At 38.4% G+C, this 144,179-nt stretch overlaps 1 protein-coding gene and 1 pseudogene across 1 annotated transcript; one reads left to right on the top strand and one right to left on the bottom strand.

The window, feature by feature from the left end:
- The first annotated feature begins 19,926 nt into the window (after positions 1–19,926).
- LOC132233444 (large ribosomal subunit protein P1-like) lies at positions 19,927–20,267 on the top strand. The gene is made up of 2 exons (XM_059694188.1): positions 19,927–20,059; positions 20,113–20,267. The coding sequence occupies exons 1-2, from the start codon at positions 19,927–19,929 to the stop codon at positions 20,265–20,267; spliced, it is 288 nt and encodes a 95-aa protein (XP_059550171.1).
- Positions 20,268–76,447: 56,180 nt separating this feature from the next.
- On the bottom strand, positions 76,448–124,514 carry LOC132233393 (neurofilament light polypeptide-like; annotated as a pseudogene).
- Between the last annotated feature and the right edge of the window lie 19,665 nt (positions 124,515–144,179).

The raw sequence follows: 144,179 nt of genomic DNA, 5'->3' as shown, positions 1-144,179 counted from the left end.
CACCACATATAAAATAGATAATTATTTATCCATATAAAATGAGGAAATTTTACCATTTGTGACAACATGGAGGGAGCTTGGAGCTTGAGGGTATTATGCTAAGTGAAATAAGTCAGACATAGAATGACAAATGCTATGTTATCTTAACTATATGTGAAATATAGAAAACAAAACAAAGATCACAGAAAAAGATCAAACGTGTGGTTAACAGAGGTAGAGGGTAAGATTGCTGGAAAATGGTCAAAAGGTACAAACTTCCAGTTATAAGAAAAATAAGTATCAGGGATATAATGTACATTATGACTATAGCTAACACTGCTGTCTGATATATAGGAAAGTTGTTAAAAGAGTCAATCTTATAAGTTCTCATATCAAAGAAAAAATATTTTATTTTTCCTTTCCTTCCTTTTTATTATATACTAGAGGCCCGGTGCACAATAATTTGTGCACTCGGCGGGGAAGGGGGTTCCCTCAGCCCGGCCTGTGCCCTCTCGCAGTCTGGGACCCCTCGGGAAATAATGACCTGCTGGCTTAGGCCTGCTCCCAGGTGGCAGAGGGCAGGCCCAATCCCTAGGTGCAGCCCCTGGTGGGGCTCAGAGCAGGGCTGATTGGGGAGTTGGGTCGCTGCCCCTTGTCATGCACAGAGAAGGGCAGATTGGGAGATTGCGATGCCACCCTCAGTCACGCTCAGGGTAGGGCCAATTGGGGGGTTGGGGCACCGCCCCCTGTCACACTCAAGGCAGGGTTGATGGGGAGGTTGCGGAGCCACCCCCTGTCACTCACAGAGTAGGGCCAATAGGGGAGTTGGGGCACCACCCCCTGTCACACACAGAGCAGGGTGGATCAGGGGGTTGGGGCGCCACACCCTGTCACACACAGAGCAGGGCCCATGGGGGGAGGGGGTTGGGGCGCTGCCACTGTCACACACAGAGCCGCAGGATGATCAGGGGGTTGGGGAGCTCCCCCCTATCAGGCACAGAGCAGGGCTGATCAGGGGGTTGGGGTGCCTTCCCCTGTCACGAACAGAGCAGGGCAGATAGGGAGGTTGTGGCCCCGCCCCCTGTCACACACAGAGCCTCAGGGTGTTCAGGGGGTTTGGGCGCTGCCCCGTGTCACGCTGATCCCAGTACCAGGGGGCCTCGCGGCTCTGCTGATCCCATTGCTGGGAGGCATATTACCCTTTTACTATATAGAATAGAGGCCTGGTGCATGGGTGGGGGCCAGCTGGTTTGCCCTGAGGGTGTACTGGATCAGGGTGGGGGTCCCCACTGGGGTGCCTGGCCAGTCTGGGTGAGGGGCTGAGGGCCGTTTTCAGGCTGGCGGGTGACTGAAGCTCCCAACCGCTCCTTTTTTTCTTTCTTTTTTTTATTCTGGGCCAGCTTTAGCTCTGAGGCTTGGCTCCAGCTCTGAGGCCTCTGCTGCTGAAAGCAGGTATCTGGTTTGTTTGGGTTCTATAATCGAAACACTGTTTCAACTCCAGCTCTGAGATCCCGGCGGGCTGAATGCACATTTCTGGGGTTTTGTTTAGCTTCTATATGTTTAACAATGTTTTAAACTGCAAGCTCAGAGGCCGGCAGCAGCAGGCGGGGAACGTTGGAATCCTCCATCACTGAAGCAAGCAAGCCTCATGTTTGCTTCAAGCTGCCTGGCTTCCGGCCGCCATCTTGGCTGGCAGTTAATTTGCATATTGCCCTGATTAGCCCATGGAAAGGGTAGCGGAGGTACAACTAATTACCATGTTTCTCTTTTATTAGATAGGATGTATGAGGAGATGAATGTTAGCTGAACACATTGAGATAATTATTTCACAATTTGTGTATTTCGAGCCATCATGTCCTGTGCCTTAAACTTATAAAGTGATGTATGTCAATTATATGAGTAAAACTGAAAAAAGTAAAGGAAATTATGACAATGCTGTGTCAAATAGAGTGTATCAAGAAACAGATAGAAATTATAAAAAATAACTAAGTGGGAGAAATAGAGCTGAAAAGTACAACTGAATTTTAAAAAATTCCATAGAAGGGTTCAACATTAGATATGAATTCACAGAAGAAAGAAAAATTGAATTTGAGATAGACAGAGATCAAAGAGCAAAGAAAAAAAAAGTATGAAGACTAAGATCCTCACAGAAACACAGACATCATTAGGCACATGAAGATATGAATAACGGAGTTCCAGAAGGACTTGAAAGAGAAAGGAGGAGAAATAATGTTTGAAGATATAATGGCTGAAAACTTTTCAAAATTATTGTTAAATATTAACCTACACATCCATGGAGTTTAACTGATTCCAAGTAGGATAAATGCAAAAATATTCAGAAAAAGACATATCATAGCCAAAATGTTGAAAGTCAAAGGCAAGAAAAAAATTTTGAACGTAGTAAGCAAAAAAAAAAAAAAAAAAAAAAAAAAAAAAATCAAATGCCACTAATATGAAAATTCCAATCAGATTAATAGCTGATTTTTGAGCAGAAGAGAATAGAGGCCAGAAGACTATGGTATAATATATTCAAAGTGACAAAGAAAAAGAAAATTAAAGAAGACTTCTATACACAGCACAACCATATTTTAAAAATAAAAGCATATTAATGACTTTTCAAGCTAAAGAAATAAAACAGAGAATTTGTAACTAGAAGACCTTTCTTTTTTTACAACGTATTTTTATTTATTTTATAGAGAGGATGGAAGAGAGAGAGAGAGAGAGAGAGAGAGAGAGAGAGAGAGAGAGAGAGAGAAAGAGAGACCCACAGACCAGAGATCAAGAGATCAAATCCGCAACTTGGGCATGTACCCTGACCAGGAATCACACCTGCCTTCTGGTGCATAGGATGATGCTCCAACCAACTGAGCCACACTGACCAGGGTTAGAAGACTCATTTTATAAGAAATACTAAAGGAAAAATTTTTCAGGATAAAGGAAAGTGGTTACAGGTGGATATTCATCTCCACAATAGTAATGATTATTATGTAATTATATAAATGAGTAAGAATATATATGTTTGGCCCAGCCGTAGTGGCACAATGGCTGAGCATGGACCCATGAACCAGGAAGTCATGATTCAATTCCCAGTCAGGGCACACGCCTGGGTTGCAGGCTCAATCCCCAGTAGGGGGCATGCAGGAAGCAGCCAATTAATGATTCTCTCTCATCATTAGTGTTTCTGTCTCTCCCTCTTCCTTACTCTCTCTGAAATCAATAAAAACATATATATGTGTATATATATATATATATATATATATATATATATATATATATATATTAGGGGCCCGGTGCACGAAATTCGTGCACTGGGTGTGTGTGTGTGGGGGGAGTGTCCCTCAGCCCAGCCTGCCCCCTCTCACATACTGGGAGCCCTCAGGCGTTGACCCCCATCACCCTCCAATCGCAGGATCGGCCCCTTGCCCAGGCCTGACGCCTCTGGCCTAGGCGTCCGGCCCCGGGCAGTGGGGACCCGCAGCTGCAGTGGCCCCATGATCGTGGGCTTCGCTTTAAGCCCAGGCAAGGGACCCCTAGCTCCTGGGACTGCCAGCTTCGACCATGCCCAGCTCCCATCGCTGGCTCCACCCCTACTTCCTGCTATCACTGGCCAGGGCGGAAGAGGCACCTGATTCCCCGATCATGGCTGGGGGGCAGGGCAAAGGCTGCCCCAGGGCCGCCTTTGCCCTGCCCCCCAGCTCTTAGCTCCCCCCTGGGTTTCCGATCACTGTCAGTGGCAGGGGGCTTCTTCCTGCTTCCCCTTTCGCCTCCCTGCATTGTGCCTGCATATGCAAATTAACCGCCATCTTGTTGGCAGTTAACTGCCAATCTTAGTTGGCAGTTAATTTGCATATAGCCCTGATTAGCCAATGAAAAAGGTAGCTCGTACGCCAATTACCATTTTTCTCTTTTATTAGTGTTGATATATATATATATATATATATACATATATATATATATATATATCACGAATTCATGCACCAGTGGGGTTCCTTGGCCTGGCTTGCGGGATTGGGCTGAAACCAGCTCTCCAAAATCCCCCGAGGGGTCCTGGATTGCAAGAGGGTGCAGGCCAGGCTGAGGGACACCACTGGTACACTATCAGGGCCCAGGAGGGATAAGGGAGATTGGCCAGCTGGGAAGGGACCATGGGAGGGTTCCAGGGTATGTCCAGCCCATCTCACTCAGTCCTGATCTGCTGAATCCCAGCAGCAAGCTAACCTACCCGTCAGAGTGTCTGCCCCCTGGTGGTCACTGCACATCATAGCGAGCAGTTGCGTGGCCTTAGCATATCATTAGAATATTACACTTTGATTGGTTGAATGGCTGACCAGTCGACCAGACACTTAGCATATTAGGCTTTTATTATATAGGATTTCGTATTTTCTTCACTTCACTTATTTAAAAACCTATTGTATAAAGTTTTAACATATATAATTATGTATTGCTATTTATATAATAATACTATTTATGTATAACTTATTGTTGAGCATGTAACATATAGAAATGACATATGTTATGTATATGCATTTTATAATAACAACACAAAAGAGGCACATGAGAACAAAACTGTACTGGGCTAAGGAAATGACTATGGTAAAAAATTAATGATTATAACAATGTATTATTGAGCTACACATTAATGTAATATGCATAAACATAATGCCACAATGATGGGGAAAAGGGAATAGAGATGTAGTATATTTTGGTATATAACACTGGAATTAAGTGTGTATAAGTGGAAGCTGATTCAAATAAGTTGAGATGCTAGAGAAGCTAGTAAAAAAAAATTCTCAAAAATTGTTAAAATAAGTAAAGACATTAAAAAGTTGCATTAGAAAAATAGGGTGCCCTCCAAAAATCTATCCACTTTAACGGCTGATAATTCAATTAACGTTCACTCCTTTTCAGATTTAACTGATTTGAAATAATGACTGAAGTCAGTCTAAGCTTTAACCAAAGAAAATTTATCCTAAAGTGTCACTAAACTTTTTTTCCATGGGCATACATAAAAGATAAAGTTTACAGTATAAAACCAGCAAAGATTGACAAATTGAGGGCATACAAATACCCAACGAAATGATCCTTGATGTTTGCGATTCCATTCCTTCACATTATCAGCAGTGCCTGGACCAGAACAGTCATCAGTTTTAAAACAAGTATTGACACAAAAAGTATTCATTTCTGTAGATTTTTTTTAAAATTTGAAATTGTTTATGGCCTAAATCAGCATTTAGACATCCCCCGAGGGCACAGGCTGGGCTGAGGGACACCCCCCCCACACACACACACACACATGAATTTCATGCACTGGACCTCTAGTAGGTACATAAAACCACATTGCTCATAAATAACCAATGAATCAAAGAACTCAAAAGATAAATCAGAAACTCATTTAAGAAGAATAACAATTAAGACACAAAAGTTATGGGATATAGCTGAGGCAGTGTTTAGAAGAAAATTTATAGTTTAAGTGTCAATATTAAGAAATTAGAAAGATCTCAACTCAACCCACTTAAAAATGGGTAAAGAATCTGACAGATATTTTTCAAAATAAAATAAACAAATGTCCATCCAATAAGCACATAAAAAGATGCTCAACTTCATTAATCATCAAGAAAATGGAAATGAAAAACCACAATAAAATATCACATCACACACACACACACTAAGATATATAGTAACAATAAAAAGCAGATATTAACAATGTTGCAAGTAATGTGGAAAAATCAGAGCCCTAATAACTTTGCTGGTGGAAATCTAAAGTGTTACAGCTGCTTTGGAAACCAGTTAGCCATATGAAACAAAACCTTGCACAGGAGCGTTAGTGGTAGCACTATATTCCTAGTAGCAAAAGGTAGAAATAGCCTAAATGCCTATAAATTGATGAATGTCAAAACAAAACATTCTCTACAAAGTAATAGTATGTATCCATAAAAACGAACGAAATACTGATACATATTACAACACTGTTGAACATTGAAAAATAATGTGCAAAGTAAAAGAAGCCCATCACAAAAGACCACTTATTTATATGATTTCATTCATATCAAATATCCAGAGCAGGAAGACGTGTGTGTGTGTGTGTGTGTGTGTGTTTATGAAAATTTTTAAAATCAATTTGTCAACGTTGCATCAATTAGTAAATGTACTAGAAACCATTGCATTTTACACTTGAAATGGATGAATTTTTGTTATGTGAATTATATCTTAATATAGCTGCTCAAAGTAAATAAATAATGTGTCACACTAGTTTTAGATAAAGTTTTTTGTCCAGTTCTAAAAAAATACAAGGTTATATGTCTGTAAATAATTGACTGACTTATATTCCTTACCTCAGTTTCTTGCTACTAACAAGTATACAGAACTCACAACTATTCCTGGAAGTTGGCAGACTTCCAGTTTTGAGCCCTGGCTTAAGACATTTGATCTTGTGACCAATTTCTAATTGATACCAAAATGTGCTTACTTGATTCACTGTGTTTATCAAATAGATCCGAGAATATAAACAGACCAAGCTTGGTAAAAGAGGGATTGTATCTCGCTCAACTTATTCTAATTTGCTTCCCTTCTTAAATCGATTCATGTGTTCTTTTTTTATGATTTAGGGTGATACAGATAGCCATAGTTCAATAACTTTACCCAAAATTATAAAGATTCAGAAGAAAACAAAACCATGAATACAAGTTAATACTATTGTAATATTTAACACTAGTATTTTGAATGCTAGTTATAGTACTTATTATTAAAACAACTGTAAAGGAAATAATTACTATTATACAAAAGAGTTATTCATGATCATGACTCTATTTACATTTCTAAAGGCACATTGATCAAGTTTCTTTACTTAGGTAACTGTATTTCCTGGATGGACTGGTATACCTCAGGCATGTACCTGGTAGGGCACCTCACTGTAAGTTGTATGATATATGGCCTACTTGGGGCCAAGGGTATGTGAGAAATTGATGTGGAGTAATGCAATGAGAAATGAATGTAATCAGATTTTCTCATTTAAATAAAAAAAAAACAAGACACTGAGGTTGTTAGTGGTAGAGCTAATGTATGAAGAAAGTTGAGATATCTGTACACATATTACATGTATGAAGGAGAACAAGTAAGTAGAGGCAGTCAAATAGCACAGAGAGCAGAGAACAAAACAAAGAGATAAGGAGAAGGAAAAGGAACATTTATAAAAGAGAAACATTACATGTAGACAGGCACCTCTTGTGCTGTAAAGATTATCAATTTAATCTTGACATTATTTGCACTTCAGAAATACCAATAGACTTCTTTATATAGAAATTTGACATTTGCTTAAAAAAAAAATCTTTGATAATCCTATTAAGTGAATTTCTCAGTAAAGTCATTAAAATTCTCTTTTAAGTGTCCTTCTTGAGATAAATGGTACAGAGGTGTTTATTTCTTTAGTAGTCTTTCTTTCAGAAGTTTCTAAACATTGCCATGTCATTTCACTTATTCTTGACATCTTGACATTTTCCCCTTGAACAACTGTCTGTTACTAGCAGCAGTTTCACATCATGCTTTCCTTGCCAAAATGCCAGAAAAGATTTAATCCAAAGTTTGATTGTCTTGAGAGTAATGGTTACAATTCTCTAAGTGATATGGATCTTGAGCTTTCATTCATAAAAAAATGTTCTCTGAGATAATATTTCCAGCTAAGTATATTCAGCAATGAAAGTCTGTTAAGGAATGTTATAGTGCTCTCCATACACTTTGCTTTGCTAATTATCTTTGCTTTTTTCTCATTGATCAAAATAGTGCTTTTGAAACTAATAACCACTGTATAAAATAAAATTTTAAAAATGTAAAGTCAATAATGCTTAGTAAAAAGTTATCAATGTATGTGTTAATAACTTGGCAAGGTTTGAATGTCTAATATGGCAATTCCCCCCCACTCTTATTAAAAATCTGCTAATATATACATGTTAAAAATAATGAATGCAAAAACATTGGATAATATGGGGGAAATATGGAAATGTGGGCTTTAAAATTTACATTACCTCAATATTTAGGCATTTTCATATTATTTTAACTCACCATTATTTGTGAAATATGCCTATCGCCCACCTGCACCAGCAGAGCTGTGTGGCAACTGAGAAAGGGAATGAGCAACAAGAATAGACTAGAGACTTATCTACTCTTCCTTTCACCAGTTCAGGGACATAATGCCTACCTATTTTAGAACTTGTAAAGCAACTAACCAGCCACAGTTACACTATTTGCCCAGTTCCTTAATGCATAAAGGACCATAAAATATCACGCTACTAGAGTAGCATATAATTGAGAGATGACAAAAAATATTTTTTCAGTTCCATTTCTACATTTTATGTGGATCTCCAGAAAGTAGAAAAAAAAAAAGAAGACAGAAAAAGAAGTAATAAAAAAAGCTGTGACATCATTTTCTAAAACAGAACATAAAGCACATTTATTTCAAATAGAATTGCCTGCCATATATTGAATTAATAAGAAGGTGCAGATCATTTAGAAATTGAGGGTGCTAGCTCATGGTTTTAACTTACACTTCTGTGATGTTGAGCATCTTTTCATATGTCTACTGGCCAACTGTATGTCCCATTTAGAGAAGTGTCTTTCCAGTCTTCTCTCCGTTGTTTACCCATTCATAAGTTTTAAAATGCATGCCTTTCTGAGTAGCATGATGTAACCTGCTGACCTGCTCTGCATGCCTTTGTGCAGTTGCTCCGCTCTGCATGTGTCACCCACCCGTCGCTTAGTGGCGCCCTGGGCTACCAGGTGGACTGTCATGGTGTCACAGTCCTTGTGTTCAGGTAACACTTATTTAACTTAAGGGCCCCAAAGCATAAGAGTAGAGGGAAATTTTTGATATAGAAAGAGAAGTCCTACAGTGCTTCCTTTAAATAAAAAGGTATGTATGTGTAGAAATATATATATATATATCTTGGTATTATCCATAGTTTCAGGTATCCACTGGGATTCTTGGAACATATGTCCTGCAGATAAAAATGGACTACTGTAAATAGTAGTCATAAACTTAGCAGAAAAATGTCCAAAGCATATAAGCAATGGTAGTAATAGTAAATTTTGATGAACAAAAACAGATCCAGAGATACAGAATCATCAAACAGGCCATCAAACCTCAGAGGGAAGACGGGGGAGGGTGGGCGGGAGATAAGAGATCAACCAAAGAACTTGTGTGCATATAACCATAACCAATGGACATATAGACAACGGGGGGCATGGAAGTCAGGGCTGGGGGCTAGAAAACTAATGAGTAAACTGACAACCAAATATGCGGATCATTGCCATTCAATTAGAGAATATAAAGACTTATTCAGTGAATTATTCACATTCATGTTCTGGTATTGATGGTGGTAGTAGTAAAACTGTGGTTTGTTTTGATGTGTTTTGTGTGTAGGTGTGTTTTTTTGCCAATATTTCTTTCTATTTTTCTCTAGGTACAAATATTTGTTGTGTTGAAAGCAATTTCTTCACTCACCATTTTAAAAAAGAGGCTATCTTTCTATTTAATAGATTTCTTCTTTTAGGTCATTACCTTGTTTCTCCATTACTCAGTGGTAAACCTCATATATAACTCTAAGCTATGGTTAAGGCTTGACTTGAATATGGTGTACTTGTGAACAACTTACTAATGTGACGTTTATTGTGTTATATGATGTTCTACTTATCTTTAAAACGGTTGAATTATTCCTGTGAAATCTCAATCTTATTTTCAAAAACAGCAGCTCATGCATGTTAGTCCATCTAATCAAATTTTAGGCTGTGGAACAGATGAAAGGTATTTAATATATAACTCTCTTGGTGAAAGCAAATTTTTTCCTCAAAGCTACAGAAAAGACAGTAGAGGATTCCATTTTAAGTAAATAAGAGGGTGCCATACCTCTGGCCTGAGACAATTGTGCTTGATTTTTTGATTGGTCAAATTACAGTGGAGTTCAAGTGCTTGTTTCTTGTCTGTAATTATAATTAAGTTAGCATTAACTCAGAATATACACACATAATATTCATATTTATGTTATTGAAACTAGCCACACCTAATAAAATACTGATCAAATAAAGCCTTTTGCCTGAGAAACTTCAAAATCTAACAGGATGAACTTTAAGAATGTTGCTAGGGGCTACAGCAAGAATTACCCGCAGGCTAACTACACTAAAGATTTCATTAACAAAGATCAGGCATCCATGTACAAGTTGATTTAAAGAAGCAAAAATACTTGGGAAAATTTTTAAGTTCTTAATGCCATTTTTTTTACCCTAGATTTCTATTTTATTTTGTTAGACATTTTATACCTGTATTAAAAAGTACCATTTTGTTATCATTGTTGCTGCAGTTCCTCTATCATCACTGGCTAAACAGAACATGAGGACATTTTAATTAATAAAATGGCCAATTTCACATTTTATTTTTCCATCCCTGGAAACATTTGCCTATCACTTTCAACAGACTCACAATTCTTCATCATATTTATGAAACTGCCACTTACACCTCCTTTTAAAATTACATTTTCTTTATATTTTTATTAGCACATTTATCCATCCACAATTTTGGCAGATTGGCAGTTCACCCTTTTCTATGCCTAATACATTGAATGGGTCTATTTCCTCTATGCCATTCATATTTCTCCCATTCATTTCCACTCCCATTACCATATTTTCCATACTAAATTGTCTTTGAGTTTTGGTCTAGTGCTCTAGGAAAAAAGAATAGGTGCTAAGGCAAAGACGCTTATTTAGGAGGTTAAACCCAGGACAGTGAAAACGAAGGAGAGAATAAATGAGGTGTTGAGAAGTGAGACAGGAAACCAGGTGAAGGGAAGTGATCCAGTATGGTGATTGCTTATGTTTCATAATGAGCTGAAAAGAGACAAAACGTTCTTGGCATATGCGTATATATGGCACTTCTTTAAATGGAAAGCATGGGAAAACTTTCAGATTTGTCTCTTGAAGAGGAAGACATCCATTTGTCAGGCTCACTTCTATGTTCTGTTCTGCAGTGGTCCAAGTTCATCCCACAGGGAGTTAATTTTTCTCTCACTTTTGTATTACATGATGTAGCCACTTGGCTGCCACACCAAATTTCCACATCTCTTACTTTCCAATGCGGTGATTCATCTTGGCCTAGTCATCAGGAACTGGAAATTCTGGGTGTGGTGCTGGGTGGTTGGCTGTGGAGGAGTCATACATGGGGAGGCCCAGCTCGCCCACTTATCTAGGAGTCACTGGAGTCATTGTGGTCCCAGAGGTGGGCAGAACTGTTGGAAGGAAAGAAGTTGTCAGAACAGTCAGGGGTAAGTCAGGGAATCTGAACCATAAAGAATTTGTTGGAAGTTTTTGGAAAAGGTATAAAACAGACTTTTCATCAACCTGAAGCACTAGTGAGGGCAGACAATTTTGTGGCTCAGTTGGATGGTTCTTTTGTCCCATGTCATTGTTATCTGATGTCACAGGAATCTGGAGTCTCTGCTGGGCTGAGATGTTCAAGAAATTTAACTCCTATGATTCTAATTAATGCTGCCTCTTGAATGGGAGTTCCTTCATGGATGCTTTTGAGAACAACAGTTTTTTTCTCAGTGAGACTCCTCCATGTGGCTGATTTTTAAGAGGACGTGTTTTGAAAGGTGAAAGAAGACACTTTAGATCTTCTAAGGACTATCTTTGGAAGTTATGTAGAGTCACTTCAGCTGCACTTTATTGATCAAAGAGAGCAAACTGGGAGAACCTAGAGTCAACGAGGAGGAATAAACTATGTGTAAACACTAGAAAGCCTCACGCACTGGGAGTCAATTTCGCGGATCAGCTACAGCAGAAAAGCTTCGCAATGTTTACAGTATGTATTCAGTATTGATACCTCAAGTCCCCTCATCTCAAGAATGACATGTTCTGCTTTTCCAGTATTCTTTAGTTTTCTACTCTCAGTCCTTATTACCTACTGCCCGGAGTGTTCTGCCTAAACACAGATTATACATATCTTTCCACTGTTCAATGCCATTTAATAACTCCCTCAGATTTTAGAGTAAAGTTTATGCTCCATATAGTATTATAGAGTTTTAGCTTTCAGCACAGGTATGAGAAAGCATGTAGTCAGTGAAAACGCAATTTTATGAATGGATAAATGGATGATGAAGCACCATTTAGTGAAAGCTTTTCTAAATGGAAATTCCAATTCTCCAAACCAAAACATGTTCATTCCTCTACTCTACTTAGAATAAGATATAATCAGCATTCTCAGGAAATTCAGAATCCAGTAAGAAAGATAAAGATAGAAAATTGATAAGGAAAGTATATATGATAAATGACATAAAATACATTTAAAATGTAAACACAAGGTAAACACATAAGGCAATATACATACTATGTATTACAGTATTGTACACTTGAAACTTATATAATTTTATTAACCAATGTTACCCCAATAAATTTAATAAAAATGTTAAGTACTTTAAGAGAGAAAAAGGAAAGTAGATAAAAGGAATATGTAAAAAAGATATGTACACAGGCAAAATTAATTTATTCTCAAAAATATGACTATTCCTTTTATTACACATTTCTTCTTTTTTACATTATAAGATCCCAAATTATATAAAACAATGTGTGTATAAAGACATGCATTAGAAAATGCATGAGTTGCCTCCACTGGTGTGGCTCAGCAGCTGAGCATTGATCCAGGAACCAAGAGGTCTCTGGTTCGATTCCCAGTCAGGGCACATGCCTGGGTTGCAGGCTCAATCCCCAGTAGGGGGTGTACAGGAGCAGCCAATCCATGATGGTCTTCTCTCATAGGTGTTACTTTCTCTCTCTCTCTCCTTCTCTCTCTCTCTAAAAATTAACAAAAACATATTTGAAAAAAAATGCATGAGTGGATAAAGTAAATGTGACATACACATTTCTTCTTTAAAAGGTGGATAGATGCGTAGGCAGGAGGGATTTATTTTATATTATGCACACAAATAAGCACTCATATATAAAGTAGAAGTCAATTAGATTAATTTTCATCTTGTTTTGTGACAAGTAAATAATAGAATGAGCCATGTGTGTCTTAGCTTCTGGTAATACATAATAAAATAATACATTTACTTGGCATTCTAATGTACACATTTTGTTCTATTAATTATGTCTACACTAATTTATAAAAGTAAGATGTTGATTTAATCTGTTTTAAGGTATTTATGAGTATATAAAAGGAAACAGATTCCAAAAATTCCTCATTGATTTTAACAAAATTATTCCTTAGTTAAGTGGTTGTCCCTATGAAATATGTTTATAAATATATCTTCTTACTGTCCTCATGCACATTTTTAAATTTCTATTACTCTTTTACTTATCACTTGAAACTGATATGGCTTCTTGGCTTAGGTGTACCCATATAGGTATGAGTTTGGAGAGTCAAAAAAGTTAATCTGGTCTGCATCTATTTTCTGGATTGGTTATAAAAAAGCTTCTCTCTAAGACAAAGTGACATATTTTATATATATTAAATGCTGGTGTTAGAAAGTTAAAACAACACTTTCCATCTAGATTCCACATGTTGTAATAAGGTGTGTGTGTGTGTGTATACATTCATACAAATATAAAATTACATTATTAAATTTGTGTGTAACCAGAGGAAATGGGCTTAATGCAATAACCAGACTGTACTATGTATCAACTTTATCTTTAAGTGATAGTTTACTTAATTTCTTCACATAGATTTAATGTTAGCATGTGCATGCTTAATTCTGGTATTTTTTCTTAATATTTTACCTAGAAACACTTTCTTATATAGTCCCCCAAACCTACATAAACTTCCTTCTCCATCAAGCAATCCATATTAGCAATTAACTATGTATTCTTTCATATTTTGCCTTCATGATCACAGGACCACTAAAGGGAAGGCAATAATATGGACATGTTATATGCAAATTAACATTGTCAGCCACTGGAGTGTAATGTCCATTGTGAAACTTGAGTGATCAGTATAGCACATGCACCTCAAATTATCCCCGCAAAAAGGAGAAGGAAAATGAAGCACTATCTACCATCTCTCATTAGTCATTAGTTGGGGTCTTTTACTGAGGAAATGCATTTCTGGACAACAGGGCCCACCTGCAGTGTCTGCAGGCAAAGTGGGTTTACAGTGTCAAAGAAAGGCCTGAGATAAGTGCAGATGCTGTTGGTTAGAGGGCAGACTGAACTGTACTGCACTGGCAAGCTCCGTGAGGCTGTGGACAAGGTATTGCCAACAGTTTCTGACAGAGAAAACTTGGAAATCACCTGTGGAAGATGGCAGAGCCTTCATCAGCCTGAATTCCTGAATGACTATGTGGAACCCCCACTTCAACACTGCAAGTTGGATTTTATAGAGCGAGAAACAAAATTGTATGTGTTGAAGAATGGAGACTAGCTAGGGGGTTATGTGTTACAGCAGCAAATATTAATGCATATTGGATACTTTTCTGACTCTGTAAGTCTCGAAGAATCAAAGAAAAATATTTTATTTAATTCTCACTGAGGATATGTATTTGTGTTTATTTTTTCCATTGATTCAGGAGAGGGAGGAAGGGAGAAGGAAAAATAGGGGGAGAGGGAGAAAGAGAGAGAAACATCTATGTGAGAGAGATACATAGATTGGTTGCCTCCAGTAGGGCCCCAAACTGGTGATCAAACCCACAACCTAGGTATGTGTCCTGACTGGGAATCAAACGAAATCCACAACATATTGGTTTATGTTCGACCAACTGAGCCACCCAGCCAGAGCAAAAATCAAAATTGTAAATGAAAATCAGGATTCCATCACCTCCATTTCCAATACTTTAATTAAAATTCTTCAAAAGAGATATTGAATACTCTCATTCTGTATTGTCACGGAGCGATGCATACGATATTGGCACATTATTTGCTTTCAACATGGCAATAACTTGCCCGCTAATGTGTTAACAGAAATATCAGAACATTTGAACCTACTATATTCATAAATGACAAGACATCTGTAGACTTCACCATCAATCAATTAAACAGAAACTTTTTATTCTCTAATGTCTCACCATCTTTTTTTAAATTACTTTAGCAAGAAACTGTTAACACCTTCTGGACATTATGGTAAGAACAAATAGTAAAATAGGGATTTTTAAATATTAAGATCCTTAGTAGTTTGTTCTCACTTGAATTTATCGCTGTAGTACTTCCATTGCTTTGTTGCTTTCTCTTTAAGCTTGTCTTAGGTTTACCATAGCTAGGTCATTTTCAAAGTTACTTTTCCTTTTTGATTCTCTAAGTTCCTATAAATGAATTAAAATTCAATGTGGTTCTGAGGAGATAGAAGAGGGTAAACCTAAGGATGTTGCTAAGGCGGAATTCTGTGAGGAGCTAGCAAAGCATACCAGTATATCTACCCTTAGACAGAGGATCACACTCTCTTCTTTCTCTGGTGCACTGGGTTCCTGGCTCTCCAATGGCAGGGAATATGCCCCCCTGTGCCCACATGGCTTATGGCCGTATGGAACGCCGCACGTGGACTAATGGACTTGGATGCTTGGATGTGATCTACACCCAGCTGCGAGGTGGAATGGGAGCTCTGAACACTGGCCTGCTTTTGGCTCTCCTGGATCCCCAGCTGCACCTTTCCCAGGACTGGCTTAAGGAGCCTGGGACTTTGGAACCTGAAACAAAGAAGCTTCACACTGAAAACCCACTTTGGGCCCCCTGCCTGCCTGCTGCAGGGGGTCTGTCTGTCTCTCAGCAAATTTTACTTATGCTTACTGTCTTTGTCTGTGAACTCATTCTTCAATTTTGCAAGACAAGGAACCCGGATCCGATCACAGCACTTCGGTTTCATCCTTATTATTTTATTATTAACTATATTCATCATACTGATCAAATTTAATTGGTTGCTTAGTAAACATATAACACTCAGACCAATGGTTTATTTATAATTACATTTTAATCATGATAAACACACTGTAAAATGGCATTATTTTGATTAACAGGTGAAAATACCAAAGTTTGCTGTTGAAGATTTTACAGCTATGAAGTGGCAACTCAAATCTGGCTAAGCCAATGTACTCATGTTTCTGTATCACCAATCTCACTGGATTTATTGTACGATGTATCAGATGCCCAATATTCAGAACAGAAACAAAACATGTTAAGAACCCATAATATAAAGTATTTATTTTTTGAGATATTTATCTTTAATTTCAAGGATCAAGAGCATTTCCCAATTTTGAAAATATTTATAGAAATTCCTGTTTACTTGTAACACCTAATTTAGGTTACTTTACAACAATAACAACAACAACAACAACAAAACTCAACCCCAAATATTACCATGTTCATTGTTTCCAGATTTTTTAAAAAAAATCAATTGGCATCAGTAATTTATTCTAGGTATATGTATCTGGCTCAGAAAAAAACACATACATGTATTTAGCAAAGTTCTCTGTTCTTATCTGGAGAAATTTATTAATTTCAAGTCTGTGCATAATTGAGTCAGGTAAAAGAAAATAATTAATGCGTTACAATAACAGTGTGTGGGTTTCACTCATGTTACTGCCAACATTTGAGCAGGATGTAATAAATTGGCATTCATCATCAGTATTTCAAAATTTCTTTTATCAGGCTAAATCAAAATCACATCTGGAGTCTTTAATTGTGCCTTCCAATAAGTTTAGTGCATTGTAAGTGCAATTCAAAGAGCTGACAAAGGCAACATGAGAGTAAGCAATTTTATGAAATCATGTATTTCTCTTAAGCTACCGCTAGTACATACAATCAGTTATAGAATTACCCTTTCATTTCCATTGTCTTGTACTTAGAAACTTGAAATAATGAAGTACTCTAGTAAATAGACATGTTCTTACTCTTTCTATAGCTTCTTTGTTGTTTCCTTTCAACTTTAAACTTATCATTTCTATTCACATTGAATTATTTTACGTTTAAATTTTTTTATTCTCATTCAGAGTGTCAATTTGTTAATATATATATATATATATATATATATATATATATATATATATATATATATATGGTTTTAGAAAAAGGATTTAACTTTTAGGAATTACCATAAATTCCCAAGGCAAGAATCCCCTTGTGGCCTGTAGAGCATATATACTGCAGTGGTTTCAAAATTTTAGCATCTATATGTCACCTGGGGTATGTTGAAAAACTTCAGTTTGTGGAACCCCACCTTAAGATGTATTCCATAGATGGGAAAGGAGAGCAGGAGAATGAATTTTAATAAATAAATTGGTGAATCTGATTCAGGTAGTATGATATTGGAGAATCATTTTTGCAGATTCTATTAATAAAAGATCTGAAATAAACATTTTGAGCAAGTGTTTGGTTGTCAGTTTACATTGTTTCCTGTGGGGGAGATATCTGATGCCTAATCCCCATTCCCTTGAGTTCAGTGGATCTGATACTAATGTGAAATCCCAGCTAGATAATCGTTCCTATGGTTAGACTTTAGAATAGACAATACAGCTTGGGACTAAAGTATTTTTATGGTTGTTTGTATAGAAAATAATACAATAATTAATTAAAAATATAAGAATAAACTGTGTTTTTCATACTTAGAATTGTAGACTTACTTCTGCCCCACCCTGTATTTAGATCCAATTATCATATGCCAGTAATTCCAGCAGGCTTTGCGCTGGTTTCCCAGCCTGTCTTGTCTCCTATCAAATCTAGTGCTGAAAGGCAGTGGTGCTGTCTAATTTGCTAAAAACATCACGGCAGACTACTCAACTGTCCAGCATCCTCCTCAGAGAGGGTGCAGAACATTCATGAGAAAGGTTCAAGTGTGCTGAAAGCAGAATGCGAAAATTAGTTTTTCTTGCTCATAATCTAATAGCCTTTCCTATATATGGCACTATCTTGGTAGTGTATTTCAACAGTAATGCTAGTATTGAATTTACTTATGTTCCAAATTTCTTACTTTATACCTAAAATAATTTTATGTTTTTGAAATGGAATTTTGTCTTTAAAATAAAGAAATAGTTTTCCTTAAGCAGTAACCATCAGTATTTAATACCTTATATTCCAGCTTTGCACGCAAAGAGAGAGCTTTACATCCTCATTTGATTGTCCACATTTATGCTTTATTTACTTAGCTAAAACTCATTGATCAGAAGAACCATCTAGTGACCACACTATGTACTTGGCTTAGGCTTACTGCTAAATAATGTAGACAAAAATTGCTTTAAAATGTCTTTTGTGTATTATTAATATAAAAATATGTTTTTCAAATATAAAAAAAAACTTTGTTAATATTGACTTTGATTTTAGAAGTTATTATGATTTGGACAGTATTTAATATAAAATACTAGGGGCCCAGTGCATGAATTCATGCACCTTGAAAGGAACTGTGAGCTGCAAGGCTGTGAGGGGCACGGGGGCAGGGGGGCATCTCGGCCCATCCTCCATGGCTCCGCCTGGGCCTCCCACCACCACTGACCCCACATGTTGATGGAGCCAGCCCCGCTCACACCTGCTGATGGCACTGAGTAATTGGGGCCAGCACCAGCAGCAGGTGCAAGCATGTCTGGTGCTGTCAGTGGATGAGAGTGGTGGCTGCTGCCCTAGTTGTCCCTCAGGAACAGGGAAAAGTGGAGAAGTCCTCAGGGGATATTGGGGCTGGCAGCTGCCTCTCACATCTGCTGACAGTGCCAAGCGATCGGCACCAGTGCCAGGCACCAGTAGCTGGTGCGAGCACTGGGCAGGACCGTGGCACATGAGAGCAAAGAATTGTTAGTAACCACCAGAGGCTTGCCCAATGACAGCGACTGTTGCCCTGCCTTGGTCTGGCACCCCCACTCACCTGGTCCGCCATCCCGCCATGGCAGATGCCCACCATGTTCCATGCTCTGCCGCTTGCTGCCCATGCCCACGCCCACCATGTTCCGTGCATACCTTCTAGTAGTCAGCTTGCATCATAACAACTGGTTGTTCAGTTGTTTGGTTGTTCTGCCATTCAGTCTATTTGCATATTAGTCTTTTATTATATAGGATAGAATTAAAAATGAAATTAATTACATATAGTTTAATATTTTTAAAGCCAAAAGCTCTTGAGGCAAACAACTGAAAATTGTGGAAACTAGTTTTCTCCAGCTACTGGTAAGGTGCTCATTTCTTCCAAGGATGCTAAGGCTGCAGTGGGTGAGGCCCTCCCTTCATCAGGTGACTAACACTGCTCCTGGCAGCGCTCTTCCAGAGCTCGCCCTCACCATGGCCTGCCGGGAGCCGGTCCATGCTTGCTGTTTCAAGGGACCTGGCATATATGGCATACGGTTCTTAATATGTTTGCTCACCTTCTTGGCGCTGTGTTTTAACCAAGGTCACCTCTCCGAGAAAGGTTGAATCCCCAGGTAGGGATTTTCCCCTGAAGTTAGGGAGGGAATAAAACCCCTCAACTAAGTGCCAGGCGGGTAATTAATCACTTTAACTACGAACAATTATGCTTAAACTACATAATCTTTACTCCCTGGAATGGAGATAAGAAACACCCTAACCTTTGGAATAGAGATTGATGGGATTGAATCAACTGGTATAAATACAGATGTAACAAGACAGAAAGAGACAGAGCTTAGAAGAGAATTCAGAAGACAGAACCTACATGGAGCCTGGAGACAGAAGAACTTTGCTGGAGAGAACATGGCAAAAGATCCTGGACTGAACCTGACTACAGAAATTGGCAAGAGAACCTGACTAGAACCTGGTGACTGAACCTGGCTGGAGATCTCAGACAGAACCTGGCTGGAGAACCTAGCAAGGGAACATGGCTACAGAACCTGGCTGGATATCCTAAGCAGAACCTCTCTGGAGATCGAGACCAGAACTTGGCTGGAGATCCTGGCTAGGCTGCTGATCAACTGAACGCTGTCTCCGTGTCCTTCCTTCTTCGCCGACTCCGTCTACGCCTTTGGGAACCCCTGGACCTGCTGGGGTTGGACCCCGGCAATGGCCTCCGTCTTGGAGCTCACCTGCATCTACTCGGCCCTTATTCTGAACGATGATGAAGTGATGGTGATGGAGCATAAGATCAATGCCCTCACTAAAGCAGTTGGTGTAAAGGTTGAACCTCTCTGGCCAGGTTTGTTTGCAAAGGCTCTCGCCAATGTCAACATTGTCTCAACTGCAATGTAGGGGCTGGTGGGCCTGCCCCTGCAACTTGTGCTGCACCAGCAAGAGATCCTTCCCCCTCCACTACTGCTGCCCCAGCTGAGGAGAAGAAAGTGGAAGCAAAAAAAGAAGAATCTGAGGAGTCTGATGATGACATAGATATTGGTCTTTTTGACTAAACTGCTTTTGTAACACGTTCAATATAAAGCTGAACTCTGAAAGAAAAAAAAAGTATAAATTAAAACAGATGTGTCAGTCTATATTTAATTAATCTGACTATGATTAACATTCTTTTTTCTATTATTTATAGTATATACTAGGCAATATGTGGGAGGAAAAACTACTTTTAAGAACTGTTTGCTGTTCTAAAGAAATGAAAAATATTCTATTTAAGAGATTCCTGAAGTGAGGGTATTTCTGTCTTCTCAGCACTGATAGTGGGCAAAAAATCCCACTCTGCTTTTCTGAATTTTCCAGCTACATCTGTTTCAAGTCTTATTTTTTTATAGTTTCAAATTCACAGGACAGTTACAAGAAAAGCACAAATAGCATTTATATACCCTGTCATTAGTTTCTTGTTTGCCCTTCTTGTGTTTCCATTTGGAAAAATAAATAAATGCTGTATATTTTCTCATTTTTCTTCATTTTAACAAAACCTCATCATTTTATATAAAAATATAAACTTATATTCAGTTGTATTTTTCTTGTTAATAAATCCTAGAAATCCCTCCATTTCACTTCATGAAGATGTCCCTCTCTTTTTACTCATACATAGTGATCAATTTCATAGCCAAACCAAGTATTTTCAAATAATTTTTCATGTGTGAGAACTTACGTTATTTTCAGTATTTCTCCATTATAAATATCATTGTAATGGAATACTTTGTGCATATGTATTTTTGTATAATTGAAATATCTTTGGGGTAAATACTTTGAAAGGATATCTCTCATTTAAAGAGTAAAAGCATAAGCTCAATTCACCATAGCTAAGATTTGGAAACAGCCTAAGTGCCCATCAACAGATGAGTGGATTAAAAATCTGTGGTACACCTACACAATGGAATACTACACTTCGGTAAAAAAGAAGGAACTCTTGCCATTTGCAACTGGAGAGCATTATGCTAAGTGAAATAAGCCAGTCAGAGAAAGATAAATACCACATGATCTCACTCATTTGTGGAATATAGAGAACAACATAGCCTGATCAACAGGGACAGACTCAAAGACAGAGAAACAGCGATCAGACTATCAGTCCTCAGAGGGAAGGCAGAGGAGGGTGGGAGTAAGGGGAAGAGATCAACTAAAGGACTTGTATTCATGCATGTAACCAAAACCAATGTACACGGACAACAGGGAGATGAGAGCATGAGTGGTGGCGGGGGCGGGGGGGGGGGCAGGGGGGCGGAGAAGCTGGGGGTTAATGGGGGGATAAGGAAATTAAAGATAAAAAAAAGAGTACAAGCATATGTGATTTAATATTTTGTTAGATAATTTCAAATTCTCTTGCTTAAAGATTGAATTTGTGAATCTCCAATTATGAATGAAGTTGAATAGTATTTATGTGGAATTTTTTTACAGTTTCTTTTTAAAAAATATATTTTTATTGATTCTAAAGAGAGAGGAATGGAGAGGGAGAGAAAGAGCTAGAAACATTACTAATGAGAGAGAATCAATGATTGGCTGCCTCCTTCAGGCCTCCCACTGGGAATTGAACTTACAACCCAGGCATGTGCTGTGGCCTGGAATCAAACTGCTGACCTCTTGTTTCATGAGTCAACACTCAACCACTGAGCCACACTAGATGGACTACAGTTTCTTTTTTAATGAGTTGATTGCTCATGTCTTTTGCCTAAGTCCATTGTCCTTAAGATTTTTACTTTATGCTGTTCCACCATTTTTAAAATTATTTTTATATTAAGACTAGAGGCCTGGTGCACAAAAATTTGTGCACTCGGGGGGAGGGGGTGTGTCCCTCAGCCCGGCCTGTGCCCTCTCGCAGTCTGGGACCCCTCGGGGGATGACCACCTGCTGGCTTGGGCCTGCTCTCCTAGGGATTGGGCCTAAGATGACAATCAGACATCTCTCTGGCAGCCTGGCAACCATCAGGGGATGTCCACTTGCCAGCGGGGAGCAGACCTAAGCTGCAGTCAGACATCCTTAGCGCTGCTGAGGAGGCAGGAGAGGCTCCCACCACCACCGCTTTCCTGGCAGCAATCAGTCTGGCTTGTGGCTGAGCAGAGCTCCTCCCATGTGAGAGCGCCCTGACCACCAAAGGGCAGCTTCTGCATTGAGCGTCTGGCCCCTGGTGGTCAGTGTGTGTCATAGTGACCAGTCATTCCCAGTCTTTCTGCTGTTAGGGTCAGTTTGCATATTACCCTTTTACTATATAGGATAAAGGCCTGGTGCACGGGTGGGGGCCAGCTGGTTTGCCCTGAAGGTTGTCCTGGATCAGGCTGGGGGTCCCTGTGGGTGTCCGGCCGGCCTGAGTGAGGGGCTGATGGTTGTTTTTAGCTGGTCACACCCCCTTCAGTGTGGGGCTCCCCACTGGGGTGCCTGGCAAGCCTGGATGAGGGGCTGATGGCTGTTTTCAGACTGGCCACACCCCCTTTAGGGTGGAGGTCCCCACTGGGGTGCCTGGCCAGCCTGGATGAGGGGCTGAGGGCCGTGTTCAGGCTGGCGGACGACTGAAGCTCCCAGACTCTCCTTTTTTTTTATTCTGGGATTTATTTACCTTCTATAATTGAAACATTGTTGCCATCACTTGTGCTCCCAGTTCTGAGGCCGTGGCCAGCTGAAAGCAGGTATCTGCGGTTTCTTTAGCTTCTATAATTGAAACATTGTTGCTTCCGGAGCTCAGAGCCGGGCTGCGGCAGGCAGGGAACCTTGGCTTCCTCCATCACTGGAGCAAGCAAGGCTCATATTCGCTTTAGCTGAATGGCCGCCGGCCGCCATCTTTGTTGACAGTTAATTTGCATATTGTCCTGATTAGCCAATGGGAAGCGTAGCAGAGGTATGGTTAATTACCCTTTTTGTCTTTTATTAGATAGGATATTGTTGTGTGTGTGTGTGTGTGTGTGTGTGTGTGTGTTGTGTCTGTTACAAATATTTTTTTTTCTGAAACATATATAAATATATATATTTTTACCATGCAGGTATTTTAGTTATTTATATTTCTTTGAATCAAGCTAATTAAGCCTATCTCAATACTCAGGTTACAGAGTAATCCTAGTTCCTTTTAGTATTTGTATGGCCTTGTGATTAACATTTAAATTTCTGATCCATATTGAAATTTTCATGTGAGTAATTTAAATTTATCTATTTGTTTCATATAGCTTTCCATTTCCTAAGCCTATTTTTTAAAAAGTCAATTTTTGCCACTAATATGTGCTGCCACTTTTATCAGATGAAAACCTTCCTTATGTACCCGAATTATTTTTGAATTTTCAATGTTATTCTATGGACATTTCTTTGTACCCATGTGCTTATCACCACACTTTTAACTTGAAGAGTTCTTCAGTATGATTTAATACTAATACATAGTATTTCACTTTTGAATATTCCATAGTTTATTTTCATTTTCCATTTTACCACTAGATGTACATTTGGATTATTTTCATATTCTGGCCATTGCTATTGATATATCAATGGATATTCTCATGTGTAATAGTGGGTACATGAACATGAATTTATATTTGGTATATACATACAACTTCTTTAATTAATAAGAACTTACTTCTGTGGTTAGTCTGTCAAATAAATTTAATAATTATTGTATGTTTTTCTTACATGATGTAATCTACATTGGTGAAAAAATATGCTGTGGACCTAAAAATGACCTTTTTGGAATTATGTATATAGTATTTCAATCCATTTGTTTCATTCAGGTTATAATATTTTCCCTTTGATAAAACCATTGATTTTATGTGTCCGATAATATTTACATGGCTAGATTTTCTGATACAGATAGTATGTTTCTTTCTTTAATAACCACACACAAATATGGTTCTTGACATTGATTTATAAAAGTGAAAGGAATCTGCTTAAAACAGAAAATTTAGCAAAACATGAATGAGCTTGTTTTCTTTTCTTAATGCTTCTGGGATTTTTGAGTAGCAAAGTGGAGAAAACTCTGATCAAAATATAATTCCAATATATAAGTTGGAAGATATGCCCAAATCAATGCATTTTATTAACTTGCTTGACACCTCCAGGAGTACCCAAATGTATTGCTAGTCCACTATGTTCCATGTATCCAACATATGGTCTGAGAGTAATAAACAGCCTATCTGAAAATCCTAGTTACAACACTTCTGAAACTATAGGCAAATACCAAAATTATCCAATTAGTTAGCATACGTGCAATGTAAACCAGAAAGGCCCCCAAAGCTATTAGCTGCTATCAATTGCTCCTAGCTTTTGGGCAAATTTTACAGGGATTAGATTGACTTAATTAAATTTGAAACTGCAGGTAACTCATTATATAATGAAGAAGCTCACACAATTTCTTCAACTAATATACTAGCAGAATATATCCTTTAAAGTTTACTGAAAATAATCTGAATAGATTAATTATACATTCTCACAATGTATTATCTAGTACTCACAAAAGATCAAACTCAATTGTCTCACCACTATTACCAATTTAAAATTTCATGAAAATCATAAATTTTGATTACTAATCATTTCAGAAAAGAAAAACTAAACTAAAAATTATAAAAAGTTATCAACATACAATACAGTATTTGCTCAAAGATGGTAAAATATCTACTGTCTTCAGCTTCCCATATTCAATTAAAGATTATTTGTGCTACAGATACTATGTAAGGTACTATGCCAGTACTATGTAAGGACATAGTACCAGGTGAATATGCAATTAGAATAAAAATCCTACTAACGTAGCTATCTTCATTTGTAAAGAGAAAATATGAAGAAATCTTGTCATTGTCTATATTAAACTGCAGCAAATATAATTTTATCTATATATTGATGCCCTGTGTTTTATTTTTAAAGTTTTTCATATACAGTTGCCCTTTGAACAACATGGAGACTAGGGTGCTGAATCCCAGGACAGTTGAAAATTTTGATATAATATTTGTCTCCCAAAAAGCTTAACTACTAATAGCCGACCGTTGATCAGAAACCTTACCAATAGCAAACATAGTTGATTAACATGTTTTTGTATGTTATATGTATTATATATTGTATTGTTAAAATAAAGTAAGCTAGAGAAAAGTTATTAAGAAAACAATAAGGAAGAGAAAAAAACATTTACATTACTTATTGAAAAAAATCTACATGTAAGTGGACCCATGTATTTCAAACCCATGTTTTTTAAGGGACAACTGTATTTTTTTTTATTGAGACGCAATTACATAAAACATTGTATAAGTTTAAAGTGTACAACATAGTCATTTGATATATGTGTGTATTGTGGAATTATTACCAAAAGTTTAGTTTACCATCACCTCATAGTTACGTTTTTTTTTCTTGTGATGAAAACTTTTAAGATCTACTTTTTTAGCAAATTTTAAATATACAATAGAGTATTGTTAACCATAGTATCATGTTGTAAATTACATATTCAGTACTTATTTCTCTTATAACTGGAAGTTTGTATCTTTAGATCACCTTAACTAATTCTCCCACATTTCACTCTCCACTCATGGCAACCACAAATATTATCTCTGTTTCTGTGAATAATTTATTTTTAGATTTCATATACAAGTGAGATCATACAGTATTTGTATATCTCTGACTGACTTATTTCACTTAGCATAATACACTCAAGATAGATTTATATTGTTGCATATGGCAAATTTTTCTTTTTTTATGACTGAATAGTATTACATGGTGTGTGTACCACTTTTTAAAATCTATTCATTCATTGAAGGACATTTAGGTTTTTTCCCATGTCTTAGTTATTATAAACAATGCTGCAGTGAACATGTGGGTGCAGATATCTCTTCAAGCTGGTGATTTTGTTTTCTTTAGATTTATGCCAGAAGTGGAACTGCAGTATTACACGGTAGTTCTATTTTTAATTTTTTGAGGAACTTCCATACTCTTATTCATAGTGGTTATACCAAGTTACATTCTCTCCAAGAGTACACAGGGTTCCCTTTTTCCCATAGCCTTGACAGCATTTGTTACCACTTGTCTTTTTGATGGTAGTCATTCTAATAGGTATGAGGATCTTTTTTATGGTTTTTATTTTTGTTGTTATTGAACTTCTTGTCTTGCTCATGCATTGTTTTCCTAATTATTTTCAGTGTCTCTCTGTGTGTTCTTAAAGTTCACTAAGCTTATTTAAGCATAGTATCCTAAATTTGTTGGCAGATAGTTCATAGATCTACATTTCTTTTTTTTAAACTTTTTAAAAAATATATATTTTATTGATTTTTTTACAGAGAGGAAGGGAAAGGGATAGAGAGCCAGAAACATTAATGAGAGAGAAACATCGATCAGCTGCCTCCTGCACACCCCGTACTGGGGATGTGCCCGCAACCAAGGTACATGCCCTTGACCGGAATCAAACCTGGAACCCTTCAGTCTGCAGGCCAGTGCTCTATCCACTGAGCCAAACCGGTTAGGGCAGATCTACATTTATTTAGGGTTAGTTATTGGAGCTTTATTAGTTTTCTTTGGTGGTATCATGTTTACCTAATTTTTCGTGATCCTTGATTCTGTATGTTGGTATCTAAACATTAGAATATGTGTTCTCCTCTTTCAGATTCACAGGCTCACTTTGGCAAACAGTCCTCCACCAGTCAGCTCGGCTTGGGGTTATGGATGGGTCAGCTGCTAGCATCTTTGGGCAAGTGGAGCTTGCTCTTGGGGGTTATTTTTATACACGACAACTGCCAGAGCTTTGAGGTTGGAGGGCTGCTGCTGGCTGAGAACAGTCGGATAGGATTGCTGGGTTGGTTCACTGCCCAAATGTGATTGCAGGATGGGCTACTCAGTTTCCTGGATGCTCTGTCAGGCTTCCTGCATGGATGGGACTGGGTATACACTCAGCAGTAGGTGGGCCTATGTATTAGCTTCACTCCTGGGTATGGCAGAACAGGACCCAACCTAGTACGGCTTGTTTTCGGGGACTCAAATCAGGCAGAACTGCATACCAAGTCCTCTGGCCAGACAGGGACAACAGTCATCTCAAAAGAAAGGTAGAACTGCTGGTCAGGCTCTCTGCTCAAGTACTGCTGGGATAAATAGCTTCCCAGGTGCTTCAACCAGGCTCCCTTTTTGGGAGCAACCCTGAGAATACACTCAGCAGTAGTCAGGCTATGACTTAGTTTCCCTGCCCTGGGGGTGGTAGGCAGAACATTCTGCAAGGCTGACAAGGCTTGCTGTTTGGGGTCCAAAATCAGGCAGAATTGAAATCTGAATTTCTTGGTCAAATGGGTCTACCATCTTGGCTCTACAGATGAATAGAGTGAATAGAGCCACTGGTTGAGATTTCTATTTGCTCACTGCTAGGGTGAGAATTCAGTCAGCCAAGATTCAAGTGTTAGTTTCTGTACATCCCTGAGGGCTTCTCCACCACAATCTGATCACCAGAAGTCAAGCCCCACAGGTTCTCTGTGGTCCCCATGAGATGAGACCCCAGTTTACTTCCCGGGAAGTGACCCATAATACTGAGGGAGCCACATGTCCACTTGGGCCTCTCTTTTTCTTCCTGGATAAATCATAAGCCACGGACTGCTTCGTGCAGCACCATGTGAGGCCATGGAATGGGGCCATGCAGTCAAAGAGTAGCTCTCCCTCAGCCCTTCTAATGTGATTCTTCTTGACCTCTGTGTCTAGATGTCAGAGCCAGCAGGAGCACTGCTCAGCACTTCTGAGCTGAGTTGTTCTGAGTCCACATATTCTTCTACATTCTTCCCGACTATGCCAGGGCAGGTTCCTTCCCAAACCCTGCCCACTGTACTAACTGTTGGGAACTTAGCCTCTGATCACTAGTTACAGGTATAGGGTCCGAGCATCCCTGCCCAGGGCTGGAATTCCTTGGATGTGAGGTCTTAGAAAGAGAAACCATGAGAAGTTGTAGATTCTTATAAAATGAGTCTTTATGGCAGAAGCCAGAGGCCACATAGTGATCAGACAAGACAGTTCTTCATAGCAATCTTATATAGGCAGCCGTACACTGGCTGGTAATTACATATATTTCCTACACAGTAATAGCATAGTCTCTGTACCCATAGTTATTATCTGAGCAGCTTCACACTGCCCCCTAGACTCACTGTCTCACATCATAGCGGTACCTAAGCTCTCTGTCTCAGCAGCTTCTCTTGTCTCCCTTGCCTGGCACACTCTCTGGTCTCTGTAGCCTCACATAGTAACTACTTCCAAGCTTCTTTCTCAGCTGACTGACTAGTTAACATGATTGATATATCTGAACTCTCTATGAGTTCTTAGCCTTACATTGTAGCAGTACCAGCTCTCAGCTCTGTCTGAGCTCTCTAGCCTCTCCTGCACACATAAGAGCTACATTCTCTGTGCCTACTGCCTCTGCTTCTTACACTAGCTGGTCAATAACTTATATATTACTCCAGAGACAAAGAAAGCTAGTTTCCAACAGTGACATTAATCATTTGGGTTATAGAACGGCACAGTATACTATGAGATCACTGTGGTCTTGAAGCTGTGTATGGTATCTTAGCCTAGGCACAGAGTGGCCTTGGGCAGTCCAGTGTATGGGCAACAAGGCCTCTGTGCTTTAATTGGCCTTGACTATCAGGAGCCTCTGGCCTGGTTCCCACATTAGGGGAGTGGCTTTAACTTGACTTCCCTGTCCTTGAATCCTCATAATAGTGTCTTATTTTTGGACACTTGCTAGTTGGTCTTCTTTTGAGAAACATCAAAGTCAGAAATGACCTATGTCACAATCTTGATCCATGTGTTTTAAATACCTACTGATGGAAGTCAAACAACTCAGCATGCCTGTAAGCTCACAATTTCAATGTTAGATGTAGTAGTTTGATAGACAATTCACAAGTCATTCAAATCATAATAATCACAAAATATCTGTTAGAACAGAAACCATGCAATCTTGAAGAAGAGAGCTGCAGTGACTAGGAGCCCAGACTCACCACCACCCAGAGTGGCTTCAGACACCACCACGGACCATATAGACACTTCAGCCAAAGACCTGCTAGCTTATCTGCAGACCCACAGACACCAGGACTCCAACCTCCTTAGCCCCAGGCTTCTGTGAGTACCAGAGTATGCTTCCCTCCCACCAACCCACTGCTAATCCATGGACCCCACACATCTAGGTGCCTGGGCCCTCCAGTGACTTGGGTTGCACGACCCTCCCACCAGCCAGCAGATGGGGCCAGAGACTCTGCATGTCCTGATGCCTGGTTCAGCCAGTGACTCTCAGGGTGCATGACCTTTCCACATACCCACTGCTTTGGTCAGGGGCCCTGTGTATCCCAGCACCTGAGCCCTCTGGTGACTCTCAGGGTGTGCAACCCTCCTGCCAACCTGTGGCTGTGGCCACGGGCCCCACACATTACAGTACCTTGGCCCTCTGGTGACCCAGGGTGCATGACACTCCCATTTACCTGCCATTTCAGTGATACTCTGGGTGTGTGACCCTCTCGCCAACCTGCCACTAAAGGCCAAGAGTCCTGGACACCCTAGTGCCTGGACCCTCCAGTGATGGTTGCAGTGTGGGACCCTCCTGCCAAGCCCTACGCTTCAGCTACACACCCCATGTGACTCGGGACCTGGACCATTTGGTGAGAACAAAAATGGGGAGACAAAGAGCCCCCAAAGGAAAGAAAAGAAGGAATTACCAGAAAAGGAACTAAGTGATACAGAGGCAAGCAATATTTCGGAAAAATAATTCAAAGTAAAGGTCATACAGTTCCTAAACCAGCTGAATAAGAAAATCAACAACTTATGTAAGAATCAAGAGGAAATCAAGAATGATGTAGCTACAATAAAAACCACAATGGAAGCTTTAAACAGTAGACTAGAAGAAGCAGAACTGAATTAGTGAGTTAAAAGACAGGGCAGAACAATATACCTACTGGAACAGCAATTGAAGAAAAAATTCAGAAACCAGGAGGAGAGCTTAAGGGAGATATGGGAAAACATGAAACGAAGTAACATATGGATAATAAGGGTTGAAGAATTACAAGAGGAGCAAGGATTAGAAAAATTATTTGAAGAAATAATGACAGAAAACTTCCCTGAGAGTCTCAAAAAGATGAACCCAAAAAGACTCACGTCAATACACATCATAATTACAATGGAAAATATTGACATGCAGGGGAGAATCTAAAAGGCTGCAAGAGAGAGAGAGACAGAAAGTTACCTACAAGGGATCTTTCATTAGATCAGTGGTTCTCAACCTTCCTAATGCCGCGACCCTTTAATACAGTTCTTCATGTTGTTGTGACCCCCAACCATAAAATTATTTTCGTTGATACTTCAGAACTGTAATTTTGCTACTGTTATCAATTGTAATGTAAATATCTGATATGCAGGATGTATTTTCATTGTTACAAATTGAACATAATTAACGCATAGTGATTAATCACAAAAACAATATGTAATTATATATGTGTTTTCCGAGCCACTGCATTAGATTATCCAATGATTTCTCAACAGGAAAATATCAGGCCAGAATGGAATGGAATTAAGTATATAAAGTGATGAAAAGCAAGGAAATGAAACCAAGAATACTCTATCCAGCAAGGCTATCAAACAAAATTGAAGGGGAAATCAGGTGCTTCACAGACAAAAAAAAAGGTGGTGGTGGGGGGGGAGCTAAGGGAGTTTATCACTACTAAGTCAGCAATGCAAGATATGCTAAAGAGACTGATGTAAAAAGAAGAAATAGAAAGGGAGGAAGAAACACATGAATAAAGAATAAAAATGATTACAAACAAGTACCTATCAATAGTTATCTTAAACATAAATGAACTAAATGCTCCAATCAAAAGACCTAGAGTGGCTGAATAGATAAGAAAACATGACCTATATATATGATCTCTACAAGAGACCCACCTCAGAACAAGGGATTCTCACAGACTGAAAGTGAAGGGATGGAAAAATGTTTTTCAGGCAAATGGAAATTAAAAAAAGGTGAGGTAGCAATACTTACATCTGACAAAATAGACCTCAAAGTGAAGACCATAACAAGAGATAAGGAAGGCCACTTCATACTACTAAAGGGATTGACACAACAAGGGATATAACTCTGGTAAACATATATCCACTCAATGCAGGAGCACCCACATATATTAAAAAAAAACCTCTGGAAGATATCAAGGGAGAGATCAACAGCAATATAATCATAGTAGGGGATTTTAATACCCCATTGATATCACTGGATAAATCCTCTAGACAAAAAAATCAGCAAAGAAATAGCAATCCAAAATGACTTACTAGATCAGATGGAATTAATTGATATCTTCAGAACATTTCACTCCAAAGCTATGGACTATACATTCTTCTCAAGTGCACGTGGGACATTTCAAAGATAGACCACATATTGGGACACAGGCAGTCTCTTCAAATTCAAGAAGATTGAAATAATATTAAGCATATTCTCAGATCACAATGACATAATATTAGAAATCAACTGTAATAAAAACAATCCAAAAAAATCAAACACTAGGAGGCTAAATAGCATGTTATTAAACAATGATTGGGTTACCAAAGAAATAAAAAAATATATATTAAAAAAAAATCCTGGAAACAAATGACAATGAAAACACAATAATCCAAATTCTATGGGACCCAGTGAAAGCAGTCTGGAGAGTGAAGTTCATAGCATTACAGGCCTACCTCAAAAAACAAGACAATCTGGCAATAAATTAACTAATTTTACAACTTAAAGAATTAGAACAAGTGAAAACAAAGCTCAGAGTGAGCAGAAGGAGGGAAATAATAAAGAGCAGAGTGGAAATAAATGGCATAGAGATAAAAATAATACAAAAGATCAATAAAACCAAGAGTGGGTTCATTGAAAGGATAAACAAGATTGATAAACCTCTAGCCAGGCTCACCAAGAAGCAAAGAGAAAGGACCCAAATAAACACAATCAGAAATGAAAGAGGTAAAATAACAACAGATCCCACAGAAATACAAAGGATTGTAAAAAAAAAAAATTATATATATATATATATATATATATATATATATATATATATATATATGAATAGGCCAATAACTATTGATGAAATTAAAGCAGCAATAAAAATACTTCCAGCAAACAAAAGGCCTGGGACAGATGGCTTCACAAGAGAGTGTTAACAAACATTCAAAGAGGAACTAAAACCTATCCTCCTCAGACTATTCCAAAAAAATTCAAGAGGAAGGAACACTTTCAAGCACTTTCCATGGAGCCAGAATTATTCTAATCTCAAAACCAGACAGAGACACTACAAAGAAAGAGAATTACAGGCCAATATCTGAGATAAACATAGATCCTAAAATCCTCAACAAAATTCTAGCGAGTCAGATCTAGCATTTCATTAGAAAGGTTATACACCATAACTAAGTGGGATTTATTCCAGGGATGCAATGATGGTACAATATCCACTAGTCAATAAATATGATACATCACATAAACAAGTTGAGAGATACAGATCAAATAATCAAATCAATTGATGCAGAAAAAGCATTTGACAAAATGTAACACTCTTTTTTTGGTAAAAACTCTCAACAAAGTGGAAATAGGGAGACCATACCTCCACATAATAAAAGCCTTTTATGACAAACCTACAGCCAACACCAAACTCAATGGGCAAAACCTAAAACCATTTCCTCTAAGAATAAGAATAAGACAGGGATGCTCACTCTCACCACTCCTGTTCAACATAGTACTGGAAGTGCTAGCTATAGGGATCAGATAAGAAGAAGAAATAAAAGGCATCCAAATTGGAAAAGAAGAAGTAAAACTGTCATTATTCGCAGATGACATGATACTGTACATAGAAAACACTAAAGACTCCATCAAAAAAGCTACTAGAATTAATAAATGAATTTGGCAATGTAGCAGGATACAAAATTAACACCCAGAAATCTATGGCTTTTTTATACACCAATAATGAACTCACAGAAAGAGAAACTAAAAAAAAAAAAAATCCCATTTACCATTGCACCCAAAAAATTAAGATACCTAGGAATAAAACTTAACTAAGGACATAAAAGAACTGTACTCGGAAAACTACAGGACATTGAAAAAAACAATAGAGGAAGACATAAACACATGGATGAATATACTGTGTTCATGGATTGGTAGAATCAACATTATGAAAATGTCTATACTACCCAAAGCAATCGACTGATAATGCAATCCCCATTAAAATATCAATGGCATACTTTACATACATAGAACAAACTCTCCAAAAAGTGATATAGGAAAAAAAAAAGACCCTGAATAGCCTCAGCAATCTTGAGAAAGTAGAACAAAGTTGAAGGGATCACAATACCAGATATCAAGCTATATTACAAAGCCACTGTTCTAAAAAATGCCTGATACTTGCACAAGAACAGAAATATAGACCAACTGAACAAAACAGAGAACCCAGAGTTCAACCCAAGACATTATGCTCAATTAATATTTGACAAAGGTGGCAATGGGGTCAAGCCAGTCTCTTCAATAAATGGTGTTGGGAACATTAGACAGATACATGCAAAAAATGTAACTAGACCCCCATACGCAAAAATAAACTCAAAATGGATAAATGACTTAAACATAGATGGGAGACTATAAAAATCTTAGAAGAATCCATAAGCAGCAAAATATGAGACATATGTCATAGAAATATCTTTACCGATACCACTCCTAGGGCAATGGAAACTAAGGAGAAAATAAACAAATGGAACTACATAAAAATAAAATGCTTCTTCACAGCAGAAAAAAAAATCAACAAAACAATAAGAAAGCCCAATGCATGGAAGAACATATTTGCCAATGTTATATCTAATAAGAGCCTAATCTACAAAATTTATAGGGCACTCATGTATCTTAACAAAAGGAAGATAAAAAATCCAATAAAAAAATGGGCAAAGGAACTGAATAGACACTTTTAAAAAGTGGACATACAGAAAAATAAAAGACATATGAAAACATGCTCAAAGTCACTAATCATCTGAGAGATGCAAATTCAAACAACAATGAGATACCATCTCACACCTGTTAGAATGGCTATCATCAGCAAATGAACAAATGACTAGTGCTGGGGAGGACGCGGAGAAAATGGAACCCTCATGCACTGCTGGTAGGAATGCAGGCTGGTACAGGCACTGTGGAGAACAGTATGGAGATTCCTCAAAAAATTAAAAATGGAACTTCCATTTGACCTAGTAATCTCACATCTAGGAATATATCCCAAGAAATCAGAAACACCAATCAGAAAGGATATATGCACCCCTATGTTCATAGCCTCACAATTTACCATAGCTAAGATTTGAAAACAGCCCAAGTGCCCATCAGCAGATGAGTGGATTAAAAAACTGTTGTACATCTACATAATTTAATACTATGCTGCTGTAAAAAAGAGGGAATTCTTACCATTCACAACAGCATAGATGGACCTGGAGAACATTAAGCTAAGCAAAATAAGCCAGTCAGAGAAAGATAAATATCACATGATCTCACTCATTTGTAGAATATAATGAACAACACAAACTGATGAACAAAAATAGATGCATATACAGAGAAGCATCGAACAGACTGTCAAACATCAGAGGGAACACAGCGGAGGGTGGGGTGGTGGTGGTAAGAGATCAACCAAAGGACTTGTATGCATGCGTATAGGTATAGGCATAACCAATGTATACAAACACTTAGAATTTGAGGGCATGTGCTGGGGGGTGGGGGTGGCCAGAGAAAGTTCAATGGCAGAAACATATGTAATTCTATATGTAATACTTTAAACAGTAAAGAATCTAAAAAAAAAAAATCTGCTAGAGATTTATGGCTTAGAAAAGTAAATACAGAAGTCTACCACTGGTAATTAATAAATAATCCAAATATCCTCTCTTGCAAAATTTCTAAAAATGCAGAATAAATCTGATGTTTCTTTTAATTACACACCTGAATTCTCAAGAAAATGAAATCTCAGAAGGCATTGAACCTGATAATTTTGAGGTATTGTTGTCTCTTATAATATCCAAGGGGCAGCGATTTTCTCTGGTCTCATAATTATAGGAGAGGAAACCTTGAGCACAAACTAGTCGGAGAATAGAAAATGAGACTTATGAATTAATTCATTACCCTAGTAGGGCTGCATGTTCATTCTAAGGGTCTACAAGAGACAAGCATATTTCTTTGTATCAAAGAATGAGAATGAATGAGACTCTGTCCTGATCTGGTTTTGATTAAGAAAAATAAAGTTTCCTTTGACAATTTGTAACTACAGATTTTCCCTAAGGTGTGTTGGGGTTTGAATAGAAATTCCAAGATAATGAATTAACATGAATGATTACCCTGAGCAATAATATCCTGGAGGTGATAGGAAGAAAGAAACAAAAAGTTATTGGTGAGAGCCAAACTCTTAAATCTCAAGGAAACAGTTGATTTCCATATTAGAGTGAATGACAAATCTAAAATCATGTTTAACAATTAAAATTACTAACCATGAGTTAGAATTAGCAGAAACAAAACATCAGAATTAAGCTTCTATATATTATTTATATCTAATAGAGTTATTGTATAGAAAACAAAGGAAATAATTGATAAAGATTCTTTACAATTATAAAATGTTCAATTCTGCAAACATAGTGTGAGATTATAACAAATACTACTCTAAAAAGTAAGACAAAAAAAGAGTAAAAGAACAATACAACACTACAGCAATAAAATGGCATATCGCAAAACCTACAGTCACCAAAAAGTTAAAGAGGGTATTATTAAAAACTTTATTCTAGTATGTTTGAAACTTTAGATAAATTTTACTAACTCTTAAAAAAATGAGACATCAAAAACTGATTTGAAGAAATGTAGGAAACCAAATTATTCCTGTAGCCATTGAAGGTATGACGTAAGTAGCTCGTAACATTTTCTCACAAAGAAAACTCTAGGACTTCAGACAGGCCTTTGCTCATAATTATTTCATAACCATGAAGGAAAACATGTCTCTACTCATATTCAAACTATTTCAGAAAATTGAAATGTGAAGTTTTTCCTATCTCATGAAACAAGAATATCCTTGAAATAAAAATTCAAAATGAGAGTTTATGATAATAAAATTATAGATGTAATATTCATAAACAACCAAAAATTTTGCAACCTAAATTAATAAGAAAGGAAAAACAACAGAGCAGAGATTTAATGAGTGAAATAATAATGAAAATAAAACCTTATAATGGGGCAATATATCCTATATAATAAAGAGGTGATATGTAAATTGACCATCATACCAGATGGCTGCCCCATGTGGTCACAAGATAGCCTCCCTCATGTGGTCACAAGAAGGCCACGCCCATGTCATCACAAGATGGCCACCACAAGTTGGCTGTCAGGGGAGGGCAGTCAGACATCCCCCAAGGGGGTCCCAGATTGGAGAGGGTGCAGGCTGGGCTGAGGGACACCCGCCCCCCAGTGCACGAAATTGTTTAATAATGAGCAATTTGTAAACTACAGAAAAACAATGACAGAAAGATCATTTTGAACTAAATTCAGTTTGAAAGACAGTTTAAAAGATAATTGTAAAGTATGAAGAAATGCTTAGCAAAGTTTTTTGTAATTAAACTTGTAACTATAAAAAGAAAGTTTGATATTGGTTCTAGGTGTGACTATAGCACCTTGTTTCTTTAAAGAAATATTGGAAGTATGTAACATTAATTTTTAATATTTCCATTTCAGAGAGTTTAAAATATGTGCATGTGAAGGTTTAAATTCTGTGCTTTTTAGATTTTCCACTTGCTGCAAATAAATGTGTTTATTTACTTTAGTTAAATGTACTTTATAAAAAACTAGAGGCCCAGTGCACAAAAATCCATGCACTCAGGGGGTCCCTCAGCCCGGCCTGCACCCTGTTGCAGGCAGACATCTCTCTCGCAGTTCAGGAGCCTTTGCTCCTTACCGCCCTCCTTCTAGCTGCTCCTTAACACTCGGCTCACTGCTCCTTAGCACTGCCTCAGAGGTGGGCGAGGCTCCCGCCGCCACCACCACTGTGCTCACCAGCCGTGAGCTCAGCTTCTGGCTGAGCAGCGCTCCCCCTGTGGGAGCACACTGATCACCAGGGAGCATCTCCTGGGTTGAGCGACTGCCCCCTGGTGGTCAGTGCACATCACAGCGATCAGTCTTTCCACTGTTTGGTTGATTTGCATATTAGGCTTTTATTATATAGGACTAGAGGCCCGGTGCACAAAAATTTGTGCACTCGTGGGGGAGGGGGGCCCCTCAGCCCGGCCTGTGCCCTCTCGCAGTCTGGGACCCTTCGGGAGATAACGACCTGCTGGCTTAGGCCTGCTCCCGGGTGGCAGAGGGCAGGCCCAATCCCTAGGTGCAGCCCCTGGTCGGGCTCAGAGCAGGGCTGATTGGAGAGCTGGGGCACCACCCCCTGTCATGCACAGAGCAGGGCGGATCGGGAGGTTGCGATGCCACCCTCAGTCACGCTCAGGTTAGGGCCGATTGGGGGGTTGGGGCACCGCCCCCTGTCACACTAAAGGCACGTTGGAAGGGGAGGTTGCGGCGCCACCCCCTGTCAAGCACAGAGCAGGGCCAATGAGGGGGTTGGGGTGCTGCCCCCTGTCAGGCACAGAGCAGGGCCCATCAGGAGGTTGGGGAGCTCCTCTCTGTCACTCACAGGGCTAATAGGGGAGTTGGGGCACTGCCCACTGTCACACACAGAGCAGGGCAGATCAGGGGGTTGGGGAGCCGCCACTGTCACACTCAGGGCAGGGCCGATGGGGAGGTTATGGCTCTACCCCGTCACACACAGGGCAGGGCCCATGGCAGGGATTGGGGCAGCGCACCCTTTCACACACAGAGCCGCAGGACGATCAGGGGGTTGGGGAGCTCCCCCTTATCAGGCACAGAGCAGGGCTGATCAGGGGGTTGGGGTGCCTTCCCCTGTCACGAACAGAGCAGGGCGGATAGGGAGGTTGTGGCCCCGCCCCCTGTCACACACAGAGCCTCAAGGTGATCAGGGAGTTTGGCACTGCCCCCTGTCTCGCTGATCCCCGTTCTGGGAGGCATATTACCCTTTTACTATATAGGATAGAGGCCTGGTGCACGGGTGGGGGCTGGCTGGTTTGCCCTGAAGGGTGTCCTGGATCAGGGTGAGGGTCTCCACTGGAGTGCCTGGCCAGCCTGGATGAGGGGATGATGACTGTTTGCAGCTGGTCACACAGCCTTCAGGGTGGGGTTCCCCACTGGGGTGCCTGGCCAGTCTGGGTGAGGGGCTGAGGGCTGTTTTCAGGCTGGTGGTGACTGAAGCTCCCAACCACTCCTTTTGTTCTTTTTCTTTTTTTATTCTGGGCCAGCTTTAGCTCTTAGGCTTTGCTCCAGCTCTTAGGCCTCGGCTGCTGAAAGCAGGTATCTGGTTTGTTTGGGTTCTATAATCGAAACACTGTTTCAGCTCCAGCTCTGAGGAACCGGCTGGCTGAAAGCAGGTTTCTGGGGTTTTGTTTAGCCTCTATATTTGTAACAATGTTTCAAACTGCAAGCTCCGAGGCCAGCAGTGGCCGGCGGGGAACATTGGAGTCCTCTGTCACTGAAGCAAGCAAGCCTCAGGTTAGTTTCAAGCTGCCTGGCTGCCGGCCACCATCTTGGCTGGCAGTTAAGTTGCATAACGCCCTGAGTAGCCAATGGGAAGGGTAGCGGAGGTACGGCTAATTACCATGTTTCTCTTTTATTAGATAGGATATATCATATCCCTGGCCAGATGGCTGTGGTTGGAGCATTGTCCCATAGTACACCAAAAAGGTTGTGAGTTTGATACCTGATCAGGGTATATACCAGATTGAGTGTTTGATCCCTTGTTGGGACACATACAAGAGGCAACCAAATAATGTTTCTCTCTCACATGGATATTTCTCTCCCTCTTTCTCACTCTCAAATCAATTTTAAAAAGAGAGTGTCATATAGTTAAAGGGTTTGAGTAAAAGTTGCCACTGTGTTAGAGTTATTAGGGGAAGGATAATGTTTTGACATATAATTGACATACAACACTATGTAAGTTTAAAGTATACAGAATGAGATAATGTTGTTTAAAGAATTTTTTCATAGGGTAACCTACTTGATTCTTAATTAATGACATCTGATGGGATGAATAATTTCCTCCAGTGTAATCTCCCTTTGCTGAGTTTGGATGCCTCTCTGTACTGAAACTATGAAAAAAACAAAACAAAAATCAAACCCACCATTGACTGAAACAGGATATGTCTTCCATTTACTGTAAAATTTTCTTAAAGCAATAAGAACCTCATTTAAAGTTATTTATTTGTAATACTAGCTTGTGAGGGTCTTTTAAGAGAGATAGAGGCATATATTATTTTGGATGTGTAATTATACTCAGTTTTGCATACATGGCCCTACTGAGTTTGACCATTATGTCGAAGTACTTTATGTTTCCTTTCTCTTTTCTTTCTTTCTCTCATTACCTTAGTTTATATATATAGTGAAATAGTAATAAATCTTGATTATTATTAGCTATATTATGTATGTCTATAACATTAATTTTTTAATATTTCAATTTCAGAGAGTGTAAACTGTGTTTTGTGAATATATGTGTATATGAATATATGTGTATGTGAATTACAAAAATGGGGTACTTTGCAAAATTTGTAGTTATTCATTTTGTTTTTCTATCTCTGCTTATTTTAGCTGGAATTTTGAAATGTCAAATTTTAAAACTGCCCAGGAAATTAGAATTTTATTATTCTACACTTAATTTGTAATTTCTTTATTTTTCTCTAAATTATAAATTCTTGACATTAATAAACCTGTGTCTTTTTACCAATATCCATATTTCTTTATATTTATGTCATGTTTACTTATGACAACCAATATTTTCAATTGAAATGATAAAATATTTTCATAAAATTTTATACAGTATATGAAACTGTTATTAGTGAACAATGTTACTTGGCAATTATTATATGAATTTTTGTGCCTTATAATTGCCTCACCTAATTTGTCAAAAAATTATAATATATATTACTACGTACAATTTTTTATGTTTACCTGAATATTAGAAAAAAATAAGAATACTTGGCAAAAATTAACTTTATTTTTATTCTCCTTTTATAATAAGCATGATGTTGAATCAAAACTTTTTACCTTTAGAAATTTGTGAATACATGGTTTCATACTCATTATAAATATGCCGTTCTGAAAGTTTCAACACCTGGGGTGAATTATGATAATTTAGTACTATATCTTCATTTTCTTACTTTTCCTTTCTAGCCCCTACTGTGAAAATTCAATTTCCAGATGCTTTTGATGTTTCCAGTTTAAAGGTGTAAAAGAGATGTGCCTTTTTATTCTCTGAGGTTCTTTATATCGGAGATTCATTTTATAGCAGCCTTCTAGTAGTTTCTTATTTCTCTAAACAAATTAGAACATCCATTTTTGAGAGGAAAAATGGATTCTGTATTTGTAGGTTGGGTTACATTGAGTGGATTTTAATATTTCAAATTATCACAATAGTATTTTTTAAAAAACAAAAGGAAAGTGAGGTATAGTTAAAATAACATTGAATTTGTTTTCTGAAGAGATATAATCAAATCCCAGATCAGCTGTGTAATCTTGATTGAGTCCGTTAGTAACCTGGTCAAGTTTTCCTTATTTGATCAAATAATATAATCTTTTCTTTATGAAAATGAGTACAAATTAGATGAGATAATGTGTATAATATAATACATAACATATAATTATATAATCTATACTAATAAAAGGGTAATATGGTAATTAGACCAGGTTGACCAGACATCTTTCAGACGTCTGACTTCCTTCCAGACAAAGCCATGGTGATGGGGGCTGAGGCAGAGGCAGTTAGGGGTGAGATCAGGCTGGCAGGGGAGAGCAGTTAGGGGCAAGATCAGGCCGGCAGGGGAGGGCAGTTGGTGGCAAGATCAGGCCGGCAGAGGAGAGCAGTTGGGAGCGACCAGGCCTGCTGAGGAGGGCAGTTAGGAGCAATCAGGTTGGCAGGGAAGAGCAGTTAGGGGCAACCAGGCCAGCAGGAGAGGGCCGTTGGGGGTGACCAGGCCAGCAGGAGAGGGCAGTTGGGGGCATTATGCAGGAAGGCAGGTGAGTGGTTAGGAGCCAGTGGTTCTGGATTGAGAGAGCAATGTCGGCAGTAAGACATCCCCTGAGGGGTCCCAGATTGGAAAGGGTGCAGGCCAAGCTGAGGGACACCCCCCCACAATGAATGAATTTTGTGCACCGGGCCTCTAGTGTATATGATATATGATGTATGGTGTATGATATATGATATATAATATAATGTAATCATTCTTAAAAAACTAATAAACTAGAAATAGTGAAAGAGATTTTAAAATAAGTAATTTGGTGCAAGTATTACATATTCAAATTTGTCTTAAGATACTGAAAATTACATTCATGGAAAGGAAACCTGACACTAATGTATTTCACTTTAATTTGTTATATTTACATATGTCATTTGTGTGCTTAGTGGTCTACAATTTTAAAAATTATAAACATAAACCAAAAAAACCCCAAACAACCTATTCTGTATTCTTAAAAATGTCATTTTATCAATTATTTATAATTTGTGTTTGATTTAAGTTCTTGAGATAGCTAATATTTTTTGTAACTTTGAAACATAATTAGAAAGTGTATGACAACAGGGAATATAATGTTGAGTAATAGAAATGGGGAATTATAATTATATTTAGTTTAGGAACTGAGGAAAAGATAATAAAAAAGAAAAAAGCTCTAGCACAAATATTTAAGTCAATCTTCCATAAAATTATTTATACTAGAAAGGTACTAGTATAATAATTAAGACTCTGGAGTAAGACTAGTATTAAAATACCAACTTATTTTTTATTGTGTGATCTTGGAGAAGTAACTCTCTGTGTATTAACTACTAATTAGGAAAAGGGCTAATTCTTAGACAAGTTCAAATGGGCCCTGTACAAGATAAATTAGGTTTCAATCTTTCATATTTTAATCCATTATCATTCAAGTGGAAATAAAGAATATTTTAGGTATGTATTAAATTATATTAATACTAGAGGCACAGTGCATGAATTCGTTCACAGGTGGGGTCCCTTGGCCTGGTCAGCGATTGGGTCAATCAGGGCGGGCTGGCTGGGGGGAGGGACCACGGAAGGTTGGTCAGAATGGGAGGTTAGCTATGGGAGTGCACTGACCACCAAGAGGCAGCTCCCACATTGAGTGTCTACCCCCTGGTGGCCAGTGAACATCATAGCAACCCATCAACTAGTTGTAACAGTTGCTTAGGCTTTTATATATATAGACTAGAGGCCCAGTGCACGAAATTCTGCACGGGGGTGGGGGTGTGTCCCTAAGCCCAGCCTGCACCCTCTCCAATCTGGGACTCCTTGGGGGATGTCCTACTGCCAGTTTAGGCTCGACCCCTCTGGGATCAGACTTAAACCAGAAGTTGGACATCCCTCTCATAATCCGGGACTGCTGGCTCCTAACCGCTTGCCTGCCTGCTGCCTGATTGCTTCTAACCACTTCAGCCTGATTGCCCCCTAACCGCTCCCATGCCGGCCTGATTGACTCTTAACTGTTCCCCTGCTGTCCTGATTGTTCCCAACTGTCCTCCCCTGCCGGCCTGATCTCCCACAACTGCACTCCCCTCCGGCCATCTTGTGACAACATTGTGGTGGCCATCTTGTGACAATGTTGCTTGAGGGCATCGCGCGATGCCACCTAGGCTTTTATTATATAGGGTTGATTTTGTATAGTAGAACGCTTTGTCAGAGAAGTATCATCTGAAAACTCATTCTGTAGACTATAGATAAGCATTATGGCCTAACCCATGACTTCACAAAATCTCAAATTATGTTCTGAAACTGATGTGTAAGTTAAATTGCTAATACTCAGAAATTGGTTATTGATTAGTCCTTAAAGGGTTGACATGAGAGAAAAGCCAGAAAACTTCAGATAAATCCACACTTGAATGAAACCAGGGCATCTTAGGTTGAAATAGAAACACTGATACCACTACCACAAACAACAACCAAAACCTGACTTGTAGATGCTGCAGGTTTCTCTCTAATTTAATTCTAGGGCTAGTTTTGGTCCAGAATTTATCATTATTGATGGGCCAACATTCCAAAGATTAAATTACATTTTAGCATAGTTTGTTTGGCTCATTTAGTGATGCTAAGATTAATCAGTAAATTCAGGATGTAAAAACCTGATCCCTGCATTTTATAGTTTTGTTTTCCTTCTTAATGAGGACATAAACTGTGGGTAGCATTTGGCACCCTATATTCATACAATTTCCCATTAACTTTACAGCTACAGTTTTTTAAATCTCTTTTGATGATCATCGCCTTTAAAAATTTACAATATATTACAAAATAGTAATATTATCAAACCAATAGAATAAAATTTCAATTGAATGTGAATATTTATTAGATTTAACCTATATGTTGCTAATAATATGGTCTCAATACATACATCAAAAGAATTATAAGGTAAAATTGAAAAATTTGTATCATATTTAGAGAATTTTTATATACTTGGCAATTGATAGAGCATGAAAACAACAAACAAAAAACAACTTTGAATGATCTGAAGAGTATAATCCCTAGCTTGACCAACAGCTTTCAAGAACCACTTCATGAATAACTGAAAAATACCAATTCTTTTCAAGTACATGTGGTGTACTTACAGCTCCATTAGATCTAGAGGGTGTAACAAATTCATCTCACAGAGCTGAGATAGATAAAATGAACCAACACAATTGAAATTAGAGAGCTTCTCTAGTAGTACCAAAGACACCGAGAAATTAATATTTTTTATTTTATGTCACTGAAATCTTTTCTTTTTGATATGCAGTATTATTTTACCAATAGTTCACCAATATAAAACTTATACATATTTTTAAAAAGCAATGCATATAAAATATCTGTGATCTGATAAGCAACTTTATAGGCTTACTTTCCTGAAATAGAAAGGGAAAAGAGTTTTACAGTAATGAGCTAGGTATTCAGCATAAGAAATTAGAATTAGAAAAGCAGAATTGTGTAAAGAAAGTAGGATATGAACCAAAATTACTTGCAGAAATTAAGAAACCAGAGAACAAATACAGAGTTGTGATGGCTAATTGTATATGTTAACTTGATCTGGCCAAGGGGTACACCGACATTTGCTCAAACATTATTCTGGGTGTGTCTGTGAGGATGTTTCTGGATGAGATTAGCATTTGAACCTGTGGACTAAATAAAGTAGATTGTCATCCCCTATGTGATGACCCTCCTCCAGTCCACTGAAAGCCTGACCACAGCAAAAAGGCTGATTCTCCCAGGAGTAAGGGGGAAGGACTCCTGCCTAACTGCTTTCCAGGTGGGACTTTGGGTGTTGTTGGGTTTTTCCCCCTGACCTTTCTCCTAGAACTACACCATTGGTTCGCAGGGATCAGATTTGGAAGGACTGAAATTATACTATGAACTTTTCTGTTTTCATCTTTCAGACTACTAATTTTGGGAGTTGTCAGCCTCCATATCTGTGTGAGAAAACTCCTTACAGTAATACTCTTTCTGTGTGTAGAATACACACACACACACACACACACACACACACACACACACACACGCAGGACACTGCAGAAGAGGCAGAGCGGCCCGGGGAGAAAACTGGCCAGCATAGCCCCCTGCAGGAGGAGCATGTGACCTGCGTGCAGATCATCTTAGATGAATTCCTTCAAACTTACGGCAGCCTCATCCCCCTTAGCACTGATGAGGGAGTAGAGAAATTGGAGGACATTTTCCAGCAGGAGTTTTCTACGCCTTCCAGGAAGGGCCTGGTGTTACAGCTGATCCAGTCCTACCAGCGGATGCCAGGCCATGCCATGGTGAGGGGTTTCTGAGTGGCTTATAAGTGGCATGTGCTGACCATGGGTGACTTGGGGACCTTGTATGGACAGAACTGGCTCAGTGACCAGCTGATGAACATGTATGGAGACCTGGTCATGGACACAGTCCCTGAAAAGGTGCATTTCTTCAACAGTTTCTTTTACGATAAACTCCGCACCAAAGGTTATGATGGGGTGAAAAGGTGGACCAAAAACGTGGACATCTTTAATAAGGAGCTGCTGCTGATCCCCATCCACCTGGAGGTGCATTGGTCCCTCATCTCTGTTGATATGAGTCGACGCACCATCACCTATTTTGACTCGCAGCGCACCCTAAACCGCTGCTGCCCTAAGCATATTGCCAAGCATCTACAGGCAGAGGCAGTGAAGAAAGACCGGCTGGATTTCCATCAAGGTTGGAAAGGTTACTTCAAAATGAACGTGGCCAGGCCGAGTAATGACAGTGATTGTGGCGCCTTTGTGTTGCTGTCCTGCAAGCACCTGGCCCTGTCTCAGCCATTCAGCCTCACCCAGCAGGACAGGCCCAAACTTCGTCAGCAGGTCTACAAGGAGCTGTGTCACTGCAAACTCACTGTGTGAGACTCGTATCCCAGGCCTCACGCCCATTCATTAAGGGCCCGGGGGACATGGGAGGCCCTTCTTCCCAGGAAACTTCAATTCCTTTCCTCTCTTACCTCTCCCACCCAATTCCCTTTGGTTTGTCATATTTAAATGTTTTAATTGATTTCTGTATTTTTTTTTCTTTGAGAGAATACTTGTTGTTTTCTGACATCAGGGGGTGGCCTTGGAAAAGCCCCTTTTTCCCTCGTCTGCAGGGGACTATTGTGGCCTGGGTGGGGCAGTGATCCTCCTTCCATGTGTATGGGTGGGCCCAGGAAAATCTGTGCTGGGGTGGCAGGCAGGCAAAGGAATTACTGCCTGCCAGATCTTCAAACTTTTTTGTGTTTACCTGATCGACACCTAACTGCTACCCTTCCAGCCTGATCGCCCCCAACTGCCCTCCCCTGCCACGACCTGTCTTCTCCGCCGGGACCTGCCTCCTCCATGCGAGGCGGCAGAGACACTGAGATGGGCTTCCTCTGTGCCGAGCAGGGCCATGGGACCCCCATGCCTCGTCACACGGAGTGGCCACCAGGCTCTGCCTTCACTGTGTGCATCGCCATCTTGTGATGGCATCGCACAAGGGCATGACACCACCTTGGCTTTTGTTATATAGGATGACTTTAAGGATTTTTTCATATAATTGAATACCATTTCACATGGTGACGAAAGGTATTTGCACAGATATTACTGGTGAAGAAAATACTTAAGTGCCTCAAACTTATAAAATTACAATTGATGTTGAAATACCATCAAATGCTTTTGGGCAGTCTATCATTTACTTACACAAAGTAGAGAAATTATATTTGAATATATACATTGAATAGCTTGACTTTAATATACCCAAATCCTTCAAAATATGTTTATACATTTCAGAGGCTAAATGGAAAGGCATGCTAATGGATTCAATAAATTACCTGTAGGTTAACCACCAGCTTTATGGAATTAAGACATGATTTGAAAAAAAAAAAAGCGTATTATAGGATTACTCCATTTTGATGAAAATTGGTTTTCTTTTACTGAACAACCAATTGAACAACTGGTTGCTATGACGTGCACTGGCCACCAGGGGGGCATGCGTGAAGCATGGCAGATGTTGGCAGCAGGTGGCAGAACATGGAACATGATGGACATTGGCCATGGCGGGATGGTGGAGCAGGTGAGTGGGGGCTCCAGACCAAGGCTGGGCACTAGTCACTGTCATCAGAGTGAGCCTCTGGTGGTTACTAAAAATTCTTTGCTCCTGCATTCATGGTCCTGCCCGGCGCTTGCACCTGCTGCTGCCACTGGCCCCACTCACACCTGCTGCTGGTGCTGGAGCCACCACTCACACTTGCTGCTGGCACCTGTCATTAGTCCCGATCGCTCTGCGCCATCAGCAGTGAGCGGTGGCTGCCAGCCTCTATTGCCCCTGAGGATGTCTCCACCTTCCCTACTCCTAAGGGGCGATTGGGGCATCAGCCACTGCTCGCACCTGCTGACGGTGCAGGTCCTGCTCGCACCTACTGCTGGCGCCAGCCCCAATCGCTCTGCACCATCAGTGGGTGAGAGCGGGGCTGGCACTGTCAGCACGTGGGAGCAGCCACAGTGGACTGCAGGCACACAGGGGACCAGGGGCCATGATGGGAAGTGGCAGGCAGGGGAATGGTGGATGAACCGAGACCCACCCTTGTGCCCACTGCAACCTTGTGGCCCACAGTTCCTTTCAAGGTGCTCGAATTCGTGCACTGGGCCCCTTGAATTCTTATAAATATCTTTTGTATGTATACCTTTACAAAGGGTTTTTATTGCAGCAAAGTTTGATGAACACATTTATTTGCTAAAGTTAGAACATACTCATTCAACTATACAAAAATAAATCCATAGCAACAACTTTAAAATATGTGCCTTTATGGAATATATTAAAAAAAACAGCATGGGGATTACCAGAGGGAAAGGGGGATAGGAAAAGGTACAAGTGGGCAAAGAGGTGGTAAATGGTGATGGAAGGAGACTTGAGTTGGGGTGCTGAAAAGACAATATAATATAAAGATGATGTATTACAGAATCGTATACCTGAAACCTATATAATTTTATTAAGCAATATCACCCCAATAAACTTAATTAAAAATTCACCATAATGTTCTAAAAACATTCATTCACTTTAATAACACTGTACTTAGTCACATGTAAAACAAATTTTCTTGTTAACCACTTCTGCTTTTATTTGAACATTTACAGAGTATACTACATGTGGTTCCTGTGTTGAACACATGCTATCAGCATATAATTGATTTATTACATTGGAGAGTATATCACACACAAAAACAAAGAAACTAGCACTAATTTAGAAGTTAGAGATCAAGGAATGTGTTTCTTTAACAGCATGTGACACATATTCAATACCTATTCAATAAATCAAATCCTTGACATTAATCAAGTGTCATATGAAATCAACCTTAAGAAAATATTCCCCTTGAGACACCTTTACCTCATGTATAAAATGGATGTAATGCAACAGGGACATTATTATTATTGAACCTCACTAATTTATAATTAATTTTATGTGAAGATTAATCTGAACATTGAATATAAAAATACATTTCTGATGCTAAGAAACTCTGGAGAGTAATCACTTTTTACACATAATTCTGCAAATCCCATTCCATAATGATTGCTCTTCATTACATCACACTGAAGACATTTAACTTTTTATTTATTTATTTGGGGGGGGTGAGATATAATGTATGTTTAAATGTATAACATATCAATTTCATACATTTATGTATTGCAAGATGGTTGCCATCCTAGTATTAGCTATTACCTTTATTATGTTACATGTCACATAATTATCATTTTGTGTGTGTGTGATGAGACCAATTAAGATCTATTCTCTTAGCAACTTTGAAGTTTATAATACAATATTGTCGACTTTATTCACTAATGTTGTACATGACATCTCTAGAACTTATTTATCAGTTTTCTAACACTACTGCCTTTGGTAACCACCATTCTGTTCTGTTTTTATGATCTTGGCATTTTTAGATTCGACATATAAGTGATCTCATGCAGCATTTGAAGTTCTTTCTCTGACTCATTTTTGGGAATCTATCCACTGATGAACAAGAAGATGCAATATACATACATGGTAGAATATTATTCAACTGTGAGAAAGAATGAAATCCTGTTATTTGCAACAACATGGACAGGCATTGAGGACATTATGATAAGTGACATATAATTTTTAAATTCAGTTACACATGCTGTTTGTGAGTGTACTTACTACTTAACCTGAAACTTTTTTTCAATGCCAAAAATCTGAGGTTTAGACCTTTCATTGATAACATATACATGATACATATTTTAATGAATTTTAATTTGTACAAATTGATTATTCATATGTAGGGTCATTTTTTTTTCATATATGTGTGGGAAAATCACTTTATTCCCCAGTCTTTGTAAATTAGAAGTCAGGAAATTCAGAGCATTACAGTAAAATAGGCTCATCACCAAATACACTTTTTTCCCCCAGCTGCTTTAGCCAGAGCAATTATGTAAATTTATGTAGTGAAATCATTGCATTAAGTAATTTAGTCATCAAAACACTAATTTTTGTTATCACAATATAAATATAAAATTGATTATAAATCATCAAAGTAAAGCTATTTGCAATGGAAATGTAATTGAGATGATAAGATGAGGAAATTAATGTTGAGTTAAATGAAGTTATTTAAAACGCCTTAAGTTGTGATTACATTATTTAAAATTTCACCTTTATTTTGTGGTTTTTAAGTATGCATCAAGTTAATACTTAAGATATGTGATTTTCATTTTTGTGATATTTCTACAATTTTAAATGAACCTCATCTCTAATCAATTTCTTTTAAAGAGATATAGCCAAGTCTCAATTTGAAAAAAAAAAATTAGCATTTAGAGAATTGGTTGATGTGGTATTCCTGCTCTCTGATGAGCTGCATACTGCCTACACAGACAACTTGAGAAGAACATAAGTGCTTAACAATATCCTATATAATTAAAGCCCAGCAACCAAAACGGAAGAACGACCAGAATGACCAAAGACCAGAATGTCCACAGCCCTCGCCCTGGCTGGGCCCACCTCCCAGCAACCGGTTAGGGGAAATCAGGCGAGCAGTTAGGAACCAGAAGTCCTGGATTGTGAGAGGGAAGTGCAACTGCCAGTTTAGGTCTGATCCACAGGGATCCCTGCAGGATCGGGCTTAAACTGGCAGTTGGATATCCCCCGAAAGGTCCTTAATTGCGAGAGGATGCAAGCTGGGTTGAGGGGGCCTCCCCCCCCCCCCCCACCCTGCCATGCACGATTTCATGTATAGAGCCTCTATTCTTACTATAAAGTTAAATCTAAGTGTCTTAGTGTGGCCTACAAGGAACTTTATAAATTAACCTTTCTTACCTTTTCACTTGATCCAACTTTCTCTCCACTTCACATTAATGTTTGTACCCATATATTCATTCATTATATATTTATTTACTAAATGTTTTCTCTTTGCTTGAAACTGCTTTGGTCTATGGATAACAGAACAAATATATCTTTTTTGTTTTGTTTTTAAACACATTTTACATAACTACTAAACTCCTAATTTCCTGGACATACCATGCTGTTTCATGCCTTAATTCATTTATTCAAGTTTTCCTTCTTTCTAGAAACACAATGCTCTTCACACTTATGTTCACTTGGCAAACATTCTATAAATTATTCAGAATTCTAACCAGGCATAACTATCATGAGACTGTGAGGCTTTTTCTAACAGAGCTAATCATTAAAGACATGTATAATTCTTTAATTTTACATATATATTCTGTATAAGTGGCTCCATTTGTGAGCATAAAATCTTAACAGAAGATAAAAACTATTAAAAGCTGCATTTATCACACTTAGGGGCATGTAGAATTCAAACAACATCTCAAACTTTAAGAGCAAAGGAGTACAGACCAATGGGTTTAAAGGAGAGAAACACCAGCAAAGGTGCTTCTGTCTTAGTATTAGACACAACATAATGTATCTAACCTGGGCTTCTCTGTCTATGACTCTTAAAATCCATATAATCCTTTAGATAACTTTCATAGACATTGTCCTTTGAGGCCTCAACATCAGAGTAAAGTCTCTAAAGTAATTTAGAAGTCCACTTCTATTAGAACCAACAAGACCTTCCCTTGGGTCCAGGCCCCGGATCCCACCAGGATTTGGGGTAGTTTCCTTTTCAGCCCATAAAGCACAATAGCGATCTCTGCGTTTTTTCTTCCTAACACTAGTGTTTGATTCCTGCACTGGAGCAAAACCTTGGAATGCCAAAGTGTTGTTTTTGTATTATTTTTGGGTGTTCATATTCACTTAACAGTTTTTCTTTTGCACAATCAATGCAAATGGCTTTTTTCTTGGCCTTTCACGTAGCTTACCTATTCCATCGCTCCATTCCCAACACAATCTATGATTTGAGGAAAACATCTATAAATTTATGTTGACATGACCTCTCACAGGTGACCAAGTTGACAACTTTGATAGATCAGAGAACAAAACAAGACAAACTCCATGGATGCTTAATTTAGAAAGGTCCATTATACTAAATATATTTCTCATTGTACTTAAATGATATTTTGTGATGATGTTTTTATATGCCGGACAATCTTTGTGTGTGAAGTCTTTTAAACCAGAAAACATGTTTATGTATTATTACTAGTATATCCCAATTTAGACTGAAAGGGGTTATTGGGACTTCTTCTTCTATTAGTATTTTAATTAATTAATGGGTAGTCTATTATTATAGTTGCAATAAAAATAAAGTTCTATAACTCATGATAGAAGTTTATATTGGAAATATACATTCCAAAATCATAGCAAGGCATATGACTATTGATGATATTATACATGGGAATATGTAATGTAAATAGCAGATCAAATACAGACCACTAAAAAGTAACATTGGTAGAATTGCAGCGGAAGAGGCTCTTGTGGAAAAAAAGATATGGAAGGATTTTAAGCACCAGGACAAAATAATGACAAAATGAATTTGTAAAATATCATGTTTAATAATATTTCAATAGTGGAAAATATTTCAATTGTTAAATAGGTTCAAAGATGTTGTTAGAATTAGCACTTAGGATGTCATTGTACATGTTCACAAATATATGAGGGAAGCATTGGAAAATAAAGTAGGATAGATTAAAGAGTTTTTGGAAATAGTGAACTAGACCAAGCAAAGAGGAAAACCAGAAAAATAATTTTAAATAGATATTTCAATAAGTAAAGATAGCAGAAAACAGTGTTCTCAGGATACTTGTGAGACCTAGTTCCCATCCATGGAAGCTTTTCAAGTAAAAATTCTTATTAACATGTAGCAATGTACTATACATTGCCCTACCCATTGCCAGATTATACCTAATTTTATCACAGGTGTGTATCTGACACAGACGGCATCAGTTCTTTTTATTGTGCAGAGAATTTGCACTTGACTAGATGCACAAAAGGGCTCAAACAAATATATTTACACTTTTTATTTTGATTTAAGACATGGAGAAACTGAGTCAATAGGTCAGAAGGTGAAAAGATTACATGCAAAGTAAAACCTGAGACAGCAAGCTGCAACAATATGCAAAATGGAGACATACAGGTACAGAAACTATGAGAAAATAGTGGATGCCTCTCAGCAGGAACAACAAACAGAAGAATGCTGGAAGCCACAGTGAAAATAACCCATGAGAACACGCTGGCCTGATTGCCCACAACTGCGCTCCCCTGCCGGTTATCTGGTGGCTGTGGGTGCCTCCTTTCTGAGGGCGGGGCAGTCAATTAGAATATTCCCTCCTTATTGGCTGTGGGCACTGCCATTTTTGAGGGTGGGGCAGTCAATTAGCATATTCCCTCCTTATTGGCTGTGGGTGCTACCATCTTTGAGGGTGGGGCAGTCAATTAGCATATTCCCTCCTTATTGGCTGTGGGTGCTGCCATATTTGTGATGGTGTGAGAATCAATCAGCGTATTCCCTTTTTATTAGAAAGGATAATATGTATATTTCATGTAAAATAGAGGTACTTGTTTCATGTAAGGGATTAGGCAAACATTCCAAAACTGCTTGACAAATGTCATTGATGAGAATTTACCAGTAAAAATATTCATACTAGAATCTAAAGTGTTGCAAGATTATTTGAATACTGATGTGTTCTCAACTGTTGAGTTTTAATGTGTAACTAGCAATCAAATAAAATCAAAATATTTTCTAATTACAAACATAAATGTGCCTATTTCATATGTATTAGCTCATTCAAAAACACTAAAAAGGTCCAAAGTATGGTAATTTAGAATTCTGTTATTTGAAATAAGACTATATGGGACTAAACAGAATTTCATTCTTTTTAAAGAAAGTATAATCACATGTTTTGAGGCAAAACACTAAAAGAATTTATACATATCCTTATTTGTACATTTGGATTAGCCTAGTGATATATTTATCTCAGCTTAAAAGTTATCTTCCAAGGTTTTTTCTGGAATCACCTGATCCTGGGTAGATAATTATATATTTTATTTACATATTGGTTTCATTAAATATGGGTAAGCAATAAGAATGTCTGTTTTTTACATACTTGAATCCACAGTACCTCAGAACATGCCTGGATCCAAGTAGAAAAATAAATAAATTATTGTTGAATTTACAAGTGAATTGTTTAAGTTTCCTTAACTATTTTCCTAAATTTAAAACAATTTCTAGACAAAGCAGACAATTTGAGCAAAATTTATAATATTGAAATGAGTTTGACATGTTAGTGAAATCCTATCCAAGTTAATAAAAACAAGTTAAAGAAATATATAAGAATATTCTAAAGATATTTTATGGTGTTAGTTAAAAATTTAGTCATTACCTGTAAATTCAATGTAGGAAATCAATTATGTTTTCTATATGTAAGAAGAAAAACTATAAATTAAAAAGATAACATTTGCCATAACATCAAAGCCATCAACTATTAAGAAAACCATCAAGCAAAACATCAGCAAATCCTCTACAATAAAAACAATAAATATTGAGAGAAATAAATTGAGGGATATAATATATATTTTTATTAAAGACTAGAGGCCCAGTGCATGAAATTCATGCACTTAGGGAGTGTCCTTCAGCCCAGTCTGCACCCTCTCACAGCCCAGGAGCCCTCGGGAGCAGTCAGACATCCTTGGCGTTGCTGTGGAGGCAGGAGAGGCTCCCACCACCACCACTGTACTCACCAGCCATGAACCCAGCTTCTGGCTGAGCGACACTCCCCCTGTGGGAGCACACTGACCATCAGGGAGCAGCTCCTGCATTGAGCATCTGTCCCCTGATGGTCAGTGTGCGTCATATCAACCAGTCATTTAGCTGTTCGGTCAATTTGCATATTATTTTATTATATAAGATAATAATATCCTGGAAATAGCTCTATGAATTTAATAAATTCAATAAAACAACAGTTATTTTTATTTTTAGTAAAAAGATAATATGATTTGGGGGAATTACTTTTTTTTTGCAAAATTAATACACTTGTTAAAAAAGGTATGTAGAAATACAGCATAAAGAATAGTCAAAACTGCCCTAACCGATTTGGCTCAGTGGATAGAGCATCGGCCTGCAGACTGAAGGGTCCCAGGTTCGATTCCGGTCAAGGGCATGTACCTTGGTTGCGGGCATGTCCCCAGTGGGGGGTATACAGGAGGCAGCTGATTAATGTTTCTCTCTCATCAATGTTTCTAACTGTCTATCCCTCTCCCTTCATCTCTGTAAAAAAAATAACAAAATTATATTTAAAAAAAAAGAATAGTCAAAACTATGTATAGGCTTAAAGTAGGATTGAGGACAGAAGGAAAATATGAAATTGTCATTTGAGAGAATGGAAAAGACATCATAAAGAATTGTGGTATTGTTCTCCTTTTCCCCCTTGACATTATGAATTTACAGTCCTACTAACCAGGACAGTTTTATTTTGCCTCCTTGCCAGCACTCAACCTGCTCAATTGAGTCAAAATGTGAGTTGACAATTGGGTTTAATCTCAGTTTCTTTCATGCTATCAGACATGATTGCCATGTATCTATATATATAAAAGCCTAAGAGACCAGCCAACCTGTAGCTGTAACACACACTGACCACCAGGGGGCAGATGCTCAGTGCAGGAGCGGAAACCACAAGCATGGAAACATGGAACAGACTGATGAATTTCAGTGGAAATGGGGGAGGGAGGAGGATGGGAAGAGATTAACCAAAGATCTTATATGCAAACTAGAGGCCCGGTGCATAGATCCGTGCACCGGTGGGGTTCCTCAGCCTGGCCTGCAGGGATGGGGCTGAAACCGGCTCTCTAACATTCCCCAAGGGGTCCCAGATTATGAGAGGGCACAGGCAGGGCCGAGGGACCCCACTGGTGCACTGGGCCTCTAGTTTTAATATAAATAGGTTAGAAAGTGAGAGTGGTAGGATCAGTGTATTGCAAAACTTCATGAAATTGAAAAGTTTTAACACTAAACTGATAAACTATAGTAAGAGGATTATTTGTAAGAGTTAGGATATTTGAAGTTTACTTTTTGACATGATGCAGTTACTGAAAATTCAAAGATCTATGTTTAGAATTGATGGATGTGAGAAATAATATATATTTGGAGATGATAAGTTAGGACTATAATGGGATTAGACCAGAACAATGCTGTCCAACAGAAAGATTATGCAAGCCTCAAAAGTGAGCCATACACATAAACTTTAAAATTCTTACTAGCCACATGAAAAGAAAAAGAGAAAAACAAAATGTATCTTAATTTAATAATATATTCTATTTAACTCAACATGTAGAAAATACAATTTTTACATTTAACTAGTATAGCATTTTAATGAAATATTTACACTCTTGTTATGTATATTTTTTGCATAGTGAGTCTTTGCAATGTTATCATTGTATAATTTCCTCATATTTTAATTCAAATTTCAATTTCAAGTTAACAGGTACATGAGGCCAGCAGCTAATGTATTGGATAACAAATAATTAAAAATCAGTAAAATAAATGTTCCTAGAAAAAGAAAAGGCTAAATCTGGAAATGAAACACCACATTTTTCATGGCCCATGAATGAAACACAAGTACAATTTGAGACCGTTTTAAATTGAATAACATTGAAAAATAAAACTATTAAGTAGTGCTTAGGAGGAAACATAATTTTAAATTTTTATATTAGAATAAAAATCTAAAATAAATTTTCTAAGTGTATTCGATTCTTATTGTTGCTATAACAGGTTACTACAAATTTAGTGGCTTAAAGCAACACAAATATATTATCTTACAGTTCAGAGGTCAGACATCTTAGGATGGACCTTATGAGACTAAACTTAAAGTGTTGTCAGGGCTGCAAGCTTCTACCAGATTCTGCAAGAAAATAGATTCATGTCCTTTATTAAGTTCTAGAGGTTGCCTGTATTTTTTGGCTCATAACCCCTCCCAGCAGTGGCATTATTCTAATCTCTGCTTCTATGATCTACTTCTTTGATTCTGACTCTATTGCCTTCTACTTGAAATGGCTCTTCTGATGACATTCTGCCCACCGAAATAATCAGGACAATCACCCCATTTCAAAATCCTTAATTTAGTTGCATCTTCAAAGTCCCCGTGTCATTTAAGGAAACATATTCATAGGTTTTTGGGATTACAATATAAATATTTTTGGGGAGGCATTAATCTGCCTGCAACATTAATGCCTGAATATGAGAAATTAGGAGAAAAAAAGAACATAGTAAACCAAAAATAAGCAGAAATGAATAAATAATGAATATAATAGCAGAAATTCAATTGATAGAATTAAATAAAAGAAAAACTGATTTTTTTAAATGATCAGCAAAACTGATAAGACACTAACTGGACTGATCAATAACATCACGAGAAAAACAATTTACCAATATCAAGAATAAAAATACAGATTTTTTATCACAGATCCTATTGATGTTAAAATGATTAGGAATAATGGAAAAAATAGCGTCAACAACTTCGAATGCCTAGATGAATGGAAAATTTTCTGAAATGCAATTTTCTAAAGAAAAGAAAGAAAATCTTCAAGTCCATTAGCAAGCCAGAGCTATTTGTCAAAGGAGAATAGACACCTGCAAAAGAAGAGAGATATAGCAGAGTTCTGTGCTATGATTTTCCTATTGATCTTTCTAGTGGCTTCCTATCACTCTGACATTTCAAGTATTAATGGTTCTGCTATATTATGAGGCTCTAATACTAGAACAGCTTGCATGTAGTTCAGCCTGGATTTGCTGCAATGCCTTCCCGTGCTTTGGCCCACTGGAAACTGGCAGTCTGACAGGCCAATATGCAGATGGATTGATATAGCCCGCACAACTATGGTATATTTAGCCTTCAAACCCCCGAACAGCCTAAAATCATTGTCATTCTGATTTTCAGGGTCAGTGACGTAAGGATCAGAAGCTTGTCTTTCACCTTGACAGGGACATCTTAATGTGCTCAAAATTATAGCACTCCTAGAAACTTTATTGAGAGAATAGCACTGGAATTTTGTCAGGTTGGTATCTCACTGTTTCCTACATGTCTTAAGTCACCTAAAATGTTTGCTGCTTTTGGTTCACCAGTCAAATCAGCACAGTCTTATTAATATAGTGGGCTCATTTGATGCTTTTTGTAAGTTCAAGATGATAAAACTTGCTGGAGACAGTTCTGCCTCTGGAGACAATGGAGTAACATTAATCAAATTTACCTCAAATAAACAACTAAAACCCAAAATATAGAAACACCTGTTTTCAGACATTGGATGTCAAACCTCAAAGTCAGGGACCCCTGAAGAAAGGAAAAAAATGTGTGAGTTTTAATATTGCCACAAATTACAGCCTGGAGAGAATTGCCTGGCTATAGCAAAGGCAGGGCGGAACGCACACTAATATCCTTGAGCGGAAGATACAGAGTTAGAATCCTTGGGGGTTTGAGCAAAGTCGCGTTTGCTGGACAGGGTACCTGAGAAAAGAGGTATGTACACTGAGAGAGTTAGAATGCCCTGTTACTCCATCATGCCTGGAAGAAAGTCAGTGATGGATAATTTTATATCCATACAAATATCATTGAGCTTTGTTTTAGGATATATTTAAACTTATTGGAAACAATTTGATCTCTTCACAGCTCATTAGGTGGAACCAAAGCAGCCTTAATCTCGGGCTTATTTTCCTTCCTGCAAAACAACTAAAACCTGGATGAAATGTATGAAACCATACACTGAACATAATGCAAAGGACATGATCCTGTGAGACATGAAATATATTTTGTAAGCACAAAACTGCCAAAGCTTACTGTTTGGACGGTTGGGAATAATGCCTGTCCTTGCCAGCTAGAATGAAAAAGTTCATAATTCATGAAATATAGGTTAAATACTCAAGAGAATTTTGCCATAGTAGAGAAGAAAAGTACTCCTTAATGTAATACTATGCTAGTGCCTTCTAACAAAGATCCATCTAGTCTATTTCAAATCCATGGGCAAAGAACCATGCACATGAATTTCTTAAAATCATTTAAAATTTTTTTCCCTGTTCTTACTGAATGTGAAAATATGGCTATAGTTGATAAATGGTTTTCCTTTTACATTCTAAACCTGTTTTGTTTTTTTCACAAACTAAAACACAAATTCTTGCTCAAACACCTTATGTACTCTTATATGATTATTATATAAATCCACAAGAAAAAAACAAATTTTCCATTCAAATGTTACCTCAATTTTCATATATATTAGCTTAAGAAAATTAATATTTTTAGCCAAAGTTTCATATAGCTAATCATTATAATTAGTTCATGCCGTTTTATTTGGATAATGAACTCAGATATTGTACCGATGATACATGAATACTGAATTAAAATCCTCTGTCAAAATTTGTTAAAACTCAATTCCATTGTTCCATAGCATTTAAAATCTACTCCCAAAGATTCCATGAAATCATTCAGGTAAAAAATATATATTTAATTTACTATTGAAAACATAAAAGCATCTTCGTCTTAAAATTTTAATTTTAATGTGTATTTACATTCATTTGACTATTTTTTTGTTATTTTCTAGAACTCACTGCCAATATTTGCCTTATTTTATTTTCTGTCTTTGTGAAAAATGTATTTTCAATGAAATATAATAACTAACATTTTATATTTTTTCTCTGTGATAAGAAATAATTGCTTTCCTTAGATATCACATACTTTATCTACATTATACATTATCCACAGATTACATTCAGTTTAATGCTGTAAAAAAAATCACGTAGAGTAAAATGGTCAAATTAACTCTTTGGGAATATACTTACTGGTTTTCAGTTGGAGTTAGTAAGTAAGTTCCTATTATTTACAGTTCATTATGTTACATAATATAAAGATGCAACAAAAAGCTATGGCATGTTCACTGTATTAGAAGAGGTCTTAGTTGAGTAAGAACAATGAAAGTAAAGTTGAAAACTACAAAAGAAGATAAAATACTAGTATTGGAGAGTTATAAACAGTGAAATAAGAAGACAGAATGGATCTTTATTGCACACAGCTAAGGGATTAACAGAGATCTTCCTAAAGCAGGCTGCATTATTTTGGCATCTTGAAAAAGTGAGTACGGTAGAAAATTCCATTTCTACCAAGTTTAAAGTTCAGTTGCGGGGTGTCAGGTCCTGAGAAGGGTGGACATGACATGCAAGAACAGTGATGGCTCAGCACAGACTGAAAAGGATGTTCACACTGGGTTTTGATCCCCAGTAAGACTGCAGATCCAATAAGACTTCTGAGAGAAGGGTTAGCCTGTTTTATAGGATCAAAGTCCACACGGACACAAAAGGTCGTAAGCCTGGCAGTGAAGCGCACTAGGTGACATGGGAGCCCGACTGGGGAGGAAGGGATGCTTGTGCGGGGAGGAGGGTCAGAGTGGAGGTAGGAGACTGGTTACATATGGAGAATTGACTGAGTGAGAAATATATTAAGTTAATGTAAACAAGGTCCCTCACTGCCAGACATGGTGGTTAGAACTATGGAAACTGGGAGGATAACATGTAGCCTGAGTGTTGGATTAGAATTGGGATCAGTATGAATTTGTAGTTTCCAATTGATAGATGTGTTGATTGATAGGCAGACAGATTGATGACTCTAGACCTAGAGGTGTGTGTTTTTATCTACCTACGCAAGAAAACGTCCTAGCTCTGTCTGCTAATGCATTTTTATTTTGTTTTGTAGCGCTCTCTTACTTTATGGAAGAACAAGGTGCCCCAGACTCACCTTGTACTTTCAGCACTCAGCCCTCAAATCAGACATTTTCCAAGGTGCCTGGTCGCCTGTCTAGGAGCTTAGCACGCGGAATAGCAATGGGCACACCGCACACCTAGCACATAACTCTTGGAGTCTCTATAACAATTTTCAGTAAAAACAAAACAAAACAGGGAACCTTGAAAAAATGTCTGATTTGAGGGAGGGGGTAGTGAATGCACAGATGAGTCTGCAGCAGCCTCTTCTACCAAAAAGGGAAAAAAGTGCTTAAAAAAGAAAAAGTGTTCAAAGAATGATACCATATTAAAGGGTCAGAGAAACCAGCTACCATTGGTTCAACCTGGGACAATTTAAGTGAAAAAAAAGTCATCTTAATAAGTTATAATTCATTGCATAAAATATAAAAACATATATCTATTCTGATATAAATAAAAAATAAATTTGTTTTATAAAGAACAAATACTAGATAATTGCACAGTTCTTCCCACAAATTCATTCTTTTCAAAGGGAAATGAGAGCAACTTTGTAAAGGAGAAGCATGTCAGGCTCCACCTTAATGAAGCAATCGAAGTGAGCTTCATCAGTACTGGGACGAACTGACACTGCTCACCCATCTGTTAGGGTTCAGAAAGAAGACAGCAAAACTGCTGGGATATTCCTGACCAAAAGAGCCCACACCTGAATCAAATCAGGAGGAAACATCAAACACACTCAGATTGATGAGCATTCTACAAATAAATGGCCTATAAGCTTAAAGAACTCAAGAAAGTCTCGAAGAGAATGGGACTGTGTTATCTTAGTATTCTTTCTCTTTCCATAATCATGTGATATTATAGCTAAGAATATTTCAAATAGTCCTTATATACTAGTATTAACTCTCTACCTTCTATAATTTTGTTTTTATTAAATCAGTATAGCAAAAGCATGGCTCTTTTCATGTGAATATAATAAATCTAAAACTTCCCCATCATTATGTACCATCTGGTCTTGAACTTACCTCACTACCTTACCTAACTTATTTCTTAGCTACAAGGATATTTTTTCAAATTGAATTACTTACTACTCATCGAATGGAACTCTATTTCATCTTATTCAAATTTCTCTGTCAAAATCTGATTACTCTTAAGTTTAGCTTTCATCTTCTCCATGAAAGAGTCTGGACTTTTTCAGGTAAATATATATTTTTTCCTCCAAACTCATATTGATCATACTTAAGTAAATCAGCCTTCCACTTTATATATGTGTAAAAAAATTTCCTCCATTTTATTGCTCATGAGTGGAGATTCTACTTTTATCTTCCACAGTATTTTTGAAAAAATATGTGCTCACAAAATTTTTGAGATTTTGAATTATTGCTGTTTATGTACCTGACTGAGAGAAGTCAAAGGACATGTGAACCCATAGCTACATGTGAAATTGACATATAATACTTTGTAAAAAGAGATGACTATTACTGAAATTAACATCAGTAATGTTTGTAATGATGAATGAAAGTTATTACAAATGTTTTAAAATATATGTCTAAATAAAAATTTTAATTTTAAATTAATTTAAAAAGTTGGATCTACTGCCCTGGTTGGTACGGCTCAGTTGGTTGAGCATGGTCCTGTGAACCAAAAGTTCACAGGTTTGACTCTGGTCAAGGCACGTGCCCAGGTTGCATGTTTGGTCCTTCGTTGAGGTGCATGAGGGAGGCAACTGATTGATGTTTCTCTCTCCCTCTCCTTCCCTCTCTCTCAAAAAGATCAATTATTTTTTAATTAAATTTTTATTGTTCAGATTATTACAGTTGTTCCTCTTTTTCCCCCCATAGCTCCCCTCCTCCCGTTTTCCACCCCACCCTCTGTCCTCACGCCCCCCCCACCCCCCCGCCACTGTCCTCATCCATAGGTGCACGATTTTTGTTCAGTCTCTTCCTGCATCCCCCACTCCCCCTTTCCCCCCAAGATAGTCAGTCCACTCCCTTTCTATGCCCCTGATTCTATTATAATCACCAGTTTATTCTGTTAATCGGATTATTTATTCATTTGATTTTTAGATTTACTTGTTGATAGATGTGTATTTGTTGTTCATAGTTTGTATCTTTACCATTTTCTTCTTCTTCCTCTTCTTAAAGGATACCTTTCAGCATTTCATATAATACTGGTTTAGTGGTGATGAACTCCTTTAGTTTTTTCTTATCTGTGAAGCTCTTTATCTGATCTTCAATTCTGAATGATAGCTTTGCTGGATAAAGTAATCTTGGTTGTAGGTTCTGGGTATTCATCACTTTGAATATTTCTTGCCATTCCCTTCTGGCCTGCAAAGTTTCTGTTGAGAAATTAGCTGACAGTCATATGGGTACTCCCTTGTAGGTAACTGACTGTTTTTCTCTTGCTGCTTTTAAGATTCTCTCTTTGTCTTTTGCTCTTGGCATTTTAATTATGATGTGAAAGATCATTTTTTTAAAAAAAAGGAAGCTCAAAATGTTAAAAAAAAAAAGTTGGATCTGCTTGTTCCATACCTTCTAACACAAAAGAGTTAACACCTTATGCTATTCTATCCTAAGCCTAACGAATGCTTCATTTCTTTACACTTTATCTTGAAGGTTACTGTGATAGAGAACTCAGAATAGCCTCTAGAAACCTTAGAATCTATCCACCTAAAAATGAATTTTACCTTTTTTATAAATCCATGAATCTCCTTATTAGTGTGACTCTATTTAGCACTTCCATATTATTCACTCATTCTTTCATTCAACAAATATTTTGAGCATTGCAATAGAGGAGATACTATTCCAGGTGCTGAGAATTTACTCAAGAAGAAAAGGAACACATTCCTTTCCATAAATGGAGTTACATTTTAGTGTGGGATAGAGAGAATAATTAGATGAAAAATAAATTTATATGACTTAAGTATGAATTATAATTTACATGCTATGATTTGTTATCACATGTATTAACTTAAGTAAAAGCATAATAAAAACTATGGTATAATACTCATAAGAACAGTTTGTAAGTAACTTGATATCATTAGTTATTATATAAAAACAAATGCATTGCTTATTAGTTGATAAGATCTGGCAACTATGTATAATATATTTTTAAATAGTGTTGAATTAAGGAACACAAATAATGAAACCAAAGTGAAAGTTGATGTAGTACATGTAAGAACACTATAAAATAGAAATATAAAGCTAGCCAGATTTGTAATTTTAAATTTTATAGAGCCACATTTTTTAAAAAATTAAAAAAGAGAAAATAGTTTAATATTGTATTTTATTTAACCAACTATATCCAAAATATTTTCATTTCCACATATAATCAAAATAAAATTATCAGTGAGATTCTTTTTTCTTTAAGAGTCATCAAAATCTGGTGAGTACTGAATAATTACAGTGCATCTTAATTTAGACTAGCCCTATTTCAAGCATTCAATAGTTGCATGTTTTATATTTTTGGAGAAGTAAATATAAAATATGGCCCTTCAAGTGTTCAGCTTAAAACTTGGAACATCCTAATTCTAAGGTAGAAAAATTTAGATCCAATACCTTTAATTTTATAGAAGATGGATAAGCATTTATTGGATCAAACAATATATTTAGTGTTTGCCAAACATTTATGGCAGCAAAGCTGTGTCTAGAGAGCAAAAACATTTAAGGCAGGTCCTAGCTTCATGAACAAGTTAAAATATAAAAAATATATGTGTATAGATACATATATCACAGGCACATATATATGTATGTATCTACATGCATATATATATGTATATGTATCTACGTGTGTGTGTGTATATATACACACACACACACACACACACACACACACACACACACAGTGCTGCCTTGACTTAGAAGTGTCCCGACTAATGAGTTTTTCAAGATATGAGCAGCCTCTCAGCCGATTTTTTGCTTTGAGTTGCGAACTAAAATTCGGGTTACGAGCCAGCTTCAGATACCCCACTGCTAGTTGGCGCAGCGAACGTCACAGTGAACGCCACAACATCAGCCCAGCATCACTTGTCTCACTCGTTCACTTTATGATTTGACATACGAGTAATTTGAGTTACGAGCTCCATCACGGAACGAATTAAACCCGTAAGTCAAGGCCTCACTGTATATACACACATACATATGTCTCCATATATGTTCATAAGTAATACAATGTTCTATTATCTCTCCCATTTAAAAGTGAGGGTTCTAAGGCTTAAAGAAAAAAAAAATTATCCAATCATTTTCAGACCCTCCTATGCCATTTTCTATATATTTTCCTCAGAACCAACATTCTTAACCACTGCAATACATTATCATTAAATTATCAGGTCACCTAAGGGCCTTTAAGATTGAATAATGGGTAGAAGTCACACCCATCACTAAACTTTATGAATTCTTTGTCAAATAAAATAAAAAATGTGACATAAACAGTATTGATTATGCCAAATTATTTTCTTATAGATTCATGTTTTCTTCCAACTTCTGGTTGACTATTATTTAGTTATAATATTCATTTCAATATTAATAATATCATGTAATCTAAAATACTTTTATTAATCTTAATTTTAAGAGTTGATAGGGGCCATCACATTCCTGAACTTTTGATTCCACTTCCTAATGATTTGCTTATTTTATTATAAGCTTAATGCCATAAAGATAACACCAGAGCCTGGCTGGTGTAGCTCAGTGGTTGAGTGTCCACCCATGAACCAGGAGGCCATGGTTCAATTCCTGGTCAGGGCACATGTCTGGGATGTGGGCTCAATCCGCAGTGGGGGACATGCAGGAGACGAAGATCGATGACTCTCTCATTGACATTTCTATCTCTCCTTCTCTTTCTCTAAAATCTATAAAAACTTATAAAAATACTTTTAAAAAGATAGTACTAGAAATAATGTGTATGTAGATGTGTGTTTACATATACACATTGTTTTAATATTCTTTAAAATATAGTTTAATAATCTTTAAAATATATATGTGTAAATAAGTTGAAACAATTTAAAGTAGTAATTAATTTAAGCCAACTCATAAAGAACAGTGCCACTGTCAGTACCAAAAAATTTAAGGTATAGATCAGACTATTGTCTGCTGTTATATTGAATGATAGGGTTGCGACAATCAAGCATTTGATAAACATATGAGCAGATCTAAAAAACAAGTCATATTTATGATTTTTTTGTTTAATTTTGAAGGTTAAACTATCTGAAATCTTTTTATATTTTCTTTAAAAATGCATTCTTAAATAGATATGAAAATGTTAAAATATTCATGCTAATATGAACCTGGTAAATAGATCTCTTAGAATGAGTTCTCTGTTAGTTTTTAAAATGCTCTTGAATTATTTAATGTATTTCTAATATCTTCAGTGAATCATGGCCCAATAATTTTTTCATGAGTTCAGTCAGCACAATGGTAGAATTTTAAGGTTTATAAAATTCACTTTCTTCTTACTTTGCAGGAGAATGAAATCATTCTTCAGTTCATATAGACCTTGTTTCCCTATAGTGATGGGAATACGTAATGAGAACGTAATGTCTGATGTCACAGTTTTTATATAGGTATGAAGTTTTGATACATTAAATATAAAATTTTGCTATTTCCAGTTTTCTGTTTCTTCTGAGGTATCAAACCTCAATAAAACAAACAAACAAAACAAGTAAACAAACAAGCAAAAAAACAAGATGGGGAGAAGGTCTGGACTTCTAGGAGCTTTATGTTTAATTAGACAAAAAATCATTTCAAAACAGTTGGATGATTCATAGCCCATGGCCAGCCTCACGGCATTATAAAGGGAGGCAAAGGAATTGATGTAGGATTTGGTAATGGGAAATTATTTGTATACCAATAGCTTTGCCTATTGTTCTTTTTCTCTCTTATCCCTCAAGTTATATGTAAGGATTTTTAAGGATATTTTTATTCATAAATCCTACTATGTGTCCACTAGAAGTTTAGGAAAATTGAAAACACAGAGACTGACACCTGATTTCCTAATGATTTAAATAAATCCAGAATGAACTAATGTTAGATTATACTCACAGCAGCCATAACAATTTAGCACCTTTTCTCTGATTACTTTTTTCATTTACCTGTGTACAATTTCAAATTCATACCTTGTTGTGGGTGAAAGAAAATAATTCTACAGTTCCTCCATTTAAGAGATAAACTTGAGGAGAGAGAGAAGAGAGGAGAGAGAGAGAGAGAGAGAGAGAGAGAGAGAGAGAGAGAGAGAGAGAGCGCTGAATTGCCAGGTGTCAGCAGATTAGCCAACTGAAGCAACAAACCAAAAATGAAAGAATTAAGTCTTAATCACTTGCTTAGATGCTATAAGAGAAATAGTCTAAAATTCAAGAAATCTCCAATTCCTCCTGTTCTGTTTATCCCCATGGAACTGAGTAGAAGCGGAGGCTCAGGTGGGTCAGCATAAATATAGGGGTGGTTGTCCTGCTGCTGAGGGAGCCCTGAGCAAAAAGCTTCAGCAGTTTTATGGATTCTGGGCTTTGGGGATAGGATGAAGGGAAGGGCTAGGAAAGGCCCTGAGTTCTGAATGAGAATGGGGAAAGTGTCTCCAACTCTTCTTCCCCTATAAGGCATCCTCAGTATGGCACCTGTAGATCTACACTTAAATTTTAAAAATTAAGAATATTTTAAATTCAATGTAAAAAACAGCTGTTTTATATATACTAGAGGACCAATGCATGAAATTTGTGCAAGAGTAGGCCTTCCTTCCCCCAGCTGCCAGCCAGCATCGGCTACCCTCATAGCCCTGGCTTCGTCCGGAAGGTTGTCCAGAAGGATGTCTGGTCTAATTAGCATATTACGCTATATATATTACGCTTCAGAGTGCAGGTTCCTGGACTAGGAATTTAACTTTGCAAAGAGAATGACTGGCCAGAGGTGCCTGTGTCCCTGACTCCAACTCCCTCTTGAGACTGCACTGCACTGGCTGTGCACTAAGTCTGGTGTCGGGAGGGCAGCTCTCCCCCAAGTGGCCTGCCAGGTAAAGTTTTGTTACTGCCTGTGATCTGACCTGAAAAATCACTCATAGGTTTTAACTGGAAGCCAGACTCCTCACCTCTTTCCAAATTGAAGGTTTATACATCCAAAATAGATCTTAAATAGAAGAGAGGAATAACACATATCTGGCTGATTTATCATTAATGTGAACTGGTATTTTGTTCTTAATATTTCTATAAAAACTATGAAATAGGTGTAGGTCTCATGGTCTGGGAAGAAGAGACATTAATGAGAAGTTACTCTTTGTTTGAATGCTACTAGCCCATCTTGGTCAATAAACAAATTATACACAAGTATATATTTAAAAATTTCACATTTAAAGCTTTTCTTAAGGTTATAAAAGCAATATATGTTTGGTGTAAGAAGATGCCCAGTAAAAAAAAATGTTTAACGTTTAATTGAATTACCAGGTATGTCATTGTTTTAAGAGAGTGCATCCTTAGACAATTTTCTCTTTTCATATAAACATGTAAGTTTGTATAAAAATATGTGTTTCTGTAGGTAGGTATATTTGTCTACTTTTTAACTTATCAAATAATAGTGTCTCTAGTGCCTGCTGTACCTTTAAAATTAAACTATGAGAGCAAAATTATGTTAAGTTTTTGTCAGCTCCAAGCATAGGAACAACTGAGATTAAATTAGTGTCTACAAAGTACGTAATGATGAGTGTCGAAGCTGTTATTATTACTTTTTTTCTTGTAAGGGTTTAGCTGGTTTTGAATGAACCATAAAGAAACACACCATCTAGAATTTTTCAGAGAATATAGCTGAGTATTCAGGTGCTGAATCCTGTGAGAAAGATGGGAGAACAATAGATTTGAGACCACAACAAAAAGAGTTCAATATAAGCTACAAGACTTAGTCAGAAATAACAATGTAGGACAGAAAAACGGAGACCAATTCACCTGCTTCTATGAGACTATGTAAATAAACTTCCCTCTACATGCGCTCACTATCTGGCATAGGAAAAAGAAGAGAAGTTACTTTTGAATAGTGTGGAGTGAGACTTACTGACAATGTAAACTTTTAATTCATTGAGTATATCCAAAAATTGAATGAATTAGGCTTAAAATAACTGACTTGAATTAGAAATGCTTATCTACTTTTAATTGCCTAGATATTTTTTTAAAAAAAACTATGTTCTGTCTGGTGGGCCCAAACTCTCCTGAACAATTTAAGCTTTGTCATATATAAAGAAAGCTACATACTTTTTGTATATTTGAATAAAAGAATAGAGATTTCAACTTGACTCAAGAAGTGAGATAAACAACTCAAGAAATTACCAATGAATCAAAATGGAAATTACGTAACCCATGAGAATACATAAATAAGAGAAGCTACAAAATTAAAGGATGAAGCAGGGAGGAATCTTGGCAGAATTATTTCAGCTTCTTTTACAACAGAGCATTAATCTCTATAGTTTAAATAAAAAAATATTATTTAATATGAGAGAACACAACATAACTTCAAAATCCAAATAGTATTCCAATTTATTCTCTTTGCCTGACAGAAGGATTTAAGAAATCAACATTACATTCCACATATGAGTGAAGTCATATAGTATTTGTTTTTCTCCAGCTTATTTCACTTAGCACAATACTCTCAATGTTCAAATATGCTCTCACATACAAACACACAAAATTCTTTTTTATGGCCGAGTAGTATTCTATTTAGTAATTTTACTACAGTTTTTTCTTTGTTTGTTTGTTTGTTTATGCATTCATCTTGTGCTGCTCCCAAATCGTGGCTATTGTATATAATGCTGCAACGAACAAAATAAACTAACAAAATAGAAACAGATTCATAGATGCAGATTGACAGCTGTCATAAAGGAGGATGGTTGGGGGGCTGAATGAAAAAAGTGAAGGGATTAAACAAAAAAAAATTCATAGACACAGACAATAGTACAGTAATTACTGGAGGGAAAGGAGGTTGGGGAAGGTAGAAGAGAGTAAAGTGGGGATAAATGGTGATGTAAGGAGACTTGACTTTAGATGGTGAACACACAATACAATATACAGATGATGTATTCTAAGATTGTGCACTTGAAACATATAATTGTATTAACCAACATTACCCTAATAAATTCAATAAAAATTCAAAGCAAATTAAAAACAACAACATTACTCATGGGGAAGAAATAGTTATTGGTTTCAGCAATTACTTTTATTCAGTTCTTTACCATTAAACAACAGTAAAATAAAATATTTTATTAAATATGAACATGGGTTTGATGTTCACACATATTCCTACATACATATGTTTTCTCTCTGTGAATATAATCATGGATGCAATCACAATTGGCACCAAGTGCTGATTCTGGGTTTTATCATTTGGTACACACAGGTATCATCAAACTTGATCAAACTTAGCACAGAAACTTTTTTACCCACTACATATTGACAGTTGAATTTAAGAACATCTCTTCTTCAGGAAAAAAAAAAAAAGAATTTCTAGTAAGAGCTAATGTGGCTGGCACTCATGTTGCATGTAAATCTGAAGCCATTTCAGCATTATAAATATTGAATGAAAAGCAAGTCAAGTCAGCAGAAATGTCAAAAGTGACAATTTCGTCTGGGCTGTATGGGTTCTCAGCAATCATCAAGATGCCTTTAATTTGTCAAATATAGAATAATAGGGGTTACAGGAAAGTTAGCAGAAATAAAATATATACATAATATTTCAGGAATAAGAAATGGACTTTGGCAAGATAGTGCATAAACTTAGTTGTGCACTTAGGAAAGGCTGACTAGTGTGTTTTTTAATGGTGCCTTTTTATTTGATGCTGAATAAGTTACTAGAATGAAAATTAAGACTTACACAAGCTTAGTGTCTTTGAAGTGAAAATTAAGTTATTTACCAAGAGGGCTTGTATTCACAAATAAAATAAGTATTTACATTATACAGACTGAGATGAATGTAACCCACTACTGCTGCCCAAATGCTTTTCCCAGGCTGCTGGTCCCAGCCAAAGGGGTAGTGAGGCAGAGGCACTTTCCCCTGAAAGAACTGATTGACCCACACGGCCCGTGTGCCGCACCACCTGGGAGAACCCTGCTGCGGGCCCTGCTGGAAATCCAAGCCTCTGACTGGCTGTTGGGCTCCCTGCAATCTTCATCAGACAGCCATGGTTCTCACACATGCTTTGTAGGGGAGAAAAAAGCCCTGACTTGAACATTTGACTGGTAAACTTAATTTTGTTGATGAAAGAGAGTGACAAGAGAGATGTGGTTGGAACTGGACACACAGGCCAGTAACTTTAAGGAACTCTCTTCTTCTAAATAGTAAAAAAGATATCTTAAGCAAGGAAGTAGCTTTCTTTTTGAAAATGTCCTGAATTTTGTCTCTTATCTTTTTTTGTCTAATAACTGTAAGTCTTAACTGAATGTTTATTACTACATTGAGTAGCATTACAAATAAGTGAATTATAATTGGATGTCTAATTAATGTTATCAGTAAAATTGGATATGCAGCTATAAAAATGGAATATAGCTAAATATATCTTATTAAGGTTATTTTCAGAATGATTAAGACTTAAACTTGAAAAATAATCTCCATTATTTAGATTGTTCTCTATGATATCTTAGATATCATGTCTTAAATATGCACAACACACACACATAATAAATAAAGTTGGGTAAATTTTAGTACTTGCAAATAAAAAATCTATATAAATATATACAGCATAGATATTTTATAAATTACAAAATGGGGACTATATTTTAATATATATTTATACATATATATATATGTATATGTCTGCATAGCCATCAAATATGTATATAATCCAATTACCATAAGACATATTTGAAGAGATAGATAACAATAAGAAAAAAAGAAACAAATAGAAATAGAAACAAATGGCATACATAGATAATTTAAAGGAAATTGATGCCAGGTGGCCAATAAACAGGAAAAGTTGTCCAACATTAGTGTAATTAGGGAACTATAAAACAAAACGAAAACAAGTAAGTGCAATTCTATACCTGTTAGCCTGTACAAATTAATATCTGATTATGCCAGTATTGGCTTGAGAGAAAATGGACTCTTTACATATTACTGTGACAGTAATTAGTATGGTTTATTTGGAGCTCAATTTAAAAATACCAGGTGGTATTGACAAGTGGGTACCATAATCTGGCAACCCATTTCAAAGGGCTCTTCCACAGGGAAATTCTCTCCTGGAGTCTTTCAGAGAACATAAAGATTTACACGTATTACATCATTATTGTAGAGTTCAACGATGGCAAACAATCTAACAGTACCTCATTAAGGAAATGCATGAATAAACATTGGCTATTTATATGAGGACTGCAGCAGAGATGTTCAATTGAATGAAATAAATCTTCACAGCTAAGTATCATGTAAACAATATTGGGGTTTTCAGAAGGTAATTTTCAAAGGACAAGTTATTTTTGAAAGCCTTTATATATATTTAATTTTTTTTATTTGCTATTATTCAGTTATAGTGGCATACAATATTATATTAGTTTTATGTATTGTTAAATCTCAAAATAATAGAATACACCTAGTAAGACTGAGACATAAAATTACTAATGTTTGATCTTTCTGACCAACAATAATAGCATTTTATATGATTCAAATAATGACCTTAGAAATAGATGGTAAGTGCTAAATGAAAATGATATGATTCATCTCAATTTAGGAATAGTGTGCATCTCTAGGGAAAGATAAGTTGAAAGGAAGGGAAATAGCTATATCTCCAAATTTTGCTCATCTATACTAATAAAAGAGTAATGTGCTAATTAGACCAGATAGACTGGACGTCTTCTGGATGTCCTTCCGGACAAAGCTGCAGTAGCTGTGAGGCCCAAGGAGACAGCAGCAGTGGGGTGATGGGGCAGCGCCTTCCCCTGATCTGCCCGGTAGCCTCCTGCAGAGGGAGGCCAGACTATGCCTAAGCCATCAGTAGGACATCCCCTGAGGGCTCCCAGACTGTGAGAGGGGGCAGGCTGGGCTGAGGGAACCCCTCCAGTGCACAAATTTTCATACACTGGGCCTCTAGTTTAAAGTGAAAGAAGAGATGAGAAAAAAATATTCCTAGTAACAGCAAATAAAATACTTAGGAATATATTTAATTGTAAATACATTTATAATTAAAAATTTATTTAATTATAAAAACTGTGAAAACTATAATGCTTTCTGTAGGAATTAACATAACTCATTAAATCAAAGGATAGAGCATAATATAAAATTAATATTTTAGAGTCTATAAAGAGGTTAAAATTAATTTTTTTTCATTTAAGTCTAATGAAAGCTCCAATGAGAATATTTTTATTTGAAAGTTGAGAACAATTTTATTCATTAAAAAGTGAATATAATAAAATTTTGATAACAGACAGACTATTTTAATATTATATTTATTTGTCAGGGTTCTCTAGAAAACTAATAGAAGGTATGTGTGAGTGGGTGCTCTTCTGAGTTTCCAGCTTTCCAGCCCACCCTGTAGATGTTGGGACTTGCTAGACTCCATAATCATGTGAGTCAATTCCTTATAGTAATTATCTTTATAATAATCATTATTATTATTAAGTAATTAATAAGTGCAAGTTTATATCATTAATTTATGTTTCAAGATTGCATTATTTACTATTAATAATTATTATTACAAACATGGAGGGTGAGTGGTTTAGTTTGCTTCTGAGTTGGCAGCCTGAGAAGCAGGACAACCAATAGTGTATTCTATTCTGAAGGCCAGCAGACTCCTGTATCAGGAAGAGAAGTTGTTCACATGATTAAATAATTTTTATAAAGAGTAAAACTTTGAAACCCTTCTCTCATAAAACAAGTTAGTAAATATTGAACCTGTATCATAAAGGATACAAGGTTGTAATTTGACTTTTTAAGACTGCTATTTGTGATTGTTCCAGTTTTAGGAATAAGTTGCCATTAATATATTAACCTTAGCAATTCATTCTATGAGAAGACCTAGGTGCAGTGGAACTGGCATGGGTTTTGTAACCAGACACAAAGGGATTAACTACACATCTACCACTTATTTTGGGTGATTTTGCAAAATTCCTACAGTTTTTGTATCACAGTTTTATTTTCTATAAAAGGGACTTAGCAAAATCTACCAAATCTTCTAGGGTAGTTTTAAAGGGTTGATGAAATCATGGCTATAACGACTCTGTCACAACTTAGACAGTCAAAATTAATTTACTTCTTCCACTTTCATTATCAGTATTCTTTTCATATTTATATGCAAAAGTCTAGGTTCTGGACTTATGTTCTTTCTAGTAATTTACTATTTGTCTTGTTTAATTACAACAAAAACTGTGCTTAGAGGAAGTTAGGAAGAGGTGTGTGATAATGTAAACTCTAACTCCCTTTAAGAATCTCTATAATACAGTTGTCCCCGTGATACATATTAGTAAAACAATTGTCCATTAGATCTTCAATCTTAGAAACTGAATTTTCCCAGTTGAAACAATGGGTCTTTGAGGTCCTCTTCAAAACTTGATACATACCAATCAATATATCAGTAAATTCTTCTATAAAATGAAAATTACTGTTGAAAACGAATTTCTTACATTGACAAGCTAGTACATATTCTACTGATAGGGGAGCTGTATGATGAGCCAGCATAATACACAAAGCAAGTATCATCGATATATGATTCACATTTTACTAGTAGGCACACTTGCCAGGTGGATGGAAGAACATTAGCCTGTGGAGTGTTCTTAGATGGCATCTGCAACTATTTTCACTTTTCCATTGGTTTTATTTTTTACATGCTTTTTCTCTAAACAATATAAAAGTTGATAAATTAGGTTTCTGCTTTGCAAATTAAATCACCTCTAGTTTTGTTTCATTGATTATACTCATGCTATTATTGCAGTTTTGGAATTCCCCAAACTCTTTAGTGACAACCTTTTCACAGTTCTTTAATTTATTTTTCTAATCATCTAAATTTATATGGAGATTTTATGTTTTTAACTCTCAGAATACAAACTTAGTGTTATAATTTTTAATCATTAAATATTTTGGAGTAAGTCTACTGTCATTCTCAATTACTTAAAATAAAAATCCTCTTCTGCAGCTGGAAGGCAAAGAAATCTGAGGGCCAGCACAAAGATATAATAATGACTGAGCGGCTTAATGTTACAGAAAGCTAAATGTCCAGCCAGAACAGGTCTGTCATTGTAAAGTCAGGGGTCTGGTTGGGGGAATGATATTTTGATCTGTGAGATGGAATTATCTAGGTGGATGTCCCCAAACCTATCCAGCCTCCTTTGAAACTTCTGAGCCTGCAGAAGTGACATGTCCTACCCTACACAACTAGAACACCTCATTTGCTGGAATAAAAAATACAGAGACCTTTTTCCCAAATGTCAAGAGCAATCTTCTTGGGCCACTTCTCCTATCCTTTCATAAGTCTATGAAAGAGGGTTCATTCACAGTGTAACATAGATAGGAATGAAAGGCTTGATAATGGAGGAAAGGAGCTAGAAAACTACACTCCAAAGGAGCTAGAAAAGTTAGACATCATATACCAGCAGGGGTTCAGGGAATACATGTGTGAGCTATATTTTTACTAATATAAACTAGGTAAGGAAAGATGGTTAGTTAAGGTGATATAAAGCTGCATATTTATAAATATATTTTTTATTGATTCCAGAGAGGAAAGGAGATGGAGAGAGAGATAGAAACTTCAATGATGAAAGAGAATCATTAATAGGCTGCCTCCTGCATGCCCCCTATTGGGGGTAGAGCCTGCAACCCAGGAAGGTGCCCTGACCAGGAAACAGACCAAAACCTCCTGTTCACAGATCAACACTCCATCACTGAGCTACACCGCCCAGGCAAGATGAAGCTTTATTTTAAAGTTAGACTAACCATCATTCTTTGAAAAGCTAAAGCTGGTTTTGTTCTTTAAAAATCACATGTTACCTATTCAGTAGATAAGCCTCATCACAAGAACTGGGATGAGATGCCCTAGACAGGTTATTTCTGAAATACTGCAGAAGCGTGGCATGGAGCCCATCATCCCTACCGAAGGGGACCAGGGGGAATTATTAACTGCCGCACAGGCTGAGGGAAGAGATGGATCTGCTTTGAACGACACAAAAATAAAAATACCCTTTACTCAAGGGATATTTGAAAAGCATGTTCAGACATTTGAGAGCTCTATGCAATGATTCAGCTTTAGCAAATATTCACATCAGGCCAGTGCTATACGATCCTCTGAGATTCAATGAAGTAGTTATAATGAAGTAGACTGATTTCACACAATGGTACGGTATCCCATCCTTGTGGAATTGTCCAAACAACTCAGCAAAAGAGAATTTGGATCTAGGAAATGTCTGTGTAAAATCATTTAATATATTGGCCATTCTTGCATATATAGACCATGTGATTCAGGATAGGAGAACTGTATAGTTTTTATTCTTAATTTTTGTAAATATACTTTAACTCTTCCTTACTCATTTTTCCCCTCTAATACTGAGGTTTAATTTAGGTGTGTTTGCCAAACATTAACTTAAATTAGTTTACTTCTTTGTATTAGTGTAGGTTAGGCTGCATTAGTAGACAGATTCCTAAAATTGTAAAGGCCTGAAGACAAAGAACTTTTTTTTTACTTTTTAAGGCTTAATTTTTTCTTTTTTCAGTTTACAGAACATAAAAACAGTTGGCTGCAACCTAGGCCATCTTCAGCACATGACTCACAAGTTAATTCAGTGGGTTTCCATCTTGGAAAAGAGCTTGGAGGAGCATAGCAGGAGGAAGTTTACAGAGACCTGGTCTGCAAGTAGCAAACTTCCCTTCCTCTTCTATTTCATTGGTTAGAACTCAATTTCAAGGTCATACCAGTAACAAATAAGGTTAGAAATTTTGTTTCCCAGAAAAAGGGGAAAGGGATCTTTTAAAGAATTAGCAACCTCTTTATAATGTGCAAAACTAAAGAACCTATGTGATAAAATTTTAGCTCATATCCTATTTCAGCTTTCTGAACAAATCATTCATGACTGAATTCTAATGAATGTCAGTTGATATTAATGTTTTCAACAGTCTGGAAATCAACTGAGCATAATAAAAATGGGCTTTTTTGCTTCTAAACATTTTCTCTGAAAATGTTAACATCGGAAAACAAACAACCAAAAATCTAAAAGCACCCACAACCCTATATCTAATAAAATTTTCAAAAATCATTATGTTATTTTATTTTATAAAAAGTTTAAGTTGCTTCATCTCAAAATCTATGGCTTAATCCAAACTCTCCAGAAACTGTATCAGTTTTAAGTCTATGAGAATACGTACTTCATGACAGGAAGGCTCTACTACATTACATTGTATATGTTGTAAGTAGTAGGAAATACTGTATTTGTAGCAATAATATACACCGTGTGACTTCCCGTCCTGATTTGGGAATGGTTCCCCACTTCTTTGAATGTTTCCTGACACCTGATGCACTTTTTTTTGTCATTCAGTGTAACTTTACTGTTTATTGCACATGGTTTGAGGTCTTTAATTTCTAACCACCAGATTCAAAGGACTATTTTTTCCATGAAGTTTAACATTAACATTAGTGAATTAATGTATTCATGTGTTTTTATTGTAAACGTCTGAATTATTCACATTGCCATGGATCCTGAACTCATAAGCATGGACCATGCACAGGCTGGCAGCAAGCCAGGAAGCCACTCTGCAAGCAAACAGATACTCTGCATAAGGAGAAAAGCCATAGCACAACATTTAATGTACAACCTGAGTCACCTCAGACTGTTACATATATTGACTTCTTAATTCACATGGTATCGGGAACTCAACTGCTTGGTTGGTGATGGGGTTGGCCTGGTTTCGGGAGGATTATTCCTGAAATAATTAAGGAAAGCGGGGCTCAATCTTCCTTCTTGGTTGCTTGCTCCTCCCCAGCACCTTCCTCTTTCTTCTCGTCCTCAGCTTCCTGGGCATCTTCTCCATCACCTTCACCTCCTTCTTCCTCCTTTGCGTCCTCAAATTCTTCCTTGGCACCTTCTTCCTCTTCCTCTCCTTCCTCTTCCTCAGCCTCTTCCTTCTCCTTCTCCTCCTCTTCAGCTTCTCCTTCAGAGGGGGGTTCATCCTTAGCTTCCTCGGTTTTTGCAGCCTCAGTGATCTCCTCCACCTCGATCTGCTCCTCCTGGGCGTGGCTGGTGTACTAAGAAGGGAAGGAGCGAGCGGACATCAAGTAGGAGCTGGTCTGTAAACCACCGTAGGCAGATCGGCCAACGACCTGGGAACTCTGGGAGTAGCTGCTGGCTATGCTTCCCACGCTGGTGAAACTGAGCCGGGTCTCGTCACCTTCCAAGAGTTTCCCGTAAGCTGCAATGTCAATGTCCAAAGCCATCTTCATATTGAGGAGGTCTTGGTATTCTTTTAAATATCGTGCCAATTCACTCTCTGCAGTTCTCAACTCATTTTCTAATTTGTGGATTGTGTCTTGCATAGCACTAATGTCGGCGTTCTGCTTATCCTCCAGCTCTTGCAGCTGCTTTTCCTGCACTTCCTTCATGACACAGCATGCTTCCTTCTCCAGGGTCTTGGCCTTGAGCAGGCGGCGGCTCTCCAACACCTCGTCCTTGGCAGTGCACACCTCTTTGGTGTTCCTGGCAGCACTCTCGGTCAGCATGGTGAAGTGGCTCTTGAACCATTCTTCAACATTTTGCATGTTCTTGGCAGCCAGCTTCTCATACTGGGCCAGATGTCCTTGAGCGGCTCAAAGAGGTTGGGCTTGGAAAACAGGTCCATCTCCACAGACATCTGAGCGTACTGGATCTGCGCCTGCAGCTCGGTGATCTCCTCTTCATGCACCTTCTTCAGAAAGGCGATTCTGTCCATCAAGCTGTCCATGCGCTTTTCTAGATTAGCACCAGCGAGAGCCGCCTTATCTGCACCTTTGCGTGCCTCCAGCAGCCGGCCCTCAGCATCCCGGCAGTTCAGAACCTCTTCCTCAGAGTGTGCCTGCAGGTTGCTCTCAGCCCCTCCCAAGTCCCGGTGCCTCCTAATGGGGTCCAGGGCTGCACCCCCGGTCCTGCTGCCCTCTCCTTTCGGGGGATTGGGGCGTGGTGGGGTGGGGTGCAGTCATCCCAGTTTCATTAAAATATTCAACCCTCGCCCACTCCACTGGTGTCCGCAGGAGACCCAGGGGCAGACAGTGATCCCGGATGTGCTCGCTGCCTGCCAGAGCTCAGCCACAATGGTCTTGGGTGAGATAGCCCCACCAGGCCTCCTGACTGCAACTTGGACCCGCTTCTTTAACCAGGGACCTGGTGCTGGGCAGGCGGCAGCAGCACATCCTCCCCAGCCTGCGCTGGAGTGGGTCCCTGCGGTTTCAGAACTGAACTCCAAGGGCCTCCTGGCAGGCAGTGGCCTTGAACCCCCCGGCTCTCCCTCCATCCGCCAAGGCTTGCTTCTCACATTTGCTGAAAACCTTCTCGGTCCACTTGCCATAGTAATCAGTTTGGGATGAAAGAACTGGGGACTCCAGGAGGCCTGAGGGGATTGGGTGCTACCATCTTTGTGATGGAGTGATGGTTAATTTGCATATTACCCTTTTATTAGATAGGACTCAGGCCCGGTGCACAAAAATTTGTGCACTTGGGTGGGTCCCTCAGCCCGGCCTGTGCCCTCTCGCAATCTGGGGCCCCTTGGGGGCCCCTTCCCCTGGCTGCTGGCACCAGTTTTCCTCCAGTGCCTGGCGCCCGGAACCCAGGCCTTCACTCTTCGCCGGAAGGGACCCACGCGGTGGGCGAGGGGCTTAGCTCTTTTAAAAATACTTCTGAATGCTTGGTAAATAACCCTGTAGGAATCTACTTTCTGAAACATGCTGGTTGTTAAGGGCTGATTTGGGTAATCAACAAAATGTATGTTAAAATCTTAATCCCCCGAACCTCAGAATGTACCTGTATATGGAGATAAGATCTTTAAAGAGGGGATTACATTAAATTGAGGCAGTTCCAGTGGGACCCTTAGCCCATCTCACTGAAGTCCTTATAAGAAGAGGAATGTTGGGGTCCAGCTCCAGCAGGTCCAGAGGTTCCCAAAGGTGTGGATGGAGCCGGCGAAGAAGGAATGACACAGAGGCAGCGTTCAGGTGATCATCATAGCCAGGTTCTCTTTTTATTGTCCTGTTACATCTATACTTATACTATTTGATCCTATAAGCATGCCTCTATAAGCTTTTTTTTTTCTTGCCAAGGAGAGCATAGGGTCCGTTTATTGGGGGGTCAGTCAAAGGGGGAGCTGGCTAAGGTTGTGTAGGGCAGCAGCTTGTCTGGCCCCCGAGAAACCCAAAGCAGTCCAGAGCCTCGACCGCTTTGAAGCCAAAGTCTTCCTCCACCTTTATGTGCACGGGGGCCAGCTCCGGAGTCAGCGTGACTCCTGCCTGGCACCCTTCCCATGGCACTCGCTGCCTCTTCCAACCACTGGGCCCCTCACCAGGGGCCAGGCTGCTGGCTTCTGCAGGCGCTGGTGTCCTCCTGGGCGGGGACAGCCCCTCTTTCTCTGGAGGCTCATTCTCAGCGTTGCCTGGGGGTGGGGGCATCTGTGCCCTGGCTGCCCTCGTCCTCCAGTAACATGGTGAACTGGCTGGCCCAGTAGTCGTTGCCGTAGGAGTCCAGCACCCTCATGAGGAACCTCCGCTCCTGCTGCAGTCTCCATGTTATCCTCTATATCTGATGGAGCCTGTTCAGGACCTGCTCGTTCACCCGCTCGATCTCCCTGCAGTGCTGACCCAATGCCTGGTACTTCCTGCGATTGATTGAGTTCCCCTTGGCACCGCGGTCGCCAGTCGCCGGCCTTGGGCTGCCTCCTCCTCTTCGTCTTGCTCCTGGAGGCTGGAGCTTCCCAGACCCCCAGACATGAACTCCACTTCGGTCTCAAGCTCACTCTCCAGGATGTGACCACCAAACAGCGGAGGCAGCACCAGCTCCGAGCAGGGAGGTGCTGAGAACTCCTCAAAGCCCAGGGCTGCCATGGACCCCTCTCTCTGCTCCAGCTCCATTTCCCCCTGGCTCCCAGCAGAACTTCCAACCTTGCAAGCCTCTTAAAGTGCAAAAGGACATGCCCCATCTGATTTCATGGCCAGGCACACAGGCCCGGGCCGATAAGCCTCCTGGGAGTTGTAGTTCTCTATTTCCCGCTCGCTTCCCTCACCCCACCCCCACCATGAGTCCTCACTGAAAGGCCCTGCTTGCTGGTCAAATGCCTCTGGCCAGGCATCTGAGTCATCTCCATCTTTATTTCTGTCCTGACACCGCGCCCTCTGACTACGGAGACTCTCCTCTTGGAAAGCTTCTGGGTCTCCTTCTGGGGCCTGGCTGCGTCGCCCCTAGGCACTGGATACATGCCCCAGGGGTGACACAGCCCCGATCCCTGGGTGTCCTTCTGGGGCCAGGAATGCGCCACTGCCTGGGCACCGAATAGCGTGCCCCAGCGGTGGCACAGCCCTGGCCCCTGGTTCTCTTTCTGGGGCCTGGCTGCATTGCCCCCCAGGACCGGATCAGGTGCCCTGGTGACAACACAGCCCTGGCCCGTGTGTCACCTTCTGGGGCCTGGCTGCCTTGCCCTGCCCCGGGACCGGATTGCGTCCCCAGGCAGGAATGCAGCCTGGCCTCTGGCCCCGCCTCTGGGTGTTCTCAGATCACTGGCGATGGGTGATCTGAGAAGCCCTGCCCCACCCGGCTTCCCTGATTACTGGCCCAGGGCTGGCAAAGGCAGCCCAGTTCTCTGGCTCTTGGCTGCCACCTGGGTTCCGTCAGCGGCAGACGGCTGGCTTCTTCCATCCTTCCCCTTTCACCTCCCATCATTGTGCCTACCTATGCAAATTAACTGCCATCTTTGTTGGTGGTTAACTGCCATCTTTCTTGGCAGTTAATTTGCATATCGCTCTGATTAGCCAATGGGAAGCGTATCGGAGGTATGGTTAATTACCCTTTTTGTCTTTTATTAGAATATATATATATATATATATATATATATATATATATGTATATATATATATATATATATATAATTTCTGAAGTAGAATAAACTTTAAGTTTTGTCCTTATTTTTGGCCCATAATAACCAATATCTAATTTATTTTCACCCCTGCTTTCTAAAACAAATAAGTTGATAACTGTAGAAGTTCCTGGGCTTACCATGATACAACTTATAATTTTTTGATTTTACAATGGTGTGGAAGCTATTCAGTAGAAACTGTACTTTGAACTTTGATTTTTTTCTGGGCTAGCAATATATGGTTCCTAATTATCTGGTGATAATGGGTAGTGGCAGTGAGCTGCAGCTCCCAATCAGCCATGATATGAGGGTAAACAGCTTATACTCAGTGTACTAGCTGCCAGCGATTTTTGGATATTGTGTTTTGTGTTTTTGCATCCCATCATGTCTGCAAAAATGCCCATCTGTGTCTCCTGCTTCTGATGAGGCAAACATGCAGGTGGTTACAATTAAGATGAAACTGAAGACGATTGCCCAACTGTGGGCTAATATACGTGTTCTGAACACATTAAAGGTAGGCTATTCTAAAGTATCATGTTCAGTAGGTTAGGGGTATTAAGTGTATTTTTGACTTACATTATTTTCAACTTATGATGAATTTATTGGGTCATAATAACCATGGTAAGTCAAGGAGCATCTATACTTCAATTTTAGATTAAACTAGAGGCCCGGTGCACGAATTCATGCATGGGGAGGTGGGAGGAAGGACTACAGGAGGTTGGCCAGCTTGGGGGGGGGGGGGCGGAATCACGGGAGGTTGACCACCAGCCCTGAGGAGGGAGCTGGCCCTTGGATCCCCTGGGAAAGGGGCTGTGTCTGTTGCCCCCTACCCCTTGTTTCCCATCCCAGCCTGGGCCCTAAGGCCCCAGTGGGGTTGGAACAGGAGGCAATTGTCGCCAGGATGGGCATGGAAGGAATGTACACCGACACCACTGTCAGCGCCCTACCACTGGGTGGTTCCCCGCCTCCCCCCCCACCTCCTTCCCTTGCAGCCACACCACCACCGTGGTGAGTGAGTGGCCCCTGGGAAAGGGAGAGGACAGGAATTAGGCAAACCCTTGTGTTGAGGGCTGACTTTCAATAGATCACAGTGAGGGAGCTGCTCTGCTACATAAGAAACCCTGACCCAGAAGCAAGTCTCTATAAATGGTTTAGCACCACGGGCTGATGGGTGCAAGCCGGCCAGGGGGAGGGGCCATGGAAGGTTGGCTCCTGCATTGAGCATCTGCCCCTTGGTGGTCAGTGAGTTTCATAACGACTAGTCAACCAGCCGTTCCGGTCTTTCTGGTGGACTGATCGTAACGGTCACTTAGGCTTTTATATATATAGACTAGAGGCCCAGGGCACAAAATTCATACATGGGGGGGGGTCCTTCAGCCTGGCATGCACCCTCTCTAATCTGGGACCCCTCGGGGGATGTCCAACTGCCAGTTTAGGCCCGATCTCACAATCTGGGACCACTGGCTCATAAGCACTCATCTGCCTGCCTGCCTGGTTGCCCCTAACCACATCTGCCTGCCGGGCTGATGCCCCTAACTGCTCCCCTGCCAGCCTGATCACCCCCTAAACCCCTAACTGCCCTCCCCTGCTGGCCTGATCACCCTTAACTGCCCTCCCCTGCCAGCCTGATCACCCCTAACTGATCCCCTGCTGGCCTGATCATCGCTTAACTGTTCCCCTGCTGGCTTGATCACCCCCTAAGTGGTCTTCCCTGCCAACCTGATCACTTTTAACCACCTCTGCCTTGCCCCCACAACCATGGCTTTTTCTGGGAGGACATCCGGAAGATGTCCAGTCTAATTAGCATATTACCCTTGTATTAGTATAGATTACTACTGTAAGAGTTAAAAAGGAATGGGTTGTGGCAAAACCATAAGTGATATTTAGCCCATTGCTGCACTGTAGTTATTTTAAAATGAGTACCTTGATCCAAGGTAATATAGATTAATACTACAATTAATCTATATTCTTTCCTTGAAACCTTCACTATGGTTTTGGCAGTAAGGTATACAAATCCTAAATTTGAATACATCTAGACTTCTAAGAGGATCCATTAAAATTGCCCACGTATAAAAAGGTCAATCTGACAACTGTGACCAGGATAATGTCTCCAAAACTATCATCTTATGGAAAGCTTTAAGTAAGTCAGGTATATTGGTATTCTGAAAAATCTTTGGCACCCAATGTTGCCTCAGCTATTATTAAATAAATATTAATGGATAAATAAGAATTTTGGTGATAATTTTATATTAATATGGTTTTATTTTGATGTTCTGATTGAGATTCTATTAGAGAAAATTAGAATTGACCTACTCTTCAGTGGTGGAAAGAGAGAAAAGGAAAACATTAAATAGGAAATAAATGAGAGATTAAAGAATTTAAGAGGAAAAATCAGATAAAGAATACACTACAATGACTAAAAAAAGAAATGTTGATCAAGAAAAAATGTGTAGAAAGGGAAAGAAAAAGCTAATTATTTATTATAACTGTATTAATTGATTTATCAACTTTTGATTTTCATCACTCCTATTTTTTTGACTGGGAGCTAGAAACAGTGCCAGCACTTTACCATTGTAGAATATTTACCAGTCTTGGTTACAGAAATTTCCAGTAGTTACCTAACATAAAATAGTTTATCTGGTGACTTCAACATATTCCTTTACTTATTTCACAACAGAAAAGCAGATTTCTTCCTGGGGGTTTAGTTAATATAAAGTCAATCATTGCAAAACAATCTAAACTGTTATCTAAAACCAGACATATATCTAGAGCTCACTAAATAACCTTTAATTAAATTAGTTAAAAGTGATCTATATACTTACAAAGTTCTTATGAGTTTGAAATGGAAGGAACATTTAATTTTGTCAAACATTAATTTATATAAACAATACCTATAGTTAAAATTGTGAAGATTAAGTAAATAATGATTATAGTAGATTTTTTCATTTAAATCATAATATATTATATTAAACTAGAGGCCCAGCGCATGAAATTCGTACATGGGGGGGGGGCTCTCAGCCTGGCCTGAACCCTCTCCAATCTGGGACCCCTCGGGGGATGTCCAACTGCCTCTTGCAATCTGGGACCGCTGGCTCCTAACCACTCACCTGCCTGCCTGCCTGATCACCCCAAACCCCTCTACCTGCCTGCCTGATCACCCCTAACCACCTCTGCCTGCTTTCCTGATCACCCCTAACTGCCTCTGCCTCACCCCTCACCCAGGACTCAGGATTCCCTCCTCTGGCAGGTTGCAGGCACCCAGGACCTGGGCTTCCCTTCCTGTGGTGAGCCACAGGCACCCAGGACCTGAGTTGGCTTCACCTGGGCTGGCCACAGCAACAGGGGATCTTGGGTGAGCGGCTTTGCCTGGGCGGCAGCCACAGGTGCCCAAAACCACGGGGCAGGTCGCTTGTGCCTCTCCTGGGCCACAGGCACAGGTGCAGGCGCAGCCACTGGTACCTGGGACCGCAGGGCAGGCAGCTTGTCCTCTCCTGGGCCACAGCCTGGCTGGTTCTCATTCCTCTCCCGCAAGCCCATTTGTACCTGGCTGGTCCCCATTCCTCTCTCCCCAGTATTGAGTGTCTGAGCCATTATGGTGTGACAGTGTGAGGGCATGACAACCATTTGCATAGTAGCTCTTTATTATATAGGATAATATAATCTTTATAATATATTGAGTATAATGTATGTTAACTGATATATTATTTTCTATATTAAATTAAAGCACAATATATCATACTACTTGTCTTGATAATATAATATCAAGATTTCTTTAACTCATGTGTGGTAAAGAGCTTCCTGGTAACATGTTTAAAAAAGTACCTTTTGAGACCTTGAGCAAGTCTATTCTAATGTATACATTCTCCTCCCATCAGTCTATTCACTTTCTATACTATACTTTGAGAGATACTTTTAAATAAAGGTGAAAACCAGGAGTTCGGTAACTCATGTTATTTACCTTAATATCTGAGCTTGGACAATCAAGTAGCAGTAAAAACTTTTGTGACCTTGATATGATTGTAATCCAATCACCAGAAGATTAATGTGGCTTTAATAGGAACAAGGAGAACTTTTAAAATAAAGTATGATGTTTATAAGAATCTATGATTACAAAGATACTATTGAAGTTGGATTATTTTCTTAAAGCTTAGAGTGGTATGCCTTTGCAATTTAAAAAATATATATTTTTAAGATTTTAATTTAGAAGTTCAAGAATACCAAGTTCAATTAGTAATGTAAAGATAAATAGTTTGCATTTTCCTCTACTTTCATGTTAAATATATGTAACTTCAAAGATGAAAAAATCAGGTATTTTAAAAGTACTTGGTTAACTAAACTTCACTTGTTTTTCCAAAATTATACAAAAATATTCCTGCTTAGTGGAAATCCATTAATTCAGGCTTTGAATAAGACTTATACTATATTTTTTCTGAAATAATTTTAATAAAGAAATAGAAAAAAAAATTCTATAAGTTAAAAAAAGAGAAACAGTTTTTTTCAAACAAATTTTCTTAAACTCCCATCCCACTCCCAAGGTCCTCACCACTCCATTGTCTGTGTCCATGGATTATGCATATATGCATACAAGTTCATTGGTTGATCTCTCCCCACCCACCATCCCCTACCTTCGTTCTGAGGTTCAACAGTTGGTTCATGCTTCTATGTCTCTGAGTCTATTTTTGATCATCAGTTTATTTGGTTTATTAGATTCCACATATGAGTGAGATTATGTGATACTTACCTTTCTCTGATTGGCTTATTTCATTTAGTATAATACTCTCCAGGTCCATCCATGCTGTTGCAAATAGTAAGAGTTCTTTTCTTTTTTATTCCATTGTATAAATGTACCACAGTTGTTGTTGTTGGTTTTTGTTTGTTTGTTTGTTTTGTTTTTATCCACTTATCTGCTAATGGGCACTTAGGCTGTGTCCAAATCTTAGCTGTTGTAAATTATACTGCTATGAACATAGGGGTGCATATATCCTTTCTGATGAGTATTTTGGGTTTCTTGGGATATATTCATAGAAGTGGGATGACTGGGTCAAATGGCAGTTTCATTTTTAACTTTTTGAGGAAAACCCATACTGTTCTCCACAGTGGCTGCACCAGTCTGCATTCCCACCAGCAGTACAAGAGGGTTCCCTTTTCTCCACAACCTCACCAACAATTGTCATTTGTTGATTTGTTAACAACAGCCATTCTGACAGGTATGAGGTGTCATTTTGATCTGCATCTCTCGGATGATTAATGTCTTTGAGCATATTTTTTTTCATATGTCTCTTGGTTTTTCTGTATTACCACTTTGTAGAAGTGTCTATTTAGGACCTTTGCTCATTTTTAATTGGATTGTTTGTCTTCCTTTTGTTAAGTTGTATATGAGTACCCTATATATTTTGGAAATTAACCCCTTATCAGATGTATCATTGACAAATATGCTTTCGCATGTAGTGGGCTCTCTTGTTAGTTTGTTGATGGCTTCTTTTGCAGTGCTAAAGCTTTTAATTTTGATGTATCCCATTTGTTTATGTTCTCCTTAGTTTCCATTGTCTTAGGAGATGTATCAGTAAACATATTGCTATAAGAGATGTCTGAGATACTGATGGTTGTGGTTTCTTCTAGGATTTTTATGGTTTCACATCTTACATTTAAGTATTTTACCCATTTTGAGTTTATTCTTGTGTATGGTGTAAGTTAGTGGGTTGGTGGTCTAGCTTCATTTTTTTGCATGTACCTGTCCAACATTCCCAACACCATTTATTAAAGAGACTCTGCTCCAAAGTATGCTTTTGCCTCCTTTGTCAAATATTAATTGAGCATAATGGCTTGGACTGATTTCTGGGTTCCTTGTTCTGTTTATTTGGTCTGTATGCCTGTTCTTGTGCCAGTACCAGGCAGTTTTGAGAACAGTGGCTTTGTAATATAGATTGATATCTGGTATTGATGGATCCCTCCATCTTTGTTCTTTCTCAAGATTCCTGCGACTATTCAGGTCTTTTGTTTTGTTTTTTTTTTTCTTTTGGTTCCACATAAAGTTTTGGAGTGTTTGTAAGTCTGTGAAATATGCTGTTGGTATTTTAGTAGAAATTGCATTGAATCTGTAGATTGCTTTGGGTAATATGGACATTTTAATGATGTTCATTCTACCAATCCATGAACATGATATATTCTTCCACTTGTTTATATCTTCTTCTATCTTTTTTTTCAACATCCTGTAGTTTTCAGAGTATAGGTTTTCTACCTCGTTGGTTAAGTTTATTCCTAAGTATCTTTTTTGTTGTTGTTGCAATGGTAAATGGGGTTATCTTTTTAAGCTATCTTTCTGAGAGTTCACTATTGGTGTATAAAAATGCTAGGGACTTTGGGGTGTTAATTTTGTATCCTGCTATGTTTACAAAATCACTTCTTAAGTCTAGTAGTTTGTTTTTTTTGATGGAGTCTTTAGAGTTTTCTATGTACAGTATCATGTCATGTGCGAATAATGAGAGTTTTACCTCCTTCCTCCTTTTCAATTTGGATGTCCTTTCTTCTTCCAGTACTATGTTGAACAAGAGTGGTGTAAGAGGTCATCACTGTTGCTGTCTAACTATTGGCTTGTAACCCATTTTCTTTTTTTATTTACTTAACATTTTATTTAGACTTGTAATCTTAAATTCTTTCTGGTTCTTTGAATATATGTAAATCTTCTTCTAGCCTCTTACCAGTTTTATAACAAGCAATGTTTTTTTCAAGCACTTGGAAACCATCTCTTTGAAATGTAAACATTGAAAGGAATAGAATCCCTATCTCCCAGTCTCTGTGGGAGGGAGGGAGCCTAAACTCAATCAGAAAACACAGATGGCCTGATCACAGAGAAAAGCAGTTGCAAACTCGGGAATATCTCTAAGATCTGGACACATCAATAGATGAACTTCCCCCGGAAAGTCCTTTAGTTCTTTTCCATGAGCTTACCTCTTGCTTTTTCTTTCAGCACATTTGAGTTCAGTCTCTCCTAATGCGATAGTCTTGAATAAAATCTTCCTTGTCTATTTAACTTTATCTGGTACAACTTTTGCTTTGACATGCTGAATATTTATTGGGTACATTTTGTGTCCTTCTAGTTAGTACAGGTGCATTTAACCCACATTTTTTATCACTACATAATATGTAAACCAACTTTTATTTTTCCAACTTTTATTTTTCCTCACTGCCCACTGCCTGGTTCCACAGAAAATGCCACATACTTCAGTAATTCTTCCCTTTGGCAGTGTCCCATTTTTATTTTTCTTTATTTTTAAAATTATATTCATATGTTTATTTTAAAGATCCTCACCCAAGGTTATGCTTCCATTGGTTTTTAGAGATAGATGAAAAGAAGGAGAGAGAGAAACATCAATGTGAGAGAGAAAAACATTGTTTGGCTGGGCTGACTCCCCCATGCACCCCGACTAGGTATAGAAACTGCAATCTAGTACAGTATGTGCCATGACCAGGAATCGAACTCACAACCCTTTAGTGTAAGTAATGAATTTCCAATCAACTGAGCCACCCAGCCCAGACAGGCAGTGTCCATTTTTAGTATCAATCAGCTACATTCATAATAATGCTGCACTTCCCCCAAATTTGGTGGTATTGAGGGGGAGCAGAGTTTGACACCACAAAACATGTCATTGGGAGGATATTGATTGTTTTAGGTTGGTTATTTTTAAGAAGTTAATGACTCAGTGAGAAGTTTTGGCCTTTCTCCTCACTGAATAAAAATATTTGGATGGAGGACCTGTTCCAAGAAGAGAGTCATCATCATAGATAAGTGTAGTGTAATATAAACTATAGGAATCAGCAAGGCCCATTTATTCAGAGTCCTTTCTATGACCCATTGCTAAAGATGGCCGAGCAAACATTTGTTTTGCCATCTCCATGTTAATTGCCTTCCTCCCTGTGAAGTTCCAAACCACACATGCCTGGGGTCTCCCTTTCTTCTTAGATCAAAATGGTATGTAAACCTTAACTGTCTCTTTTAAAGGTTGATATTTTATCCTATTAATCTGCCTTATGTCTATTTTATTATTAGACCCACCAGAAGAACTTAGAAGAGTAGAAGAAATATTATTGTTTCTCCCCTAGAGTACATATATAATCTTACTTTTTTTTTTTTCATTAGTTTTACAAGCCAGCGGGAGAGGCTGTGTTTGGGCTCTAAGTCTGAAATTCAGCGGGCGTGACTCCCCTTCAGTGTGTAGCTTGGCTAGGCTTGACTCCAAACTCTGGATCTGCTCCATTTGCCTCAATATGTGGCCCAGCTCTAATGGCCAGCAATTTCTCAGAGTATTTTTTTTTTTTCATGGCATTGCCAGAAGCTCAAAAAAGACCAAAGCACCATCCAAGTCTTTGCTTACATCACATCCACTAACATCATATCAGCCAAAGCAAGTTGTAGCAAGTCTGAAATACAGAGGTGGGGAAGGACATTCTGCCTACCAGGAGGTTATAGAAAAGGTGCAAATATACAAGGCAAGGGCAGAAGCCATAAGCTGTTGCCTAGAAAATTGCATTTGTGTTTTCACTACATATAGTCCACTGTTCAAAGCTTCAGAATCATAATTGGAGTAAATAAACAACAATAGTTGATTTAATTTTTGATGTGCTACAGTGAGGTGAAGCTGAAGAACTGTCAGCATCATAGGAAGAGGGAGTTGGGAAGGGCTCATTTTAGGAGTGAGGCACGGCTGAGTGGTTCTGAGGAGGGCTGAAGTAATAGAAGACAGCTTTAGAGTAGATCAGCGGTTCCCAACCTGTGGGTCGCGACCCCTTTGGGGGTCGAACAACCCTTTCACAGGGGTTGCCTAAGACCATCGGAAAATACATATTTTCGGTGGTCTTAGGAACTGAAACACCGCTCCTCTATCCATCTCCAGGCAGGTCCGCCCACATGCAGATATGCCCACATATGAGTACCTGGCATGATGGCATCATCACGCCAACCCCATCACATACATCCTGTACATCCAATACAGGTGTATGTGACAGGGTTGGCACCATAATGTACTTATGCAGACCAGTCTCACATGTGTAGAGAGCAGCTACTGTGTAGAAAGCAGCTACTGTGTAGAAAGCAGCTGCTGTGTTGAAAGCAGCTACTCTGTTAAAAGCAGCTACTGTGCTGAAAGCAGCAGTATTGGAGGTAAAACGACACTTCATGAATTATAATTACTGGGTAAATGTAAAATCATCAACTACTGCAAAAAAAAAAAAAAATCTGTACCATGGGAACTTAATCTGGATGCCGATTGGTCTTTTTATATTCAGCTGTGGTTGATGTGAATACTGCCCCCTTGTGATAGTAACAGGTATGTAAAAACAACAACACTGAGAATGGTAAATCATAGGAAACTTTAATGAACTGTATTGACTGAACTATGCCATGTATCATCTTTTGTATTATTAAAGCTATTGTTACATATTATTTTCATTAGCAAACCATCCCATGACAATGGATTGTGTAGAGAAGAACATTAAGAAAAGAAAATATAGTGAGGATTTTTTACAGTATGGTTTTACCTCAATAATTACAGCAGAAATTGAGAAACCGCAATGCGTTATTTGTTGTAAAGTTCTATTAGCCAAATCTATGAAGCTGAACAAACTAAAAAGCCATGTTGATAGCAAGCATCTGAGCTTTGCCAGCAAGGATACCAACTATTTTAGAAGCAAAGCTGATGGACTCAAGAAAGCCAGACTTGACACTGGTGGCAAGTACCACAAACAAAACGTAGCAGCCGTTGAAGCTTCATATTTGGTGGCACTCAGAATCGCCAGAGCTATGAAACCTCACACCATTGCTGAGGATTTACTGTTGCCAGTGGCCAAAGACATTGTTCAAGTTATGATCGGAGACGAATTTGTTATGAAATTCAGTGCAATTTCCTTATCTAATGACGCTGTTCACAGAAGAATAGATGACATGTCTTCTGATATTCTTCATCAGGTAATCCAGGAAATTAAATCTGATCCACTTCCAATATTTAGTATCCAGCTTGATGAATCTACAGACGTTGCAAACTGTTCACAGTTACTGGTTTACCTGAGGTATATTAATGATGGCGACTTTAAAGATGAGTTTCTTTTTTGAAAACCTCTTGAAACGACAACTACTGCATGTGATGTATTTGACACAGTTGGTTCATTTCTGAAAGAGCATAAGATCTCTTGGGAAAAGGTTTGTGGTGTTTGCACAGATGGTGCTCCAGCTATGCTAGGATGTTGATCTGGATTTCAACATTTGCTACTAAAAGAGTCACCAAAAGTCATCAGAACTCACTGTATGATTCATCGGCAAATATTAGCAATGAAGATGCTGCCACAAGAGTTACAAGAAGTAATGAAAAGCATCATAAGTTGTGTCAATTTTGTAAAGGTGAGCACTTTAAACAGTCAACTGTTTTCACAACTGTGCAATGAGTTGGATGCGCCGAACAATGCTCTGCTATTTCACGCTGAAGTGAGATGGTTGTTGAGAGGAAAAATTTTAAAACGTGGTTTTGAGCTTCGTGATGAACTCAAAACGTTTTTTAATCAGAAAGCAAGACCGCAGTTCGAAGCACTTTTCGTCGATAAAAGTGAACTGCAGAAAATAGCTTACTTGGTTGCCATCTTTGCCATCTTGAATGAGTTAAATTTATCACTCCAAGGATCAAATACAACATGCCTTGATCTGTCTGAAAAGATCCGATCATTCCAAATGAAACTTCACCTTTGGCAAAAAAAAATTGGATGAAAATAAAATTTACATGTTGCCTACCTTATCTCCTTTCTTTGAGGAACATGACATTGAACCAGACAAAAGGATTATGATGATAATTTCTGTGAAAGAACACTTGCACATGCTTGCAGACAAAATTTCATCGTACTTTCCAAATCTACCTGACACCCATTTGCACTTGCCAGAAGCCCATTCACAGTCAAAGTTGTAGATGTTCCTGAGACAGCACAAGAGGAGTTCATTGAACTTATTAAAAACAATGCAGCGAGAACTGATTTCTCTACAATGCCAGTTACAAAATTCTGGATCAAATGTTTGCAGTCATATCCTGTTCTGTCTGAGACTGTGTTGTGCCTTCTTCTTCCATTTCCAACAACATATCTTTGTGAAACAGCATTTTCCAGCTTGTTGGTTATCAAGTCTAAATACAGAAGTAGACTTGTTGTGGAAGATGATCTTCATTGTGCTCTTGCAAAGATGCAATCTCAACCTTCGCACCGATGTTGGCTTTTTACACATACTGTCGCAAAATGTAGCAATGTAGTTTACTGTTGTTATATTAAGACTGTTACCCATGCTACACCATGCTTCAAGACAAAATTTCATTTATTTGTAATTAGAAATAAATATTTCACAATATATAATTACATATTGTTTTTGTGAATAATCACTATGTTTTAATTATGTTCAATTTGTAACAATGAAAATACATCCTGCATATCAGATATTTATGTTACAATTCATAACAGTAGCAAAATTACAGTTATGAAGAAGCAATGAAAATCATTTTACGGTTGGGGGTCACCACAACATGAAGAACCGTATTAAAGGATTGCGGCATTAGGAAGGTTGAGAACCACTGGAGCAGATGCAGATAACAGAAAGGAGCATGTGAGAGATAGCATAGCTGGGTAATTTTTAATTTGGTAGTGAGTACAGCAGGGTTAGAATTTTCATTGATAAATGTAGTCACTTATGTGACCTGGAAGCAGAGGGAATATATTTAGTTGATTTCATAGTTCCAATGAGTTTTAAGAGACAGTTCCACTATCTCTTAAGAAGCTTCTGCTTCTGAAGATAAGTTTGAAAGATTCAGAAAGCAGATAGTGTGCTGTTTCTATAACGACCACCAAAGGTCTTTCAGGTCGTCTGCCCTGCCTCCATCTTTTCTTGTGAGCGCCAGGTGGAAACTCACAGAGGTGTTAAGTGAGGACATCTTTTGTGCCCGGGACTCCAGGTGACTCTGAACTGTTATTATAGGCCACATTAAGCCTTTAAATGTCCATTAAACCTTTACTTGCTTTTCCCCACTTTTATTGCTCTCATCTTTCTCCCATACTATGCTAAAGGTGAGACAGTTTCTCCTAGGAAGGGTTTATTTAACCTTTCAAATTTCAGTTTATTTGGTTGCTTTGAAACTTCAGCTCTCTAAGAAACTAAAAATAGTTATGATTTTGGATATTGCATAGATTTTTCTAATTTAAAATCACATTCTCTTGTGATTTTCTATATCCTAAACCAGTGATGGCGAACCTATGACACGCGTGTCAGAGGTGACACACGAACTCATCTTTTTGGTTGATTTTTCTTTGTTAAATGGCATTTAAATATATAAAATAAATATCAAAAATATAAGTCTTTGTTTTACTATGGTAGCAAATATCAAAAAATTTTTATATGTGACACGGCACCAGAGTTAAGTTAGGGCTTTTCAAAATGCTGACACGCTGAGCTCAAAAGTTTCGCCATCACTGCCCTAAACCTCTAACTTATAAGGTATTATTTTCAGAAAAACAAATGATTTAACATTAAACATATTATCCTGAGGATAATACAATGAGTTGATTTTTATTTTTGTTTAAAAATGAGAAATATGAATGTTAATGAAACCTGGGGTGTGGGGAGCAGCTCTCCCCTTTGCGGGTTTTTGCCTCACGAAGTTTGAAGAATAAAATTCGTGGACTAAAAAGACTTGTTAGTAAAAGGGTGGAAAATTATTGGAAGCAAATACAGACTCCCACGTAGGAAGGGGTTTACAAGGGGGTAACCTATGAAGCTCCTTTTTTCTAAGGTTGATAAATGCTGTAGTTCTTTGTCTCTTCATGCTCCCTTCTAATCGGATCCCTTCCCCATTTTATGACCCTGTGCTTTTCTAATTGGCCAGTCTGCAGAATATCAGCTTCCAAGTTCTAAACCCACATGTTTCCTCTCTTTCTCTCCCCCTTAACTTGCAACATTTCTCTATCTCCTGTGAACATGTTTCCCACTTTCCAGCATCTGTCGACATTTCTCTACCCTCTGTGAAGGTATGTTTCCTTTTCCCCAAACTCTGTGACTCTGCCTTATCCTCTGTGAATGTATGCCTTCCTCCCCCCCTTATCCTGTGGCACCTTTCTATCCTCTGTGAATGTATGCCTTCCTCGCCCGTTAATCTGTGGCACCTTCCTATTCTCTGTGAATGTGTGCCTTCTGGCACCTCCAAGCCCTCACCGATGCATTCCTTCCCCATGGACCTTCTTTATTCCTAAGACTCCCTAAACCTGCCTATTTTATCCCTAAAATTCCTTTCATCAGGAAGGTTAATTTGCTTCAGGTCAAGCCAATATCATTTGCTATGGTGAGAATGGAAATCTTGCTGCAATGTCTGTATAAAAAGCCTAAAATCATGCTGGCCCGGAAGATCTTTCCAGGCCCTGATAACTCCTTTCATTTTTCAAGCTGATGTTTCCCTCATTGCTTTCTCCATATTGTTCTTTATACCACACAACTATATCCAAATTTTAAATTTTGACATGTATTAAATGTGTTTATATTGCAATTTTGCATTCCTTTTCTTAAAGAGGGTCCCCAAAATTGGTTAAGTATCAGTCTTCACAAAACTTTGATTCACTTTGTCTATGGGTGCTAATTGGAAATTAATCTGAATTTTAAATTGTAAATACTCATGCAATTCCTCTCATATAACTATAGCAAAAGTATAATCAATAGCACATGCATACATGAAATAAGAGACTAGTTAGGACAGTGGTCGGCAAACTCATTAGTCAACAGAGACAAATATCAACAGTACAACAATTGAAATTTCCTTTGAGAGCCAAATTTTTTAAACTTAAACTGTATAGGTAGGTACATTCAACTTTAAATTCAACTTTAACTTCACAGTTTTCATCTTCCATTTTCCTTTGCTTCTTCTTTGTAGCCATGGGCCACAAAGTTTCAATCGCACTGTACGTGCATGCCTGCACGTGGTATTTTGTGGAAGAGCCACACTCAAAGGGCCAAAGAGCCGCATGTGGCTCGCGAGCCGCGGTTTGCCCACCAATGAGTTAGGAGGAGTAATGATAACATATATTTTAGATATTTAATTTAGAAGAAAAGGTCTTTCCATTTTAAAGGGCACACTAATTTACAGCTGGAAAGTGGAATCACTGAAGCACAAAAACACTTTGACATCAAAATATGTCTTGTATTTTTTTTTAACTATGATGGAATTGTGTTTTAAATGATGGATCTTTTAATACTTGTAGTCAAATTTACTCAATGGAGCAGTCATGGCACAGTACAAAAAATGTCAACTATGTCACTATAGCTGTTATGAGACCATTTTGTAAAAGAGGAATTGAAGTAAAGTGATCTATCTTGGATCTCCATTTCAGCCAGGTAATGCTATTATAGTCTTGTCTCTTTATAATAGGGGTGCTTTCTCTAAATGAAAAATAGCATCACAAAGAAGTAACAGGTTCAGCATGATTCCTACCCCATTCTATGTGTTTAATGATGCTTGTAGGAAAGCTTACTTACTCTGACAAGATACTTCCTCCAGCATCCTTGAGTTGAGCAGAATAAAAATGATGCGAAAATCATGTCCGCTATTCATTTAGGTGAAGTTCATGCCCTAAGTGGTTGCTTTTTATGTGACATTTTATATATATGTATATATATTTCTGTGTTATAATTTCCATAAAGAGTGAATGCACCCAGAAAGATAATCAAGTAATTTTTTCACAATCACAAATTAAATTTAAGCTCTAAGTAGACAACTCTTTTATCTCAAATTCACATTCCCATGATTCCCTTAGGTTGATGTATCATAACATTAAACCATCAGGTATTAAGAAATACCTAAAATGTCCTTACAAAATGGTAAAGACCTTGTACTTTTTGTCCCTGTGGATTTATTAACTTAATAATTTTAACAGGAAAGTGAGGGACTTAGCTATAAAAACATAAGCATCATTATCATTGGGAAGAAAATTGTCCTTGTGTCCAAAGTGTAGTGCTTTATTATTATCCTACATAATAAAAGCCCAGCAACTGTTATGGTGTAACTACCAGAACAACCAATGACCAGACCACCAGCCAGTAGCTATGACGAGCACTGACCCAGACCTTGCTGTCGGCGCCCTGACAGCCCCAAATCCCATTCACCCACACTCCAAACCCTGACAGCAGGGAAGAGGGAGCCCCATTCCCCCTGGAATCAGCCATTGGTCAGCTTGCTGTTGATGCCCTGACAGCCCCTAATCCCATTCACCTGCACTCCAGACCCTGACAGCAGGGAGGCAGGAGCCCCATTCTGCACGGAATCTGCCTTTGGTCAGCTTGCTGTCTGCCCCCTGACAGCCCCGAATCCTGTTCACCTGCACCCCGAACCCTGACAGCAGGGAGGAGGGAGCCCCATTTCTCTCGGAATCAGCCTTAGTCAGAAGATCAGAAGATTCTGCTTATAGTGAATGGTTACTAAACTTGGAGATGGCAAACTTGATAGCAGTTTTCATTTAGGAATGGGTATTATTGAAATCCCCCATGAAATGATTTGTAATGGATCTATTATTAAAGCTACTTTTGGAAATACTATACCTACACTAATAAAAGGGAAACATGCAAATTGACCATCCCTCTGCTATGCCCACCAACCAATCAGGGTGAGTATGCAAATTAACTCAACAAAGATGGCGGCGACCACGGAGCTGGAGGCATGGCCAGCCTGCAAACCACCACAGGCCCCTTGCTCAGGCTGCCCCACGCCTCAAGGGAACCCCCACCCTGATCCGGGACACCCTTCAGGGCAAACTAGCCATCCCCCACCGGTGCACCAGGCCTCTATACTAATAAAAGTGTAATATGCTAATTAGACAGGGAGACCTTCCAGACATTCTTCTGGACAAAGCCATGGTGGCAGGGCCAAGGTAGAGGTGCTTAGAGGCCAAGAGGGGCGGGCAGTTTGGGGTTATCAGGCTAGAATGGGATGGCAGTTGTCGGTGATCAGGCCAGTGGAGGGGGCCATTGGGGGTGAGAAGACCAGCATGGGGGCCAGTTGGGAGCAAGCAGGCCATCAGTGGGGGTCAGTTGAGAGTGATCAGGACTGTGGGGAGGCAGTTTGGAGTGAGCAGGCCAGCAGGGGTGCAGTTGGGGGTGAGCAGGCCAGTGGGGAGGAAAAGTGGGGGCGAGCAGGTCAGCAGGTAGAGTGATTAGGGGCAATCAGGCAGGCAGGCAGGTGAACGGTTAGGAGCCAGCAGTCCCGGATTGTGACAGGGATGTCCGACTGCTGGTTTAGGCCCAATGCCTGTAAACCAGCAGTAGAACATCCTTCCAGGGGTCCCAGGTTGGAGAGGGTGCAGGCTGGGCTGAGGGACACCCCCCAATGCATGAATTTCGTGCACTGGGCCACTAGTCTATAGATAATATTAAAAATATTTCTAAACGTGCAATTCTTTGTCCTAAAAATGAGCACATTCATAAAGTATATGAAGAAATTTTGGATATAGTTGATGGAGATTTTCACACATATTTGAGTGATGATTCCATCAATTCAATAGACGATGCTGAAAAGGAAAATTTTCTCATTGAATTTCTAAATAGTATTACACTTTTGAGAATTCCATGTCATAAATTAAAATTGAAAGTAGGTGCAGACAGCCAGTTGGCCTGGAGGTCAAATCCCCCTAGTATTAACTACAACAATCAAGGCTTAACTACAATAAGACTGCGCACAAAGACCATTAGGGGGTTCACCAAGAAAGCATAAAAAATGCGGAGACAAAGAAACAGGACAAAACTGTCAATGGAGGATATTGAGTTCAGAACCACACTTTTAAGGTCTCTCAAGAACTGTCTACAAGTTGCCGATAAAGTTATTGAGATCTACAAGAAATCTAATGAGACCCTCGATGTTATGATAAAGAACCAACTAGAAATTAAGCATACACTGACTGAAATAAAGAATATTATACAGACTCCCAACAGCAGACCAGAGGAGCGCGAGAATCAAGGCAAAGATTTGAAATGCGAAGAAGCAAAAAACACCCAACCAGAAAAGCAAAATGAAAAAGGAATACGAAAATACGAAGATAGTGTAAGGAGCCTCTGGGACAGCTTCAAGCGTACCAACATCAGAATAATAGGGGTCCCAGAAGATGAGAGAGAGCAAGATATGGAAAACCTATTTGAAGAAATAATGACAGAAAACTTCCCCTACCTGGTGAAAGAAATAGACTTACAAGTCCAGGAAGCGCAGAGAACCCCAAACAAAAGGAATCCAAAGAGGACCACACCAAGACACATCATCATTAAAATGCCAAGAGCAAAAGACAAAGAGAGAATCTTAAAAGCAGCAAGAGAAAGAAACCCAGTTACCTACAAGGGAATACCCATACGACTGTCAGCTGATTTCTCAACAGAAACTTTGCAGGCCAGAAGGGAGTGGCAAGAAATATTCAAAGTGATGAATGCCAAGAACCTACAACCAAGATTACTTTATCCAGAATATACTTCATTCAGAATTGAAGGTCAGATAAAGAGCTTCACAGATAAGGAAAAGCTAAAGGAGTTCATCACCACCAAACCAGTATTATATGAAATGCTGAAAGGTATCCTTTAAGACGAGGAAGAAGAAGAAAAAGGTAAAGATACTAATTATGAACAACAAATATGCATCTATCAACAAGTGAATCTAAGAATCAAGTGAATAAATAATCTGATGAACAGAATGAACTGGTGATTATAATAGAATCAGGGACATAGAAAGGGAATGGACTGACTATTTTTTGTGGGGGAAGGGGTGTGGGAGATGCGGGAAGAGACTGGACAAAAATTGTGCACCTATGGATGAGGACAGTGGGGGGGGTAAGGGCAGAGGGTGGGGTGGGAACTGGGTGGAGGGGAGCTATGGGGGGGGGGAAAGAGGAACAAATGTAATAATCTGAACAATAAAGATTTAATAAAATAAAAAAAAGAAAGTAAGTGCAATCATCATGCTACTGAGAAATTTTATTAGTAAATGGGGTCTTTGTAATAATACTAGATTTATTATCAAAAGATTTCAACCTAACATAATTGAAGCTGAAGTATTAACAGGATCCGCAGAAGGAGAGGTTGTTCTGATTCCAAGAATTGATTTGCCCCCATCTGACACTGGCCTCCCATTTAAATGAATTCGAAGACAGTTTCCCATGATGCCAGCATTTGCGGTGACTATTAATAAAACACAAGGACAAGCTGTAGACAAAGTAGGAATATTCCTACCTGAACCCTTTTTCAGACATAGTCAGTTATATGTTGCCTTCTCTTGAGTTCAAAGAGCATGTGACATTAAAGTTAAAGTTGTAAATACTTCATCAGAAGGGAAATTAGTCAAGCACTCTGAAAGGGTTTTTACTCTTAATGTGGTACATAGGGAGATATTAGAATAAGTTTAATCAATTTATTAGTCATTGTATCAATGTTGTTTTATATCATGTTTTTGTTGTTTTTATATCATGTTTGTATTGTTTTATATCATATCTTTGTTGTTATATTATGTTATTATTGTTTATTTATTAATAAATTTATATATTATTTTCATATATATTTTACTACTTTTCTTTAATCTCTGACACTTCTATTATAGAGAAAGGGTGAATAGTAATATTAAAATACTAGGGGCCCGGTGCACGAAATTCGTGCACTGGGTGTGTGTGGGGGGGAGTGTCCCTCAGCCCAGCCTGCCCCCTCTCACACACTGGGAGCCCTCAGGCGTTGACCCCCACCACCCTCCAATTGCAGGATCGGCCCCTTGCCCAGGCCTGACGCCTCTGGCTGAGGCGTCCGGCCCGGGCAGCGGGGACCCACAGCTGCAGCGGCCCCACGATCGTGGGCTTCGCTTTAGGCCCAGGCAAGGGACCCCTAGCTCCTGGGACTGCCAGCTTTGACCGTGCCCAGCTCCCATCGCTGGCTCCACCCCTACTTCCTGCTATCACTGGCCAGGGCGGCAAAGGCACCTGATTCTCCGATCATGGCTGGGGGGCAGGGCAAAGGCGGCCCCAGGGCCGCCTTTGCCCTGCCCCCCAGCTCTTAGCTCCCCGCTGGGTTTCCGATCACTGTCAGTGGCAGGGGGCTTCTTCCTGCTTTCCCTTTCGCCTCCCTGCATTGTGCCTACATATGCAAATTAACCGCCATCTTGTTAGCAGTTAACTGCCAATCTTAGTTGGCAGTTAATTTGCATATAGCCCTGATTAGCCAATGAAAAGGGTAGCTCGTACGCCAATTACCATTTTTCTCTTTTATTAGTGTTGATTTCTTCTAATTAATTCACTTTCAATGTGCATGAATTCATGCACTGGGCTACTAGTAATGATAATAATAGCAATTTATACTGTGTGATTCATAATAGAATTGGACACTTCAATAAATGTATGTTCATTAATAAGCTTTTATTAAGAATCTAGACAAGAAGAAACATGGCGGCTGGCAGGACAGAGGGGAGGGATAGGAAGTGAGTGAGTGAGGGTATGAAAGGAGAGTGTGTGGATGTGTGTGGTATGTGTGTGAGTGAGGGAGGGACAGTTAAATCCGGCAGGAGAAGCAGAGGCTGACAGACAAAGCTCTCCGGGACAGAAGAGACTACCACCGCTGAGGCACTCCCCAGACTGTGGGACAGGCACAGAGCCCACACCATCTTAAAGGGGAGAGCGGCCTCTTCTAGGAACTCAGCAGCACCACCACCCAGACAGGCCTTGGGCACTGCCAGTGACCCGGCAGCCACGCCAGCCAAAATCCTGCAGCCACACCCGCAGACTTGGACTCTGCTCTGAGGGAGCAAGCGCCACTGGCAGCATAAGTGCAGCCTCCCCCTCCCCAGGGGCAGACCTCCGACATCACATTAGTGCGCCTCCAGCACGCAGGTCTCCGAGGCACACCAGGCCACAGACTACTCTTAGGAGTCACTGGGAGACTAAGCTGGGTGTGGTTTTGCACAGACACAGGCTCACTGCCACCCAGTAGAAATTCTGAATTTCCTCTGCCTGAGTAACTACCCCCACACACCCAGCTGTGCAATGTAAGCGCCAGGGCCCCACAGAGTGCGTCAGAGCTCAGCGCCAGGGAACTGCGCCTGTGAATTGCACCACCACAGTTGCTCACTCCCCCTCAGCCCATCTATCCACAGGGCACTTTGGGGACGCCCTGGTGAGCCTCTGCTGGGTCCCATCTTGGACTAATAGGGACTCACTCCCCCGGGCAGTAGAAATTCGGAATTCACCCATCCTGGATACCTGCCCAAAGCGTGCCAGGGCTCTTCAGAGTGCTTCAGTGTGCCTGCGCTAGCGAACTCACTGTGGGTGCTGTGTGCCGCTCTGTGGAACACGAGCCTATCCACCACAAGTGCACCAGCAAAATCTGAGTTTCCCCCCCCCCCCCCCCACAGCTGCAGAACTCTGGACACTACAGGTGCATGCTTTTCCAGCGTGCAGGTCCCTCAAGACCACTGCTCCACAGGCAGCCCTGGGGCCCTGCTGCGAGCCCTGCTAGTCATGCACTTAAACAAACAGAGGTGCACTGCTGGGCTGTAGAAATTCTGAATTCCCTCTTCTGGGATACTTGCCCGCAAACACTGCAATCCAATGGCTTCAGTGCCAGGGCCCTTCAGAGTGTGTCAGTACACCCTGCTGGCAACACACCACAGGTGCCTCTGTGTATCCAACCATGGAGGCAGCAGCAAAAGCTGAGTCTACCCACCCCACAACGACAGAACTCTGGACACCACAGTCACGCTTTGCCAGAATGCAGGCTTTCTGAGCCCCACCACCCCAATAGACGGTTCCTGGGTGCCACTGTGAGTCCCTGTGGGGCACACGTGATTTCAATCAAGGGCATAAGACAGCAAAAATTGGAACACTCCCTCCTCAGCTGCTGACTTCTAGACACCTCAGTTGTGCCTTTCCAGCTCACAGGCCTACATCAAGAGAACTCAAATAGCTCAAGTAGGGAGCTACACTAGACTACTAAACCCAGGAGACCTGAGAGGTCACACCAGTAGCACCACACCCTAAAGAAACTGGGTAGCAAAGCAATCGGAACTAGAATTAAAACAATACAGCAAAACATGGGAAGACAAAAAAGCAACCCACAAAGGAAAGAAAAAGAGGAGTCACCAGAAAGGGAGTTAAATGAAATTGAGGCTACTAACTTAGCAGAGGAAGAATTCAGAGTAATGGTTTATAAGGATGCTCAAATGACTGGATGACAAATGCACACAACTCAATGAGAATTATAAGGAGCTGAATGAGAATGTCACCAACATGAAAAGGAACCAAGAGGAAATGAAGAACGACATAGCTGCAATAAAGAACACAATGGAAGGCTTAAACAGCATGACTAGAAGATGCTGAGGACCACATCAGTGAATTAGAAGACAAGGTAGGAAAAAACACACAAACACAGGAGCAACTGGGAAAAAAACTTAAAAAGCAAGAGGAGAGCCTAAGGGAGCTTTGGGACAATGCAAAATGAAACAACATTTGCTTAATAGGGGTACCAGAAGGAGAGGAGGAGAAGCAAGGAATAGAAAACCTGTTTGAAGAAATAATGACAGAAAACTTCCCTGATACTGGCAAGAAAAAAACTACACAAGTCCAAAAAGCACATAGAGTGCTGAAAAAGATGAACCCCAATAGACCAACACCAAGACACGTCATAATTAAATTGGCAAACACCAACAACAAAGTAAGAATCTTAAAGGCTGCCAGAGAGAGACATCAAGTTACCTACAAGGGATCTCCTATTAGGATATCAGCTGACTTCTCAACAGAAACACACCAGGCAAGAAGGGAATGGAATGAAATACACAAAGTGATGCAAAGCAAGGGAATGAATCCAAGAATACTATACCCAACAAGGCTATCATTCAAAATTGAAGGTGGAATCAGGAGCTTCACAGATAAAAAAGGGCTAAGAGAGTTTATTACCACCAAACCAGCAATGAAAGAAATGCTAACGGGACTGCTGTAAAAAGAAGAAACAGAAAGAGAAGAAGAAACACAAAAATTAAGAATAAAAATGACCACAAACAAGTACTTTTCAATAATGACATTAAATGTAAATGGATTAAATGCTCCAATCAAAAGACACAGAGTAGCTGAATGGATAAGAAAACATGACCCATATATTGCCTGCCTACAAGAGACCCACTCAGAACAAAGGATTCACACAGACTGAGAGTGAAAGGATGGAAAAAAATTTTTCAGGCAAATGGAAATGAGAAAAAAGCTGGGGTTGCTATAATTATATCTGACAAAATAGACCTCAAAGTAAAGGCCATAACAAGAGATAAGGAAGGCCACTTCATAATACTAAAGGGAGCAATTCAACAAGAAGATATAACTCTGGTAAACATATATGCACCCAATATAGGAGAACCCAAATACATACAACAGCTTCTGGAAGATATCAAGGGAGAGATCAATATCAATACAGTCATAGTAGGGGACTTTAATACCCCACTGACACCACTGGATAAATCCTCTAAACAAAATATCAGCAAAGAAACAGCAATCCTAAATGACTCACTAGGTCATTTAGGTCAGATGGACTTAATTGACATCTTCAGAATATTTCACCCCAAAGCTACAGAATATACATTCTTCTCCAGTGCACATTGGTCATTTTCAAAGATAGACCATATATTAGGACACAGGCAAAGTCTCTTCAAATTCAAGAGAATAGAAATCATAACAAGCATCTTCTCAGATCACAACTGCATAAAATTAGAAATCAACTACAATAAAAACATTGAAAAAAAATCAAACACTTGGAGGCTAAATAGCATGCTATTAAGCAATGACTGGGTTACCAGAGAGATCAAAGAAGAAATGAAAAAGCATCCTGGAAACTAATGACAATGAAAACACAACAATCCAAAATCTATGGGACACAATGAAAGCAGTCCTGAGAGGGAAGTTCATAGCTCTACAGGCCTACCTCAAAAAAACAAGAAAAACTGGCAATAAATGATCTAACCCTACAACTCAAAGAGTTAGAAACAGAGCAACAAGAAAAGCCTACAGTTTCCAGAAGGAAGGGAATAAAAAAGACCAGAGCAGAAATAAACAACATAGAGACCAAAAAAAAAAAACAATACAAAAGATCAATGAAACCAAGATCTGGTTCTTTGAAAGGATTAACAAGATTGATGAACCTCTAGCCAAGCTCACCAAAAAACATAGAGGACCCAAATCAGCAAAATCAGATATGAAAGAGGGGAAATAACAACAGATCCCACAGATATACAAAGGATTGTTAAAAATACCATGAACTCTATTCCAACAACTAGACAACCTAGAGGAAATGGACATATTCCCATAAAAATACAACCTTCCAAAACTCAATCAAGAGGAATCTAAAAATCTCAATAGCCCAATAACTATGGAAAAAATCGAAGCAGTCATCAAAAAGCTTTCAGCAAACAAAAGCCTGTGGCTAGACAGCTTCACAGGGGAGTTTTACCAAACATTCAAGGAAGAACTAAAACCTATCCTCCTCAGACTACTACAAAAAATTCAAGAGGAAGGAACACTTCCAAGCTCATTCTATAAAGCCAGCATCACCCTAATACCAAAACCAGATAAAGAGAATTACAGGTCAATATCCCTCATGAACATAGATGCCAAAATCCTAGCAAATTTCTAACAAATTTCTAGCAAATCGGATCCAGCAGTACATCAGAAAGATCATACACCATGACCAAGTAGTATATATCCCAGGGATGCAAGGATGGTACAATATCTGCAAATCAATAAACGTGATGCATCACATAAACAAATTGACAGATAAAAATCACATTGTCATGTCAATTGACACAGAAAAAGCATTTGACAAAATCCACACCATTTCTTGATAAAAACCCTCAGTAAAATGAGAATAGAGGGATCATCCCTTAACATAATAAAAGCCTTATATGACAAACCTACAGCCAACATCATATCCAATGGGCAAAAACTAAAACCATTTCACCTAAGACAGGAAGAAGACAGGGATGCCCACTTTCACCACTCCTGTTCAACATAGTCCTGGAAGTGCTAGCCATAGCAATTAGACAAGAGGAAGAAATGAAAGTTATCCAAATTTGAAAAGAAGACATAAAACTGTCATTATTCACAGATGACATGATACTGTATATTGAAAACCCTAAAGACTCCATTGAAAAATTATTAGACTTAGTAAATGTATTCAGCATTGTAACAGGATACAAAATTAACACCAAGAAATCTATGGCATTTCTATACACTATAGTGGACTTACAGAAAAATAGACTAAAAACAATCCCATTTACCATTGCACCAAATAAATTAAGATACCTAGGAATAAACTTATCTAAGGAGGTAAAAACCTATACTCGAAAAACTACAGGAAACTGAAAAAAGAGATAGAGGAAGACATAAACAGATGGAAGAACATACCATGTTCATGGATTGGTAGAATCAACATCATTAAAATGTCCATACTACCCAAAGCAATCTATAGATTCAATGCACTCCCCATTAAAATACCAATGGCATATTTCACAGAACTACAACGAACTCTCCAAAAATTCATCTGGAATAAAAAAAGACCCCAAATTGCTGCAGCAATCCTGAGAAAGAAGAACAAAGTAGGAGAGATCTCAATACCAGATATCAAGCTGTATTACAAAGCCACTGTTCTCAAAACTGCCTAATACTGGCACAAGAACAGACATATAAATCAATGGAATAGAATAGAGAACCCAGAACTTGACCCAAACCACTATGCCCAATTAATATTTGACAAAGGAGGCAAGAACATACAATGGAGTCAAGACAGTCTCTTCAGCCCTAGCCGGTTTGGCTCAGTGGATAGAGCGTCGGCCTGCGGACTGAAGGGGCCCAGGTTCGGTTCCGGTCAAGGGCATGTACCTTGGTTGCAGGCACATCCCCAGTAGGGAGTGTGCAGAAGGCAGCTGATCGATGTTTTTCTCTCTCATCGACGTTTCTAACTCTCTATACCTCTCCCTTCATCTCTGTAAAAAATCAATAAAATATATTTTAAAAAAAGTCTCTTCAATAAATGGTGTTGGGAAAATTGGATAGATACATGCAAAAAAAATGAAACTAGACCACCAACTTACACCACACACAAAAATAAACTCAAAATGGATAAAGGACTTAAACATAAGATGGGAAACCATAAAAATATTACAGGAATCCACAGGCAGCAAAATCTCAGACATATGCAGAAGCAATATCTTCATTGTCACAGCTCCTAGTGCAGTGGAAACTAAAGAGGAAATAAACAAATTGTACAACATCAGAATAACAACCTTCTGTACAGCAAAAGAAACCATCAACAAAACAACAAGAAAGCCCACTGCATGGGAGAACATATTTGCCAATGTTATCACTGATAAGTGTTTAATCTCCAACATTTACAGGGAACTCATACAACTTAATAAAAGGAAGATTAACAACCCAATCAAAAAATGGGAAATGGACCTAAATAGATACTTTTCGAAAGAGGACAGAAGGAAGGCCAAAAGACATATGAAAACATCTTTAAAGTCACTCATTATCTGAGAGTTGCAAATCAAACGACAATGTGATACCATCTTACACCTGTCAGAATGGGTGTCATCAACACATCAACAAAGGAGAAGTGTTGGAGAGGATGCGGAGAAAAAGGAACAGTCGTGCACTGCAGGTGGGAATGCAGACTGGTGCAGCCACTGTGGAGAAGAGTATGGAGTTTCCTCAAAAAACTAAAAATGGAACTCCCATTTGACCCAGTGATCCCACTTCTAGGAATATATCCCAAGAAACTAGAAACACCAGTAAGAAAGTATATATGCACCCCTGTGTTCATAGCAGCAAAATTTCCCATAGATAAGATTTGGAAACTGTCTAAGTGCCCATCAGTAGATGAGTGGATTAAAAAACTGTTGTACATCTACATAATGGAATACTATGCTGCAGTAAAAAAGCATGGGTGGAACTGGAAAGCATTATGCTAAGTGAAATAAGCCAGTCAGAGAAAGGTAAATATAATATGATCTCACTCATTTGTGGAATATAATGAACAATATAAATTGATGAACAAAAACAGATCCAGAGACAGAGAAGCATCTATCAGATGATCAAACCTAAGAGGGAAGGTAGGGGAGGGCAGGGGTAAGAGGGAGAGATCAACTAAAAAACTTCTATGTATGCATATAAGCCTAACCAATGGACACAGACCCCAGGGGGGTGAGGGCATGAGTGGAGGGGTGGGGGTGGGGGGGCAAGGCAGGGATAAGGACACATATGTAATACCTTACTCAATGAAGGAAAAAAAAGAATAGTTTTCAGTGAAAGAAAAAAATAAAAAACAAAATACTGTTTACAGATTATCTATTAAAACTCTTAGTCACTATAAATGCACTAGTTCTGAAAGGCAGTACTACTCTACTTCATTGGAGAAAATATTGCTCAGGATATATAACTTTAAAAAGTTTTCAAATAGATGACCATATTTTCTTACACACAAAATCAAAACCAATGTTATTTCAAATAAACTATATGGTTACATCACCAGAGCAGGCAGTAGATGAGGATTTCTGCCATTAGAACTCTGTCTTATCTCTCACCCTCCTCCTTTTACTGGAAATGGAGAAAAAAGAAAAAGAATTCTTGATAGATAACTTGTTTCACCTTTTGTGTTTACTGTTATTATGAGACCAGGAAATACTATATCTCTCGTTCAACTCAAATCAATAAATTTCTACAACAATTTATGGAAGCTGAAAAATAACAGGATTCCCCTTTTTTATCTCTCTCTCTAGATCATAGAAATCTACTTTTAATGTGAATGCCACAGAAGCATTAGCATAGGACTTAGCCATAGAGAACCTTAAAGGTAATTCAGAGACATTTTTTCTTGACAATTGTCTAATAATACTAATTTGTCCTTGTACAAATTTTTAATCTTATGTTAAATTAATACAGGGGTGGGAAAAAGTAGGTTTACCGTGTCATTGTGATAGTCTGGGTTAATAAAGCTATTGTAATAATTATAACCCGCATGTCTTTCCATACAAACAATTGTAAACATTCTTGGCCCATCCTTATATGCAAAAATTGTCTCTATTACACACTAAAGCATTATATCTTAAATTAGTTCAGATATATTTAGCATAAGATGTACCTCAAGTGACAGAAAAAAATAAAGCATGTAGTTATTCCCCAAATTTTAATCCATTAATATTGCTTAAAGCAATGTGCACTCATGACAACATCTATAAATACATTAAGTACTAAAACTATGTGAATATTTAAAAATTTGAAACAGGAAAAGTCTCAGCTCCACTGTTTCTAGCATTATAACTTATAATCAGGCAGATGATCAATTATCTGATATTTGAGTTCTTGAACATGAAAATGTGGCATATTAGAGAATTCTGGGAACAGTGTATTCCTCAGTAACACTAGTAACCAGGCCAAAAAGGACTGAATACAAAAACATTCTTTTTAATTTTGGTAGAGAAAGCATGAGCTATTACAAGGAATTTGTTTTTATGATTATGTGGCCTGGATTGGCAAGTGTGAAATATGTTGGTGTGAACCTCTCGAGTAGAAGTTGATGCTGCAGTGCACAGGTGGAATTTCTTTTTCCTTAGGGAAACCTCAGTTCTGACCTATCAACTGATTAGATCACATCCACCCACATTAATCTTCTTTACATAAAGTCAATTAATTGAAGATGTGTCTCACATCTACTAAATACTTTCACTAAAACACCTAGATTAGTGTTTGATGAAATAACTGGGGACTCCAACCTAACCAAGTTGACATATAAAATTGATGATCACTTCAGTATACTCATTGTCAATTTGGCACCCATGCAGATCTCCTTAATCAACACCTAATCCACAAAGGAAGACATACAAAGCCAAACTTCCAGTGAGCATGATAAACCTGTTCTACATAAAACAAAACATGCTAAAGTTTTCCCCAGAAAATACTTCAAAGTCCTTGGGTGATACCCTTCTTAATATAGCATAACTTAAATACATGTAAAGTATTATTAATATATCTTATGTGAGACTATAAAGGGATAAGAAAGGAAAGATAAAAAATTATATATATATATATATATATATATATATATATATATATATATATACACACACACACACACACACACACACACACACACACACTAGAGGCCTGGTGCACAAAAATTTGTGCATTTGGGGGTGTCCCTCAGCCTGGCCTGTGCCCTCTCTCAGTCTGGGACACCTCGGGAGATGACCACCTGCTGGCTTAGGCCCACTCCCTGGGGGATCAGGCCTAAGCTGGGAGTCAGACATCCTTCTGGCAGCCTGGGAGCCCTCGGGGGATGTCCACTTGCCAGCACGGAGCAGGCCTAAGCTGTAGTCAGACATCCTTAGCACTGCTGAGGAGGTGGGAGAGGCTCCCACCACCACCACCACTATGCTGGCAGCCATCAGCCTGGCTTGTGGCTGAGCAGAGCAGCCCCCTGTGGGAGCACCCAGACCACCAGAGGGCAGGCAGCTCTTGCATTGAGTGTCTGCCCCCGGTGGTCAGTGTGTGTCATAGTGACCAGTCATTCTCAGTCTTTCTGCTGTTAGGGTTAGTTTGCATATTATCTTTTTATTATATAGGATAGAGGCCTGGTGCATGGGTGGGGACCAGCTGGTTTTCCCTGAAGGGTGTCCCAGATCAGGGTGGGGATCCTGCTGGGGTGTCTGGCCAGCCTGGGTGAGGGGCTGATGGCTGTTTGCAGGCTTGCCACAGCCCCTTCATGGCGGGGGGTCCTGCTGGGGTGCTTGGCCAGCCTGGGTGAGTGGCTAATGGCTGTTTGCAGGCTGGCCACGGCCCCCAGCCACCCAAACTCCCAGTGGAGGTTGGCTGGCAGCAGGTATCTGGGATTTATTTATCTTTTATAATTGAAACTTTGTTGCCTTGAGCGGAGGCCACAGCCAGCCAGGTCAGGCGGGAAGCTTGGCTTCCTCCATCGCCAGGGCAACCAAGCCTCCTGCTTGCTCCAGCTCCATGGCTTCTGGCCGCCATATTGGTTGGCTTAATTTGCATATAGTTGCTCTGATTGGCTGGTGGGCATGGCTTAGGGCGTAGTGGAGGTGTGATCAATTTGCATGTTTCTCTTTTCTTAGATTACTAGAGGCCCGGTGCACAAAAATTTGTGCACTTGGGGAGGGGATCCCTCAGCCCGGCCTGTGCCCTCTAACAGTCTGGGACCCTTGGGGGATGACCATCTGCTGGCTGAGGCCTTCTCCCCAGGGGATTGGGCCTAAGCTGGCAATCAGACATCCCTCTGGCAGCCTGGCAGCCCTCGGGGGATGTCCACTTGCCAGCGGGGAGCAGACCTAAGCTGCAGTAGGACATCCTTAGCGCTGCTGAGGAGGCAGGAGAGGCTCCCACCACCACCGCTATACTGGCAGCCATCAGCCTGGCTTGTGGCTGAGCAGAGCTCCCCTATGTGGGAGTGCACTGACCACCAGAGGGAAGTTTCTGCATTGAGCGTCTGCCCCCTGGTGGTCAGTGTGTGGCATAGTGACCAGTCATTCCCAGTTTTTCTGTGTTAGGGTCAGTTTGCATATTACCCTTTTACTATATAGGATAGAGGCCTGGTGCTCGGGTGGGGGCCAGCTGGTTTGCCCTGAAGTGTGTCCCAGATCAGGGTGGAGGTCCCGCTTGGGTGCCTGGCCAGCCTGGGTGAGGGGCTGATGGCTGTTTTCAGGCTGCCCGCACCCCCTTCAGGGTGGGCATCCTCACTGGGGTGCCTGGCCAGCCTGGAAGAGAGGCTGAGGGCTGTTTTCAGGCTACCCGCACCCTCTTTAGGGTGGGCGTCCCCACTGGGGTGCCCAACCAGTCTGGATGAGGGGCCGAGGGCTGTTTTCAGGCAGGCCAAGCCTTCAACTGAAGCTCCCAGTCTTTCCTTTTTTTCTTTTTTCTTTTTTTATTCTGGGATTTATTTACCTTCTGTAATTGAAACTTTGTTGCGGCTCCAAGGCCAGCTGGCTGAAAGCAGGTATCTGGGGTTTGTTTAGCTTCTATAATTGAAACACAGTTGCATTTTGGAGCTGTTGCTTTCAGGCTCAGAGCCGGGCTGCGGCAGGCGGGGAACCTTGGCTTCCTCCATCGCGGGGCAACCAAGCCTCATGTTTGCTTCAGCTGCGTGGCTGCTGGCTGTCATCTTGGTTGGCAGTTAATTTGCATGTCACCCTGATTAGCCAATGGGAAGTGTAGCGGAGGTATGGTTAATTACCATGTTTGTCTATTATTAGATAGGATATATATACATTTGTATATATATATTCTTACACATTCACGTGAACATTCATAACAATAATAAAGAAATGCTCATTACAATTTACTGTCTTTGTTTCTGCAACTGGTCACATGGTCATAATTGCTATTGATAACTATTTTCTTCTACTGCCCATTCCATGTCTCCTTTACCATGGGCAAACATCTCAGCTGGTTATAGTCCATTGTCTGGTGGGTTGATCTGAACTTTCACTTCTAAAGGGTCTTGGCCATTAGCACTCCTCTCTGAGTTGAGTTATAGTTTTCTATTGACTTTAATCATAGGACTTGGTATGACTCATAAATGCCCTAAGGGACCTCCTCTGTTCTAGGGACACACATACACTTACTATCTCCACTGTGCAGGAGCAGTGCTTTTTCCCTTTGGTGAGCTGGATCAATCACCCTATTCAGTATATGGTAACTCTCTTTGTCTTTTGATTAAGAAGTATAAGAAGTCCAAAATGGCACAGTAGCAGTCATCACTTTGATTCAGTGGAAACTTTGTTGTGGTTTCCAGTGGAAGCATTTCTTCCTTTGTAACTAGACCTCTATACCAGCACAACTTAAGGTTGTGGTAAACAGGAAGTAAATATTTTGTTCGGAGATCTCTAGAGGCGATAATTAGTGGTGCTGTTCCACTGGTTCCTTCCTGCACTTGGGAATCCTAATTATGCAGGGACCAGCACCATGTATTAGATGTTGGTTTACAGAGGACACAGCCTCCTTGAGCACATTGTCCCAGCCATGCAAGGTATTAAAACATAGCTGGCATTGTAAACAAGTCTTCAAAGGCCATTTTGCCATTCTTTCAAGGATGTTTAAGTACAATGGGGAAACTGGTAAGACTAGTAAATTCCATGAGCAGGGGCACATTGCCACATTTCATCTGCTGTGAAGTGATTTCCCTCAGCAGAAACAATGCTATGTGGACTAGAACAACAGCAAACAGACTTTCTTTAAGTCCACAGATTGTAGTCAACCTAAGCCAGGGGTGGGCAACCTTTTTGTGAGTGCATGACAAAACCAGCAAAATCTCTGACTCAAAATTCTTCTGCGTGCCAACCCTAATTTTTTGAGAACATGTTACGCCTACTTGATATCTCTTAAGGTGTATGTATGTGAACAACCTTGAAGAAATAATAAAATTCATTTGAGCGACAAAAACACAGTATATGATGATGAAAAATACATTTATTTTTTAATGTATACATGTTATCTAAAATTATTTATTTACCTAAGATGCACCTACACTGAATTTATCTGAAAAATAAAAAGTCGATATTAAGAAAAAAATTGTAGATGGAAGATTATAAGAGAGGGTTTCGCGTGCCAGCAAAAGTTACTGGTGTGCCATGTTTGGCACGCGTGCCAGGGGTTGCCCACCCCTGACCTAAGCACTATTTTCATGGAAAGCAAATCCATAGCTAGAGTGTCAGATCCAGCAAGAACAAAGCGTTGTTCCTTTGAAGATGGAAGCAGTCCTCTATAATCAACCTGCCGCCAGATAGCTGGCTGATTACCCTAGGGCCGTGGTCTGCAAACCATGGCTTGCGAGCCATATGTGGCTCTTTGGCCCCGTGAGTGTGGGTCTTCCACAAAATACCGCCACACTTAAGGGGCCAAAGAGCTGCACGTGGCTCATGAGCTGCAGTTTGCGGAGCCGCAAGTTTGCCAACCACTGCCCTAGGGAATGGTGGCTTATCAGACACACAGGTTTGGTTTCCACTGCAGTGTTACAACTACCTATTTTGGGGTGGTTCCAGCACATCACCCAGATCCATGTATAAAAGAGGCCAAGTTTTTTCTGCATTAGTCATCTGTTCATAGGAAACCTTTCATGAGGCGATAAGTATTACCGGGAAAGAGAAGATAATGTAGTAATGGTAGGGATCAGGGGCATTTGGGCCACTTACTTATGTAACTTACTTGTGCCTCCAGAACCTCTGAAACCCATTATTACTTGATAATAAAGTGCTTTTCTTCATACCCAATTTTATGACTTGATGGGTCATAAATACTGAGTAACTCAGGTGACATCATATCTTAATGGCCTATGGTTAAGCATTCAATCTCTAGTTGAATAAACAAAAAGTTGTTTCTAAAAAGAAGAATAGTTATCCTAAAGGATAGAAAGCTTTGATCCAAATCCATAAGAGATGGGGTTTAAAAGAGACCTACAAAAAGCAATAAACAGTCTTTCATTTTGCCAATGACACTTCAAGCACCATTGGATCTGTTAGATTATATGACCTAAGGGACAACAGTATGCATGGCAGCTTAGCTCTGTTGAAGAATGTTTTCTTATTTTGAGCCCTACTCAAAACAAATTGCTCTTTTGGTTACTTGGTAAATAGGATGGAATCGCGTATTCATATGAAAAACGTGTTGCCTCCAAAAGTCAAATAGGGTCCACTCTGCATCATGCCTCATTTTTGCTTATAGGTGGGGCAAGATATAACAGCTTATCTTTCATCATAGTAGGGATCTCTAAATGTGTTACACCACTGGACTCCTAGAAATTTCACTGAGCCTAGAGCAGTGGTCAGCAAACTCATTAGTCAACAGAGCCAAATATCAACAGTACAACAATTGAAATTTCTTTTGAGAGGCACATTTTTTAAACTTAAACTATATAGGTAGGTACATTGTTATTAACTTAATTAGGGTACTCCTAAGCTGGCCTTTGCTAAAAACGTCCTCAATCTGATTGAGGTCCGTTTGCTGAGGTCGACCCCTTCCAACTCTCCCATCCACATTCGTCTTGTATACTTGTTTCGTCTATCTCCTTTTGATCATCCTCTCTATATGTCCAAACCATCTCAACATACCTTTCTCAATCCTTGACACCACATCTTCTTTCACTCCACAACATTCCCTTAAATTAACTTAATAAACTTTACTTAAAGTTTTAAGTCAACTTCGCACTGTATGTGCACGCCCGCACATGGTATTTTGTGGAAGAGCCACACTCAAGGGGCCAAAGAGACACATGTGGCTCCCGAGCCATGGTTTTTCAACCACTAGCCAGAGGCTTCTGAAATTCTGTCGGATTTAATTCCTACCATTTGACATGTAACTGTCTTACCAATATATCTAAGAGTCATTGTTATTTCTTGTTTACACACATCATTCCTTCTTCGCTTTTACCTTATCAACACTATGGAAAGAAAGAGGGAGGAAAGTAATCAATATTTTTGTAGTTTCCAAGACTATATATATAGGTAATTCCCAATCCTATATAATAAAAGGCTAATATGCAAATTGACTGAATGGCTGAATGTCCAGTCGCTATGAAGTGCTCTGACCACCAGGGGAAAAACGCTCAATGCAAGAGCTGCCCCCTGGTGGTCAGTGTGCTCCCACAGGGGAAATGCTGCTTAGCCAGAAGCCAGGCTCATGGCTGGCGATCACAGTGGTGGTGGCAGGAGCCTCTCTTGCCTCTGCGGCAGTGCTAAGGATGTCCAACTGCTGGCTGAGGGACACTTTCAGTCAGACACCCCCTGAGGGTTCCCAGACTGCAAGAGGGTGCAGGCTGGGATGAGGTACCTCCCCGAGTGCACGAATTCTGTGTACCAGGCCTCTAGTATATCATATTTTAATAAAATTGTATTTAGTAATGTTTATTGTTTTTTAAATGAATTTTATTTAATTTATTAGAATTTTTCTAGTTCATCAACAACTCCTGATTCTTTAAACAATTCATTTTTTTAGTTTTATAGTGCAGCAATCTTCTGTTTGTTCTCCTTCTTGATCTCCAATGTTAGCCCAGTTTCCACTCTTAGATGTCTGAATCTTAGAGAGCTCTATTTTGGGATCTCTTCTGATTCTGCACCTTTTCCTTAGAAGCTCTTATCTGGCCATATGGCTCCGTATAACATCTCTAAATGACAATTTTCAATTTTTGTTTTCAGTTCTAGAGCCCTCCTCTTGGTGCAGAATCATACCCCCAACTGTGTATTTGAAATTGCAGTACTGTTCCCATGTCAGGACATATTATAGAACTAAACTATAATATTAGCGGTATTAACCAAAATGTGGAACTTAAAAACAAGAATCATAAGAAAAAAGTTAGAAGAGGAGATGAGGGGGAAAGTAGACATCTCTATAATTTGGGGGGACCAGAGACATTTCAAGGACAAAGATGCATATGTATTTCAGAAAGAAACTGTAAAACCATTTGCATGATTTTTCTATAGTTTCTTCTTGTGTGTGTTTGTGAGTATGTGTGTGTATGTGTGTGTTTATGTCATTTATGCCCTCCCTGAGAAATAGATTCCTTTTCTTAGTCATACTAAGGAAGAGATAAACACTATAAAATGATCTTGAAGACATGTTTCCACAATCTTCTTATACTTTTTCTTAGGCCTGCCACTGAGAAAATTGATTTACTTCTTCTTTAATACATCAAAATGTGCTATGTTCCTTAATTATATGCTTTTCAATTAAATCCCCTATTCCCTGCAGAAATTAGTCTCAGCTAGATTTTAAGAAGAAAACTAAAATGCTAAATAAGATCCAAATAGAATGAAATGTTTAAATGTCAAAGACGTTGAGGCTTATTAAATAAAAAGAGTGGGTTACAATTAAATACCTGCTTTTATACAACAAAGTGAGGTTTTGAGAACTTAGTTTGCCCTAGCTGGTTTGGCTCAGTGGATAGAGTGTCAGCCCTCAGAAGGGTCCCGGGTTCGATTCTGGTGAAGTGCATGGTCCTGACCCAGTGCGTGCTCTGCTGGAGGCAACCAATCTCTCTCTCTCTCTCTCTCTCTCTCTCTCTCTCTCTCTCTCTCTCTCTCTCTCTCTCTCTTTCTCTCTTTCCACCCCCTCCTCCCTCCCTTCCACTCTCTGTAAAGATCAGTGGAAAAAAATGTCCTCCAATGAAGATTAAGCAAAAAAAAAAAATAAAAGTAGAATGACAGAAATTAGTTTAAGAGCAGTAAGTTTTTAGACTACTCTAAAGTTCTAAAGTGTCCAGTCTTTAAGACTATATAATATGAAGTATAGATTTCAAAACAATATTTTCTGGAGGATTATATTAATTTTTCAGTAATATGCTCAAAGTGCAAATTACAAACTGTTACATGCATAGAAGCATAATCTTGATGAAAAGACTTGAAACCTTTTGATAAATTCTTGCAGATATTGCAGATACTTAGGCTTGACACATTTGGTTTTTTAGAGTCTACAGTGATGGTAACAGAAAATTTTACATATTTATGTGTGCTCAGGAAGGTTAATTTGATCCTTGTGTCATGATTAAGGGGTAGATCATTAGAGCCTTCCAAAAATTACTTAAAGAAAAAACTGATAAAAATGCTAATCCTTATATCACTAATTTTTATATAGGGGCAGAACGAGTGTTACATAAGAATTTAAAAATCTATTTGCTTTAAAGGTCAACAAATAAATGGAAATCACAGGAAACTGCAAACACATCACTGACCTTGCTGGAAAAGGAATCGGAACACATATTTCACACTCATTGGAACCATTCCCGTTTCTTGTACTTTTTGAGCAAATTTAATTGTTCCTGCTGCCTTGACATTTTTACTACTTGTATGTCTCATCAGTTTAAAACATTTACTTCTGTGACTGCTGAACCATTGAGCAAATTGGTTCTTCAGCTCAATATTCTTGTTCCAAAAAAGAAGTCATGCACAGGTGTCTGGCAATGTTTATTCACTGAAAGCAGTTTATCTACTACTGTTGACTGTTAGTGAAGTGACACTCCATTTTAGGTCTTTAATCATTTAAAACATTTTCTAAGAAAACTACAAGTTGAGAAAGAGAGAGCAAGCTCAATGTACTATTAAATAAAAATGGCCAATCAGTCAACACAGACACTCTCTCTTCACAGCAATCAGCAACAGCTGTATCCCAATTAATGCTATGATTTTGCAGGTGCTCACAGAAGTCTATGTCAAAATAAATCCACCTATTTAAAATGTTTTGAAGAGCTATAAAGTCTTTATAGTTAAGTTCAGGCAAAATAATTTGTAGGGTTTTTCAGACAACTTATTTATAAATGTCAAGATTCTTGGGTAAAAGAAGGAAATGAGATCAAAACAAGATGTCTTTGGGAAAACATCATTCTCTTATTAGTTGTAAAGACAGACAGGAGAGGAGAGATTAAACAGCACTACATAAAACAGGTGGAAACATATGTCACCTCTCAATTGCTTACAGGAAATTATTCATTTTTAATTATTCAGTTTAATTAATGTGTGGTTGGCATAGCACCGTGGTCGGCAAACTGCAGCTCGCTAGCCACATGCGGCTTTTTGGCTCCTTGATTGTGGCTCTTCCTAAGCCTTAGGAGTACCCTAATTAAGTTAATAGCAATGTATCTACCTATATAGTTTAAGTTTAAAAAATTTGGCTCTCAAAAGAAATTTCAATCGTTGTACTGTTGATATTTGGCTCTGTTAACTAATGAGTTTGCTGACCACTGCCATGGCACATACACTTATGGTAATTCCTCTTAAAGCGTTTCAATTGGATGAATATTATGTATAAAAAACTCTAAAACAGTCATTTTAAATTTTACTTTTCATAACAATTACAAGGTAATGCTATAAATACAGATATGTCTATACAAATTCTAGGGATTCTGATTTTGTAGGTGTATTGCTAATTTGTCCATGAAATCTACATTTTTATCAAATATGCCTAGAAATTATGATATAGATATCTTACTCAGGCAGATTTTGAGAAAACCTGCTTTAAATTTGTGCAGGTAAAGAGTCAGAGTTTTAAAAAGTCTTTGAATATTTAAATTTTTTTTAAATTAAATCTTTATTGTTCAGATTATTACATTTGTTCCTTTTTTCTCCCTATAGCTCTCCTCCACCCCGTTCCCACCACATGCTCTGCCCTTACCCCCCCCCCCCCACCGTCCTCATCCATAGGTGTATGATTTTTTTCCAGTCTCTTCCTGCACCCCCACACCCCTTTCCCCCGAGTATTGTCAGTCCACTCCCTTTCTATGCCTCTGATTCTATTATATTCACTAGTTTTTTCTGTTCATCAAATTATTTATTCACTTGATTTTTAGATTCACTTGTTGATAGATATGTATTTGTTGTTCATAATTTTTATCTTCACCTTTTCTTCTTCTTCCTCTTATTAACGGATACCTTTCAGCATTTCATATAATACTGGTTTGGTGGTGATGAACTCCTTTAGCGTTTTCTTATCTGTGAAGCTCTTTATCTGACCTTCAATTCTGAATGATAGTTTTGCTGGGTAAAGTAATCTTGGTTGTAGGTTCTTGCTATTCATCACTTTGAATATTTCTTACCACTCCCTTCTGGCCTGCATAGTTTCTATTGAGAAGTCAGCTGACAGTCGTATGGGTACTCCCTTGTAGGTAATTAACTGTTTTTCTCTTGCTGCTTTTAAGATTCTATCTTTGTCTTTTGCTTTTGGCATTTTAATTATGATGTGTCTTGGTGTGGTCCTCTTTGGATTCCTTTTGTTTGGGGTTCTCTGCGCTTCCTGGACTTGTAAGTCCATTTCTTTCACCAGGTAGGGGAAGTTTTCTGTCATTATTTCTTCAAATAGGTTTTCTTTTTTTTAATTATTTATCAAATTATATTTTTTATTGAATATTTAAATTTTAAAAATATTTATTTCCAAAGAAACATATACCCATTTGCTTACATACACAAGATAGCTTTTTCTCTCTCTGAATCCACTCACCAGTATAATGATATATCTGTTTTTTAAACAGGTATTATCAGGAATGTTTACTTATCTAAAGCACTAGAAAGTTGTAAAGTTTAACTATTTAATGTTTGTCTAATGCTTTGAAAATGGGATATTCTTTTTCGGAGCTAAATATTATTGTAGCTATTAAACATCTGTTGTAGTCTGGTTTAAGTTGGCAACATTTGACAGTAGCATATGAAACTATTCCCTTAGGAATTTATAAATTGTCTGAATTGAACGTATCATACAGGATGACAAATTATTATTGATTTATTTTAAGAGTAGAATTTTAGTTGTTCTTACTACTTTTTAAGAGTATTCAGATAAATTTAACATAAATTTAATTAGAAATCAGAGAAGCAACAATTTGGTTTACAGAACACTTCTCAACAGAAATGATGGGAGACACAAACAAAATTATTTCATTCAAGTACTTAGAGCAAATAATTGCCAATCTAGAATGCTTTATATAGAGAAAAGATTCAAGAATCACTTAAAATTATATTCTATAATTTCTGCAGGTAGAAAGTTAAATTATTATAACTATTTATTTATTTCACATTTTAATTGAAGTATAACATAATTTTTATTGACATATAAAGTACACCAATTGTAAGCACAAATCTTATGACATTGTTCAATATCATAAGGTACCCATGGGTATTCTTACACATATCCATGTAAGCAAAACTCAGATCAAGATATAGAGTATGTTATAAATAACCACATTGAACCTCTTTGTTTCAATGTGGTTATTTTATAACTAACATATATTCAAAGTCACTAATTCTTAATTCTGCTCTTTAGAACTTTCTTTCAAATGCATTTATTGAATTATTAGTTTCAGATGTCATAAATATTTTAATGAAAATATTTTGATCCTTTTATTAGATATTTAAATTTATTGGAAAATGTTTTATATTTTCACATCTTTTCTTTAGTATTTAGTTATTTAATGTCCTTGTTTGATAATTTCAAAAACTGTATTGTGTATGAATGTGTTTCTTTGTCCCTTTTAATCCTTGAATTTAGTCATTAGGATATATTTTTATTGTGTCTTGTAATGTTTTATTACATACCAGATATTGTCTTTTAAATTATTTGGAGTCTCATGGATTATGTCAAGTTCCTCCAAAATAGTTAAAATTTTACTTTAGTATATAAATGTAATGAAAGAAGATTGTCTTGAGAGTGATTGATTTACATTTTACTGTTTCTTAAGTGAAAGCTTTCAATAGTCTCAAATGAAGGTTTGGATACTTTTATGACCCCTTTACCTTTGTGGTCCTGACTCCAATTTTTTTATCTACATCTTATTGCCAGTACTTATCTTTATTATTTGTAGCCTCTTAACATCTGTTATCTGTTTTGTTTCTGGAGTCTTGCCTCACACATATGAAGCTTAGGAGTCACCAAATAGCTTGAGGGCTAATTACATACAGAATAGCTCACTTCTTTGTGTCTCCCTTTTCTTCTGTATTTTATATCTTTCAGTTTTCAGTAAGTGTTGGTCAGGTTTCCTTCAAACTGCTTCCTCTCTATACTTGTTCTCCTTCCCAACTGGGATTTAATTGTGTGTGTGCTCACGCACGTACGCACGAATGTGCTTTCCAATTCTATTAGGTGATTTCTGGTTTCTGTAATACATAAACTACAATTTTCCAGTGGCTTGATCCAGTATGTATTCTATAATCATGCAACAATAAAATAAATCTCTACCTGGTTAATGAGAAATTATGCTTTGGATAGCCACTCAATAATCCAGACTTTCCAGTCTTGTGACTCTGGCATCAGAGAGCCTAGGCGTCCTCTAATTTTATAACATTTTACTTTCATTAAAAAATTCTCTTTAAATCCCAAGTACAGCACATTTTTCTTTATTATTCAAATTTTTAAATTACTCTTCTTATAACATTAATGGAAAAATCAATCTGTTTGAATTAGGCAATGAACAAGCAACACATTTCTGAATATAATTTACTAGAGGCTCAGTGCATAAAATTCGTGCCTGGAGGGGTCCCTAAACCTACAGTCAGACATCCCTCTCACAATCTGGGACCACTGGCTCCTAACCACTCACCTGCCTGCCTGCCTGATTGCCCCTAACTGCCCTCCCCTGCCGGCCTGATCACCCCTAACTGCTCCCCTGCTGGCCTGATCACCCCTAACCACCTCTGCCTCTGCCCCAGCCACTGTGGCTTTGTCCAGAAGGACGACTGGAAGATGCCCGGGCAACCCGGTCTAATTAGCATAGTACTCTTTTATTAGTATAGATAGGATCATTTCAGCATGGATATCTATGGAAAGATAAAAATTAGGTTGTTAAAATGGAATTACATGGTAAGAATGGTGTAGGCAAGTCTTGCTCTGTGGATAGAACTCCCAGAGAAAAAAACAAATAAAATGAATAAAAATGGGGGGAAAAGACAATTGTAGAAACGTATTATGATATAATTCCAGTTTTATAAATTATACACATATATTCTCAAAAATTATAAGATTTTAATTGTATCTACTATTGTCTTTGTGCATGTTAAAATGTTAAATTAAAAATTCAACATAAGAACATGGTTTTATTTAATTTAAAAAATGACTAAAGGAAAGTTCTACAAGATTTAAAATAAAACTAAGTTTTGCATCCTTTGATTTATGTTCAAAACAATTTAAATGTTATTTCCTTTTCTATACTCTATTCTAAAACTTATCTCAGAAGGCAGTGTATCTCAATATGTCTGACACTCCACATTTTTTGTAATGCCTTTGGGGAATATATATGTAACTTGATGTCTATGTACCCAAAACTTAGCATTTGGTCATTTTGTAGGCAAGTAATAAAAATGCTAAAGCTTTGTTGAAATTTTCAACACTTGATAGAAATGATGATTATGTCTCTGTATGCTTTATGCCATTATTCAAAATGCATTATGTACAAGTATATGTAATTTTGCCCTTCAACAAATAAGAATGACATGTAATTATTTTTGTTGCTGTTAATACAGGACAGTTAAAATTACTATCCTGCTTTAAAAAGCATTTGCTTTTACAGACAACATGTTATATTTACACAATGATTTTTAGATTATACTCAAGAAGTCTATTTTCAGAAATCTACATCTTTGGTAGATTTCCTCTCAATATTGAAATGTCTTTAATAACTGTCAATGGTAATAGTTTATCCTAGAAAAATTGGAATGGATGGTAACAGTAATATGGTAAAATAAACTATTGGTTGTCGGGATACTATTATTAGTAAAAACCTTGAAGTTTGACAGTAATCAAACAATATAAATGACTTCCAGCTAAGCTTGATATTTTGAGGTTTTATCATAAACTTTATGTTTTCTCCAATAAATCTCACACATTATTTTAACAATATTTTCAAGACAAGTATTTTATATCTCTCTGTTAGAGTGTTTGGAGCAGATCAAATGTAGATGTGTATTTTTTATGGCAAAACCATTAGTATCTTATTGATTTCAAGAGGAAGGAATATCAATAGGGTTATCAAGAACGGGAAATAATATGCTTCAAAATAGAAAAATAAATTTCCTGTGGGCTGGGAGCATTTCTGAACTTCAACGGGAAATAAAATCAAATCCAGATTGAATAAAGCTCAAAAAGTGAATACTTTTTATTGAATTTATTAGGATGACATTGGTTAACAAAATTATACAGGATTCAGGTATAAAATTTTATAGCACATCATCTGTACATTGTTTTGTGTGTTTACCACCCCAAGTCAAGTTTCTTGATCACCATTCATCCCCCTTACCTTTTTCTAACTCCCCCCACCGACAGCCACTTCCTTCTGGAAATCACCATACTGTTGTTGTCTGTATCCAGGAGTCTTTCTTTTTTTTTTCTTTCCTTAATGCCTTCATCCTTCTCACCCAGCCCCCAAACCCCTCCCCTCTGATAGTTATCAGTTTTCTGTGTCAGTGAGTCTGTCTCCACGGTTTTTTTGTTGTTGTTGTTGTTAATTAATCCCCACCCAAAGATGTTTCCAATTTATTTTAGATAGAGTGGAAGGGAGGGAGAGGGAGGAAGAGAGAGAGAGAGAGAGAGAGAGAGAGAGAGAGAGAGAGAGAGAGAGAGAGAGATGGATTTGAGACACACTGATTGCCTCCTGCAGGTGCCCCAACCTGAAGCCAGGGATGGAACCTTCAACTCAGGTATGTACCCTTGACCAGGAATCTAACTGGAGACCTTTTGGTTCCAGGGCTAATGCTCTAACCACTGAGACAACCAGCCAGGCCTGTTTCCATTTTGTTTGTTTATTTTGTTCATTAGATGCCACATAAAGCTGAAATCAGGTGGTACCTGTCTTTCTCTGACTGGCTTATTTTGTTATGGAATTGGCGCGGAAGAAGAGGCAGTTGAACACTGGGAGGCTCAGGGGAAAAAACCTTTATTCAAAGCAGCGCTGCTGGTTCAGGGGACTCAAAGATCCAGATCCTGACCAACTTAGACAATGAGATTTCCCCTTATGTATTTCTGACTTTCTTTGTTTCCTGACTACCAAGCTTCTGTGGTGGACTTCATAGCCCCTCCTGGGTCAGTTAGAATGGTTATTTGCATTGTATCTAATGTCTAACCTGATGGCTCTAGTGACCTCCCTCTAGTTAAGCTGTTACATCCTTGGTTTATGGCCCTTGTAAATTGGGAGTATTTAGGTAAATAGGTCTTGCAAGACCAGATCATTAAGGAAGGGGCAGTGACTTGGTTATGGGCTAAGAAGAATGTGCATTAGGGATGCTGATGAACTAGGGACAGAGTCAGGCTGCTGGTCTCCTGCATTCTTTCACAAATGGAGTTAATTATCGGCTTAGCAAGAGTGTGTGTTAGAAGGCAGGTTACTGGCACAGATTCAGATTGCTAGCGCCCCCCCCCCCCCCAAATGGCTTATGTTCTCCATCAATTTTACTTAGCGTTATACTCTTCAGGTCCATCCAAGCTGTGGCAAAAGGTAAGATTTCCTTTTTTCTTACAGCTGCATAGTATTCCATGGTACAACTGTACCACAGGTGTTTTTGGTTTTTGGTTTTGTTTTGTTTTGTATTTTATCCATTCATCTACTGCTGTGCACTTGGGCATCTTCCAAATCTTGACTATTGTAAATAACGCTGCAGTGAACAAAGGGGTGCTTGTATTCTTTTAAATTAGTGGGTATATATTCATTTCTTTGGATATATACTCAGAAGTGAAACTGGTGGGTCAGAAAGCAGATCCATTTTTAATTTTTTTAAGGCATCTCAATATTGCTTTCTGCAGTGGCTTTACCACAAACATTGCAAAAAGGTCCCCTATTCTCCTCAACCTCAACAGCACTTGTTGCTTGTTGAGTCACTGACAATAGCCAGTTTGACAGGTATGAGGTGATTGCTCATTGTGGTTTCAATTTGCATCTCTCTGATGATTAGTGACAAAGAGCACCATTTCATATGGCCATGTGTATGTCCTCTTTGGAGAAGTGTCTATTCAGGTCCTTTGTCCATTTCTTTTCTTTTCTTCTTTAAAAACTCCTTACCTGAAGACATGTTCGTTGATTTTTTTAGAGAGAGGAAGGGAGAAAGAGAAAGAGAGTGCATCCTGATCAGTTGCATCCTGAACTTGCACTGTCCAGGATCAAACCTGAACCATTTGGGGTTATGAGAAGATGCTCCAACCAACTGAGCTACCCAGCCAGGGCTGCCCATTTCTTAATTGGATCATTTGTTTTTTGGTGTTGAGTTTTATTAGTATTTGACAAAGGAGGTAAAAGGCTACAATGGGGTAAAGATAGTCTTTTCAATAAATGGTGTTGGAAAAATTGGACAGATAGATGCAGAAAAAAATTAAACTAGATCATCCTCTTAAACAAAATACAAGAATTAACTCAAAATGGATTAAAGACTTAAATATTAGACTTGAAACCATAAAAATGCTGGAAGAAAATATAGGCAGTAAAATCTCAGACATTACTTCTAGCAAAAATTTTTTCTCATATATCTCCTTGGGCAAGGGAAACAAAATAAAAATTTAACAAAGCGGACTATAGTAAACTTAACTAAAAAGTTTTTGCACAGCAAAGAAAACCATCAACAAATGAAAAGATAACACACTGAATGGGAGACCATATTTAACAATACATGTGATAAGAGCTTAATATACAAAATTTATAAGGAACTTATAAAACTCAATACAAGTAGATAGATATTAAGGAGAAATTGAGTGAAATATTTGCTCTAGGGAGGGTCATGCCTTACTCATCCTACATAAAATATATCTTATTTTTTTAAGGCACTGCAAAGTTACAGATTTTCCCTTTTTTTCTCTCTAATATTTTAGAGAGAAAAAATATTATACAGTGACAGGATTATACCTAAATAATTTTGTTTTTTGTTTTTGTTTTTTTTTTTAAATATATTTTTATTGATTTCAGAGAGGAAGGGAGAGGGTGACAGGGATAAAAAACATCAATAATGAGAAAGAATCATTGATTAGCTGCCTCCTGCATGCCCCCTACTGGGGATCGAGCCTGCAACTGGGCATGTGCCCTTGACCAGAATCAAACCTGGAACCTTCAGTCCACAGGCCGATGTTCTATCCATTGAGCCAAACCAGGTAGGCCCATTTTTGACATTTTTAATAAAATGATTTAAAAATTAACTATTATTGACCTGTTAATGACATTTTACTTTGTTTTCCTGGTGTAAATGGTTTAAAAAGTACCAATTCATTTTAAGTAACATTATGAGTCTGATCATCATTATTACAAAGGACATAATATTTTTCTGTTCCAAACATTTGGATTTAACTGATACCTAATATTTAAATTATTTTATTATCAATGGCTTTCTTTTTTATTATATTCAAACATTTTTTGTAGTGAATCTAAGTTATTGTAATTATAATATTGATGACATTAAGGGGATGATAAAAATAAGAAAGTTGAAACTTTTATAATTTGCCAGGCACTCTAAGAATACAGTTAAAGAATTTATTAAAAATTTTTAGCACTGTGGTAAGCATTGTCCCTGACATGGTAAGCACTCAATATGTTCTGTTATTGTTGCTTTGACAATATGATTTTAATATCTCTTTTTCCTGCTCAAAATAAATACGTTGATGAAAAATAACATGATGTAAATGTTTTTATTTAATTAAAAGTAAAACATACAAATTACGTAGAATGTTGATGCTTCAAAAATTATTTCTAATATGGATTTCTATGTCACAAGGTCTGTATATTGCACTGTGTGCCTACCAGATCCTATATGATCTTATTAAGCAATGTCACCTAAATACATTTAATACAAAATATTTTAGCACCCTACAATAAAAACAAAAATTATTTCTCTTTTCTATAATAAACACTATCCAGGCCTATGCATATTTTCTGTCTATTTTTGTACTAAGACCAGTCTGTAAATCTTCATTTCAAAGTTGATCATTATGTGTGACCTTAGAAACATGTTTTAATTTGATTTTTTGTATCTTTACCACCTTTGTTCTTTAAAGGACAATATGAAGGGATTGCTCCTTCATACATAAGTTTTTTACTTCCATAATTTTGGTATGTTGCCTAACAAAAGACATTTGAAATTAAAGTTAATTTTTGAAGTACATGAAATATCAAGTTATTGGTATGTTTCTAAATTGCTTTCAAAAAATCATCTTAACAGTCTGTTTTACTTAAAATGTACGAGTACTTATTTCATTGAATTTTAATGGAGTTCAATATTTTTGCTATTTCTAATCTTTTTTATTGGTGACTAAAATGAAAAAAAATAAAAAAAATATTTTAGAGTTTATTTCATTACTAGAGAAGTTGAATATAGTCCCATGAAATGTTGCTATATTTATCTTTATTTATATGGAAGTTATCTGTATAAGATGTGCTTATGTTGAATGAATATACTTCTATCACCACCAATACACAACTGTTAGTCTATTCATTCAACCAATATTGATTAATATCTATTGTATGTATAAGGTATTATTCTGGGAGCTATAAGTAAAAAAGTAAACAAAAAAGATGAAAATTTCTGCTCACATAGGACTTACCAATGATAAGTAAACTAAATATGAAGTGCTAATTATGTTGTATGTTAATAGGTACTATAGAATATAAGGTTTCTTAAGGAGTGCCTGTCTCAGAAGGTGATTTTAAGCATGAGGGAGTGAGCCGTGTGGATATCTAGGAAAGTAAAGTTCTAGGCAGAGTGGAGAGCATGTGCAAGGGCGCTTAGGAACACTTTTACTTAGTGTAAGATAGGGGGAGCAAAGAATCCAAAATATTGGAGTGAAATGAATGAAATGTAGGGCATTGGGGAATTAGATAAAATAAATATTGTGTGACCATACCTTATGATTATCACATGGAAGTGAGATAGACACTCTACCCAAAATTTATTTCAGATGCTGAACTGATGATGCTATACACATGCCATCTAAGTGTGAATTCACTACTCACATAGTGTAGTTGTCTGCAGAGAGCAGGGCATGCTCCCAAGTGAGGCTGAAAGTCACTGAGAGAGCACGAAGGGGTTACTGGCTTGGGTGTTACAGTGGTTAAGGGGCAGGATGAAGCAAGTGTTCCTGTGCATGAAGGCGGGGTTTGCATGGTTTGAACTTCTTGCCTGTGTCAGAAAGAGAGCATAGTAGTTTTCTTATCAGCTTGTCCAGATATGGAGCAAATGGATAGGAAAGAGAGTGGAAATTAAAATCTGTCAGCAGTCAAACATCAAAAATGAATTACACACTGCCCGGCTGGTGTGGCTCAGTGGTTGAACAGCAATCGATGAACCAAGAGGTCACAGTCTGACTCCTGGTCAGGGCATATGCCCGGGTTGTGGGCTGGAACCCCAGTGGGGGCTGTGCAGGAGGCAGCTGTTCAGTGATTCTCATCATTGATGTTTCTACCTTTCCCTCTCTCTTCCTCTCTGAAATCAATAAAAATATATTTTTAAAAAATGAATTAGACCATACCTTAATGATTTCAGTTCAGTTATAAGGGAAGCTATTTGAAACTATTGAGCAAAGAGAGCCGTGACATAATCTGATAGTTCTACCTGGAACATTATGTTGTTGTGTTGAAAATGGAAAGTTAGTAAAGGGAACTGCATGGAAGCCAGAGATAGCACTTAACTTTAATTTAGTAAAAGATGGTCGAGGCTCCGATCAAGAAGTTAGCAGTGGGGCCCTAGCTGATTTGGCTCACTGGGTAAAGCCGATCGGCCTGCGGACTGAAGGGTCCTGGGTTCGATTCTGATCAAGAGCACATGCCCAGGTTGTGGGCTCAATCCCCAATTGGGGGCCTATAGGAGACAGCCAGTCAATGATTCTCTCTCACTCTCCCTTCCTCTCTGAAATCAATAAAAAAATATTTTTTAAAAAAGAAGTTAGCAGCAGGGATGGTAAGAACTGACTGGGTTAAGGATATATTTTGAAAATAGAAATAGAAAAATTTGTTCATGAAATAGATATGCTATTAGAGATGAAAAAAAAATGTTTGGCCTTGAAAACTTGGGAAGATGCAACTAATAACAACTGATACAAACAGCTTTGAAGGAAGGCAAATAAGAAGCTACATTTGCCACCCAAATTAAATAAGGGTTTGTATATATAAATCTGGAGGTTAGGGAACAGGTGGGCTAGTAATAGCCAATTGAAATGCATTAACACAGAGATGGTATTCAAAGCTACGAAATTGAATGAGAATCTATGTAAATGACCATAAATAGGGGAAAAAAATAAAGCAGTATAAGGATTAATTCATGCAACATTCCGTTTAGAGATCAGGTGGATGTTGATGAATTAGCAAAGTAAACCAAGAGATGAAAGGGTTGGGAACAGAGCTGGTGTCTAGGATATCCAGAAGAAAAAGTGTGTCAAAGAGGGAATAATGAACTGTGTTGAATACTATTATTAGGTCAGATCACACCAGGCCAGAGAATTGACTATTGGATTTAGTCAGGAGGCAGTCATTAATGACCTTGACAAGAAAAGAATGAACTGTGCCTGGAGTAAGTTCAAGAGAGAGTGGGAAGAGAAAACTTGAAGAAAAGTTTTGTGTTGAGGAGGAACTTTGCTCTAAAGCAGTGGTTCTCAACCTTCTGGCCCTTTAAATACTGTTTGTCATGTTGTGACCCAACCATAAAATTATTTTCGTTGCTACTTCATAACTGTAATGTTGCTACTGTTATGAATCGAATCATAATGTAAATATCTGATATGCAGGATGGTCTTAGGCGACCCCTGTGAAAGGGTCCTTCAACTGCCAAAGGGGTTGTGACCCACAGGTTGAGAACCGCTGCTCTATAGGATTGAATAAAAGGATGGCCGTTTTAAAAGATTAGTATTGTTGTTTAAATCAGTGAGAGAAATACTTATTTGCCAATATAAAGTATTCAGTAAATTCAGCAAAGTATCGGATACACAAGAGAGCAAAAATAATTGGTTGGGATCTAGATATAAAGGCAGTTTGGCTGTGTCTGAGAACACATGGGTTCCAACTGTGATAGGCAGTTAGGCTTGAACAGAGTAGGAATGATAGGCCAAGTGCAGAGGTTCACCAGGGCAGAGAGCCTTGGGTGCCTAGCAGCAGGCAGAACATAGCCCTTGTATGACCACTCCCTTAACATTAACCCCTGAGATGACATATAGGGGTCAGCTGTGTTTCATCTCCAGGCCCAGAGAAGCAGCAAAATCAGATGGAGTGCTGCCATGGCTGACATCAGGATCAGCTACATTGACTAATGACCCCTTGCCCTGACACCAACCAATTCATGGAGACCATGACCCTGAGGGGGCAACCTGGAAAGCTGATGAATATTCTATTGACATTCTGCCGACACCTCCAGATGAAAGCCCTTAAGACAATGTTCATAGCAGCACAATTCACCATAGCTAAGATCTGGAAACAGCCTAAGTGCCCATCAGTAGATGAATGAATTAGAAAACTGTGGTACATCTACACAATGAAATACTATGCTGCTGTAAAAAGGAAGGAACTCTTACCATTTGCAACGGCATGGATGGAACTGGAGAGCATTATGCTAAGTGAAATAAGCCAGTCAATGAAGGAAAAATACCACATGATCTCACTCATTCATGGATAATAGAGACAATTATAAACTTTTGAACAATAATAGATACAGAGGCAGAGCTGCCTCAAACAGATTGTCAAACTGCAGCGGGAAGGCCGGGGAGGGTTGGGGGGCAGGAGGTGGGGGGTAAGAGATCAACCAAAGGACTTGTATGCATGCATATAAGCATAACCAATGGACATAAGACACTGGGTGATAGGGGAGGCTAGGGGACTGTCTAGGGCGGGGGGATAAAATGGACACATATGTAATACCCTTTGTAATACTTTAAGCAATAAAAAAAAAGAAAAAAAGAAAAAGAAAAAAAATAAATTAATGAACCCTGAAAAAAAAAAAAGACAGGGATCCTGAACATATTCTCTCTCTCTCTCTCTCTCTCTCTCTCTCTCTCTCTCTCTCTCTCTTTTCAGAGCACCCCCTGCCTTTTCTCCCTCTTTTGTCTCTCAAGATGTATCTCTCTCTCTCTCCCTTCTAAGCTCCAAGGGTCCTTCTGTTGCCTCTGTAACTCATTTCCTGAGCCCATTTCTTCCAGGCTCACTTCTTCTACTTCTGTGACTTTCTAAATAAACTTTCTCTTATGGTTTGTCTTGGCTCTGAATTCTTTCTGAGCCAGAACTCAAGTAGCGAGTTTGCTGAACTGAGAGGTCTAACACTTGGTGCTGCTTTGTCACCAACACAACCAGCATAATAGGAAAATAAAACATATTAAATAGGAAAACAAAACAAAGCATACTAGCCCATATTCAGGAGATAGAGTCATAGATTTTGAGGGAGTTTGTGAAACAATCACCAGACACTAACTACATTAGGACAGGGGAAGAATTGTTAACACTTTGAGAAGAGAAGGACAGAGTGTAGTCCTGACATTCTCACACTGTGCACCCAAGGACACCCAGGCACTATAAGAACTCACTGATATTTTCTTTCATTTTATACCTATATATTTTTCTCAAATGTCTGCTCTTGTTTGGACATAAATTCTTATTACATTATTTAACCTAATTACTTAATGAACAGAACTCTTCAGTATTTCTTTTCATCTATGTAAAAATTAACAAGACACTAAGGGCACCGTGAACTGAGAAGGTGGGTGATTCTGTTATAGACGTCAAGCACAGTGGAAGGGCATATGGACGAGGCAAGTCATAATAAGTCTAGGTGCCATTATAAGTGCACCACATGTTCCCAGTCAGGGTTTTAAAGTGAGATCAGTCACCATGATTCTGTGTTTTCTTCCGCCTTATTCAGCTACACAAATGCAGGGGGTTTAACTTCGAGGGGGTTTAACTTTACAAGGTTTGTGATTTGTTTCACTACCTAATAGAAAAGTCATAGAAAGTCACAGAGAAATTCACAGAAAGTCACAGAAGTTGAAAATATATCACAGGGAGTGAATGTAATGATTGATTGTATTACTTACGATGGATTAAGGGAAAACAACAATGTGAGGTATTTAGAATCCAGTAAATAATATGTCATAGGATCAGAAGGGTTTAAAGTTCCATTGAGATCAAAAAGTTGTATTCAGTGTATGAGAAGGAATGAAAATGAGATTATGGATAGCTTGATATTATCAGTATAAATAGTTATAAGGTATATGTATAGAAATAAATAACTTTGGGGGAGTGAAGAACAAAAAATATTTTATTGGATGTCAAACCTGACTAGGGTTGGTTCAAGATAAAGTGAGAAAAGCAAATTGAAAATAGCAAACATAAACAACTGTTTTGTAGAAAAGAGGCATTTTAATGGGAAAGATAAGATCATAGAGAGACAGAAAGTTAAGGACATAGGAAATCTCTACTACTGTCCTCTGCAAAGTATTTGCACTTAGAATCTGAGCATTTACCAGAGTTATTTTTAAAAACCACAAAGCCCTAGCTGGTTTTGCTCAGTGGATAGAGCATAAGCCCACTAACCAAAGGGCCCGGGTTCCATTCTGGTCAAGGGCATGAATCTTGGTTACAGGCTCCTCCCTGGCCCTGGCCTGGTCAGGGCTCCTGCAGGAGGCAACCAATTGATGTGTTTCTCTCACATCGATGTTTCTCTGTCTTTCCCTCTCTCTTCCATTCTCTCTAAAAATCAATGGCAAAATATCCTTGGGTGAGGATTAACAAAAACAAACAAACAATAAATAAAGGTGATTAAATGTTTTAAAAAAAATACAAAAACACATGCAATGAAATAAATGATATATAATAGAGTTCTGATAATCATATTAATGGGTATAAAGAAGGGAATTCACTTAAGTTTAGTACATTCTGGTGTGTTATAAAATGTCATCATTGTGTGTGTATTTACATATCAGATGATGAACAAATATGTCTGCTCCATGCATGTCAACAATTTTCTGTCTATACTTCTACTATTTTTACTTAATTATTTACTTAAGGAACATTATGTCTCTGTCTAAAACAGTCTGAGTCAATATTTAAAAAGAATAGAAAATAAATAAATAAAGGGAAGTAAAAAAATTGACGTTTTCCTTTGTACCTTTATAACATCCTTTTTAACATATGTTAATTTTCATTGCAGCCTTAATTTTACTTGAATTAAAACCTGCCAAATACTGCCGAAACCGGTTTGGCTCAGTGGATAGAGCGTCGGCTTGCGGACTGAAGGGTCCCAAGTTCGATTCCGGTCAAGGGCATGTACCTGGGTTGTGGGCACATCCCCCATGGGGGGCGTGCAGGAGGCAGCTGATCGATGTTTCTCTCTCATCGATGTTTCTAACTATCTCTCTCCCTTCCTCTCTGTAAAAAATCAATAAAATATATTTTAAAAAAATCAAATAAAACCTGCCAAATAAAAATTGCTACCTATTTCAATACTCTTGAGATTTAGAAACACTTAGGAATAATGGTAGAGTAATACATTTAACTCTTGAGAAGAGTTACACTGCTTTCACACAGGTTATTTTATCTTTATATATTTAAAAAAATCTCCAACTTCAGAATTATTAGAATTATTTGCAAAATTACTAATTGTGCATAAATAAAATTATTTTACCAACCAATTGAAAATACATTTAAAAGCATAAGTATTATTTCTATACTTTAATAAAAATTAAGAAAAATACAAAAACATGTAAATAAATATTCTGCTATGATGTGAATTTTTATAGGAACACATATATAATTTTTTCTTTTCCAAAGGCTATATTCTAATTGAAATCCAAAACAAATACAATTTTATTTCTTTGGACATATTCAGAGAGTTTTAGGCTGTTACTAGTTTCCCCATCTTTCTAATTGACTTTTGCACAGTTTTTACTTATAAAAGAGTTTATTTTAATTCACTACATTAATATGTTTTTGTTCTCACACTAGGTCAGTAGGTTTATTTTCATTATTTTATTGTGTGTGTGTTCTTGCAGCCTAAATAAGTAACATATGAGATGTCAAAAATGAGTTTGCTCTTCTCATCAAAGGCAAAAATTAAGTGAAATAAATGTCATCCCTTGATTAGGTGATTATACTACAAGAATTCTAATACATTGGTATGAGCAACAGGAACCATGAAGTAAAGCACTGCAATGTCAGAATTTGGCTCTCTAACGATATTTCTTAAGATCTACAAAATGGAAACTGCTATATCGAATGAGGTGAATGAAAATATTAAATGAATGCATAACATAAGTAAGAAAAGGCAGTATAATTAAGGAAATGCTGGAAGCTAAATTAGCACAGGGAAAAACTTTATTTTTAATAGTTTAGTAAGTCTAAAAATTGAACATAAAATTATATGTGATAAATATTTTAAAAGCACCTCTATTCAAAATCTAGACTTCAGGGCTTCTTATCTTAACATCGCATCTCTGATTGCAGGCATTTCATGATATATAATTTAAGAATCATCTAGAAATATATGTGACCCCCAACTCTTTTTCTCATTAGAAGTATTTGTGAATTCATTTTGGGGTTAAAATCCGATTTTTATAAAAATCTTGGCAGACAAAAACACACAATATTGTTGAAGAAATTGAACATGATCTGGGTGGGTGATAATTTGAGCATCTGTGGAAAGCATCCAGTGTGGGCCATAGTTTCTAGGGTTTAATGTGTGGGAAAAAGGAGTATTTTTGCATGTAAACTCCACCAGACAGATATAGTTTTTGAAGTAGAAACCTATGAATACTAGGGCCCAGGGCAGAGTGTTCCTTAAGGAGAATACAGAAATAGAAGAAAGATCAAATTAAAAATAAATTGTCCTACTTCACAATTTTGCCAGAGCATATATACTAACTTCTTGTAAGGTAACCTTTTTTGTTGTTGCTGATTCCACTGATCAGGATGCATCTATTTTTGGAACATTTTTATTTGGTCAGGGCTACGGATCTAGAAATAATTTTAAAATGTTAAAATGATAAAGTCATATTATTAACACACCACAAATTTCAAGATTGTTTCAGTGATTAGTTAAGGATCAAGGATTTATATTTTACAATGAGAAGTTTATGTATAAATGACTGACCAAATAAAAACAAATTTAAGATTTGTGTACAGAGAAGATATCAATAATTTCTGGAAGTGTTGAACAGAAAATGTTCTAAGTGATCTTGATTAGAGGTAATTGCTATTTTATTGAATGTAAAATATAGTAATTATTATTGTAGTATCCTACTTCACAAATATTATAGAATTTCACAAAGAATCTAATAATTAATTTGATTCTCCATGCCTTAAAAACATAAATGGAAAAAAGTGTATTTGTTTTTGTACAGGAAAGCCAACATATGTAATACTTAAAATTGTGTATTAAAAATCTTTTAATATGTATAAAATGTAGACATAATAAATGTAAATAGCAAAAGGGTACATTTGTAATACTTTCAACAGTAAACATTTTTTTTAAAAAAAAACAATACATGTGGCAAGTGACAGTTTTCCTCAGATTTGTAAGTAGCTCAAGAAAATCTAACTTTCATAATAGAACTATATATGTATTCTGAGGAGCAGGTGAAAAAGCAAATGCAGTGCTGGTATACGGAGCCTCTAATCGTGTTCAGTGCACTTTCTGCACAAACATGTGATGGCTCTGAATAGGAACAATTATATAAAAGACAAAATCAATGGATAAATTAGTAATAAAGAAAAATGTATATAGATTATTATTATTATTAGAGATACTTTCATTAACTATGAGACAAGATCACATAAATCAAAATGGAGGGACATTCTACAAAAGACCTAACCAGTACTCATTAAAAATATCCAAGTCATGGAGGAAAGACAGAATTGTCAAAGATTAGAGAAGATTTAAGAGATGTGATCTTGAGCAGAAAAAGGGCATTCATTGGATCATCCAATCAGAGTCTGCAGTTTGTATAATATCAAAGTTAATGTCTTTGTTTTGATAAATAGACAATGGTTATGCAAGATTTTAAGATTAGGGAAAGCCAATTATAGGGTACATGGGAATTCTTAGTATTATATATGCAACTTTCAGTAAATATAAAGTTATTTCAAAATAAAATTTAAAAAATACCCAGAACAAGACATTAAAATATGTCTAGAAAAGAAGCAATGTTACATATAAATGATTTGTAAAATATTCATTTTTAAAATGTTTTAATATATGTTCTATGATTAGTATCTAACTTTAATGTTTTCTTTTTATGAAAATCAAAATATTAAGGTTTTCATAAGTTCACATAAAATCTAAGTTTATTATACTTCTTTCCATAAGGCATATGTTCCTCATAATGACTTATTTATTTTGCCATATCTTTGATTAATGGATATGATATGTTTGAAAGAATATTGATTGAAGAATATATATTTTGTCTGAGAAAATTGTACTTACCAAGCTTCCACTGTACAGAATATAATCTTTTGACAACAGTAATTTTAGTAATTGTAAAAATAAAAGTTAATTTGTATGATGTTGATAGTTGAGCAGGACAAGTGTATAGATTTGATGGATACTATAAGAGAGCTACACAAAAAGAAATAATTTTTCTTCCAAAGATTAATTAGATAACTTTTAAATATTTTAATTAATGAATACAGATTTTAATTTTCTTATTCATAAAAATTATAACTAGGTCAAATAGTTATTTTAATAAACAATTTTTTTCTAATCCTCATTTAGAGGTATATGCAGAGTAAAAATAATTTCTAACCAGTTATCTTATTACCTTATAAATACTTAATGAAAGCTGAAATAAAAAAATGATTTACGGCATTATTGACAACTTTTCAAATTTATTTGTTTTTAAATGTATCTTTAGTTCAGGTACAGACGTTGGAGTTTATGAAAATAAAGTCTTTGTCTTGTGGGTTTCAAATGACAATGCAATTGACAGCCCAAGACAATGTAGCTGCAGGGTAGGCCCGATATTACAGGTGTGAGGGAAATACTATAGGAGCAAAATAAGGGAGTCCTATCATTTACTTCATGCAGTTACTTGACTGTTTATTTGAGGAAGATAAATTTTGAACTATGTCTTCAAGGACTAAGGGGGGGGGGCAAATGGAGAACAGAGAAGAACCCCAGGTAATGGGAAGAGCAGGGATTTTGAGGAGCTCAGTTGTGTAATCCATTTGGGTGGTGGTAAGAGGTTCATCAAGTTTGAGAAAACTTGACTGAAGAGATAAAATTAAATTGTATATTCCATGGGGTTACATATTATGTTGAGGATGAAACGGAACTCCCTAAAATGTATGGGAGTCTTCATGTATTTGTCTGGGAGCTGATATTTATTTTTGGAAGATAAACCTAATAGCAGTGGGAAGCATATTGTGATATAAGAATAGAATAATGGTGTCCATATAACTATGTCCAAAAATAAGGTATTTCTTGAGATAAATATCAGCTCCAATACTTAGAAGCACAAGGAAATATATCGGTAATCCTCCAAGTATAAGATTTGTACACATTAATGGGTTAGATATATAAATGTCTAGTCTCAAAGTACCCAGTTACTAAAATGTTAACATCAAATATTGTAAGAAATCATACATGTGCATTTCCTTAACAACCTTAAATTGTCTTTATATTTGCAGTAATCAAATGGTTTATGCCTGGAATACCCCACGAATCCCCATCAACAATAAGATGTTAAACTATTTAATTTATAACACTATGTATCATCAAAACCAGTTTTAAAAATTAACCTTTGTTACACAGATATTGATCATAGAGCCAACTATCTATTTATTCGGTGTATTTTAAAAAATACTGTGGCCCTACGTGGTTTGGCTCAGAGGATAGAGCATCGGCCTGCAAACTGCAGGGTCCCAGGTTCGATCCCAGTCAAGTGCACATGTTTGGGTTGCGAGTTCGATTCCCCAGTAAGGGGTGTGCAGGAGGCAGCAGATCAATGATTCTCACTCATCATTGATGTTTCTATCTCTATCTCCCTCTCCCTTCCTTTCTGAATTCAATAAAAATATTTTTTTAAAAATTCTGGGCTTCTAACATAGTCTGGTCAATGTGTTATTTCTAACAAGTGTTTGGTTTACAATTAAAGCTTCTTAAAACTTAGCCAAAGGAGTTTAGAAAGCAATAGATGAGATATGTGCATAAATAGGAAATGACAATACTTTGAAAACACCTCATCAGGAATAAAGAGTCACATATCTTTCTAATAATAATTTATGGCACTTTTAAACTCTCTTTTTAAATTTCTCTTTAAACCAGTCTATTATTAAAACCAGATAAACAATTAAAAACACTTATATATTCTGCGAAAATATGTGCTTTGATCTATTGAAATATGACTTTCATTAATGTCTGAAATATATCATTGATTAGGATAATGAACATTACTTAATGATACCATAGAAAGAATAGACTTTATTAAAAGCACAAGCAAGTACCCATGGGCAACAGTGGGCATGCACATAAATTACAGATTCTCTGACTCTGAGAGAAATAATATAAGGATATCAAATACATAAGATATTTATTAAAATATGACTATTGGGTTCATTGAAAAATTTTTGAGTAAGATATGCAAGAGACTGTTAATAATGAGTCTATCAGTTCTGTTTTTGATTGCAGTATAGACTTCTTAAATGATAAGAAAAATATTAATAAAATCAATTTCTCAAGTAGCTTGTTACAAAAATATCTTCAGAGCGAGCCTGAGTAGTCCACAGAATATCTTATTTGGAATATTGAAGCTTAATGAAGCTTTGTCCAATGGCCATATTGAAAAATAGGTTTGAAAAACAATAAACACTTGTGAAATGATTGCTTATGTATTAGTTTGCCATTTAGTTATTTGATATTCAGTATTCAAAATGTCAGGTTCCAAACCCCTTTTCCAAATGTGCCTAATGATCTCAGAGAACACAAGTGTATCTATTATAACAAGCTGTGCAGCACTGCGTGGTAGCTGGAAGAGTGGTCTTGTGATAATCTGCTGTGCACCGACAGACCGAAGTCATCTTTGAGAAACACTGCCATTATTTTCTTTATTTTCTTCACAGATGAAGTCAAAGTTGCTTGAAGCAGAAGCTGTATTTGAAGAAGGTACATATGAACCCAATTCAAAATGAGAAGACAAATATGATTCTAGGAAGCAAGCATTGGTGTTGGGAGACAATTACTTAGTCTTCCTAATATTCCTAATATTTTTCTTGTAGCATTTGAAGTGATAAATAGATTGGGGTAGTATGTATGCATATGTCACATAATTAAAAATAGAGATATATGCCTTAGGTACTGACATGGCTCATTTCAGAAAGAGATCTTTTAAGCAGAGTTGAATAGAACTAAAGCAGAATACCTTATAGGGAAGAAAGAAGGAACGTGGACTCCATGGCTAAAAGAAAAAACACACAAAAAACAAAACCAAAATAAAAATAACAACAAAATCTGCCAAAGGAAGCAAAGACAAAGAAAAAATAAAGTAATCCAAGGAACAGTAATGTCACTAGAACATTTCAGACTATTAAAATTAACTTATAGAGATTAAGCAGAAATTCAACTACACAAAAGAACGCTGGACGTTAAATTTTTTACAGACCCTGGGAGCCCAGTAATTCCTGAAGCTCCTTATGCTGATGGTGTTAATCAGTGTGCTTGAATGTGGTAGAGAACTGGTTGTACTTAAAAAGATGGTTGAATAATTTTCATAACCAAAGCATTGAACTGAAAGATACCCACATTACTGACAAGGAAAACAAGAATGGTGAAAAACTCAACAATCTGACTTTTAATTCATTGTGTATTATGAGTGGAACAAAAAAAGATTAATATCCTAAATGTCCCAAAAGCTGAATTGGGACTCTACCTCAGAGGTGGCCTTTTCTCTATGCCACTGTCTGGTCACCATGGCATCAGAGGGAGGATGCTCTCCTTAGCCTGGACGGCAATCAGCATCCAGTGAGTGAAGTTCTCCGTTTTAGCCCAACCTAACAAACACATTTTTTTTTTCTGAAGGAAATGACTGGACAAATGGACTACAATTCGAAATTTAAGAAATTATTTTAGTTTTAATTTGGTATATTAGTGTATTAGATACATTTTCAAAATGAGAAAATTTATACTAAAGAAAGTAATTGAATATATTTGTGTTATGTAACTACATATATACATATGTAAATGTATTTTATAAAAGTATAGATAATATTACATTTATACTACACATTTTTTTTTCATTTAAATATTCTACTTGGTTGGTTGTTATTTATAAAAGTACCAGAAACTGCATAATGCACTTGATAGAAAATAAACAAACAAGTATATTATAAATCACAATAAATGAGCTCCCTAAGGCTAAAATAACGTTTCAACACAAAAACATTGAGCATGGAAATATTGCTTCTGGCAGACATTATGGAGAAAAGAATGATTTAAACTAGATTTAATAATCTGTTTAGTAAATTTGTTACATGGTACACATAGCATTTTCCCATTTTGCTCAATAATACGGATATAGTAAATAAAACCTTCTAATTTTATTCCGTTTAAAAAATATTTCTTCTTTGCTAGAACAGTTACATAGAACTGTGTTTTCTCCTAGAATTCTTCTCAATGATGTAACTTTGGATACACTTACTGAAAATTACTTCATATATTTTATAATAATCTTGCTTTTATTGAAGAAATAATTTACAATATTCTTTTTCTTCAGTTGCATCATATGACTGTTTATAGTACATTATACATGAAACTTGACGGTGATAGTTTCTCCCACACATTTTTTCCTCCCAAGAGCTGAAGAGACTGTAATCTTACAGTTTTTATGTGTTAATAGTGAATGGAGGTGTAGAAGTGGGGGATAGGAATTACTGATTTTGATGAGAGGGGCAAGTGAGAGTTTCTGGAACAAATAGCACCTCCCATGAACGTCAAGATTTATAAAGAATCTCACCCCTGCCCTCAGTACCTAGGGAATTTATATCTAAACATCAGTAACCTCTGAGGTGATTTTAACTTGTGTCCCTCTCACCTAACTCCATCCAAGCTTCACCTCTGGAACGCACCCTCTAGGAAAAGCATTGCTTCCAGTGGTCCTCAACCTTCCTGACGCCGCGACCCTTTAATACAGTTCCGCATGTTGTGGTGACCCCCAACCATAAAATTATTTTCGTTGCTGCTTCATAACTGTAATTTTGCTACTGTTATGAATCGTAATGTAAATGTCTGATATGCAGGATGTATTTTCATTGTTCGCAACCCACAGGTTGAGAACCGCTGGTTATACTTCCGTAAAATCTAAAGGGACAAAATACAATATAGGTAGAAAAATAATTCTACTCGCTCCCTTCTCCCATGCTATTTCCTGCCACAGTTCTTTCATTATATCATAGGCCAAGTTTAAGAATATGATACATGGCATAAATTTCAAATGTTAATGCACCTTTTCATGTGTGATACAAACGGGTGAGAAGAGACTGCACCCGCACATCTAGAGTATGTTGTGATTTATTGCAGGATATAGACACTTAACCAGGAATGGAGCACATGTAACCCAGCTGAGCAAAGCTTTCCCTGACATCTGGCTCCATGATGTGCAGCCACTGGCAAGTTCACATTTCATAGGCTGGATTATGAAAATTAGGAAATGCCCTGTTCTTAGAGTCTGAAAATTCTTTTATATTTAACTAGAGGTCTGGGGCCCATCAAGCTGGTCCAGTGGGGTGGAGGGGCCTATCAGGGTGGAGGGGCAATCAGGGGTGGGGAAAGCTGGGTGGAGGGGTTGCAGGCAGTTGGATGGCTGGCCCCGCCATCGATCGGGGTGTTGGGGGCTGAGTGGGGTCCGAGCCAGGTGTGGGAGGGAGGAGAGATTGGGGCCTGGATCAGGCCTGTTGGCTGCCGCAGTGCATGTCATAGCCACTGATCATTCCAGTTGTTTTGGTCATTCCGCCGTTCCGGTCGCTGAGCTTTTATATATATACTAGAGGCCTGGTGCACAAAAATTTGTGCACTCAGCGGGAGGTGGGGGAGGTCCCTCAGCCCGGCCTGTGCCCTCTCGGAGTCTGGGACCCCTCAGGAGATAACGACCTGCTGGCTTAGGCCTGCTCCAGGGTGGCAGAGGGCAGGCCCAATCCCTAGGTGCAGCCCCTGGTCGGGCTCAGAGCAGGGCCGATTGGGGAGTTGGGACACCGCCCCCTGTCATGCACAGAGCAGGGTGGATCTGGAGGTTGCGATGCCACCCTCAGTCACGCTCAGGGTAGGGCCTATTGGGGGGTTGGGGCACCGCCCCCTGTCACCCACAGAGCAGGGTCGATCAGGGGGTTGGGGAGCTCCCCCCTGTTACGCACAGAGCAGGGCCCATCAGGGGGTTGGGGAGCTCCCCCTTGTCACGCACAGAGCAGGGCCCATCAGGGGGTTGGGGAGCTCCCCCCTGTCACGCACAGAGTAGGGCCCATCAGGGGGTGGGGGAGCTCCCCCCTGTTACGCACAGAGCAGGGCCGATAGGGGAGTTGGGGCACCGCCCCCTGTCACACACAGAGCAGGGCGGATCAGGGGGTTGGGGCGCCACCCTCTATCACCCACAGAGCAGGGCCAATCAGAGGGCTAGGGCGCCGCCACTGTCACGCACAGAGCAGGGCCCATCAGGGGGTTGAGGAGCTCCCCCCTGTCACTCACAGAGTAGGGCCGATAGGGGAGTTGGGGCACCGCCCCCTGTCACACACAGAGCAGGGTGGATCAGGGGGTTGGGGCGCCACCCTCTATCACCCACAGAGCAGGGCCTTGGGGGAGGGTTGGGGCACCACCCTCTACCACCCACAGAGCAGGGCCAATCAGGGGGTTGGGGCACCACCACTCTCACACTCAGGGCAGGGCTGATGGGGAGGTTATGGCTCTACCCTGTCACACACAGAGCAGGGCCCATGGGGTGGGGGGTTGGGGCACCAAACCCTCTCACACACAGAGCCGCAGGGTGATCAGGAGGTTGGGGAGCTCCCCCCTATCAGGCACAGAGTAGGGCTGGCTGATCAGGGGGTTGGGGCGCCTTCCCCTGTCACGAACAGAGCAGGGCAGATAGGGAGGTTGTGGCCCCGCCCCCTGTCACACACAGAGCTGCATGGCAATCAGGGGGTTTGGGTGCTGACCCCTGTCACGCTGATCCCGGTGCTGGGAGGCATATTACCCTTTTACTATATAGAATAGAAGCCTGGTGCACGGGTGGGGGCCGGCTGGTTTGCCCTGAAGTGTGTCCTGGATCAGGGTGGGGGTCCCCACTGGGGTGCCTGGCCAGCCTGTGTGAGGGGATGATGGCTGTGTGCAGCTGGTCACACACCCTTCAGGGTGGGGGTCCCCACTGGGGTGCCTGGCCAGTCTGGGTGAGTGGCTGAGGGATGTTTTCAGGCTCGTGGGTGACGGAAGCTCCCAACCGCTCCTTTTTTTCTTTTTTCTTTTTTTATTCTGGGACAGCTTTAGCTCTGAGGCTCCAGCTCTGAGGCCTCAGCTGTTGAAAGTAGGAATCTGGTTTGTTTCGGTTCTATAATCGAAACTCTGTATCAACTCCAGCTCTGAGATCTCGGGCTCGCTGAAAGCAGGTTTCTGGGGTTTTGTTTAGCTTCTATATTTGTAACTATGTTTCAAACTGCCGGCTCAGAGGCCGGCAAGGCAGGCGGGGAACGTTGCAGTCCTTCATCACTGAAGTAAGCAAGCCTCATGTTCAGTTTAAGCTGCCTGGCTGCCGGCCGCCATCTTGGCTGGCAGTTAATTTGCATATCACCCTGATTAGCCAATAGGAAGGGTCCTGGTCGTACGCCAATTACCATGTTTCTCTTTTATTAGATAGGATAGATGCCAAAGCTTCCAGTGATGAAGAATGTTCATGAATAAGCTGTGAGCTTCATGGTAAGGGAACAGGTTTTCCCATTTTGTTTATCACAATCAACAAGTGCCCATCTTCATTTAGATAATAATGGGACATCTGACCCTGGGAGTCCTGTAATATTCTAGGTTTTAAACAATCTCAAAGTGCCATTTAGCCTTAGTTATTTATGAAAACTGTTGTGTAGATTCTTTGTAACTGAGTAATCTTCTCTATAAATCCAGGTTGTCTACTGACTTCCCTTGTGTAAATTGGATAAATTATTTCATTGAATTTGTAAAATGTATTCCTTCTAGAGAAGTGGTTGGCAACTGGTGGTCTGCGGACCACTGGTGGTTCGTGAGGTCTGAAAGGTTGGCGACCGCTAGTTTAAGGAAACCTTTGGAGCAGAGGTCACCAACCGGTGGTCCAAGTACCATTGGTGGTCCGAAAGGTTGGCGATCACTGTTCTAGAGGCAAGCTCCCTAGGACCTTTAGTAGCATTGATACCTCACTTTGCTTCTGTGTTGCACCACCAAGATCTGTGCTAGGAATCTTGGCTTCAGAAAAACTCAAAGCAAAAACCCTAGCAGGGGTTTCATGCCCTTCTATTACATAGGCAAGCCAAGGTGTCTAACCTGTATGTTAGATAAAAACCATTAATAAACAAAGTGACCCTGAGGGCCGAGGGTTGCCAGGGGAATTCAGATTTCATAAAGCATACTGTAAGTCTTGCTGCCTTATCATGGCCAGGAGTCAAAACCAGACATCCAGATCTCTCCAGCAATGAAGAGAGAGTTCTTTTCTGTCTATCTATAAATCAGCTCTAGCCTACAAAAGGCTTTATTAGTTTATAAGTCAAAATTTCACCAGCTACACTTTATACT

This window comes from Myotis daubentonii, chromosome 1, assembly GCF_963259705.1.
Source record: "Myotis daubentonii chromosome 1, mMyoDau2.1, whole genome shotgun sequence".
Lineage (NCBI taxonomy): Eukaryota > Metazoa > Chordata > Mammalia > Chiroptera > Vespertilionidae > Myotis > Myotis daubentonii.
Note: the sequence above shows the minus strand (reverse complement) of the source record. Positions and strands in the feature narration are given on the sequence as shown.

Bases quoted from the DNA above. Each gene is read 5' to 3' on its own strand.
- LOC132233444 (XM_059694188.1), top strand. From the start codon at position 19,927: ATGGCCTCCGTCTTGGAGCTCACCTGCATCTACTCGGCCCTTATTCTG. The intron at 20,060-20,112 runs GTTTGTTTGCAA...ACTGCAATGTAG, and splicing joins GGTTGAACCTCTCTGGCCAG to GGGCTGGTGGGCCTGCCCCT.